This window comes from Anabrus simplex, chromosome 2 (genome assembly GCF_040414725.1).
Source record: "Anabrus simplex isolate iqAnaSimp1 chromosome 2, ASM4041472v1, whole genome shotgun sequence".
Lineage (NCBI taxonomy): Eukaryota > Metazoa > Arthropoda > Insecta > Orthoptera > Tettigoniidae > Anabrus > Anabrus simplex.
This window is the reverse complement of record NC_090266.1, coordinates 1,141,859,121-1,142,003,299: the sequence shown is the minus strand read 5'-3', so window position 1 is coordinate 1,142,003,299 and position 144,179 is coordinate 1,141,859,121.

Sequence of the window (144,179 nt, the reverse complement as noted above, 5' to 3'; positions counted from 1 at the left end):
AAAATGAAGTATTCGTAGTGTTATTTTCCTTGACAAGGTTTATTGTATGTAACACACTTAATTACTGATTATATTCCATTTTTTTCTATCTCACCATGTTCTGCGAGCAAAGTAAAATCATATGTGTATAAGCCTGGAAAGCCTCTTGTGCAGTGGAAGGTAAAGGCATCCTCGGCCCTCGGTGGGATACAGTTGTTAGCGAGTCTCCCCTTTAAGGCCGCCATTCACTATCGTTCCGAATGGAGGGCTTCCATTCGAATGACAAGCAAACGAATGGGGTTGAAAAGTAGGGGCAACTCACTATCGCACCACACCTAGCTTACCGCTTCATCGTTACTGTGCGTTTAGTTTATGTCATCAAATATTGTGTTGTCCGGCTCCATGGCTAAATGGTGATAATTCTAGCCTTTGGTCCACGGGGTCCCGGGTTCAATTCCCAGTCGAGTCGGGAAATTAAACTTCCATTAGTTAATTCCTATGGCTCGGGGGTTGGATATTTGTGACGTCTTCACCATTAAATTTTATGTTGGATAGGGCGCGCAGGTCACCCATGTGGCGTCAGCTAGAGAGAACTGCACCAGGTCTCTCCGCAGGCCACACGCCCTTTAAACTTTTGTGTTTGACGTAAAGGAATAGATGCTGCCTTTGAATGAAGAGCATATTAAGGCAGAAAAGGGTGCGTGCAAAGCAATGATTGCTCTATCGATTTAATAACTTTTATGTCGACTTGATGCATCAGTTGTCATTGGAGCCAGAGGACTGGCTAAATCATATGAGAAAGGACGAGCCAACATACTTTCATTTGCTGGAGTTGGTAACTCCGTTTATTAAAAAATATCTCATTTCAGGCAATCAACAAATCCCCATGAGAGACATTCATCGACTCCCCGTTATACCTAGAACATATGAAGAACTGAAATACCCAACTGCAATCTCACCCGAGATGTGCAGATGTACTTTGTTCAAATGTGTAATTTGCTTCATAACAGCGAGTTACTTCGATCACAAAAATACGAAGTACAAAAATAAGAAAACATTTGTTAATATAATGTTTGGTATTTTGTGGCATCCGAGAAAGCCGTCATGATGGCATTGGAGATCTGTGTTAGCGTCGGTTACCACCCTTGAAGTTGCATTCAGGTTGCCAATTATTGTCTCAAGGAAAAGCACGTCGCCAAATAATTTCTCACATATATGAACCATCGTAGGATTCATTGCCCGCAACTTCTCGGCTACACGTTGACCAAAATCATCTTGAGGCAATTTAACCATTTCTATAGCGCCTTTTGTGAGAGCTTCCATCCTTTTGCTTTCTTCTCCAAAACTTGGTTGGGTTTCAGCTTCAAAACTGCTATGGGTCGGGACGGTGGAATAACGTCTACGGTATCCCGTGCCTGTCGTAAGAGGCGACTAAAGAGGGCCAAGGGGACTCTTAACTTGGGTTCGAGGGTTAGCGACCACGGAACCCTTACCTGAATCCTGCCATTGCTTACACTTTCTTGCGACAGATTCTTCACTTTTATATATATCCTATCCGACCTCCTTTGGTAAACTCTGTTCTTTTCCAACCTCAACGATGTTCGATTTCGAGGTCTAGGGAGTCGTTCGTTTTCAGGCCCTGCATGGGCCCTGTCCTTCTTTGGCCTACACCTTCATTTTTTTAAGTTTCCGACCCCTTTAAACTTTTCTCCGTGATTTATGTTAATAGAGAATGGCTGCCTAGTTGTACTTCCTCTAAAAGCAATAATCACCACGACCACCATCTTTTAACTTCGGCCGCTTAAGACATTCACTGTTACCGAAGCTTATAGGCGTTCTTCCATGTGGAAATCTTTACATAATTATAATTTTTCTAACACGCTTTCTTGTTCGGTTCAAGCGTTTCGGCCTTGAAGATGGTAACTAATTGAGGAGTGGAAATGGAAAACGACGTAAGTGCCACAAATGTCATTTTGAGGTTTTTGTTACGACATGAGTCTGTGTGTTGTGGTGATCCCTCTGAAAAGGATCCATGTACAGGAACATTTATATTCGTTTCAAGCACGGTACGAAGATAGCGTTAGCATTTCGAGCAGACACTAGTGCCAGTGACCGTGGCCTAGGTATTTCGGTAGACCAATAATAGGGAAAATTTGGTCATTTAAAAGCTGAATAATCGTACGAGCAGAAAGCGTACGCAACGGACGCAAAATTAAAAATTTAGAGAAACCATCAAGCAGAGTAAAGATATATGCATTGCCTTGGGAAGATTTAGTGATAGGTCCGACAACATCAATATACTATCCCTTAGCAGGATAAGTAGAAGGTGTGGCGGAATGAGAACCAAAGAACAATGTGTTCTGGGGTTTGTGTTTTTGGCATAAAGTACAAGATTTGACCCAATTGAAGATATCCTTACGCGTATTGGGCCAAAAGAATTGAGATGCCAACCGAGAATAAGTTTTAGCGCGCCCAAATTGTCCCCCTGTAGGAGACCCATGATAATACTGAAAGAGCATCGAACGTAAAGGGGAAGGAATGACTACTCTAGGGATTGATTTAGGAGTTGGTTTAAAAACCAGCAAATCACTATATATCCGAAAAGGTCCATCATAGTTAGCAGCAGAATGAGAAATGTTAATGTCTTTACAATAAGAATCGGTAGATTGATGCTGATGACAAGAGTCAAAAGATAATGGGAAAACAATAAGAGAAGAAACTGCATTGATTTCATAAGAAGGAAGTTGATGTAAGGTTGAAGAGGAATATTGGACAAAAAGGCGAGAAAGAGCATCTGCAACTGAATTTTGATAACCAGAAACAAATTTTAGAGAAAACTTAAACCGAGAAAGGCGGAGCAACCATCGATAGGTCCTGCCTATTTTAGGGACATTGTTCAGTAGCCAGGATAAGGCCTGATTATCGGTTTGAACAAGAAATTGACGATGGTCAAGATATTCCGAAAAATGCTCAATAGTGAGGATTAACGCTAATGCATCCCTTTCATAAACAGAATACCTACGTTCAGTAGGCGAAAGCAAGCGACTAAAATAAGCAATAGGAAGAAGTTTACCGTCTCGGTTTTGATTTAAGACTCCTCCAACAGCAACGTCAGAGGCGTCCGTAAAAACTTCAAAAGGTAAATCAGTCAGGTATTTGAAGAACAGGGGCTTTGGTTAAGGCAGATTTGAGAGAAATAAATGTCATTTTGCTGCTGTTCTCCCCAGTGAAATTTCATGCCTTTCCGTTTAAGTAAATTAAGTGGCTCAGATATGTGAGAATAGTGAGGGATAAATTTACTATAAAAACCAACCATACCTAAGAATGTGCGCTAGCGCTTCAAATTTTTAGGTGGAGGAATACGATCAATTGCAGAAACCCGATCCGGATCAACAGAAATGCCATTATTCGACAGAATATGGCCCAAACATTTAATAGAAGTCTGAGCTAAAATAATTTTAGAAAAATTGACGGTAAGATTAACAGAACGTAAACGAGAGAGTACTTCACGAAGATGTTTAATATGAGTGTCAAAATCAGGACTATAAATCAAAAGATCATCCACATACGGAAATTGATACTGATATTTTATATCAGAAAAAAGGTTGTCAACAAATCTTTGCATGATTTGTGAGCCAAGGTTTAATCTGAAAGGTACTTTAGTGAATTGATACGGCCCGGTAGGTGTAATAAAAGCAGTATACTTGGAGCTACTATCATCTAAGGGTATCTGATTATAGGCAGAATTGAAATCTAAAAGGGAAAAATACTGTGCATCGGAAAAATGTTGAAACGCAGTTTGAACTTTGGGCGTGGGGTAAGCATCGTAGAGGATCTTAGAATTAATTTTACGATAATCAACTACAAAACGAAAGGACCCGTCAGGTTTATCAACAATGAACGCGGGAGAGGCATAGTCCGAAGTGGAAGGTACGATGGTATTATCAACCAGCATTTTCTCTACAAGTTGATTAAGAATTTTCATTCAGGGAGGACTCAAATGATACGGGGGAGATCGAACAGGAGTGGTATCAGTGAGATCAATATGAGCGTGAAAATTGGAAAGGTTCCAAGTTTAGAGGTTACAACATCAGAAAACTCAACTAACAAATTATCAAGTTGGTCAAACTGAGAACGGTTACAGTACACATAGTCCTTACGAACCGAAGGAAGATGTGAAAGAGGGAAATCAGAACAATTCACTAATGGAATCCTAATATCCGAAAAGGTGAAACGAATAGAGGAAGAAAAGGAATCAAGTACCAAACCGGTATGACGAAAAAATCATATCCTAGAATTAATGGATATGATAAATTTTCTACAACATTAAAAGAATAGGGCCACGAAAAATGTTGAATTTTTACGTTGAGCTTGACTTGGCCAAGGGTCTGAAGTAGATTATTTGATGCAGAAGTACAACTAAGGGAAGACTGAGAAAGTTGAAAATGAGAAAAAATAGTCGGAAGAGATTGGAAAAGTTCTAGACTAATTAAAGAAGTCATTGAACCAGAATCTAAAAGTGCAATAGTAGGAATATTGTGGAGCAAGACTACAATATGTGAAGTTCTGGGTAATGAGCAAAAAATGTGAGAATCATATTTTACGCTCGGTTTAGTGTAAGAAATAGTAGAAGATCGAAAAGGTTGCCGACTAGCAAAGGTGTCGTGATGAAAAGCATGTACTTGATTAGGCAGATTTGCCCCTTGAACACGTCCACTGCCTACGGACGGGGGGTGGGGCGTTTCCCGAGATGTGGGAGGCACAATATTTAGCTATATGTCCTGTACCTCTACAGCGGTAAATAATAATAGGTTTACTGACTGTAACAGAACGAGATATTGGTAATGATAATGACGCCGGGGGAGAGGTAGTAGCAGAAGGTAAGACTGGTGGTGGTACACGAGCATAGTAGGAAATATCTGCATACGAGTAAGTCGTATGAGCTTGTGCTGCGGTATACAATTGTAGCAAAGAGGTAGGAGGAGAATGTATCTGAAGAAGTTGTCGGAAAGAAGGCACAGCATAAAATGTAACAATTGAAATCAAGTCCGATGGATTATTAGCGATATTAAGAACATCACTAAAAGTAAGAAGCGAGTCTAAATAATCGTGTACAGCTTCGTCAGAACGTTCATGACGGCGGACAAATTCCAAACTCAATGTATGACGTACCTCATAAGGTAGAAAGTAATTATGAAGACATGTGCGAAATTGAGGCCAATCCTGAAAATGTGCCATGTACGTCATTCACGATGAGCGTTTTCTTTTATGTGCCAGATTACAAAATTTTGAATTGTAAATTTGAAATTGATTTCCTTGTAGGAACAATATACTGTTTTGATGAACCCTTTTTCTTCTTATTACATCCACCAACCTCCAATTGGCCCCAGCCCTTTTCTCCTTGAACGTCTTATCAAAGAATCTTAATCAACTACTACGTTGTTGCTTTGTTTTTCTACGAATTGATAAATTTGTTTCTTTCTACATCCCCATCACGTCACAGCTGTAGTCGCTTAAGTGCGCCAGTATCCAGTATTCGGGAGAGAGTAGGTTCGAAACCCACTGTCGGCAGCCCTAAAAGTGGTTTTCCGTGGTTTCCCATTTTCACACCAGGCTGTACCTTACTTAAGGCCACGGCCGCTTCCTTCCCACACCTAGCCCTTTCCTGTCCCATCGTCGCCACAAAACCTATCTGTATCGGTACGACGTAAAGCAATTTGCAAAAAAACCTAAGCACTAACATCTACATCCGCAGATGTAGAGGAAAGCACGACGTCCATCCCCTTGTCAAAGGACGATCGGACTGATGCACCTTTCTTGGGCGGGATTCCCTCCTACGAGGGGAGTGCGCATGTTTAGGGGCAGGCGTACCAGCTGGTGCAGATTCATACCCTCCAGATAGAGGGCATGATTTCCCTTTCGCAGGAGAAGTGCGAGAGCGCCCGGTAAGGGCACTGAGCTTCTTCGCCTACTTTTCTTGTTTAGACGGGCTGGGGGATATTTTCCGAGTCCTGGTTGACGATGCCGCCTCCATCGGCGTGGGAACGACTTTCGCAGACCACTTTATGAGGAGGGAGACTTGGCCTTTCGCAGGTCACAGGATCAACAGCCGCCTTGGGCGCAGCAATCGTAACAGGTTTAGAAGATATAAACGACGAACCTGGAAGACTCTGTGCTATCTTAATGTAGTCTAGCGTCTTGGCGGGCGCATTCATAGAATTGAACTTACGGCGCGCTTCCTAGTAGGAAAGACCATCCACGGTCTTGAACTCTTGGATCTTCTTCTCACTGAGATATACCGGGCAGTTCCGATCTCGGGGTGAATGAAGACCAGGGCAGTTAGTGCACCTGAATGGAGTTGTACATTTGTCCGCACCGTGAGCTCGTCTGCCACATGCACCATATACAGACCGATTCGAGCAATGAGATGCCATATGCCCGAACCTCTGGCATGAGAGCAACGTATGGGAGGCGGGATGTTCGGGCTCACAGCGCAGCGATAGGTTGTTACCTTGACTTTCTCTGGTAACACTGACAATTTGAAAGAGACAATGAACGCACCCGTGGCAACGTCTTCGCCGCTGACTTTGCGCGTTATGCGCCGGACGTGTGTCACGCCACGGTGCTTCATGTCTTCCATCAACTCATCGTCAGTGTTCAAGATGCGATCGCGGTGGAAGGTAACTCCACGAACCAGAATCAAGGTGTTGTGCTCCTCCACTTTGACGGAAATATTGCCTAAGTGGTCGCACTTGAGCAACCTATCAGCTTGCACGGCAGTGCGCGTCTTCAGCAACAAACTACCGTAGCGCATATTTTCAGATCTTCCAGTTGTATGTGCCTACTAAACAAAATAGACTTTACCAGCTTGAAGTCACACCCATCAGTTCTGGTAACAAACAGAAGCCTAGGGAAAATGGATCCCATTGCTTCATGCTGCACTTGCTCCCAGATGTTGAACCCCTTAAGGAATCAAATGTTCAAGAATTTGGTGGGGGACCACCTTGGGCAGGCTGACGACGTTTCGGAGCCATGCCTGAAATCATCCTCCCCGAATGCCACCCACTCCGATCAGGGGCCTTTGTAGTCGAAGCAAGCAGCCAAGGCAATACCCACCTGATCGCAGCAGTTATTGCCCGGGATCTGATGTTTGACGATGCCTAATACGCGATGACTAAGGCAGTGAACACTAGGACTCCCTTCCTCCAATCACTCGCAACAGCATGTACCCCATAGCGTGTACAGAGTAATAAATATAGAGAAAAAAGAAAAAGTAATAATAATATATCCTTCCGGCATTCGGCTGTGCGGGGTCCTGTGTTGTCAGGCGGATACTACTGCATGGGTACATGGCACTCCCACCCGAAGGCTTCCCGGGGTCACCATCGGGCTTAAGAAAGTAATCGCACACGTAAGAGGCCCATCTCCGAGCCGACATAAAGAATTTTGTATCGGTCTTCAATTAACCCTCAAAGAAAATAAAGGGTAGACCGATGGCCACATGACCCTTTTAGTCGCCTTCTACGACAGGCGGGGATTACCTGTGAATGTATTCAGCCCCTCCCAGCCACAGCGGGTCCAACACATGATACCAAACCAAAATCCATACGTTGCCATTTTAGTTGCCCCTTGCGACAGGCAGGGGATACCGGAGTTGTACTCTACATCTTCAGCCTCCACCCGCAGGGGGGTGTTGTTACCCTTTTAGTCTCCCGTACGACAGGCAGGGGATACCATGGGTGTATTCTTCGTCTGTGTTCCTCACCCACAGGTGGTTATATGGATCTACCAGAATATTTTAACATCTACACTCGCTCCCGAATTGAAGTACTGTCCGCTCATATCCGTAGATGTAGAGAGATCAGCTAGTTTTAACAGACAAAGGCCACAAATTTTTACCAGAAAAATTGATGAAGACTGTAGTAGTGTATTGCAAAGCAAATCTGGGACAGGACTACTACTACTACTATTACTACTACTACTACTACTACTACTACTACTACTACTACTACTACTACTAAACGTTTTCATTCCTCCCCTGAGGGGGGAGGCGAGCCTCTTAGACGGTAACGCCGTCTCTCAGGCCGGGAGATTTGTTATGGTGAAGGATATGTGCGGAGAAGGTGAGGGGGTGGGCGGCCGTGGCCTATACTACGAACTGTCCCGGCATTTGCCTCAGTGCAGGAGAATGGAAAACCACGGAAAACCATTCTCAGGACGGCCGACGGGTGGTGCCAGGCGTTAAGTCCGGCACTGTGCCGTAGACCCGTCTCCCGAATGCAGAAGCGTAGAGCCACGGTAGAGCCGTGGCCAATTTTTTTCTGCTCGGTTGGCCGGTCAGAGTACAGTGCTATTAACCACGGACAAGCCGTGGCCTCTTAAGAGACGAAACCCGCTCTGCATCTACCGACGCATGGTCAGGAAAAGCAGGGTGTGCAACGTAAAATGGAAGAGAAGTGTGTTTGTGTGTTTCTTTATGTTTGTGTTTTTACGCGGTTTGTTACAACCGCACTAATTGATTTAACATGTATATTCATTAACACACTGTATCTTATCTAAGAGACAATGAACACTGATAGACTGATACATCTCACAAATTACGCACGGATTGTTTGTACTAGTGGACCAGCCGCAGCCGCAGATTTTCATTCAGTTGGTTATTCATGATCATGATTGTCTGTGTTGTCCAGCTTCATGGCTAAACGGTTAGCGTGCTGGCCTTTGTTCCAGAGGGTCCCAGGTTCGATTCCCGGCCGGGTCGGAGATTTTAAACTTCATTGGTTAATTCCGATGGCTCCGGGACTGGGTGCATGTGACGTCTTAAGCATTATAATTCATCATATATAGGGCCCCATTCTCATAGACGCGCAGGTCACCTATACGGAGTCATTTCGAAACATCTGCATCAGGTCTCTTAGGAGTCCACATGCCATTATTATTACCACTTTTTGCAGCATAGTTGCATGCTTATATTGGTCATTTATACAGAATATAAATCCTGAATATAAATACGGTGTCCGCCTCTGTGGTGTAGTGGTTAGCGTGATTGGCTGCCACCCCCGGAGGTCCGGGTTCGATTCCCGGCTCTGCCACGAAATTTGAAAAGTGGTACGAGGGCTGGAACGGGGTCCACTCAGCCTCGGGAGGTCAACTGAGTGGAGGTGGGTTCGATTCCAACCTCAGCCATTCTGGAAGTGATTTTCCGTGGTTTCCCACTTCTCCTCCAGGCAAATGCCGCGATGGTACCTAACTTAAGGCCACGGCCGCTTCCTTCCCTTTTCCTTGCCTATCCCTTCCAATCTTACCATCCCTCCACAAGGCCCCTGTTCAACATAGCATGTGAGGCCGCCTGGGCGAGTTACTGGTCATTCTCCCCAGTTGTATCCCCCGACCCAAAGTCTGGCATTTTACGCCCTCGAGGCGATAGAGGTGGGATCCCTCGCTGAGTCCGAGAGAAAAACCGACCCTGGAGGGGAAACAGATTAAGAACAATAATATAAATACGGTTATTACTGACGCAGAACTTCGAATTTACTGTTCTTGCATACCGTCTGATTTGCCTTCAAAAAGTGTTAGTCCCTTTTATAGCGACTCAGCTTTCCGCTATTTTGTCTTGTAAGAGGATATTCTTCATTTCAATTTCAGTCCTGTTGATCTTTACGAATGTAGACTCCCGAGCGCAGAATGGACTCTGTCGCGTAAAGAAGAGGATTTAGAATACATTGATCTGCTCTTCTCCCTTCAAGCGATCAGGAACTAGGTCAAGAAAGTCTGGTTTAACCAGATCACAAAGACAATCACATGAAAAAGTACCCAGAGGGAATGTACTCTAGGGATGCAACATAAGAACGAATCTTCTTCCTATTGATGGTTTCCCAAATGTAAAGACATCGCCGGGGTTGGAACGTCGAAGGGAATCCTGCGACCATTCTTGATACTGTTCCTTCATTTCAGGAACTGGGACATACATATCATCAGCAGTATCGGCGACTGGGAATTAGAATTGTAGTTGGCGGGGTGTGGGGTGTGAATGTGTACAAACAACAACAGTACCGGTGTGGAGGGGGGGGATGTATAGATCAAAACTGAAAAGAAAAAGCTAAATGTGGTAAGATATTTGATGCTCTGTGAGCGAACTACCACAAGAGAGGTAACGGTTGGCATTTTACTGGCTTAATTGCGGTAAAAAACTTTTTGAAATTGTGATTCAATACTATACAATAAAACATTTACCAAAGGAACAGTTGTTACACATGCATTACAATTAAATATAAGTACGGGGTGATTATACAATTAAAATAATTTAGTGTTTGACTCCACACCTGAAAACTAACGGACACTAAATACACTACCAGACTGACGAATGCGCGCGGCAAGTGGGTGATTATCCATGACCTTGGCAAAATATACAGTATACATATAGTCATAGCAAAAATTATTCGTACACTTAATTATGAAACAAAAATACTTTACTTGATATACTTATTGTCATGTACTTCGTATAACATCAACAGGTTAGCTTTCTGTACACTATGTAAAGATATGTACATCATTAAACATACAATTGATAGATGTCTCTGTCATTAATACATAAATAAATGAAAATACAATGATTTCATACTCATAAGAAGTATTCGTACAGTCCGGTTTTACTTTCATTCCCCACTGATTTTTGTGCACATTTAGTATTTTGTTGGCAATCCTTTTGATTTTACAATGGCCTCAAGCCGCCTGGGCATTGAATGAAGTAGCTTGGAGGTGAAGATGGGCTCAATCTTACCCCGTTATTCCAAAAGAGCTATTTTCAAAACTGGCTTTGGTGAAATATTTCTTGTGCTCGGTCTCTTTTCAAGATAAGCTCACACATGTTCAATCGGATTGAGATGCGGGGGATGGGGAGGGTTAGCATATATTTGGGTGTGTTGTATAAAAGCCACAATCGTGTACCATGTGCCGTATGCTTTGAATCATTATCCTGCATGAATACATAACTACCCAGAAGTCCCATTTTTTCGGCACTAGATGCTAGACTTTTCTTCAAAACTTCAATATAGCATTTACGGTCCAACTTTCATCTATGAATTTTAAGGAACCTACTCCAACTGAGCTCATGCACCCCCAAACCATTAAACAACCTCCACCATGCTTCACTGAAGGAAGCACATTGGTTTCTTCGAGTTCTGTGTTTGTTTCCCTCCAGACCTTTTTGCCATATTCTTGTAAAACAATCAAGTTACTTTCATCCGTAATTATAACTCGATCCCAGAATTCTAGAGAAGCATGTTTATAGTCTGTAGCATGTTGTAGTTTTTTTCTTCCTATTTGTTGGGGTAATTGAAGATTTTCGCCTGGTATTTCTGCAAAGATACCCATTCGTATATAAAAACTTTTGAATTGTGGAAGCACAGGTATTAAGTTTTGAATCATTTCCAAGTTCAGACCTCAGTTTTTTACCACTGATTCTAGGATTTTTGTTAACTTTCCTGAGGATTAGTCTTTTAGTTCGTTATTCTAGATTGCATGGGCATCCACACTTACGTGCATTTTTGATAGATTTTCTTTCACCATACCTGTCAATAATTCTCTGAATTGTAGATCTTGGCCTCTTCACAAGTTTCGATATTTCCGAGAGCGATTTAAAGAAATTAAGAGCCCAGATTACAATTCTTCTCTCTTCTTCTGTTGTTTCTTTCATTTTGCGGCCAATCTTACTGATTGGCTGTATCACTTGTTGTTTAGAACGACTGAAGCTCAACTGACTTGGTACAAGACGTGACCTTTACTGCTTACCTGCGTTGCAAGGCATGTTATCAAGGACTTTGATGTGAAATAAACCATCTGTACGAATACTTTTTATGCATCTATATTTCGAACTTATTGGATGTCACGTTTGTTAAAACAAACATTTCTAAAGTACTATTGTTATTTCCGGTACGTAGTCATATTTATGTTTCGCGAAATAACGAAATATAGAAAAGTATTGAAATTTCTAGCAGCCTATGGGCAATGCGTCAGTTACAAACGACAGCATTGCTCTACGTTTAAGGTGTACGTATACCTTTTCCCAAGACTGTATATCCCTGCTACCCTTTATCACAGCACATGCAAAGCGTCCACTACTTCCTGTGGCGCTATATAAATCGGTTAGCCGCGACGAACTAAATTTTTGTTGCGTATTTCCGTTAATAATTTTGTTAATAATAAAATAAAATAAAATAAAATAAAATAAAATAAAGGAAATAATTAGCTGATACAAGAGGGCTTGTACAAATAGCTTCTTTTAATAATATCTATAATACCTACTTTTTTTTTACAATTGGCTTTAAGTCGCGCCGAAACAGACAGGTCTTATGGTGACGAAGGGATAGGAATGGCCTAGGAGTAGGAAGGAAGCGGCCGTGGCCTTAATTGAGGTATAGCCCCGGCATTTGCCTGGTGTGAAAATTGGAAACCATGGAGAACCTTCTTTAGGGCTGCCGATAGTGGAGCTCGAACCCACTATCTCCCGGATGAAAGCTCATAGCCGCACGCCCCTAACCCCACGGCCAACTCGCCCGGCGTTCCTACTTTCAGCCGGCTAAAAAAATGGCATTAAGAAATGTTTCCCACACAAAGTGGGGGAAGGGCAAATGACGCCCCATCCCCCCTCCGAATCGCCGTTACTGAATAATCAGTACCATGGAATTTATCTGTGTGAGTCCGGCTCCATGGCTAAATGGTCAGCGTGCTGCCCTTTGGTAATAGGGGTCCCGGGTTCCGTTCCCGGCAGGGTCGGGAATTTGAACCATCATTGGTTAATATCGCTGGCACGGGGGCTGAGTGTTTGTGTTATATTCATGAACATTTCATTCTCATCACGTCGCCTACGGGAGTCAAATTGAAAGACCTGCACCTGGCGAGCCGAACATGTTCTCGGACACTCCCGGCACTAGAAGCCATACGCCATTTCATTTCTCTGGGTGGAACTATTTATTTATTTATTTATTTATTTATTTATTTATTTATTTATTTATTTATTTATTTATTTATTTATTTATTTATTTTTAATGTCGGAGTACATGTTTGCTCGCCTCTGCAGGTCTTCCTGTTTGACTCCCTGGGGTCTTGAGCAGACTTATTGTCTCCATCCGACGGACGAACCCCCATCAACAGTGTCATTCGCCCTTACTCCCAGAAATGTAATGAATATCCTATAGACCCTCCTGCAGGAAACAAAATTGGGCCCCTCAAAGAAATTGTATAAAAGCTATCAATAACATACATACACTTAACTACAGAAGATACTTTAATGGAATATGTATAGTCATTTAATATACACAAAGGAATTTACTATAAGATAACAATACTAATTAATTTATTAGTCTATTTCATTAAGGGAGTCAATTATTTCTTTGTTTTAATTTGCATTACGTCGCACCGACACATATAGGTCTAATGGCGAACGTGCGACAGGAAAGGGCTAGGAGTGGGAGGAAGCGGCCGTGGCCTTAATAAATTAAGGTACAGCCCCAGCATTTGCGTGGTGTGAAAAGGGAAAACCACAGAAAATCATCTTCAGGGCTGTCTACAATGGGGTTCGAACCCGCTATCTGCCACACTTAAGCTACTGCATCTATCGAGATCGGTCAATTATTATCGAGAGGCAACGTAAATGAATATGTTTTATATCCTTTGTCTTTACATTCTTGAAACTTGAATGTAGTCACATTTTCTTCTAAAGAAACTGAGCCATGCTATGCACTTTGTGGGATGCAGATGCATTGAGGATTTAAATGACATCCATTGATGACACACTGAATGCTGACTGTGGAGAGACTGAGTTCACAGATTTTGTCTTGCGTCAAAACATTTCGTAGGTATTTTTTAATAAGTTTCAGATTTAAAAATAATCGTTTTCCGGAAGAAAGGGCAACAGACCTTATTACGGTCTAAAATTTTGTTTTTGGTACTAGCTTTCACTATTTCTTTAATAATGACACGGTACAACTATTAGGGGCGATCAGAAAGATTCCGTTCGGTAGTCGTACAGTCTTGAATCGGGTTGCCAATCAGGCAAAGTCTCCGTGAGTATTGAGGCACACATCCCACCAACGTCCCAGGTTGAAGATCTCCGTATGGTAAAACACGGCGTCCTGCTGCGTGAAGAAGTCCGTAACCACCTGCGACGTAAAGCAACATGTAAATACCTTTTAAAATGTGATGCAACCACAAGAATTAAATTTCATGATTAATCCGTATTGTCGTCCTCAACAAGATAGCAAAAACAAAAGCGAAGTCATCTCCGAAGAGGCCATGAAGGCGTGGAAGGTAAAAGCTTACACTATCCGCAACCTCGGCACTTGATGGGGTACAGTGGTCCACTCTGCCCCCGGCCGCCTTTTCCCCCAGGAATTAACCTGGTACTCAGTTTTGGTGTAGGCTGAGTGAACCTCAGGGCCAAGTGCACTTCCGGAAGTGGAAATCTCGTTTCTTAAATTTTACGACTTCCTGACGGGGATTCGAACCCACGTCCTTCCGCGCGAACCGAGTACGCCTTTACCGCCTCGGCCAGGCAGCCTCGCAACAAGATAGGAGGTCTTAGTAATTGAAGAATTCCACATTTACAGTACTTTACAATATTATTCCTTTTTACTTTATTATAAAAAGGGACATGTTTCGTCTCTTCCTTGTGACACATTTTCAGCCTAAAAATATTGTAATGATAAACACATGATATTCTTGGTAACACCCTAAGAACAATGACTTATCCTAAAATCGTTTAAGAGACAAGATGACTTAATCATCATATGTGAACACAATTAAGAATGGGTAGTCTAGTGCAGTTTCTTATGAAAATAGAAATGGCGTATGGCTTTTAGTGCCGGGAGTGTCCGAGGACAAGTTCGGCTCACCAGATGCAGGTCTTTTGATTTGACGCCCTAGGTGACCTGCACGTCTTGATGAGGATGAAATAATGATGAAGACGACATTTACACCCAGCCCCAATGTCAGCGAAATTAACAAATTTAGGTTTAAATTCCCGACCTCACCGGGAATCGAACCCGGGACTCCTGTGACCAAAGACCAGCATGCTAACTATTTAGCCATGTAGCCGGATAGCTTGTTATAATGTGTGGTACTTGCAGCAATATCAAAAAAATTGCTCTTCTCTACTTCGTGGTAATAAAATACTGTAGAAAAAGAAATAATCCAGTCTCCTTTTTCCCCTCTATTGCTTTCTTTTCTCGAGATACAAATACACATTTATTTGCTGCAACTAAGTTATTTCCTCCATCGTTTGCATCTAATGCACCAGTGAACTTTGAGAAGCTTCTTAAGCCGATAGTCTCGAGGGAGGCATGCAGGTAGCAAATATCATTATATTGATTCGTATCTCCAATTAGTTGACCTATATAGAGCTAGCAATAGGGGTATTCGAAATGCCGAGCATATACGAGGGTGATCCAAGAAATAACGTAACATGAATTGCGTAAATGTATACAACTCCTGTATAGATGTATAATACACACAACGGATTTCGTACGCATTACATCTAGACAGAGTTTGACTGCTCTCAGTACTTAATTGTCATTTTCTAATAATTTTCGCAGGGGCGTAACTTTAGGGCCTGCAGGACCTGCAACGTAGGCAGGCCCGGGCCTTTTAGGGTCTCCACAGAATCCTCGCAAAAATATCATCATCATCATCATCATCATCATAATCATTTCCCCTCATCCAGCTCCTGCCGGGCCGGGGTATTTTTGGCACTTCTCTATCCTCCTCTTTCCTTCTACCATTCCTCTTCCACGATATTGTCCCAGTATAAATTTCGCCTTTTTATGCCGGTCTTCACTTATTCAATCCACCTTGTTCTAGGTCTTCCTATTGCTCTTTTGCCCTCGCACTTTGCCCCCAGCATCTGTCTTGGATTTCTATTCTTCTCCATTCTCTTTACATGTCGAATCCACTTTAGTTTATTCTTAAGATAACGAATTTGTTTACATAAATTGACCATATATATATAACCTAATGTGTCTCTGCACAGAAATGATCATGGCGGCTTTGTAAAATCAATCCATTTTCTTTTCAATTTGTGCGTTGAGGAATTGCCATTTGATTGCATCTAGCAGCAGGTTACTGTATCGAGTGTAAAACATCACGGCTGTAAACAATGCTTGTCCTTGCCATCTCTCGTGACACCGTGACAGTCTCCTCTCTAAATAAATGAAAATTCACTGTCTGTTTCCAGTCATTCGACCGGGTCAGGAATGAAATGAATGAAGCCCCCATCTATCGGCAAGGATAGGAAACTTGTCGGCTGCTGAAGCCTGTCGCACTCATCTGGGGCAGTGATAAATGACTGAGAGATGAAATGAAATGATACTGGAGAGTGTTGCTGGAATGAAAAATGACAGGGAAAACCGGAGTACGCAGAGAAAAACCTGCCCCGCCTCCGCTTTGTCCAGGACAAATCTCACATGGAGTGACCGGGATTTGAACCACGGTATCCAGCGGTGAGAGACCGGCGCGCTGCTGCCTGAGCCACGGAGGTTCTTCTCCTCACTAAATAGCTGCACCAAATTATTGAACCAATGAAATTTGATACCAAAATACCAAATTTCAGTTAAAAATGATACTTTGTTGATGTGTAGTGCACCTGAGATCGCATTTGCACAAATTTTGCTGAATATTGAACTTTTGTCACGCTTTTACTGGACGACAATGTATAATGCCTGTACCGGGCGGTACACCTCCACTCCGCTAATTTAAAATGTGCGCCAGTTGAAACTCCTCTGCTGGAGGAAGTCTGAACTTTATCTACGCTATTAATTCTCTACTTTCTCAGAAGATGTCACCACGTGGAAAATTTTGAGTTTTTGAACTGTGTCATTTTTGTTGTGGTTTTGTTTCACTTGAAGTAAGAAGTGTGAACTTTCTCTTCTAGAGGACACTACTGAAGATCTACAATAGTGCAACCTAGTGCGGAGTCAAAGAACTATTTTTTTGGAGAAAATTTAATTTCAAGAGTTTGTTCTTTGTTAAATTTCTTTCTGTCATTGTTTAAGTTGGCAATATTTACCCCTTTCTTCCCCTTGTTATGAATGTATCCAATCCCGAATTTCTTCTATTAATTTCTGACCAATCTGGTGTATCTTCCCCCAACTTGAATCTGTTGCGGGGTCCTACCCAATAAAGAGTTTGTGGGAGGGTGTTTTCTTTCCCTTAACGCCTAGAACCTTCCGCGAGAGGATATAAACTGCTGATTTTCGGGTCACCGGGCCATTTCTGTTCCATCTTTCAGTGTGTTAAGTACATAGCAGGGGGCGGGAAGCGCCTCTTTCTTCGGCAGCGGTCAACAACAAGGTAATGGCCGATTAATAACTTCTTTCTTTGCTAGCTCAGCAGTTTAACTTTCGGGGCGGGTTCTAAGCGTTCAACCATGTAACCTTTTCCTAAACTGTAACTACTCTTTTCATATATTCTCTTTTAAAACGACATATCGGGATAGAGAGTGCTTAACCCTCTCGAGCTCCCACTCACATCGTCTTGAGGTGAACTTATTTTTCTCAACCAATTCTTCCGTAATGTAATGTAAATTGCTATTAAGTCACCTCTGTAGTATGGGATTAGCCCTTGTATTAACGGCCTAGTGCCAAGTAGGTCTTAAGCAAAGTGTATTAGGAGTGCAAGTTCGCCTCCTCTCAAATTGTATTTTAGAGGTCATGTATTAACCTTCTTGTCATTTAACAGACCTCAGTAGGTTGGGTATTTTACCCCTGTGTATATGTCCTTTGAGGACAGCTTAAAAGTGGAGTTTGGAGTGGCCTATGATAGGCTCGTATTTTAAGGGGAAGTTGCCCTTTATTGAAAATTGTGTCTCTGCCTCAAGGAGGCTTTTGGGTGTAATTGGAAGCTTCTGGCATGTTTGGGGGTTTTCGGCCCCTTTGTTGTATGGTGTTCATTGTAAGGTTGGGCTCCTTGCTCAAGAATTATGTTTCTGACTTTTGAAGCCCCACACGGGGTACCTATGTAAATGTATTTTTCAATCGTGTTTCGGCTACTAAGTACCTGTTCTATTTGTTGTTACCTAATTTTCAAAAGAAAATATAACCTTGTTAAATTTTAAAATTAATTTCACTTTAGTAGCTTGAGACCTATTCACCGCCCGCACCTTCTTACACCTCTACCTACCACCAAAATACGGTAACAAGTGAACCACGCTCTGCTACCACTTGTTACCGTATTTTGGTGGTAGGTAGAGGTGTAAGAAGGTGCGGGCGGTGAATAGGTCTCAAGCTACTAAAGTGAAATTAATTTTAAAATTTAACAAGGTTATATTTTCTTTTGAAAATTAGGTAACAACAAATAGAACAGGTACTTAGTAGCCGAAACACGATTGAAAAATACATTTACATAGGTACCCCGTGTGGGGCTTCAAAAGTCAGAAACATAATTCTTGAGCAAGGAGCCCAACCTTACAATGAACACCATACAACAAAGGGGCCGAAAACCCCCAAACATGCCAGAAGCTTCCAATTACACCCAAAAGCCTCCTTGAGGCAGAGACACAATTTTCAATAAAGGGCAACTTCCCCTTAAAATACGAGCCTATCATAGGCCACTCCAAACTCCACTTTTAAGCTGTCCTCAAAGGACATATACACAGGGGTAAAATACCCAACCTACTGAGGTCTGTTAAATGACAAGAAGGTTAATACATGACCTCTAAAATACAATTTGAGAGGAGGCGAACTTGCACTCCTAATACACTTTGCTTAAGACCTACTTGGCACTAGGCCGTTAATACAAGGGCTAATCCCATACTACAGAGGTGACTTAATAGCAATTTACATTACATTACGGAAGAATTGGTTGAGAAAAATAAGTTCACCTCAAGACGATGTGAGTGGGAGCTCGAGAGGGTTAAGCACTCTCTATCCCGATATGTCGTTTTAAAAGAGAATATATGAAAAGAGTAGTTACAGTTTAGGAAAAGGTTACATGGTTGAACGCTTAGAACCCGCCCCGAAAGTTAAACTGCTGAGCTAGCAAAGAAAGAAGTTATTAATCGGCCATTACCTTGTTGTTGACCGCTGCCGAAGAAAGAGGCGCTTCCCGCCCCCTGCTATGTACTTAACACACTGAAAGATGGAACAGAAATGGCCCGGTGACCCGAAAATCAGCAGTTTATATCCTCTCGCGGAAGGTTCTAGGCGTTAAGGGAAAGAAAACACCCTCCCACAAACTCTTTATTGGGTAGGACCCCGCAACAGATTCAAGTTGGGGGAAGATACAACAGATTGGTCAGAAATTAATAGAAGAAATTCGGGATTGGATACATTCATAACAAGGGGAAGAAAGGGGTAAATATTGCCAACTTAAACAATGACAGAAAGAAATTTAACAAAGAACAAACTCTTGAAATTAAATTTTCTCCAAAAAAATAGTTCTTTGACTCCGCACTAGGTTGCACTATTGTAGATCTTCAGTAGTGTCCTCTAGAAGAGAAAGTTCACACTTCTTACTTCAAGTGAAACAAAACCACAACAAAAATGACACAGTTCAAAAACTCAAAATTTTCCACGTGGTGACATCTTCTGAGAAAGTAGAGAATTAATAGCGTAGATAAAGTTCAGACTTCCTCCAGCAGAGGAGTTTCAACTGGCGCACATTTTAAATTAGCGGAGTGGAGGTGTACCGCCCGGTACAATGCCAATAAGAAGTTGGTGGTCCGCCTTCGTGGTGTAGTGGTTAGTGTGATTAGCTGCCACCCCCGGAGGCCAGGGTTCGATTCCCGGCTCTGTCACGAAATTTCAAAAGTGGTACGAGGGCTGGAACGGGGTCCACTCAGCCTCGGGAGGTCATCTGTGTAGAGGTGGGTTCGATTCCCACCTCAGCGATCCTGGAAGTGGTTTTCCGTGGTTTCCCACTTCCCCTCCAGGCAAATGCCGGGATGGTACCTAACTTAAGGCCACGGCCGCTTCTTTCCCTCTTCCTTGTCTATCCCTTCCATTCTTCCCATCCCCCCGCAAGGCCCCTGTTCAGCAGAGCAGGTGAGACCGCCTGGGCGAGGTACTGGTCATCCTCCTCAGTTGTATCCCCTGACCCAAAGTCTGAAGCTCCAGGACACTGAACTTCATGCGGTAGAGGTGGGATCACTCGCTGAGTCCGAGGGAAAAACCAACCCAGGAGGGTAAACAGATAAAGAAAGGAAGAAAGAAAGAAAGAAAGAAAGAAAGAAAGAAAGAAAGAAGTTGGTGTAGTAGCAATCACCCAACTCAGTTTCGAACGAGATCTCTTTGCGCGAAGTTAATAATAAATTAGCCTTATTAGTTGTGCAGTTTGGTATTTTTTGAACGTAATTGAAATAGCTTTTTATTTACTTTTTGTAACTGAAAATTTACTAATAATAATGTTATTTGCTTTACGTTCCAGTAACTACTTTTACGGTTTTCGAAGACGCCGAGTTGCCGGAATGTAGTCTTGCAGGAGTTCTTTTCCGTGCCAATAAATTTACTGACACGTGGCTGACGTATTTGAGCACCTTCAAATACCACCTACCGAGCTCGATAGCTGCAGTCGCTCAAGTGCGGCCAGTATCCAGTATTCGGGAGATAGTAGGTTCGAACCCCACTGTCGGCAGTCCTGAAGATGGTTTTCCGTGGTTTCCCATTTTCACACCAGGCAAATGCTGGGGCTGTACCTTAATTAAGGCCACGTCCGCTTCCTTCCCACTCCTAGCCCTTCCCTGTCTTATCGTCGCCATAAGACCCATCTGTGTCGGTGCGACGTTAAGCAACTAGCAATAAGAAAAAAATACCACCTGACTGAGCCAGGATAGAACCTGCCAAGGGTCAGAAGGCCAGCGCCTCAACCGACTGAGCCACTCAGCCCGGCATTGAATAAATTATTACAGCGGGGATTTCGGTATTAGTTACAAAGAATAGTTCTGTTGTTATTGAAAAATGAAACCAATTAAAGTTAAGTTGGAATATGTAAGCGGTGCATGGTTAGCAGTTTCGGAGCTCAGCCGTTAAACCATGGAGGGAGTCAAATTAAAGCTATTAAACATTACTTTTTAATACAGTTGAACCTCGATATCTCGAATCACGTCGGGAGCTAAATTTTATATCGAGTTATCGAAATTTTGAGATATAGAGAATACCGTTTTTGAGCTCGTATAGCACATAATTGATTATATATACTGAATACATTATTTTTAACAGTATTTAAAAATACACACGCAAACGCTATTTTACGGTGTCACTTTCATTATAACCTTTATTACAGTAATTTTTTTAAAGACAGGATACATTAGTGAAACAAGAAACATGGCTCGGTTAACAAAAAAAATATCCTTTAGTCTCTTCTGTTTGTTACGGTTAACCTTTCCTCCCTTCACGTCGAAACTTCTCGTCAATACCACGCAACCGAGATTCGTAAATGGAGCTTGTCATCCGCCACTTCGAGGGTTGCATTCGTACGTCACCGGTAATTAATTCACACCCGAGAAACTGCGAAGCTTCGCCGATTTTCCGATCATTGGAAGTCTTAGTTTTTTGCTTCCCGTCATGCTATCTCCCAGCATCACCGTAACACTTTCCTTACTTGTTAACTGTTCCTCACAAACCACAAATGCACAGTTAAGGTTGCACGAAATTCGAGTTACTGAGTATTTTTTGCTTCAAGGGTGGAAATGTTTGCTTCGAGAAATTGAGAAATTCGTGTAAGCGAATTTCAAGTAATAAAGTAATAAAGAAATAAATACACGTGAAGAACAGGAAAAACGGCCGGGAAATTTGTTACTTCGAGATACTGAAAATTCGAATAATGGAGGTTCGAGTTATCGATGTTCGACTGTAATGTTAAGATAACGAATAATCCCCTTGCTTATTTAAATTGACAATATACTGCATTACTTCTGCCTACCGTAATAATTATTAGAGTTCCATTTCAAGGGGCGCGAATTTTTATTTTGGCAACCGGGTCCGTATCTCTTACGTTACGCCCCTGAATCTTCGACCGGGACGCCTTCATTGGTTCAAAAAATGGATGGAGAAATGTGCCAAGCTATAACTAAGAAGTCCGGTGCGTCAGAGTGGTGGGCTTATGCGTCATTAACAGAGTACTCAAAACTTCGAAACGAACAATAGCATGGATGTTTATCACTGAGCATCGGAGGAGTTCAATTTTATCTACTTTCGTTCAGCCATAGGGTTTGACACGTATTGTAAATGGGTTTGAGAACTGAAATATGATGCTCTCTTCTGCGTCTTCTGCATGACATTTCCGTATTTTTTTGCTCATACCACGGAATAACGAGGTAAGTAAAAAAATAAAGTTCTCGGGGGATGCTAAATCACCGGTGCAACAAATGTTGTCAAACCATTCTGCGTCATGTGAAACAGCTTCTTAAATAATAGTTCTGGTCTAATTTTGTTTAATTCGAAATAGAATGAAGTATCTGCTTTGAATTTGTGAATGAAAGTGACTCGTACTATATTGACCAGGCATTATTTCCTTATGTGGACCAGTCAAAACCAAAGTGTGCAAGTCACATTTTTGTATTGTTAGCCAGTAAGATTTAACAGTTCTCTTCAATTGAACCACGTGTGTAAATTCACTGCCAATAATTAATTTACAAGAAAATATTGTCCACGTCCACCACAACTTCAGAAAATGTACTACACGTAAGACAAACTGACATATCTGGTTGAAGCCACTTTTATTAAGAATATTCAGAAATTTAACAAAATAACTCATCTGATTCTTACCGGGGACTGTTTTGTATTCTTGGATAATATGTAAGAAAAATTTGGCTATTTATTCAATATTATGACGAAATGACATCTTGTTAGTGTCAAAGTGTAGAGAAAATTGGCCTTAGCAGGTTACTGCAATAATCTAAAACCTGAAAAATTTACTTATCTTTTTTTCCCCCGGGATGAGCGATTTGGGATTGGCACACTACACATGGCCGGATTTCACTTCTAACACTAATTGATTCGGAGGGTTTATGCCAATATTCCGTGTTTCTTTGGTGGTTGGTACTGTAGTGTTGTATGGTGTGTTGTGCGTAAATCTCTCTCTTTGAAGTACAAATACACTCATCAGTACAAACACAATCTGGACGAAGGTAACAAAACTGGACTTGTTTTCTCTCTCTCTCTCTCTCTCTCTCTCTCTCTCTCTCTCTCTCTCTCTCTCTCTGGAGGATATAGAATAATGTTTCAGTATATATAAAGCAACCGTGTGTTAAGTCGAACACAAACACCCAGTCCGGGAATTAGAGGAATTAACAGCACGCGGCTAAAATTTCTCGTTCGGCGGGAATCGATCACAGGGCTCTCTGAACTGAAGGGCATCACTCTGATCATTCACTCTAAGGATATAGCCTCAAATAATACAACAGAGAAGGGAGACGGGTCAAGATATCATTCTATACGACAAGAGGAGTGTTTTTCCATAGCTGGCCTTTCTAGCTCTACCGCATGCGAATAATAATAATAATAATTTTATTTATAACTTATCTAAAATACGTTTGCAAATAAGCAGTAGGATATTATGCATTATCTTTGCAATTATTTACACCTGCAAAGCACTTGATGTGCCTATCTGCCGTGTAGTTGTTCCACATTTGTATACATTGTTGCAATCCTTAATGTTTACAACCTTAACCCTCTACTGCATACTGTTGCCTTTAGGCAACAAATAACTTTTCACCTGTATAAATGGATAAATATTGTAGACAGAGATAGTTTTACGGCACACCTTCAACTGTACAATCAATTAAACACATATCCCAGTGATGCCTTGGTTTTATTTTACATAACATAAGACAAAACAGCCCTACAACCAAAGGTACTCCTTCCACCCCGTCAACATCCACGCGAACCAACCGCCGTTTATTTTACGTGGGCCCTCCCCATCACATTACCACAGGCTTCAGGAGTACCTCTGGCTAAACCTCAAAGACATTACCGACCCACGGTTCTGCAAGTTGTACTTGCGCCTTGCAGTAAAACCGTGAAAAATCGTATATTTATTCAACTATGGCAATCCACATCACATATGAGTGTTAAGCTATTAGCCCCAGTTAAGAGTGGCTGGTACATCTAATACACTGAACGTATGTTGAACATTAAAGCTTGAAATTTTCTTCACCAAACGAAAACGAAAAATAATTCATGCAGTAGAGGGTTAATAAGGTTTGTATATGTACATTAGAATTGTAATTTTGTCCTGTGCTATGAGTTTTTCTCAATCCCTGAAAGTATCAATCAAAATAGATAAGTCTTTGGTACAGTTTTCATTCATGAACAAATATTTAAACTGTAATTTTATTATCTATGATCCTGTGTATGTTCATTTACAATTCTATTTTGTGGCTTCCAGTAATTCTCTTTAATTATGTTTTACATATAAAGTTGTTTAACTCTCAAGAACCTTTCCTTCTGGTACGACCCTGTTAACATATCCTCACTTAAGCTAAGTATTCCTCTGTTTTCATACCAAAAGAATGCTTTGAAAATACAATTTTGTAACATTTGTACCATGTTTATGTCTGTAACAGAAGCCGATCCCCATACACTTACTCCATATGATATAAGTGACTCAACAAGTGAATGATAAACCATTTTTGAGCTATCAAGAGGTATTATATACTTAACCGTTTGCATTTTGAACAAGCTTAGCCTCAGTCTTTCACACAACTTATTAATATGTTGCTTCCATGAAAAATATCTATCTATTATTTTAACTAGATATTTCATGTTATCAACTTCCTCTATTACAGAGTCACAATTGCATGATTTTTGTTCACCATCATGAATGCGCTGAACTGAATGGCCTGTTATTTTAATGGTTTCTCTCTGCATTTTTGAGATAGTAATGTACAAAACTTTTGTTTTTATAATGGCACCATTCTTGAAAGTAGTTGTACTCCATTTGTAAATGCTTATCTGCCACTTTTGTGTTTTTATGTACTGATACAATTAATTTATCATCTGCATACATGAAATATTTACATTTTTAAAACATGAGCTTATATCATTGACAAAAGTAATATACAAAATGGGTCCTAGGGTACTTCCTTGTGGAACACCTCTTTTAATAGAAGTTATTTCTCCATATGTATTATCAATTTTTACCATATACATTCGGTTAGTCAGATAACGTTCAAAAACTTGTAGTGGTGTTCTTCTTACCCCAATTTTGCTTAAGGCTGCAATAATTTTTTCATGGGAAATTTTATCAAATGCCTATGAGAAATCAATAAACATAGCTGAAATGTGTATATCTTGATTTAGCTTCCCATTAATCAAATTTTAGAATTCCTCAAGAAGATTACTTGTACCCTTTTGTTTTTGATAGGCAAATTTATGTTCATAAATAATTTTAAAGTTTTCTAAATATGAGATTAGGTGATCAGCAATGTATCTTTCAACTACTTTACCTATGGTTTGAAGAATGTATATCTGTCTATAGTTTTCATACTGCAAATGTAAACCTTGCTTGTAAATAGGTCTAACTATGGCAATCTTCAGCTACTTTGGTAAAATACCTGTCTCTATTATTTTATTGATTAGCTTCTGTATTACGGGTGTTATTATGTCTGTTATCTTTCAGATGTTTAACTGTTAATTTATTCATGCCTGGTGATTTATTTATGTCCATTCCTTCAATTATGTTTGCTATATCTGCTGTACTTGCTAGTGGTAGGTAAAATGATGAAAGTCTGTCTGTATTAGGTAATGGTCTTCGTTGTACCCTACATTCATTTACTACCTTTTGTAGCTGTTCTGAAAATGTTTTTGAAATGTTATCAGCTATATATTCTAGTGAGCCTTGCATTCCTAAATAATGTCTTACCGTTTCTTCTATTGGCCATTTCTTTTTAGTCTTTAGCACATCATTTAATATTTCTCAAGTTTTCTTCATGTCCCCTCTACAACTTTCAAACTGTAATTTGTAATACTTTGTTTTTGCTTTATTAATATCAGCTATTATATCATTCCTCATTCTTTTATACAAACTTCTTAAATTTTCCTTATTTTCTGTATTTAAATTTGATACATTTTTCCATCTTTTGAAAAGCCTGTCCCTTTCTTTGATTTTTTCTATTATAGCACCCGTCAGCCACGGTTGAGTGTCTTTCCTTATCTTCTGGTTTTTGTATCCTTAGTCTCATTAGTTGCCTTGTTAACTGCATTGCATATCTTCATGTATATATCATCTGAACTCATATTCTCATTTTTTTCTTTTCCAATAATTTCTATATCTGTTCTTAACATGGATTTACTCACACTTTCCTGTACGTTATCTATAACTTTTTCACTTGGAACATATTTATTACACCTAGTATCATGTGATATCTCTACAGTTATTATATAATAATCAGAAACTATAGTCTGAATTACAGCAGAATCTCTTACATTTTTCCCATTCCTAATCAATGCATGGTCGATGCAGGATTGTGTCAGTTTTCCATTTACATACTCTTCCCTTGTGAACTTGTTAATGCAATGAACTAACTGATGATCTTCTAACACATTATTGTACAAGGATGTGACTCTGCTGACTTTCAGAATATCTGTGTTCATGTCCCCAATAATTATTAAGTTTCTGGCATTCATACTTTGTAAATGAAGATCTAACTCCTCCACAAAATCCTTTGGATTATTGTCAGGTGGTCTGTATACTGCCATAATGATCCCATATAGTGTTCCATTAATCCAAACTTCCCCTGATAAATTTTCAAACTGATTGGTTATAAATTTCTTTTCTTTAAATATGAACCCTTCCTTGACAAAAATAACTATTCCTCCATCCCTAGGAACATTTCTTATTGAATAGTGCATGCTATATCCTTCTACCTCATACTGCTCAATTTCTGTTTCATTATTTACATTTATGTCACTTCATATTAGCACATCTACCAGTGGCCTGCTATGTCTTAATATTATAACCATCTGATCCCAATATTTTCTAATTGATCTTATATTCATATGAAGTGCACACATTTCACTTTCTTGTTTGTTGTAATCTGAAGCCATTCATCACAATTATTGTATACCTTTGAGTCTGGTAGTAAACTACAACTATCAATGTAGCTAACATCCATAACTAAATTTAAGATACGCTAGAGTAGAATTAAATATTGATACTTTAGCCATTAACTGGATTTTTTCAATGTCTTTTTTAGAAAGAATTCTTACCGGAGTAGTTTTCTCTTCCTTTCTTGCGAACAGCTTTCCCTGTTTCACCCATATGTACTTCCATCCTTTGATGTCCACCTGTGTCCTTGCCTCCCAGAGAAGATTAGCCATGTAAGGGGACAGTTGCTCCGAGACAAGTACCTTCCATCCTTCATTTGGTCCAATAACTTTGGAGTTTAGGATGGTCTTGCTTTTCCTTCTTGCGAGCATTAAGTCTCTCTTCTTCCTTGGTAGCTGAATTATGATGGGATTGGTTACGGTACTCCTTCTTTCCTCGTTAGAACTCGGTGTGCTGCATCTATTTCAGTTTTACACAAAGGAACATCCAGCTCTGCTGCAATTCTGCATGCTATTTCTTCAACATCTTCCTCGTCTTTGTCTGGAATACTATGTAGCAAAAGGTTTCTATTTCTGGAATATTGTTCAAGTTCTTGTATTCTAATTTCCTGTTCATGAATTACATCATCCTTTCCTTTGCATGCATCTGTTAAACCCTCCACTTTCTTTTCCAACTCCTTTATCTGTTTAAGATAGGAATGCAGAGCATGATTAATGTCCTCATACTGTTCACAAATGAACTTCTGACTTTTAACACTTTCTGTCAGTTCTTCCTTCATTTCATTCACTGCATCTTTCAAGTCCATAACTATTGTTAATTTTTTATGTCCGTCAAGTCATCGCTTTCTTAACAATACTGCTAGTGTCCACTTTCTTTCTGCATTCAGCACATCGCCATTTTGTCTTTTTGTCCCTGCTCATCGCACGGTACGAGTTTTCCTTCATGGCGCAGCAAGCATACTACCATGCATTTCCGCACCCCTTGCACTCCACACATAGCCTTCGTCATTAGGCAGTTCGCACTCGCACACTTTGCAGTATTCCATGACGTATGCAGCAGTTGGCAATACTATGGTGTTTTGTTTCTCGTTCCTTACTCCGCCATTAGGATCTCTGAGGTCATACGTTAACTAAATGGCGACTTAATTTTTTAACGAACTCAACAACCAAGCAAACACAGTCTTTACTCTTATACGGGTTTCGAGTGAAATGGTAATGATGTCAGTTCAAAGAACTTCACTTTGTATTAAGTAATGTAACTGAACTGTACCTCAACAATGTCACTTTCCACTTGAAAAATTAAACTCTCACAGCACTGTATACACATGCGTCCTTTCACCTTGTCATCATCACTCTGATCATTCAGTCCAAGAATATAGCCTCAAATAATACAAGAGAGGAGGGAGACGGGTCAAAAAATCATTCTAGACGACAAGAGGAGTGTTTTTCCATGGCTGGCCTTCTTAGCTCTACCGAATGCGAATAATAATAATAATAATAATAATAATGTTACCTCATGGTAATGCTTGGTGGGACAGATTACTCTGTCCGTGGTTAGAATTACGGTTGTTAGCCGTAGAGCCACTTCTTCCGCCCTCTAAGCCGTTGGGAAATATCCTCTTCCGCCATCGAGACCGTTGACAATACTAGACAGCAGACCTAAAGTGTCAGACAAATGGTTCAGGGAGGTGAGAAAGGATCTCAAACAGAGGACATCCTCAAACCGAACAAAGTTGAGGTCAGTGATCGACAAATTCGAGGGATTCCATGACCAACCAAAACTTAACCGTGGGTGGGCGGAAGAAAGAAGACAGGCTGCCAGAGAAAGGATGCTAAAGTTTTGGGCTGTGAAGAAGGCTTTAAGAAACATGTAATTGTTACCTAACGTGGTTTCTAATGGCCGTAAACGAATATATCCCTAGCGAGATAGCCATGCTGTTAGGGCCGTGCAGATGTGGGCTTGTATTTAGGAGATAGTGGGTTCGAACCCCACTCTCAGCAGCCCTGAAGATGGTTTTCCGTGGTTTCACATCTTCACACCCGTCAACTGCTTGGGCCGTAGCCACATCCTTTCCACTCCAAGCCCTTTCATACTGCATCATCGCCATAAGACCTATCTGCGTGGGTGCGACGTAGAGCGAAGTTGTAAAAAAATCTTCTGTTGCAGTTTTAAATTATCTGTCATTGTTACGATTGTTGTTATTATTTTGGTTCTTTGTTCTACCAACTAAGCTTACTTCTTTTACGTCTACATTGTAGTCAGTATTAATTACAAATTCGTTTATCACTGCAATCACAAAATCGACCCAGACTGGCAAAGAGAACTTCACGCACGCTCGTAAAGGAAAATCAGGAATATTTCAAGTAACCACTGATCGCCCACAGTCCTGTCTCCGGTGCTCATTTGTCACATTACATTCCGCACTATTCACAATGAGACATCCACAGGTGAGCTGTGTCAGCGATCTGCACATCCCATTGTAGATTACAGTGTAGATCATTCCATGTTAAGAAAACAGTATTCCTCTTGTGGACTTACAAGGAGTGAACACACCCACTTCTTGGACATACATAGTTCCTCGTGATAAAAAAAATACTATAATTTACACTGTATTATGAAAGCTAGACAATGGTGAGGTATTTTTTGCCCATGAGTTATTAAAATAACTTCTTAACATTCTCTTTTTCCTGAATATATTCCCGCCGGGCTGAGTGGCTCAGACGGTTAAGGCGCTGGCCTTCTAACCCCAACTTGGCAGGTTCGATCCTGGCTCAGTCCGGTGGTATTTGAAGGTGCTCAAATACGACAGCCTCGTGTCGGTAGAGTTACTGGCACGTAAAAAGAACTCCTGCAGGACTAAATTCCGGCACCTCGGCGTCTCCGAAGAGCTTAAAAAGTAGTTAGTGGGACGTAAAACAAATAACATTATTATTATTATTATTATTATTATTATTATTATTATTATTATTATTATTATTATTATATATTCCCAGGGAGGAAGCACAATGGGGCATCGCGTTGTTGCCTTCCTTCATTTTCTTTCTGAGTTGTTCTGGTACATGTAACGCGTAATCCATTACGCTGTGAATCGCCGGCAGATTTCTGTGTACTATAATAATTATTCTTGTACTGTAAAACTGTTGGTACTGAAGATTTTGGAACTGTGGTGTGCAGCGGTACATCACGGTATGAAGTGTACTGGGTATTGAAATTCGCAGTAAATTTTATCTGTGCTTGGTTTGGTAATTTAGCTGTTGTTTCTTAAGCGCATTTAATTTTTTCCATTCTTTTCTTGGGGCTATACGACGTCACAATAGTAACCGGCGATTCCTGTGAAATTTATTAAATGCAAGTAACTGCATCCCTTATCCCCCGAGGCTACAACAATTATCACTTGTGTATTTTCTCCCCCTATTTGCCTTTAACTTCAATACTGAGGTTTTATATGTGCAGTCATTTACCCTTGTTGCTGCAAAAACCTAAACTCAAGATTTCATAAATATAATTTGCAAGCTTAGTTTCTTCTTCCTTAAAAATTCTGTTCAAATTAAGGATAATGTCAAGCTTCATGACCAGCAAACCATAGCTATACCAATATACACAAATGTGACTCAGAATTCTAGAGTGTAAGAAGTGATTTTCACAAATTTATGTTCCACCGTTTTTCCTAATTGCTGTGAAAATCTAAACAAACCCCCCTATAAAACCCCCGTCCCCTTGAGTTCCTAAAATGAATTTTGAGCTTAGCTTCTTCCCACTTCTATCTCGAAATTAAATACTGAATTTCACCAATGTATGTGCCGCCCTTTTCTCGTGATGCTGTTGGCCAGATCCGTTCGATGTGGCAACCGTGTTGTCATAAGAGCGACATTGTTTTCTTAACATGGAATGACCTAAAGTGACACCATCTCGTCTGGTTACTATCTGTCCCATGAAAGGATTTTGAAGTGATATTGTAGATTTCGGCATTGTCAAGTATCAGAGCGGCATCCTGTGCGTAAATAAAATTACGACCTAGTACCAGGCTCCTGATAGCATCCGACATGTGACACAAGCAAAGGTTGCAAATTGAGTTGAATTAATAGAATTACGGAAGAAGAGAGACGTCGATTGCGTGGTATGGAGCTCACAGGAATACATAGAACGCATTTCGATACCGGTGTTTCCTTTTTCAGTACTACATGGCATTACAACAATAATTCGGTTTATCTGTGGCATTATAAAACACGGATGTATATTTCATCTCCTGTTTAGTTTTATTAAGAATCAAAGCATAGATATAGTGTTGTGACATCTCTCTGGAATTCTGAGTCACTGTAATGTATATTTGAGTACAGCTATGGTTTGCTGATCATGAGGCATGATAATATCCTTAATTTGAACAGAATTTGTAAAATCTGAGAAAGATTCCTCTTTGGAATTTTGATCCGGCGATATGGGCTTAGCACACTTATACACCCTCAGATGGCATCGAAGTAATCCGAGATCGAGCACACTACTTTTTAAAAAGCACAACGACAAACAGACTGCGCTCTTCAGACACGGCAGCAGTGTGTATTATTACACACACAGTGCAAGGATTTCGTACAGTTTTTTCCCCGTTATTTTACATTCCTGTTGTGGTTAATGTGCTGGCTACGCGAAGGTACTTCTTACCGGAAGGCGCCGGGGTCTATTCCCGACCAAGTCAGGGATTTTTTCTTTGATCTGAGGGCTGGTTAAAGGTACACTCAGTTTAACTGAGAACAATTAATTGAGCAGCAATCTGACGGTGAGATAGCGGTCCCGAACTAGAAATCCAAGGATAACGGCGGAGATGATTTGTTGCGCTGACCACGTGTCATCTCGTAATAATCCGGTCTTCTACCGGGCGAGTTGGCCGTGCGTGTAGAAGCGCGCGGCTGTGAGCTTGCATCCGGGAGATAGTAGGTTCGAATCCCACTATCGGCAGCCCTGAAAATGGTTTTCCGTGGTTTCCCATTTTCACACCAGTCAAATGCTGGGGCTGTAACTTAAGGCCACGGCCGCTTCCTTCCAACTCCTAGGCCTTTCCCATCCCATCGTCGACATAAGACCTATCTGTGTCGGTGCGACGTAAAGCCCATAGCAAAAAAAAAAAAAAAAAATCCGGTCTTCAGACTGAGCAGCAGTCGTTTGGCATGCCAAGGCCCATCAGGGCAGTAGCATCATGGGCTTGTTTGTGGTCTTTCTCCTGTTGAAATGAAATGGCATATGTCTTTTAGTGCCTGGTGTGTCCGAGGACATGTTCGGCTCGCCAGGTGTAGGTCTTTTGATATGACACCCGTAGGTGACCTGCGCGTCGTGATGACGACGAAATGATGGTGAAGATGATACATGCACATAGCCCCCATGCAGGCGAAATTTACCAATGGTGATTAAAATTCCCCACACTGCCGGGAATGGAACCCGGGCTCCCTGTGACCAATGACCAGCACGTTAATTATTTAGCCATTAACCTTTTCCTTTTAAAATATACAAAAAATTATAATTTTTATATCGAAACGAAAAGTTCAGATCACACATCCCTAATAAGTTAAGCTGAGATTATTTCGTTTCATTCCAAAAATAAATAAATAAATAAATAAATAAATAAATAAATAAATAAATAAATAAATAAATAAATGTAATGCATATGTGAACTGCTATTTAAAATGTGGATTTTCCTGTATTTTGGAGCAACTCCTACCACTGACCATCCCTACTCATTCATCACAATTTATAAACACCGGGCGAGTTGGCCGTGCGGTTAGAGGCGCGCGGCTGTGAGCTTGCATCCGGGAGATAGTGGGTTCGAATCCCACTGTCAACGGCCCTGAATATGGTTTTCCGTGGTTTTCCATTTTCACTCTAGGAAAATGCTGGGGCTGTACCTTAATAAAGGCCACGCCGCTTCCTTCCAACTCCTATCATTTTGCTATCCAATCGTCGCCATAAGACCTATCTGTGTCGGTGCGACGTAAAGCCACTAGCAAACAAAAAGAGATCAGAATTCATTTATTAGTTGGACAGTGTCAAGTATACTCCATACCTACAGACACGAACACTACAAATAGACTGCATAGCAGCATGACAATGGCTGACTTGGCTACGTGGTCCCCCGCTCATCGCCCGTTTAGTCTATCTCTGTGATTTATAGTTGTGCATCTTGAATATCAATAAATATGTACCTGGGAGCCAAACGAACGTAAGTCCACTGTCATTTTATTTTTATGGCAATACATTAATAATGAACCATTTTAAGTGTAAATTATATTATTGAATGTGTTCAGTGATCAAAATTACACAAACTAGATCAAGAACAATGATGAGCAGTTATTACCTAAGCCATAATGCAGCTAGAATGCGTTTCAACTGACGTTTTTCCTCTCTACTATAAAATGACTAAAATTAGACTTACAATGGTTTAGCTCTAAGATACAGAATGCACATGCATTTAGTTCTTCCGTGCTTTAAAGTAATAATAATAATAATAATGATAATAATAATAATAATAATAATAATAATAATAATGGCAAAAACAAAGCAAAGTCACCTCCGTACAGGCCATGAAGACCCTTGGAGGAGTGGAAGGTAAAGGCTTCTACCATTGTTAACCTCGGCACGTGATGGGGTATAGTGGTTAGCTTTACGCCCGGCCGCCTTTGCCCCCAGGAATTAACCTGATACTCATTTTTGGTGTAGGCTGAGTGAACCTCAGGGCCATATGCACCTCCGGAAGTGGAAATCTCGTTTCTTAAATTCTACGACTTCTTGGCGGGGATTCGAACCGAGCACGCCTTTACCGCCTCCACCAGGCAGACCCTAATAATAATAATACTAATATTGATATGTACAGCTAAACGCTAAATAATAATAATAATAATAATAATAATAATAATAATAATAATAATAATAATGTCACATAGTTGTCGGTTTGCATTCGGAAAATAGTGGGTTCGAACCCCACTGTCAGCAGATCTGTACGTTCCGTACCTGAGAACCGGGAAAGCAAGCAAGCGTAGCCTTAGTTAAGGTACATCCCCAGCATTTGCCTGGTGTGGCAACTGGAAACCACGGAAGAAATCCATTTTCAGGGCTGCCGACAGTGGAGTTCGAATGATTGAGTTGAAAGCCATCAGCTACACGACACGAACGGTGTAGCAAACTCGCTCGGTGCAAAGTTAAATAACCGCGACGTAAACATAATTTTAATGCGTTAACCAATACAGAGTACTCGCTCTGGGATTATACTCCCGTAGCTATTCGTTATAGTTCTCAAATGCAGCTTTCCAGTACCGTACTGCAAAGACGTTTCTTGTTTTTAGTTTGTTTATTACGTCATCGGCATGGAGGCTGGCTGGATCCTCGAATAGCAGCACAGGAGGTTATGCAGTTGCAGGGAACTACAGGGTTTCTCTCTTATAAACCCAGACCGACCGCACGGTGTTTGTACTTTGGCTACGACAGCTGCAGCATGGGAGGCGCGCGCATAGTTCTTGACCTTGCAAGCAGCGTGCACGTGTACGACCTCGCAAGCATCAGTCGCCACTCTGAATCTCACCTCTTAACATGGTCAGACAGTTATCATTGCAACACCGTATTTTGCTATGCACAAATTGTGGTTCCATATTAATGGTCATGTGAACAGTCATAACTCTCGCTATTGGTATGCAGAAAATCCTAATAGTGTTTGTGAAGTCTCTGATTATGATAGGAATATTGGTCTTTGGTGTGTTGTTAGTGCAAGACTAATAATAGGGCCTATTTGTTTCGAGACGACAGTAAATGTAGAGAGGTACCAAGATGACATTCTGATGCCATTCTTCCGTCAGTTAACGGAAGAAGAAAAATCGTATGGTTGCTTTAAACAAGACTCAGCCCCTGCCCATACAGCAAAAGATTCCCTTCTTGCAATCTCGGAAGTGTTTGCAGACAGAGTGGCAGCGCTGGTCTATTTTCCCCTCATCCTTCAGATCGAACAGTGCGTAATTTTTAATTGTGGAGTAAACTGAAAGAAAAAGTGTATCGAACAAATCCTCACGCATTGGAGGAATTGAAAGAAAACATTACGAATGAAATCAGAAACATAACAGTTGCAGAACTCAATCGCGCTTGCCAGAAATTGGTTTTCATATACAGTGCCTGTAAAATCCAGGAAGGAAGACACTTCCAGCTTCAAGATTTCATATAAGGTGGTATACACGCTTAAAGCAGGGCGGCCCCGCGCGACATAAGTTCGGTTGAAGCAGCTGCCATAGCGCAGAGTACATACACCGTGCGTTCGGTCTGAGTTTATAAGAAAGACCCCGTTTATAAACCTACGGTGGCCCTATATTGAAGCGTATTGGTCAAAATGAATATTAAGTTAGCTTATTATTGCTTTCCTCTCTGAGCCAGAAAATGCCATTGCAGCAACTCTGACTCTTCAGTACATACAGACGCATTCACCGTGCTGTGAATGTTGTACAAAGCACTTATCCATACCCCAAAGTTGCCATGCAGTCACAACCTTAAACGAGACTGAAAATTCAATGGAAGCTATAGTTTGCTGTAGTCTGTGCCAAGAGATGACGCGAAAATACTGTACCAATAGTTATCCATTGGTAATAATAATAATAATAATAATAATAATAATAATAATAATAATAATAATAATAATAATTGTTCCAAGGATTTCGTGGAACGCAGAGGTGTAAGAAGGTGCCGGCGTGAATGGTTGGACAATGAAATAATCAGAGCATAAGTAAAAACACTAAATTTTGAAATTCTATTACATTCCTTCTATTTTTAATTGTAAAATTTGGTAGGTAGAAAATATAAACAAGCAACAACAAACAACAGTTAAATAGGATAACAATGAGCTTGTCAGCTCCGATAACGACAGTGGACTATAAGTTCAAAAATCAGGTACAAGTCATAACTAGATTACGAACACTTGTTGCCATGGTCAACACAGTCTCTGTTTCCTGATCCCCCCATACCCCAATTCCAAATAGAACCCCAGCACTAAAATATACCCGCGTTAACAATAAGACAATAACGTGCAAAAGCAAATCAAGCTTATAGTTTTACGTGGACGTGGATATCGTGCTCATAGTTTCACGCGGAAATAGAACCTCAGGGACATTTCACTTCAAAACTCTACAGTTCGACCCCCAGAGAAGATGGTTTTCCCATTTCCACACCAGGCAAATGCTAGGGCTGTACCTTAATTAAGGACACGGCTACTATCTTCTCACTGATATCCTACCTGTGTCGGTGCAACGTAGAGCAAAAAGAATCACTTCAGGCAAGCAACTCAATTTTGAAAAGATCATAGGGACATGAGTTACGAATTTTACGTCAATATAATTAAGCATGATAATATATTCTTTATTTATTCCTGAAAATTACAATCCTTTTCTTAATCGTCGTTATCCGGTCAATTAGATTAGCATTTTGCCTTTTTCTTACCACTACGAGCGCTATTGTGAGTGAATGCAGAATTTCATTTAAGCCCTTATAACTACATTCGGTGTGGACATTTAATAATATCAAACAACGCCTGAGGGTGATGAACCAAGGAATACATTACAGAAAGAATTATGTAAATAAGTTAATTTGGCAAGGATTTCAATGAAAAAGGAAACTAGTAAAGAAACAAGCTAATTTATGCTGTTTTTGCGGAACTGCATTTATTTCCGGAAGTGAATTTAGAAATTTGTTTTCTTTAAAGTTTGATAGAGCTATCAAAGACTCACAATTTGAAGCCTTTTGGGGACCTTTAGCCCTTCAACTTTCGACGCAATTGAGGAAATTACTTAATTTTACGTTTTTCCCTAACATGGTGACCCCTACTTTGTCTACTAAGAAATGTTTTCAACGATAAAAAATCTACATGCATTGGCTAAATCGAACAGCAAGCTGCCTTGGTGTTAAGTCAGTGACTATGCCACTCGCCTACCACATCCTAGACGAAATGTGTTCTACGATGAGGAGGCAGGAAATCAGTCGGACTGTCTTTAGCGAGCGAACTTCCCCAGCTATACGTGCAGACTATCACTCATCCCTGCAGTGCCCTAGTCATTTCTGAACGACAGTATCTCCACCACTTCCTTCTGCTCAGTGGAGTGCTCACCTCTAATTGCATGGACTTAAGTTTTGTTGTTGAACATATCGGCATTCAGCATTACGCACATGTTCGGCGGGTAGCTTGTCTTAACGTCACTGGAAATGTAGTTCGTGGGCCATTCAAGAAGTGTTTTCTCTAAGGTAGCTTCCTCTCTAATCCTTCTCCAAATTACCCTGACTGGCAAAAATAATGGATTACTTGAATTTTCAAAAGAAAAATATTGTCAAAATTGTGAAACATTCCTCTGATTATTTGCAATGATAATTTTTCATGAAAATAATCAAAGTAACGTTATCTGTTCGTTATTGCTACCCTTAGTTACTTAGATCATTCATTCGAGAAAATAATCAATTTAATAATGAAAAACATTTTTCACAAATTAACATGATTTTTCTTTTTAAAAATTCAAGTGATCCATTAATTTTGCAGGTCAGTGTAATTACACTGTTGGCCATTAAAATTGCTGCACCAGGAAGGTAAGCAGAGAGCAGAATCATATTTATTGTAGGCTACACATATAGTATGATGGGCGGAAAACATAATTCAATTTAACGGTACTTTTGGGCCCAGAGCTGCCAAGTCTGGCAGCAATAACAGCTGGAATCCGTTTGGGCATCGAGTTGAACTGAGCTTGCATGACAGATACGAGTATAGCATGCCATGCGGCTTCAACTCTTTGCCAGAGTTCATTAATCGTAATTGCTGATGAGTGGTAGCGTGCCAGCCTCTTAGCAAACCATGACCAGACGTTCTCAGTGGGTGACAGATCTGGAGAATGAGCCGGCCAGTGCGACTGTCGAACACCCTCCGTATCGGGGATGGTAAGGACAGCACGGGCAACATGTAGTCGTGCATTGGCCAGTTGAAAGATAGCGTCACGGAAGGCTCGAATACAGGGCACAGGCACGTCAGAAATGTAGCAGCGGCTGTCCAAATTACAGGGTATGTGAACAAGAGGTGTCCAGGATGTGTATATTGTGCCACCTCAGACCATCATTCCTGGTGCTGGACCCGTATGACGATGACGAGTGCAAGGCGGGAACGTTCGATCTCCTCTGTGCCTTCCCACATGGATACGTAAATCATGATGCTGTACGCAGAACCAGCATTAGTCTGAAACGAAGACGTGATGCCACTCCCGCGTCAATGGTCGTCGTTCAAAGCACCACTCTAGGTGCATTTGTCTCTGCTTCGGCAACAAGGAAGCCGCAACAACGGTCATCATCCTTGACAGTCCATGGTGCTGCAGACGTCGTCGCACTGTCCGTTCGGAGACTTGTTGACCTGCAAACGAGCCAAGTTCCTGACTCACGGTAGAGAATGTGGCTGTATGATCGGCAAGGCCTCGCGGACAACATGCCTGTCAAGAACATTAAATCTCTTTAGCATTTTTCAATCGTGAAATTAACAGCGTTCCGCCCCAGAGTAGCAGTGGGCTCATCAGTTGGATTGCTACACCTTTCCAAGACGCTGGCGGCTAGTGAGCCTTTGAGACTCCACTGCAAGCCTCTTATGTCTGTCGTCTCAGGCGTTAGTGCCCGGGAGCCGTTGAGTTGGCCCTCCTGGACTTAACGATTCCATATTGCCATGACAGTTATAAGATTCCAAAAAACACGACCAGCAATATCGCGGAACGCTAATCCGCAGTCCTGCATTCCACGATCCTGCCGCGGTCAAATTCAGACTCGTGCTCCTCCTTTAAACACGAGGCATAACTCAGCCTTTTGCAAAAAAAAAACCGTTCCAATCCGACTTCCCACTGAGAAACCCCCTGTACAATCTTCCCCTTTATATAGACTTCAGGTCTTGTTACTCCTACGTGTGTTGTGCTCATGCACTGAAATGCTAATCATCTGCATGTCCCAGAATGTTGCACCTTTCAAGCAAATTTGATGTTTGTTGCATGCCGTCTTGGTGTGGCAATGTTAATGTCCCTCGCTGTACAGATACCGCTTCTCTACCTGAATCAAGTGATCGCGCGTTAATCAGTCGCTTTTGCCTCGTCAACGCAGACTGTAGTGATTGTGCAGGTCTTGCAGTGTGTGTTACATTGTTTCTCTTGTGGCAGCCAGGCCTAGAATTTGTCATTGCAGGAGTATAGCTAAGACTGGTATAAAATGCGATTTCTACCTGTGCCTCATCAAGGAAATCAACTGTTTTAAAATGTTCATACACGTGTGTAATGTTGAGAAATGACCAGATAGAAAAAGATTAATCTGAAAAACCGAATGGATATTTTATATAAATTTCTCCAATGGGTTAAAATGGTCATAAATATAATGTTTGTAATTTTTCTGTATTCCCTACCCACATAATTAGTTGCGAGTCGTTTAATATATTCTTCAACTATTCCTTTGCGTCTCGTGATGGAGAAACCTGCTCACTAAACATCCAATCTGCACAATTATGCTGGCACCTTTCCAAAAAACGTATACCAGAAAATATTAGACTATGTACCCATCGCAGAAACGTATCTTTAAAGAAAATATGTTTTCATGTTGGAAGGAGATGCACATACCAATCCAGACAGACACGACGTAGGCATAAGTTGACAGACAAGACATCCCCGTTCCCGGTCTCCCGAATACATATACACTGACTGACAGAGCAAATGCAACACCAAGGAGGAGTGGTTCGAAAGGGATGAAAGTTGGGGGAAAAACAGAGACGGCACGGACGAATAATTGATGTTTATTTCAAACCGATATGCAGGTTACACAATGCGCACGGCATCGACTCAGTAGGATGTAGGACCACCGCGAGCGGCGATGCACGCAGAAACACGTCGAGGTACAGAGTCCATAAGAGTGCAGATGGTGTCCTGAGGGATGGTTCTCCATTCTCTGTCAACCATTTGCCACAGTTGGTCGTCCGTACGAGGCTGGGGCAGAGTTTGCAAACGGCGTCCAATGAGATCCCACACGTGCTCGATTGGTGAGAGATCCGGAGAGTACGCTGGCCATGGAAGCATCTGTACACCTCGTAGAGCCTGTTGGGAGATGCGAGCAGTGTGTGGGCGGGCATTATCCTGCTGAAACAGAGCATTGGGCAGCCCCTGAAGGTACGGGAGTGCCACCGGCCGCAGCACATGCTGCACGTAGCGGTGGGCATTTAACGTGCCTTGAATACGCACTAGAGGTGACGTGGAAGCATACGCAATAGCGTCCCAAACCATGATGCCGCGTTGTCTAGCGGTAGGGCGCTCCACAGTTACTGCCGGATTTGACCTTTCTCCACGCCGACGCCACACTCGTCTGCGGTGACTATCACTGACAGAACAGAAGCGTGACTCATCGGAGAACACGACGTTCCGCCATTCCCTCATCCAAGTCGCTCTAGCCCGGCACCATGCCAGGCGTGCACGTCTATGCTGTGGAGTCAATGGCAGTCTTCTGAGCGGACGCCGGGAGTGCAGGCCTCCTTCAACCAATCGACGGGAAATTGTTCTGGTCGATTTTGGAACAGCCAGGGTATCTTGCACATGCTGAAGAATGGCGGTTGACGTGGCGTGCGGGGCTGCCACCGCTTGGCGGCGGATGCGCCGATCCTCGCGTGCTGACGTCACTCGGGCTGCGCCTGGATCCCTCGCACGTGCCACATGTCCCTGCGCCAACCATCTTCGCCACAGGCGCTGCACCGTGGACACATCCCTATGGGTATCGGCTGCGATTTGACGAAGCGACCAACCTGCCCTTCTCAGCCCGATCACCATACCCCTCGTAAAGTCGTCTGTCTGCTGGAAATGCCTCCGTTGACGGCGGCCTGGCATTCTTGGCTATACACGTGTCCTGTGGCACACGACAACACGTTCTACAATGACTGTCGGCTGAGAAATCACGGTACGAAGTGGGCCATTAGCCAACGCCGTGTCCCATTTATCGTTCGCTACGTGCGCAGCACAGCGGCGCAATTCACATCATGAGCATACCTCAGTGACGTCAGTCTACCCTGCAATTGGCATAAAGTTCTGACCACTCCTTCTTGGTGTTGCATTTGCTCTGTCAGTCAGTGTATGTACACAGATACACGTATCTGAGCTTCAGTATTTCCCAATCTCCTTGTGTGAATCGACAATAATATGTTAGAAATTGACATTTCTATGTATTCACAGACCTAGGGAACACTGGCTTCGGATAGCTTCAATGTTACAGGACGAAACGCACACAAGTCTGGCAGTTGGCATTGGCGTATGAGAAAATGGAGCAATATCGGAGGATTAAACACAATCATTTCATATGAAATGGAGATTTATAACGAATTTTTAACAAAACCGAGGAAATGACTGCCATTGTGTGTCGCTCCATTCCAATTCTACTGCTATTTTGGGTCATATTACCCACGTAACGCAACTTCCGTCCATGTATAATGAACTACATATCGGAGTTTAATGTATAAAACTGTCTTTGATAATGCTAATATAGGGAATCTACTGCAAGTTTAAAACGAAATTCAGAAGAACCAACGCTTTCCGTTCCAGTCGTACAGTTACAGATAATATCATTTGCTTTACGTCCCACTAACAACTTACGCAGTTTTCGAAGACGCTGAGGTGCCGGTATTTAGTCCCACATGAGTTATTTTACTTGCCAGTAAATTTACCGACATTAGGCTAACGTGCTTTAGCACTTTCAGATACCACCAGACTGAGCCAGGATCGAACCTGTCAAGTTGGAGTTAGAAAGGCAGTGCCTCAACCGCCTGAGCCACTCAGCCCGGCTCATACAATAATAATAATAATAATAATAATAATAATAATAATAATAATAATAATAATAATAATTACTTTCACATTTTTCGGGGACGCTGAGGGCCGGGCTAAGTGGCTCAGACAGTTGAGGCGCTGGCCTTCCGACCTCCAACTTGGCAGGTTCGATCCTGGCTCAGTCTGGTGGTATTTGAAGGTGCTAAAGCACGTTAGTCTAATGTTGGTAAATTTACTGGCAAGTAAAATAACTCCTGCGGGACTGAATTCCGGCACCTCGGTGTCTCCGAAAACTGCAAAAGTATTTAGTGGGACGTAAAGCAAATGACGTCATCATCTGCAACTGTAGAGGATTGTGAGGGAAGGAATATACAATCGCGGGGCGGCAGTGTTGCATCTTTGAGCATGTTAAATAAAAAAAGAACGTTATGCGACCAACGGACTACGGGAGAAACTATCTGGCGCATTCATTGACTGACAAATGTCTTAATTCCAGTGTCTTCTTGTACTGCGTTTGTGCAGTTATGGCTGTTTAATAAACGCACTGTGGCTATAGCCTGTAGGATAAAAGGACAATCCCGTGGGAGATCAACGAGGAAACTTGTACAATCGTGCGGAGCATTATCTCCGTCTCCGCCATGCACCCCACTTCCCCTCCCTGCCCTTCTCTTCCCTGAAGCACGACAGCGGCTTGTGCTCTGGTGTAGCAAATGCAGCGAGTTCATCAATTTGAATCGCACACCGGAAGCAACAAAGTAACCTCATTCTCTCGAAAGTAATCTTTTCCTTCGCCAATCCGATTTCACCATCATTCTTAACATAACATGAAGAGCATGCCTGAGTTTTTGTCGGTATACTTGTGATACACTCTGAATAGTACAGTGTGTTGTCAAACGTGTTCTTCCAAAATATTTGGGAAGTATTCGTGTGGAGAGGGGGGTAGTAGGCCCCAAAACTACATAAAATATTTCTATGAACTTTGCCGTACGGTCGAAGGTTTACAAGCTACAGACTTTCTAAACTTGTACGGGAAGTATTGGTAAAAGCTGTAACCGGCCTTATCGAATAGCTCTCGCCATACTGGTGCACCAGCAGAGATACTGCATTCTAATATAAGAAGTGCTCAAAATATCCGCCACGCGTCTGAATGCACACTTGAACACGTCGCCTCATTGATAGTCGGCCATTTCCGAACAATCCAAGCACTGCACGTATTCGATGGCAACCTTGTTCCACATACTGGAGAAGTATTGCAATGTCCGTAACAGCATGTCTGACTCCAAAATTATCTTGCATACGAACTCTCCCACAATCTAGCGAACATCTACAACAGCCTTAGCTTTTAAACAATCGTAGTGCAGATGTTGAAAGAGGCATTTTGTTTTGGGGTGTACTGTCCATTCCCCCGATTACTTCCAACACGTTTGGTAACATACTGTATATTATAAATCTATAGTCGCTCAAAAACGAATGAGTGCATTGTAATCCACGTTCCTCGCACTTAATACCTGCCAGGGAATGTTCTCCGCAGCGCCTACGTGCTGCTGCGCGAGGTTGCATCAGAAGTTAAATTGGCCACACGGCTGCTGCCGCTTGTATCAGAAGTCTGGCTCCATGGCTAAATGGTTAGCGTGCTGGTCTTTGGTTCGAGGGGTGCCGGGTCGGGGATTTTAACCTGAATTGGTTATTTGCACAGGCCCGGGAACTGGGTATGTATGTAGTCCTTAAACAGAAAATACACAGAAATCAAAGAAAGAATTAGAAAAATAAGAAAAAACAAAAAAAACAAAAAACAAACAGTAAACAGTAAACTTTGTACTCACCACAGCAATTCATAACAGATGCCGGAAGTGTTGTCCTTGTGTTGCCTACACATACTGTTGAAGACTTTCACTAAAATTTCTTGCGTAATGGACTGCACATAATTAATGATATTCACTTGAAGTTCACCGAACGTTTTTGGATTAATTTTGTACACCTCAGATTTTGCCGCGTCCCAAAGGAAATAATCTGGTGGAGTTAAATCGGGTGACCGTAGTGGCCAGTGACCTTTAGTTATTATTCTATCCCCCAAAAATTGATTTAGAAGGTGAAACGACTGGTGGGACGTATGTGCTGTAGCATGGTCCTGTTGAAAGAACATTCAATTTCGTCTTCGTTCAACTGAGCAATAAACTTGTAAATTATCTCTGACTAGTAGACATCATAATTCACTGAACTGTCAAAGAAGATTGGCCCTATTACGCGTGCTCGTGATGTGGCAACCCATACGCCAATTTTCTGCGAATGCAATGGTGTTTGTTCTAGTGCTTTGGGATTGTCGGAAGTCCAAATTCGTGCGTTGGGAATTTACTAAGCCGGATAAGTGAAACCATGCTTTATATGAAAAAGTTTTATTTGAAACGTCAAGTCAATGCCGATTTATGAATATTTGGAACCATTCACAGTACAACATTCTTTTCTTCATAATCCGGTTCTTGTAATTCATGAACCACGGTAACTTTGTAAGTGAACAACCGAAGTTTGTCTCTTACAGCTTTATGCGCTATCCACTCAGAGATTCCTTTTTATTGAGTTAATTTGCGTGTTGGTTTACTTGAACTTAGCAATATTATATTGGAAATTTCTCAAGTTTTTCGTCTGATAAAAGCGTAGGCCTGCCTGTTCTCGGTACATCATGAACTCAGCCGGTCACACGAAATTTGCTTATGAAATCCCGAACGGTATCCCGGTTTGGACATTTTGAATTACGAATTTTTGTTTTACATTTTCTGTAAACCGATCGCCTTCGCAAAAAACATACTCTACCAAAAGAGTTCTCTCTTCAGTAGTAAACATCACCACCTGTATCCTGTTGAACTACTCTCTGAACGCTCGTTTACTGCAATACACACTGACAATTTCGGCAGCCCACAGCTCACACGCATGCCCTTCCTTGTACTGCTATCCTGTCGGCGAGTGAGCGTGACAGATAGCACCGTGCTGCCAACTAAGCTGCTGATGCTACTTCACGCAGCAGCACGCAGGCAATGCGGAGAACATTCCCTGGCGCCCGGTATTTTATCAGACATAATTTTAATTATCATCAATATATATTATACAATTTAGGGGAGCCTCCACGGCTCTGGCGGCAGCGCGCCGGCCTCTCACCCCTGGGTTCCGTGGTTCCAATCCCGGTCAATCCTTGTGAGATTTGTGCTGGACAAAGCGGAGATGGGACAAGTTTTTCTCCGGGTATTCCGGATTTGCCTGTCATCTTTCATTCCAGGAACACACTCCAATATCGTATCACTTCATCGATCAGTCATTCATCATTGCCCCCCCAGGAGTTCGACAGGCTTCGGCAGCCAGCACAGTTCCCATCCTCGCCGCTAAACTGGGGATTCATTCATTTCACCTCTGACCCGTACGAATGACTGGAAACAGGCTGTGGATTTTCATTTTTTCCTATATTATACAATTTTCTTTGTCACACCGACACAGATAGATCTTATGGTGACGATGGACTAGGGAAGGGCTAGGAGAGGTAAGTAAGCGGCCGCGACCTTAATTAAGGTTCAGCCTGGTGTGAAAATGGGAAACCGATGAAGACCATTTTCAGGACTTCCGACAGTGGGGTTCGAACCCACTATCTCCCGGATGCAAGCTCACAGCTGCGTGACCCTAACTGTGCAACCAGTTCGCCCTGTAAGATACACTGCCGGAAAAACATTCGTATACCCTCCTAGAGTTTTCAGATTCACTCAATATTTATTGTTGAAACAGTGCATATGGAGTACTTGAAATGATTACATTTCCAGATCAATAGCTCAAGCGGTACTGAGGTACCTGGTGTCGATCCATGCTAAAACACCCATATTAGTACGTGGTGTATCCTCCATGGGCGGCAATGCAGGCGCTTATTCTGGCATCCATTCGTTAATACAGATGGCGAATGCTGTCTTGGGATACAATATTCCACGCCTCTTCGAAACGTTCACGTAGTTCTGTCAGAGTTGTGGGTTGACGAGTCACACGTGTTAGTTGTCATCCCATCATATCCCACACGTGCTCGATATTAGACAAGTCCGGAGAACGAGAGTTGAAGTTTATCGCACCCAGAACATAAGGCCTGGGGTGGGGCCAGTGCGCCTTCGACGAATGCACTCTACGAGAGAGCGCTCGCCAGGTCTACGTCGTACGCACAAACGACCATCACTTGCGTGCAGGCAGATTCTGCTTTCATTGCTGAAGACTACGGCCCGCCATTCTATCTTCAAAATGATCCTCTGACGGCACCAGTCGAGCCGTGCAAGTCGATGGTGTGGCGTGAGTGGAAGACGTGCTAGAGGTGCGCGTGCCCCTAGTCCCACTGCTGGTAACTGGTTGGCAACAGTTCGTGGTGACACTTCTGGGCTCACACACCCTCTTTATCTGTGCTGTGTTAGCTGTGCGATCTGCCAGTGGTGCCCTTGCAATACGACGATCTTGGCGGACGTATGTGCTGCGTGGACGTCCAGAACCTCGTCTACGGGTGTGAGAAAGTACACGTGACCATTGCAATCAGCATTGTACACAACTGACGCAGCACGTCCAACTTGTGTGGCAATTCTCCGAAAGGATCGCAAAGCCACATCATGACCCCTATTGAACTCGCTCAGTTGGCTGTACGAAGCACGAGTGCGTCTTCGTCGCATGGCGCCTGTTTGCTTCACACTGAGCCTTATGGCTGTAAACATTCCCTAATAAAGGGTGCAAGCAGATGGCGCTCTGGCAGCTATATCACTACGCTATCTGTTGGCAGACGACGTTGAAACCATTATCAGTACATCTACTATCCCCCAAGGTGGCATCTGCCGTCATCGGATCAAAATCGTTGTCTCTCCAGGTTTACTAATTTTTTCCGGCAGTGTATAATTTACTCCTCATATACATTCATACTCTATGGTTACCCTCAACAGATGTTATACCTATAGGTTCAATTGTTTCCGAGAAAAATGTACCTGCGGGATTCAATGGATTCAATTCCAAATATCTCCGCAGTGTTCACAGAGAGTGAGGGTATGTGACTCTGTTGCTGGTGATTCATCCGTCTGATGTGGAGGTTAAGCTTTGAGCACACCCCTTGGTTTTATTCGACAGGAGTAGAGTGCGTGCCTACAGCGAGTTTCCTCGTCTCCCTATCTCATTATCATCTCACATCCAGACTCCATCAGGCGAACTGATCATGTCCTCGGACACTCCCGGCACTAAAATCAACAAGCTAAATAAATAAATAAATAAATAAATAAATAAATAAATAAATAAATAAATAAATAAATAAATAATATGTGTGATTAATAATTTATTAATTCACCTTTACTGAGATCTCTTGATCACATTATTCAAGCGTGTATTTCTATCCCTCACACTTATACCTTTTTCTCTGCAGTCTTGCCGAACGCCTGTTAGTCATTGACTTCTCATTCCTCGCATTTCCATCGTGATGTTTCGTGGTTTGGTGAGTTGTTTCCCGGGTACACCCATTTCCTCTATTGTCTTCATAAAGGCTGATCTTCACTGTGTTTCACCTTCTTCAGCATCCACTTCTAAGTATTCGGCCACAGAGGTGAAGTTTTCCATTCTTTCTTGCATGGTCAGTTTCTTATGCGCTTGCCTGCCTTTCCGGGTTCAACCCGTTGACTTTCTATGGAGAGCTAGTCTCTTTTTATACATAGTATTTGCTACTTTTCTCAACTTTTTTAAAGTCCCTAATTGGGTCTCAAGTGGAAAGCGAGTAGCTCACTTTGGACCCTCAGTTTTAATAAGGAATATTCTTTCCCCATATATCAATGACTCGATCCATTACACTTATCAGAATTTATTATTTAAGAAAGCAGGATTGCGATTTTATGTGATTATAGACGTTGTGATCATTAGTTTTCACTACAAAAATCTCCGATGCGTCGGCCAGGATTCGAAATAGGGCATCCTTGGTGAGAATCCAGTGACTACCTCAGTCTGTATTCTAATATTTATTGTATCTTCATTGATGAAACCGATACCGTTTCTGGGCCGATTCGCCCGTGGCATGGAGTCGCTTCCCATACATGAAATATTTACTGATAATTACACAGAGACAATACATTTGTACGTACTGTATATACACATCTCCGACTGGATCTTGTTCCACTTAAACAATTGTCTCTCACTAATCACTGAATCATCATGGAGGAAGTACGTCTAATAAAGGGGAAAACTCGCATCTAGGAACTTCTTCACAACGTGGCAGGTGTTCAGGAGAATAGACTTTCGAAACATCATATAAACGGATGGGTGTAGATGGAGTGAAGCTAACGAGATCTAATGCCACGAGTATATCATAGAACTATAGGAACGGTGGTTATAGAGCTATGTTTTTACAAGCATTTTATTTGTACTGGCAGTTTCGTGTACTTGAGCAGACCACTTGGTACTTGAAAGTTTTGTAGATATTCCAAGTTGCAATTCGGGCAGAGAGTTTCTATGTGAAATAGTCTTGCAAGTCCTATCAACGAGGATAACTTGTGATCGTTTATTACTAATTGTGACATCCTTTATAACATCTCTGTTCCAGCGAAGTTAGTAGTTTAAGGTTTCAAGCACTCCTTCTGATGTGTGATTCCAATAGCTAGAGGATGATGGAAGAAGTTTATATTTGAAGGCAAGTTTCTGGTTGACGATTTTCGCTATTTGGTCGTGTACATATTTGTAATCTGAACTCACTAGATGTGGGGGCCTGTTATAATTGGATACTTAACAGTAGAAAAGTGCAAAGTGTCAAATTTATGAACAGAAGTTATTACAAAAACAGTCTGTAGTGCAGTGCTTTAATTATTTATTCCTCAAAAGCTTCAAAGTTAAAAATGAGATTTTCTTATCACACATTATTGGAAATTTCATGACATAGTTGGAATATTCCGGTGATGAAGGAAATTCAAATTTAGACATCTTTGAAGGGCGCTTAGTCCCATAAAATTATTCTAGGTGCTGTGTTCTCAGACACTCTCTACATACCTGCATATAATATTTTTTATGCTCTTTCATTTCCAGTTAAGGGATCATACCCTTTAAATCCTTCTTTTTTCATATGTAATTGAGTTCATTGAAGAACTAGATTCAAAGATAACAGACTGAACGTTTTTGTATAGATTATCTCGTCTGCCACAGCTTGAATGTAAAGAAATGAAATATTCATGGAAATTACTTCGAATAATTTAACAACCTTTGCTTTCTTGACCATTTTGCAGAGGTCACTGGGTCCCATTGCCTTCGTTACTGCCTTCGTTTTTCTCAAGGCAAACTCAGAGTCACCGGGCGAGTTGGCCGTGCGCATAGAGGCGCGCGGCTGTGAGCTTGCATCCGGGAGATAGTAGGTTCGAATCCCACTATCGGCAGCCCTGAAGATGGTTTTCCGTGGTTTCCCATTTTCACACCAGGCAAATGCTGGGGCTGTACCTTAATTAAGGCCACGGCCGCTTCCTTCCAACTCCTAGACCTTTCCTATCCCATCGTCGCCATAAGACCTATCTGTGTCGGTGCGACGTAAAGCCCCTAGCAAAAAAAAAAAAAACTCAGAGTCACTGGGAATATTTGTACACATGCCTTATAATTTGAAGAGCAATTATTCCCAAAATAGGAGAGAATAAAGGTCTAAGCATACACTTTGCACGCTAGGAAAGAGAAACAAAAACATTTGAATGGCACATTGCACCATTCTTAAGAAATCATCAGGCAACTTAGCACTTTTGCCATTAGCGGTGGTATTTATAACTATTTGGAAATATCAGTGGAAGTAACCCTTTCAGCATGTAATCCTCCCCGGTTTCCTGCACCTTTCAAACCACTTATCATATTCTTCATGAATTGAAACCTTTCTACAGTTAAGTATTTAATTCCTATTAACCTAGAGCAGTGGAGGTAGTTACTAGGTCCACTTTATGAATACTTTATGATAAATTACTCGATCATCATCCTCTTAGCTTATTTCCTTATTTCCTTGACAAAATATGTGGAATGAAATGAACTCTACGTTTTTTCAACATTATACCTACCTACCTACCTACCTTCCTGCGAATATGCGCCACATTGACCGACTCCCACACTAGAGCTTCCTTTTTGAATGGACCGTACTATCACAATAGCATTGTCGGCCCGTGAAAGCGTGTTCAATGTTATCGGCGAATCCTCTGCAGGTCACACCACATGCTTTATCACACTACGCTATTGATTATTTGTTAAACAGTTCGCACGCCGAGTTCGAACAATGCAGCCACTATCGAAGAAGGCTACCTCAGTATTAAAATGAGTTGAGAAATGTAAGTACGATACTTCAGTTCCACAAATTGTTATAATAATTTTTTGCAAGTTGCATTACGTCGCACCGACGCAGATAGGTCTTATGGCGACGATGGGATAGGAAAGGGCTAGGAGTTGGAAGAAAGCGGCCGGTGCCTTATTTAAGGTACATCCCCAGCATTTGCCTGGTGTGATAATGGGAAATCACGGAAAACCATCTTCAGGGCTTCCGACAGTGGGGCTCGAACCTACTATGTCCCGGTTGCGAGATCACAACTGCGCGCCCCTAACCGCGCGGCCAACTAGCCCGTTAGGTATTTTGTTGGGTACAGAGAAAGCTGCTTTTAATTCAAAGACTTGTATGGCAGTAGACAATTTAATGCCATTCTTGTGTATCATGTGTACGGTAATATATTTTAGACGTGATTCTTTTAGTGGTTTGCTCTGTCAAAGAGACAATCTGAAGAGAAATTTTACGTTCCGTGAAAACGTTGTTCTTCGTCTTGAGAAGAGACTCTCGAACGACTACGACCTTCTCTCCTAACAATGCTCAAATACTTGAGTTCAATTGGCCGTTCCTAATGGGAAAAATGATATTTTCGTTCCTGGCCAGTTAGCTCACTATACGCTGTTATATTCCGAGAAGGAATTCATATCGCTATTTTTGCTCCGTGGTTGATCTTTGAGCCGGCCCCGTGGTGTAGGGGGAGCGTGCCTGCCTCTCGCCTGGAGGCCCCGGGTTCGATTCCTGGCCAGGTCAGGGATTTTTCTCTCGACCTGAGGGCTGGTTCGAGGTCCACTCAGTGTACGTGATTAGAATTGAGGAGCTATCTGACGGTGAGATGGCGGCCCTGGTCTCGAAAGCCCAGAATAATGGCCGAGAGGATGCGTCGTGATGACCACACGGCCCCTCGTAATCTGCAGGCCTTCGGGCTGAACAGCGGTTGCTGGGGAGGCCAAAGCCCTTTCAAGGGCGTCAAGTGCCTTGGGGTTTGGGGGTTTGGTTGATATTTGAGAAAAGTCTTCTCGAAACGTACATTTTTCCTACTATATTTTTGATATAGCAAAATTTGAGAGATATCATGTCTATCAGTTTGGGCCGTAAAATATATATACATTATTGAATTCCTTAAAGGTCAGGGGAAATAATTTTTAACTTCATCTTATTTCCTTTAAATTAGCCGTTTCTAAGTGTTGGCAGAGTGCGAAAGAAAATGATTGCACTCTCTCTGTCCTCGTGAACATTGCGTGGAATATACCTATCCTTGTTCCGTTCAAAATATTCAACATCTTACGAGGAATTTGTCTAAGACTTTGTCGATTCGAAAATCTTTGGTGTACAGTTTCATTATTATTCAATGGAAAACTTTTGTGATAAATTCTATTAGTGGATATGACGGTTCTAAAACGTTTTAGTGAACGCTGTCGCATAACAGATATGTTCTACATGTATTGTATAAATAACTGACCATAGTCTCGTTATTGAAAAAAAAAGCTATCACTTTTACTGTATGGTATTTAAAACTCTTGGACGAGTTGGAAATCGAATCAAGGACATCTGAATAAGAATCAGACATGAATCCTCTACACAATGGTGCTAGCTCTCAGAATAGACGCAAGTAGACCTAAATGACAGATATACTTGATCATATTGCTAATGTCTTCGCAGTTTCCTGTCTGACTACAGATTGTAGCATGGAGAAAATGGTTACGTGCCAGAAGCAACCGTGCCGGATGCGACCTGGCCATTATCGTGCCACTAGCGACCGAGTGGTTAAGCATCGTGCGGCATGCGATCCATCAATCACTTACAATTGATCTGCATTGAGGGCTGTCACCAAGTGGCCGATTGCTTATCAGTTACTAACTTAGTATTTTGTAAAATAAAGGTCTGACGCCGTGGTTAGCCGGTTCAATTGTCGTTGGACGAAAAAATAATTATGATAATGTTGCTAGCTTTACGTCCCAATAACTATGTTTCTGTTTTAAGGAGACGCCGAGGTGCCACAGGAGTTACTTTACGTGCCAATAAATCCACCGACACAAAGCTGACGTATTACCTTCAAACTTCAACCGGACTGAGCCAGGATCGAGCCTGCCAAGTTGGAGTCGGAAGACCAGCCCATCAACCGCCTGAACCACTTGCCTGGATGAAAAAATGTTTCACCATCAGAATGTAGGCCGGCAGGGTAGGAAAGCTGGTGGCATACAATTTGTAATCATTAGATTGCGTGCCAAAAGCCTGGATTCAAAACCAAACCTCCTCGCATTGTTCAAATGGAGTGAGGGAATATGATGCTGTTGATGATGATTCGTCCGTCGGATGACGACGTAAAGCTTTGAACAGACCCCTTTGTTTTATTCGAGAAGAGTAGGCTACGTACCGACACCGGGTTTCACCCTCCCCCAACCTCATTATCATAATATAACATCCAGAAGCGCAGGCAGCCAATGGGTGTCAGCTAGAAAGACTTGCACCAGGCGAGCCGAACACGTCCTCGGGCACTCCCGGCACTAAGAGGACACGATATATAAGTAGACAGAAGTCATAACTACTGTAATTTCAGAGAATTCAAAAATTTATTGAACATCTCCCTTGATAAATTATTCCAATCCCTAACTCCTCGTCCTATAAACGAATATAGTTGATCAGAACAAAGGCTATTTCATTCCCTACCTCGTAAGCAGTGTTCTAAATGTTTAGCCTTTTCTTTAACCTTTTCTGGTTCTGATTTAGCTTACCTTATCTTGGGTGCTGACAAAGCTTATTAAATGACAATTTACTTGTCAACGCCGGTCGCATCCGACACGGTTACAGATTATGCGGTCGCTAATGGCACGGGTCGCATGCGGTACGGTCGCATCTGGCACGCCACCGGAGAAAGTACCGGCAAGTGTGATAATGAGATTAGAGTCAAAAGTTGCAAATATATTATAGTATAGGCAAGTTTTGATATAGGAAAAGCCGGGCTGAGAGATTAAGACTGGAAAAAGGCTGGTATTCTGAGCCCAGGAAAGGGGTTCGATACCTGATCACTTTGGTGGTATATACGGTGCTAAAATATGTGAGCCTAGTGGATTATTTATCATCATCATCATCATCATCATCATCTGTTTACCCTCCAGGTTTGGTTTTTCCCTCGGACTTAGCGAGGGATCCCACCTCTACCGCCTCAAGGGCAGTGCCCTGGAGCTTCAGACTCTTGGTCGGGGGATACAACTGGGGAGTATGACCAGTACCTCGCCCAGGCGCCCTCACCTGCTATTCTGAACAGAGGCCTTGTGGAGGGATGGGAAGATTGGAAGGGATAGGCAAGGAAGAGGGAAGGAAGCGCCGTGGCCTTAAGTTAGGTACCATCCCGGCATTCGCCTGGAGGAGAAGTGGGAAACCAGGTGTGAATCGAACCCACCTCTACTCAGTTGACCTCCCGAGACTGAGTGGATCCAGTTCCAGCCCTCGTACCACTTTTCAAATTTCGTGGGAGAGCCGGGAATCGAACCCGGGCCTCCGGGGGTGGCAGCTAATCACGCTAACCACTACACCACAGAGGCGGACGATTATTTATTATTATTATTATTATTATTATTATTGAACCATGATTTAAGCCTCTCCGAGCATTTTTGCAGTAGACCTAACCGAATATGAATACATTTTATGTCATAGAATAAATTAATTCTATGAATATACCAATAAAAAAAACCTGCGGACAATACCCTATTAAGGGCCTTGGGCTGCCAGTGCGACCGCTGCCAAGCCAGATGTAAATATCTCAAGGTCTAGCGCTGTAATATCAGGCACCTTCTTTGTTTACCAAAACTGCCCCCAGTTTTAAATTTTTGGGATAGTTGGGAATCGAATCAGCGACAATGAAGCAGACCTGAATCCTCTACGCCACGATGCTAGCTTCCAGTGAAGACACAAGCAGACCTAAATGACAAATATACTTGATCATATTGATAAAGTATTCGCAGTTTTCTGTCCGTACACAAACTGTTGCATGAAACCTAAGTTTATAGGCGTATCTGAAAGGAAGGAAAACATTCGTCAGTGTATCCAAGTGTTGTTCAGTACTCTTCGAACAGGCCCCGTTCGTTTGATTATCAGAGTTTGAGTGGGGTCAGCTAATTGGCCAGCGGGAAACAGGAAGGTCCTGCCATCAAGTTACTGAAAGGCCTGGACAGGATGTCTATACAATGTAGCGATGTTGACGCTCTGGAAGATGTGTACATATAACAGTCCTAAAAAAATGTTTACATCAGACAGGAGTCCGCCTCCGTAGCGTAACGGTTAGTGTTATTAGCTGCCGTCCTCGGGGGCCCGGGTTCGATTCCCGGTACTGCCAGAAATTTAAGAATGGCAAGAGGGCTGGTATATGGTTGAAATGGTACATGCAGCTCACCTCCAATGGGGGTGTGCCTGAACAGAGCTGCACCACCTCGGGATGAGGACACGAGTTTACTGATTACTATCAGACAGGTGTATTCCATCTTCCTCATGATCTCATGATTCGGCATAAATGAGAGCTACTTCGGGCTGCATGACTGCACTATCGTACATGAAAGGAAAGAACGCATATCCATCTCCATAGACGTCATGAATGAAGGCCCCTGGAGGAGTAAAAGGTAAATGCTTCAGCTTTCCACAGACACGGCACTGAATGGGTTGGAGTGGTTAGCTTTATGCCCAGCCTCCTTTGTCCCCAATAATTAACATGGTACTAGTTTTAGTGTAGGACGATTGAACCTCAGGGCTGTGTGCCCCTCCAAAACTGGATATCTCGTTTCTCAAACATTTTTGAACCCCCTGTGGGTGGGGGACGCAGACAAATAATACACCCACGTTATCCCTTGTCTGTCGTAAGAGGCGACTAAAAGAGGTGACCACGGGTTAATAACATAATAATCATGAGACTACTTTTAAATAGTATCGTTACATGCGGAACACCATGGGTCGACGTCACTTGCGACTAAATACTACCTTGCGAGGAAAACCATGGGTCTACGTTACATAGGGACAGTGCCACGGGTTTGGCTGGCGTCTGTGATTAGTACCACTATGTGAGAAACACCATGGGTTTGTGTAACCTGTGAGTGGTGTCAATGTGTGTGACATACCATGAGTCAGCATTGCCTGTGGATTGTACCACCATGCAAGAAACACCATGAGTCTACGTTACCTGTGGTTAATACCATTATAGGAGGAACTCCATGGTTCTTCTTTACCAATTCATTAATAGCCAACCATTATGAGGAACCGGTGACCTGAAGTTTGGACTCCTTTAGATAATACATATCATCGCAGTAATTAAGGCGTTGTGAATTGTTTTCACTGATTGTTTTTGTTTCATTTTAGATTCTCGTCAGTGGATATATTTTGAAATTTTAATTTTCGTTCTGTTCACCTCTTACGATTAGGGGGCGATGACCTAGCTGTTAGGCCCTTTAAACAACAATCATCATCACCGTCATCATCATAATCACCATAGTTTTGACTTTCTGACGGGCAGTCGAAACCACTTCCTTCCGGATGAATCAAGTACGCCTTTATCGCCTCGGCTAGGCAACCCCTCGTACATGAAGATAAGTTTTTGAGTTCGTCTACCACTTAGTCTCGTTTCTTGATAAGGGGTCGGTGATGAGGTGAGATGAATTTATATGGCATGGTCTTACTGCCGGATATCCTTCCTGGCGCCAAGGTCAATTGAGGAGCAAATGAAGATGAAATAAATTTACAATTGCATTGGGTTGGGAGGTGGAAGGAACCGGCTGTAGCCTATGCACTGAAACTGTCTTGGCATTTGCCTGGAAGTGAAAATGTGAAAATATTCGACGGTGGAGATCGAACCCACTTGTCTCCTGAATACAGAGCTTGGCTCCATAGCCATAGCGCTTTAACATCCGTCCATACATAAAGATGTATCTTCCGAAATTTCATTTTTTTCAAGCTTCTCCCACGGTGGGACAAGGAAGGCACGATGGATTGAAATGTCTATTTCATAGAAACATCGTCAAGCACTGTAAGTTCCATTTATATCCACACGTTTCTCAGCTGTCGACTGTACCCCACTGAGGGCCGGCATAGGCCTTTTGATATGTGCAGTCAAGTCACATCGTGTTACTTGAAGACGGTCAATATAACTAATTTTGGAATCATTTTTGTAGGTTACCTATTAGGAAAAACATTTCTCACACACTTGTTCCACAGTCTTTTTCCAGCCATTCGATCGGGTCAGGAATGGAATGAATGAAGCCCCCATCTAGCGGGGAGGATAGGAATTGTGCCGGCTGCCGAAGCCTGTCGCACTCCTCTGGTGCAATGATTAATGGATGACAGGTGAAATAAAATGATATTGAGGAGTGTTGGTGGAATGAAAGATGACAGAGAAAACCTGTCTGTGTCGGTGCGACTTTAAAGCCAATTGTAAATTTCACTCGTTTGTCCTCTTTATACATATGCACTCATAATATTGCGTAACGTCGAAAGAAGTATTTCCCTTTACAGGAACTGATTAGGTAGTACGATAAAATTTACACCATTTGAGTAAGTATCTTAACCGGTTAGCCACCAGGATTACATGCTCAAGGTTGTGGGATGGAATCCCGATGCTGTCGGATGACATTTATGGATGTCTAGTTTTTTCTACTTGTTTTATGTCGTACTGATTCAGAGAGGTATTACGGTGACCAAGAGATAGGAGCAGATGAAGACTGTGAAGGAAGTGATCGTGGCTTTAATTGAGCAGCAGCCCCAGCATTTGCTTGATGAGAAAATGGGAATCCCTAGAGAAACATCAAGGCTGCTGGCAGTGGGGTTGGAACCTGTTATCTCCCGATGCACACTAACTGCGAAAAGAACTCGCTCGGTATGGATGTCCCATAAGGACACTTAGCTCAACTGTTGCTATCTTCCTTATTGTCAGTGACATAGTTAAGCCACCAAATGTATTCCCATTACTGGAGTGTAAGTGCCAAACAGACGTTTCAATCACACATTCTTACAGGAAGCCCTTTCCTTGTTCCTATATACTATACAGAGTGATTCAGAAAAAACAAGGTATAGTTGCAAGGGTGATTTACACACTTACAGAGAAGGAAAACTGTAGGCCTATATATACGCGTGTGTCCGGAAATGCGTGTTTTCCGGGCTTGACCCTCAAGTGTTTTGGGCTAGATTGCATGTTTTTATGGATGCATGACGGACACCATCTTACAGGAGTCGTACATAATGCCCGCCTTCTGCCATAACGCAGGCTTATATCGTTTTCGCATGGTGTTATGCGCGCACTGGAGTATGCCCGGTTTTTTACGTACGGTTTGAAAGGACTTTAAATTCTGTCTTGAAGTGTTGCTTCATCCTCCATAGGCGTCGTATACCAACCACTTCACGTAACCCCACAAAGAAGTACAACTGATTAATATCAGGTGATCTGGGAGACCAAGCGAATGGTCCACCTCTACCTATCCAGTGACCAGGGTGACGTACATTAAGGTGTTCACGGTTGTTGCGACTAAAATATGCAGGGGTGCCGTAGTGCATGAAGTACATTTCCGGACTTCTTTCTAGTGGCAAGTCCTCTAAGAGAGCAGGTGACGTGGTGTGTAAGAATTGCTTGTATGCCTCCCCTGTCAGGAGGTTGGGAAGTACATACGGTCCCAGCAATCATTCACCGGGGATACCGGCCCAGATTTTAATGGAGAACTTCTGTTGGTGATCTCCTTCAACAGTAGCATGCGGATTGATGTCTGCCCATACGTGCTGATTATGGAAGTTCTGAATGACATCGCCTGTGAACTTGCCTCATCGTACGATAATACCATTGCTCTAAAATGCGGCCGTGGAACGCACTGTTGGAGGAAGCATTGGAAGAATGTTAGTCGTGCAGTAAAATCCGCGGGTGTCAGGGCTTGGACCCACTGTAGGTGGTACGGATACAGTTGGTGTTCTCGAAGAAGTCACCAGATACTGACATGAGGAAGGTGCATCTGTCCACCTAAACTCTTTGTGCTGACGCGAGGCCTCTCGTTTACAGCACCGAGAACTGCTTGAACAGAGGCAGAGTAGTGGATATTGGCCGTCCTCTAGTGCCAAGTGCAGGTGTTAAAATGCGGTGACCAAGGAGATGGCGATGGACACATTGAAATATTTTTCTATCGGGGCAGTGGTGATTAGGATATCATTCTTGGTAGAAGCGACGTGCTTCCACCGTGTTTCCATCCGCCCACCAAAATGCACATACTAAACATTGGAAAAGCTGTACATCGTCTGGGAAACAATACAGCTGAATGAGTAACTGCACTCATAATCAACTTCAGCAGCCACTAAGGAACTTAACAACCGTATGAGCACTTACATTCAGTACGCCAACATCAGCAACCAATCCTTTAACACAGTGGTTCCCAACCTGGGGGCGATCTCCCCCAAGTGGGCGATTCGGGTTATCAGGGGGACAATAAATAACTGGAGGCGATTTGGGGACTATGAGTATTCAAGGGGGGAAAATTAAAATTGTACTGTACAGTAGAAGTTGCCGGATAGCACGAGTCACAGGCTATAATCAGCCAGCCAGTTCACTGCACTCACCAGAGGCTCCAACTGTTATTGCTCAGTGCGGCTGACTCGTGACTCAACCCCCTCCCCCTCCTGCCATCACAACACACTTGCCATTGACCTACATTCGTTTTCAGTCTCAACTATCCTTTGGATGCCTCACCATCAGTTTTTGTACGTGTCTTTTCTGTTCTTGAGCGTTTGTTTTGAAGTGTAGAAGTTCATGCACAATGGATTAAGAAAAGAAGACGTGTCGTCAATACTCAGCTGAGTATTCAAAATTCGGTTGTATCGCGCCACCGTAAAATGTGCAGTTTCCACATTGTCTTTTGTGCAATAAAACATTTGCTAGTAATGAAGCCATGAAGCATCCGTGAATGAAACATCATTTATCAAGGGTACACAGTGATAAAGTGAGTAAAGAACTTAGTTATTTTCAACACCTCAAAGCTAAAGCGGATAAGCGGCCCAACGTGAGTGAATTATATAAGCAGCGAGCAACCGATCTTGACGAAGGTCTTCTTGCTTCTTACGAGATATCTCTATTGGTCTCTAAATGTGGTAAACCTCACACAATTGGCGAAACACTTGTTTCACCGGCTACCAAAAATATGTTGAAATCATGCTAGGCGAGGGCCCTAGTAATAAGTCAATCGGTTTCTTCGAGCAACAATACTGGTTCCAGGCGAATTCACGAAATGACCACGGACGTTGAATCCAAACTCACCAATAAGTTGAAAAAATAAATTTGCATTGCAGATTGATGAATTAGCTGTGATTGATAACAAAGCAATTTTATTAGCTTACTACCAAGACACCCGTGCTTCGCTAAGGTATCATAATGCAATTTATAATTGATTGCTTAACGTTTTATATTCATTGTCCGCCGAAATTCGCGATTTGACTCGTTTTCTGAGAAGTTATGGCAAAGTTCCTCCCATTTTTCAATCTTTCTTTCCAGTAATCGATTTCGTACTAGGTCCAGGTATTCCACCCGGTCAGTTGGGTCCCTAACATCTTCAGTGTTTGAAATATGTGTCCTCAAGATAATTTCTCCCCAAAACGCGTTTCTCTTTGTTTTTAAATGAGATCCAATTACCAATTTTAACGTCTGTAAAAACTGTAGTTTTATTAGATGAAAGTACCCTCATACAATTAATTCAAGTTATTTTTCAATTCATTGGATTTTCCGAGAATACGTGTTTCTTTACTTTTAAAGCAGATTCCAAATACCAATTTTTCACGTCTGCAAAATCTTTCGTTTTTGAGATAATAGTATCTTCATACAAATAATTCAATAATTTTTCAATTCCCCTCCTCCCCCTTAAGAGGATTTCCGAAACTAAAAAAATACGTATTTCTTTATTTTTAAAGGAGATTACAAATACCAAATTTCACGTTGTAAAATCTTCAGTTTTTGAGATGTCAGTATCCTAATTAAAAGAATTCAAACCGAGCTCGATAGCTGCAGTCGCTTAAGTGCGGCCAGTATCCAGTATTCGGGAGATAGTAGGTTCGAACCCCACTGTCGGCAGCCCTGAAGATGGTTTTCCGTGGTTTCCCATTTTCACACCAGGCAAATGCTGGGGCTGTACCTTAATTAAGGCCACGGCCGCTTCCTTCCCACTCCCAGCCCTTCCCTGTCCCATCGTCGCCATAAGACCTATCTGTGTCGGTGCGACGTAAAGCAACTAGCAAAAAAAAAAAAATTCAACCCCATTTTCAGTCACTTTAACCCCCATTCAGATGTTTTTCCAGAAAACAAAGAATGCATGATTCTTTATTTTTAACAGAGATAAAAAAAACAATTTTTTACTTCAGTAACGTGTTATGTTTTTTAGATACTGTAGAAATGCTTATTTTAAAATTTCTCCCCCTCTTCAGTTCCCCTTAAGTGGAGTTTCCAAAAACAAATCACCTATGTTTCTTTACTTTTACAGGAGATTCCAAAGACCAATTGTTACGTCTGTAACATTTTACGTTTCTGAGACATACTGTAGATAGTGTCTTTCTGAAAATTCACCCCAACTTGTCACTCCTGTTTAACACCCATTCATTGGACTTTCCAAAAAGAAAAAATACGTGTTTCTTTATTTCTAAAGGAGATCCCTACCATTTTTCATGTGTGTAAAATCTTCAGTTTCTGAGATATAAGTATCCTCATTAAAATCATTCCACCCATTTTTCATTATTTTCACTCCTGCTATTGGGATTTCCCGAAAACCAAAAAAATGGCTTTCTTTATTTTTAAAGGAGATTCTAAATACCAATTTTTAAATCTGTATACTTTAAATGTTTCGAGATATAGATACACTCATTTTAAAAATTCATCCCCTTTTCAATCGTCGTTAATTCGATTTTACAAAATCAAAAAATACGTGCTTCTTTATTTTAAAGGAGATCCCAAATACCAATTTTTAGGTCTGTAATATCGTCCGTTTCTGGGATATAAGTATCCTCATTTAATTCATTCAACCTTTTTTCACCCTTTTTCACCCATCCTATTGGGACTTTCCAAAAACAAAAAAATAAATGTTTCTATATATTTAAAGGAGATTCTAAATACCAATTTTTACATCTGTAAACGTTCAAAGTTTTGAGATATAGATACACTCATTTTAAAAATTTAACTCCTCATTAATTGGATTTTACAAAAACAAAAAAATACGTATTTCTTTATTTTTAAAGGAGATCCCAAATACCAATTTTCAGTTCTATAATATCTTCAGTTTCTGAGATATAAGTACCGGTATCCTGATTAAAGGCATTCAACCCATATTTCACCCTTTTTAACCCCTCCTATTGGGATTTTCTGAAAACAAAAAAATACATGTTTCCTTATTTTTGAAGATTCTAAATACCAATTTCCACATCTGTAAACTTTTAAAGTTTTGAGATATAGGTACACTCATTTTAAAATTTCACCCCCCTTTTCACCCCCTCAGCGACGGAATATCCAAAAATCCACTCTTAGCGATCACCTACATATTAATATGAATATATCCCCAAAATTTCATTCCTTTATGTCCAGTAGTTTTGGCTCGGCGATGATGAGTCAGTCAGTCAGGACAAATTATTTTATATATGTAGATGAGGTTTATCAATGAACAAAAGAACATTACCGTGGAAATGTTGTTTGCTAGAACTTTGATCACAGATACGAAGGGGTCGTCCATTTTGAAGTGCTTGTGCAATTTTACATTTTACGTTTTACGTACTGTAGAAATGTCAGGTCGTCATGCTGTGTTTCTAGCCCACCTTAAGGAAGAAGTGCTAGAAGTCATAATTATTCACTGTGTCATTCATCGTCACCACTTAGCTGCGAAAAAATTGAGTGGTGTCCTGCATGAAACCCTACAACTGGTTATTACTTGTGTCGACAATATCAAAGCTAATTCCCTCAATGACCGACTGTTCGGACAACTTTGCCATGAAAATGATGAGGAATTCGAACGCTTGCTTCTACATACGGTCGTGAGTTGGCTTTCCAAAGGAAACTGTTTGCGCCGTTTCTTCGAATTATTTGACACGGTTACTGAGTTTCTCGACACGTCTGATCCTTTTTAAGTGATAATTAGAAGCAACGCAAGTTGGAACTTGCGTACTTTACAGATATTCTTGAAAAAAATGAACGAAGTCAATATAAGGCTTCAAGGAAACAAGATGAACCTTATCAAGGCCAAAGGAATGATTTCATCATTCATCGCCAAGTTTGATATTCACAAGGTAAATATTGGCCGTAAAGAGCTGATTCAGTTTCCGACCCTTAACAGGTATTCAGTGTCAGATAACAAGACTCCTGAACTCCCAGAAGACAAAATCCTAATTTTTACTGATCACATTGGCCAGTTAAAAACTGACATGGAATCAAGATTTGAAGATTTGACCAAGTTACAAATTCCGGATTGGATTCTAGATCTCGTTTGAAGCTGTGGATACGCTTTATAACTCTTTGCAGACGGAGTTTCTGTATCTGAAGTATGACTGTGAGGCGAACATTATTTTCAAGCAGAGCGGTTACGAGTTAACCTAAGTGAAGCTTATAAATACTTATCCACAACTGTGGGGAAAACCTGAACCACTTCTCATCTCGTTCCCATCAACATATTTAGTTGAAAAAGGATTTAATTCTGTTGTCCAGCTCCTCACAAAACAATGAAATAAGTTGGCCATATGCCTCAAAGGAGACTTGCGCCTGAACTTGACGAACATAAAGCCGGATATTGAAGCTTTAACTGAAATCCACCAAGCACAAGGTAGCAATGGAAAAGGTAAAATAAAACAATAACAAAGTTTTCAAATTTTCATTTATTTTTTCAAATTTTAACTGTCACCTTTTTCAATTTTTCCGATTACAATTTAAAAATGAAAACATGTACTCCTGTGTTTCAAAGTACATCAATGATCTTAGTTTATCATTTCACTTCTTTTTTCTTAAAAATCTCTGTAAAAATGTACATTTATTTTTTCTATTTTATTTAAGAGTGACCGGGTAAAACTCGTTTGGTTGTTTTTATATACGGTAATAAAATTGTTTAAAATAATAAAACTCTTTATTATTTACACTGTACTTCAAATTAAAATTAGGAATTCAATGAAAATAATGATGCTTGCTTGATGATGCTTGTTGTTTTAAGGGGCCTAACGTCGAAGGTCATCGGCCCACAATGAAAATAAAAAGGGGGCGATAGGTGTTAGTCAACCTCCAGAAAGGGGAGATGGGCCACAAAAGGTTGGGAACCACTGTTTCAACACGACCCCAGGAGTACAAATGTACACGTTCTGTATCGTATTTGTTTCGAAACCACTCCGTTAAGCAATGGTCCTTTTAGCAACGATAAGTATAGTTGATTAGTGTTAGTTTAGTGTCACACCGTCAAAGCGCATCAAACAACATGTCAGCAAACGACATTTGATTGTCCGATGGACAGGTAAAGTCTGATATCTCGTACAATACTCTTTTCCGGATATATGTGTATATGCACTTTTTTCCGTCTCTATATGTACGGAACGTACCACTGGAATTATACCGCGTTTATCTAAAACATTCTGTATAGCCACCAACCACCATGGACAAGAGTAAGAATGGCTTCCTTAGAACATTGCGTCCCCTAGTAACAAACTTGAACTGTGGAAGGTGAGTTCAGAACTACCGATGAACGGCCAGGATCCCAGGATTGTTTCCTGCCTGTCCTGAGCAAGGATTGTCTGTATGGAGGTTACTGAATTCTGAATCGGCTGCGCAATGATGAGCGGAGGTCGAAGGAAAATGTCAAGAGATGTGGTTTTCTTACCATGTCGGCCCATTTTGAGTACGAGGAAGATAAAATCACCTTGCATATTATCCCATCCACACGATATCCATGCTCGTGGCACAAGTCACCATTGACGCAGTCCAGGTCTCGTTCAATGTCATTAGTTTTATTGCATATCATTACAATCTGTATTATTACCATTGCATTTGACCCGATTAAAATGTATGGTTGTTAAGTTCACATGCAGTGAACAGTTTACCAGCAGCAGAAATATATGTACAGCACATTGCGAAGATATTTATATATAGACTGTCGAACTGGGAATTACGCTATCACCGCATCTTCTGTACTGCTGGATAACATTTATTCTTCCCACAGGAGCTACGAACCAACTAGCTGAAGTTACTATTCTTTTAACAGGGGTGAATAATGGGTGAAGATGCTGTCATCTCTGACTGAAAGAATATGTTGAGTGAAGCAGAAAGAAAGGGAAAAAGTAAGAGAAGGCTCTCTAGATTCTTTAAAATTAAAGGGGTAATTCCATAATTCAGTTACACTATATAATTAGAAGAATGATTAGTCGGATATATATATCCTTTTAAATTCGATGTTACCGTGCGGTTAGGGCACAGACATACAGTAAATAGACTGGCAGCGCCCTATCTAGTAGCATTGGTGCAAGTGAAGCCGGATGCTTGTGGCCGTTGCCATCTTACGTCACTACAGGGCCACTGTAAACGTGCAAGTTACTGTGTTACGTGCAGTTTTGTTTTATGTTGTTGTAATGCACATTTCACAATAATGCTTCGGCAAACTACTGTGTCTCAGAATGGCGAATACCTGAGTAGAGTGTGGGTGAGGTTTTTCCTATTTACGAAGAAAGAATAAGGAAGGAATAAGAGTTTCAATACACCGGGAAGTGGCGTACATGTGCTCATGTACACCTGTTGTCTACTTTTTAATACAATTTTATTTATTTATTTCGTTCGTTCGTAATCTATTTTCCCTCCAGGGTTGGTTTTTCCCTCGGACTCAGCGAGGGATCCCACCTCTACCGCCTCAAGGGCAGTGTCCTGGAGCTTTAGCATCTGGGTCTGCGGATACAACTGGGGAGGATGACCAGTACCTCGCCCATGTGGCCTCACCTGCTATGCTGAACAGGGGCCTCGTGGAGGGATTGGAAGTGTGGAAGGGACAGACAAGGAAGAGGGAAGGAAGGAAGGGCCTTAAGTTAGGTACCATCCCGGCATTTGCCTGGAGGAGAAGTAGGAAACCACGGAAAACCACTTCCAGGATGGCTGAGGAGGGAATCGAATCCCCCTCTACTCAGTTGACCTCCCGAGGCTGAGTGAACCTCGTTCCAACCTTTGTACCAGTTTTCAAATTTCGTGGCAGAGCCGGAAATCGAACCCGGGCCTCTGGGGGTGGCAGCTAATCACACTAACCATTACACCACAGATGTGGTTTATTTATTTATTTATTTATTTATTTATTTATTTACTATTTACTATTATAGATGCCTAATTCACTTCCTTCCGGTATATATTTGTCGGCGTTAGACCCCTCGTGATGGAGTGCATCTAGGACATAGTAATAATAATAATAATAATAATAATAATAATAATAATAATAATAATAATAATACAACATTGGGTTATAACTAATGTTTTTGTTTCGGTGGTGTTACTAATGGAATAATAGTGGCCTCGATCTCTTATATTCTTTAAAGACACATTGTAAGGATATTAAAATTAGTGGAAGGATTGGTAAGCTTGTAACAATCAAAATAGGTGTTAGGTTTATTATCACAGAATATTATTGAATATATCTCAAGATTTGGTGGTAAAGATGTCAGTCAGTTATTATCTATGTGATACTTGCCAGGAAGTTACTGTAAAAAAATAAAATGTTTAGCTGGGCTGAGTGGCTCAGACGGTTGAGGCGCTGGCCTTATGACCCCAACTTGGCTGGTTCGATCCTGGCTCAGTCCGGTGGTGTTTGAAGGTATTCAAATACGTCAGTCTCGTGTCGGTATATTTACTGGCACGTAAAAGAACAGCGGGGCAAAATTCCCGCACCTCGGCGTCTCCGAAAACAGAAGTAGTTAGTGAGACGTAAAATATATAAAATTAAACATTATTGTTAGAAAATCCTTATCCAGTCATTTCTTTCAAGAATGGAGGTAATCTGCATGAACCTACGAAAGATGTTGTTCATGTGTGCAAACTTACTGAGATGTATTTCGGAGAGAATACATGTAATCGTTTAAGCTCAGTAATGAAAGGGAACATACGTAATGAAGTTGTATGAAACATTTTTTTTTTTAAGTTTAAGCTCACATGCTTTAGATCTAAACTCAAAGGACGCGCACGTCTATCGCCTTATTTCATAACTGTTCTTGAAAATACGTGTGAGAGCCCGCCTGGTGGCATTCTGACATCGTGGTTGGCCATTTCGAGTCCCATTGGTCGAAAAAGAATTCACTATCAGATTGTTGACCGGCAGGGTAGTGGAGGTGGTGGTATAAAATATCTAATCAGTAGATTGCGGGCCAAAAGCCTGGATTAAATTCCAAACAGGGTCAAATGGATGGAGGGCATATGACGCTGTTGATGGTGATTCGTCCGTCGGATGGGGAAGATAAGCCTCGAGCAGACTCCTTGGCGCTATTTGACAGGAGAAGGCTATGTGCTGGCATCAGATTTCACCCTCTCCCTTCTTACTACCAAATATCACGTCATTCACTTTATCTTATTAACGCCTCCATTGGAATTGACGTGAGGAAGGTAATCCGATCTTAAAAACTCGCCACGACATATTCGTCTCACTTCATATCCGACCCTGTACAAAAACAGAACAAGGGTTGGACAAACAAACAAACCTGGAAACACGTGTAAATCGTGCTGTAAAAGAGTTGAATGGAAATATATTTGACCGTAGATCGGTCTAAAACAGGTTGGCCAATTGTAACCATTCGTAAATTGATATACCAGTGTTTCTTTCTTTAACAGTAAAATGAAAGACTTAATAGGTCTAATTAATCAGTGTTGTTGTTATTATTTCGATGTGATTTTAATTATTTTAATTATCTCCTGCCCAATATTCCCGTTTCGCCTACCATTTTATATTAATGCATCGGGGTAGTGAAGTGCCGTAAGATGGCCGCAGCCGCACGCTTCCGGCTTCAGAATCTTGCTGCTCATTGCCAGTCTAGATCTACAGGATGAAGCGAAATTCGCGCACTCGGGCGTCGCAGCGCAACTCCTCACATGTCAGTATTAAAAAATGTCTCTCACAAAAGTTCGTCCTGCGAGTATATCCGGCAGAAAAAGGACGTTGAAGAGTGGCAATCTGGCAACACGGTAACCACATGTAGGGTAACTACTCCTGTCAGCACCTACTAGTCGTGCTTACAGTTGGTGCAGTGGATAGAGTTTTGGGTTAGCATGCAGGATGTCGAGGGTTCGATCCTGTGTTGAGGCGTGTGTTTTTTATTTCGTAAATGTCTTCCAGGTGGTATAGTATCTGGCATCATAATCATCAACAACGAATGCAGCGGGTCCTCTAGAGACCATTTGCACTGACATACTACAATCCTAGAAATGGACGAAGAATAGTTTTCATTGGTCAGCTTTGAAAGACGCCCTTTCCACGTCGTGGGCGTGAATTTATTCGCTGTTGACGATAAAGATACCAGATACCATACCACCTGGACTACATTTACGAAATAAAACATACGCCTCAACTCAGGATCGACCTCTCGACCTCCTGCATGATAACCCAAAACTCTATCCACTGCACCAAAATGTACAGCACAACTAATATGTGCTGACAGAGGTAGTTACCCTACATGTTGTTACAGTGTTGGCCACTCTTCAACGTCCTTTTCCTGCCGAATCTACTCGCAAGACGAAATTTCGTGCGATACTTTTTTTGTGTGTTGTGTTTGAGTCATCAGTCCATAGACTGGTTTGATGCAGCTCTCCATGCCACTCTATCCTGCGCTAACCTTTTCATTTCTACGTAACTATTCCATCCGACATCTGCTCTAATCTGCTTGTCATATTCATACCTTGGTCTGCCCCTACCGTTCTTACCGCCTACACTTCCTTCAAAAACCAACTGAACAAGTCCTGGGTGTCTTAAGATGTGTCCTATCATTCTATCTCTTCTTCTCGTCAAATTTAGCCAAATCGATCTCCTCTCACCAATTCCATTCAGTATCTCTTCATTCGTGATTCGATCTATCCATCTCACCTTCAGCATTCTTCTGTAACACCACATTTCAAATGCTTCTATTCTCTTTCTTTCTGAGTTAGTTATCGTCCATGTTTCACTTCCATACAATGCCACGCTCCACACGAAAGTCTTCAAAAACATCTTTCTAATTCCGATATCAATGTTTGAAGTGAGCAAATTTCTTTTCTTAAGAAAGCTCTTCCTTGCTTGTGCTAGTCTGCATTTTATGTCCTCCTTACTTCTGCCATCGTTAGTTATTTTACTACCCAAGTAACAATATTCATCTACTTCCTTTAGGACTTCATTTCCTAATCTAATATTTCCTACATCACCTGCCTTCGTTCGACTGCACTCCATTACTTTTGTTTTGGACTTATTTATTTTTATCTTGTACTCCTTACCCAAGACTTCATCCATACCATTCAGCAACTTCTCGAGATCTTCTGCAGTCTCAAATAAAATAACAATATCATCAGCAAATCTCAAGGTTTTGATTTCCTCTCCTTGGACTGTGATTCCATTTCCAAATTTCTCTTTGATTTCCTTTACTGCCTGTTCTATGTAAACATTGAAAAGGAGAGGGGACAAACTGCAGCCTTGCCTCACTCCTTTCTGGATTGCTGCTTCTTTTTCAAAGCCCTCGATTCTTATCACTGCAGACTGATTTTTATACAGATTGTAGATAATTCTTCGTTCTCGGTATCTGATCCCCATCATCTTCAGAATCATAAATAGCTTGGTCCAATCAACATTATCGAATGCCTTTTCTAGATGTACGAATGCCATGTACGTGGGCTTGTCCTTTTGATTCGATCCTTTAAGATCAGACGTAAAGTCAGTATTGCTTCACGTTTGCCTACATTTCTTCTGAAGCCAAATTGATCTTCTCCAAACTCAGCTTCTACTTGTTTTTCCATTCTTCTGTAAATAATACGTGTTAAAATTTTGCAGGCATGAGATACTAAACCAATGGTGCGGTAGTTTTCACACCTTTCAGCACCGGCTTTCTTGGGAATAGGTATAACAACATTCTTCCGAAAATCGGATGGGACTTCGCCTGTTTCATACATCTTGCACACTAAATGAAATAACTTTGCCATGCTGGTTTCTCCTAAGGCAGTCAGTAATTCAGAGGGAATGTCATCAATTTCAGGTGCCTTGTTTCTATTGAGGTCATGGCATATGAGGAGTCGCGCTGCGACGCCTCAGTGCGCGAATTTCGGTTCATCCTTTATATGCCTGTGGGTTAGAGGCACACAGCTGTGAGCTTGCATCCGGGAGATAGTGGGTTCTGCAGCCCTGAAGATGGTTTTCCGTGGTTTCCAATTTTCACACCAGGCAAAAGGCTGTACCCTTTTTTGAGGCCACGGCCACTTCCTTCCCATTCCTAGACCTTTCCTGTTCCATCGTCGCCATAAGAACTATGTGTGTCGGTGCGACGTAAAGACAAAAAAATCGAGGTTGAAAATTGAGATATAAATTTATGGTGAAAATAGTAATAATATTGCTGGCTTTACGCCCTACTAACTACATTTACTGTTTACAGAGACGCCTTGGAGCCAGAAGTTTGTCCCATAGGATTTCTTTTTCAGACTGTAAATCTACTAAAACGAGGGCGTCAACACTTTGCACCTTCAAATCTTCTTCTTCTTAATCTGGTTACCCTCCAGGGTTGGTTTTTCCCTCGCACTCAGCGAGGGATCCCACCTCTACCTCCTCAAGGGCAGTGCCCTGGTGCTTCAGACTCTGGGTCTGGGGATGAAACTGGGGAGGATGACCAGTACCTCGCCCAGGCGGCCTCACCTTTTATGCGGAACATTGGAAAGATTGGAAGGGATAGACAAGGAAGTGGGAAGGAAGCGGCCGTGGCCTTGAGTTAGGTACCATCCCTGTATTTGCCTGGAGGAGAAGTGGGGAAACCTCGGAAAACCACTTCCAGTATGGTTGAGATGGGAATCGAACCCACCTCTACTCAGTTGACCTCCCGAAGCTGCGTGGACCCCATTCCAGCACTCGTACCACTTTTCAAATTTCGTGGCAGAGCCGGGAATCGAACCCGGGCCTCCGTGGGTGGCAGCTAATCACACTAACCACTACACCACAGAGGCGGACTGTACCTTCAAATACAGTTTAAAAATGAGTACGTTACGATTTCACATGGTACATATCACGGTACCGCAAACATGTTTACAGTATGCGCTATTGGCCAGTGTCTGTACCGTGTAGTGTCACTAAATTCAGATCAGGTTCGACATTTGTCCGATAGGAGGCATTTGTCGTGCTGGTCAGTTTAACAACATCGGTGGTGTGGTAGGTGTTGTACAGAGACCACGTGTCGGACTGAGGTAAACATCGGAAGAGTACCCATTTCTGCGACTGACACGACCGCATTCGAATTGGGACATTGCTGCAAGAGGGTTGGGGACAAGCGGATATTGCTGTTCGTGTTGGAGCGAGTCAAAGTAATGTATCTAAAATTTGGATAAAGACACGGAGACAAACGTTTGGTGATCGTCAACGAACGGGACGCTCACACAAAACAACTCGTACGGGGGATCGGTATTTTTTGCTTCCAGTACATTGTAGGCCCATTGCTACAGCCTCCTCGTTCTATCGGGATCCTCAGTGGGCCACCGGAGTGAGTGTGTCGGATATGAGACAGTGCAAAACTGGATGCATAATGGATGACTGATATGAAGGAGGCTCGCTAGGGACTTAATAATAAATAATGCTATTTGTTTTACGTCACACTAACTACTTTTTAAGGTCTTCGGAGACGCCGAGGTGCCGGAATTTAGTCCCGCGGGAGTTCTTTTACGTGCCAGTAAATCTACCGACACGGAGCTGTCGTATTTGAGCACCTTCAAATACCACCGGACTGAGCCAGGATCGAACCTGCCAAGTTGGGGTTAGAAGGCCAGCGTCTTAACCGTCTGAGCCACTCAGCCCGGCCGCTAGGGACTTTACGTCGCACCGACACAGATAGGTCTTATGGCGACGATGGGATAGGAAAGGCCTAGGAGTTGGAAGGAAGCGGCCGTGGCCTTAATTAAGGTACAGCCCCAGCATTTGCCTGGTGTGAAAATGTGAAACCACGGAAAACCATTTTCAGGGCTGCCGATAGTGGGATTCGAACCTACTATCTCCCGGATGCAAGCTCACAGCCGCGCGCCTCTACACGCACGGCCAACTCGCCCGGTGAAGGAGGCTCGTGCCTCGGGGAAGCTCGTATGAGGTTTGCAACAATTCATACATAACCCTTGGTCTCTAATTCACATCCTTGGTAACATGACTGGTTTGATATACAGATATATTGCTCCTCCACCCTGTAGTTACAGGATTTGACGCCTAGGAGTGGGAAGGAAGCCCTGGGCCTTAATTAAGGTACAGCCCCAGCATTTGCCTGTTGTGTAAATGAGGAACCACGGAAGACCATCTTCCGGGCTGCCGACAGTGGGGTTCGAACCCACCATCTCCCGGATGAAAGCTCACAGCTGTGCACTCCTAACCACATGGCCAATTCGCCTGGTGGCTTTATTCTAGTACATGATAATTCTCGTGCCCATTGATTCAGAGTTGTACTCAGTCAGTTCCTTGAGACGCATATCATTCAGCGAGTGGTTTGGCAGACAATAATTTGTGGATATAACTGTTAAACATATATAGCGGAACTGAAGTGAACAGTTGCCCACTGTCCTAATCCCCATGCTCTCCGAAAGCCGTCAAAAGTATTTAGTGAGACGTAAAAACAATAACATTTTTAATCTTCGTGGTTACATTAAGCAACTGACTGAAGCTGCTTTCCAGGAGTTGAATTATCTGTCCGGAAACTAGTTGGATGATTTGAGGAGTGCCTGTTCGAAAAGTCCTATTTCCACCTTCAGAAAGTTGTGGGAATTTTCTTTTTTTGCTAGTGGCTTTACGTCGCGCCGACACAGGTAGGTTTTATGGCGACGATGGGATAGGAAAGGCCTAGGATTTGGTAGGAAGCGGCCGTGGCCTTAATTAAGGTACAGCCCCAGCATTTGCCTTTTGTGAAAATGGGAAACCAAAGAGAACCATCTTCAGAGCTGCTGACAGTGGGATTCGAACCCACTATCTCCCGGATGCAAGCTCACAGCCACGCGCCCTTAACCGCACGGCCAACTCGCCCGGTCATTACCGTCTTATGGGACAACTTTTAAGGAATGTCATCTTTCCGGTCTGGATTGTTCATGACAACTGGTAATATTCAACTACTGTATTGCATGTGGACGATATACTGATTTATTTTTTACCGAGCTCGATAGCTGCAGTCACTTAAGTGCGCCCAGTATCCAGTATTCGGGAGATAGTGAGTTCGAACCCCACTGTCGGCAGCCCTGAAGATGGTTTTCCGTAGTTTTCCATTTTCACACCAGGCAAGTACTGTACCTCAATTAAGGCCACAGCCGCTTCCTTCCCACTCCTAGCCCTTTCCTGTCCTATCGTTGCTATAAGACCTATCTGTGTCAGTGCGACGTATAGCAACTTTTAGTTAGTTAGTTAGTTGGTTAGTTATTTTTGAAGTGGAATTAGCACATTATGAACTGACACTCCTGATTTGTTGCCGAGTATGCCTTGTCGTGTTGAAGCGTGGCTCAGCATCCGAGGTAGCTGTACCCAGTACAGATCTTCCACATAATAAATGATAATTTAGTGTTAAAAACCCCACATTACGAACTTTGTGCTGCTGTTGAATTTCTGTGGCTATTTCTAGCCGGGTGCAGTCCTAATACGGCAGACCCTCCGATGAGGGTGGACGGCATCTGCCATGTATAGGTAACTGCGTGTTATTGTGTTGGAGGATAATGTTATGTGCAGTGTGTGAGTTGCAGGGATGTTGAGGACAGCGCAAACACGCAGCCCCGAGCCATTGAATTAACCAATGAATGTTAAAATCCCGGACCCGGCCGGGAATCGAACCCGGGACCCTCTGAACCGAAGGCCAGTACGCTGACCATTCAGCCAACGAGTCGGACTTTGGATAGGTGACCGCATGTTTTATATATTTATAATATGCGAACATTCATTTGGAAAATGTGTACTAAGCCAGAATATGCAGATCTTTTCCGTTTTGAAGAATGTACCACTTGACTGAACCGGGATCGAATCCACCAACTAACGGTTGAAAGGACAGCGCTCTTTCATCTCACTCGTCTGGTGAAAGCTGGTGAAAACGTTTAAAGGGAAGTGGCTACATATATCCATTACACTACAACGTAGGGAAGCAATGCTCACATTGACCACTTTCCATGATTAATGGTAATACTGACAAATCTTTCGAATGAACCTGATTGAACTAATTTTTCAAAATACTTTTGAACTCAGGCCTGAATTTTCATTACGACAATTACCTGAAGGCGACTTTCTCTGTGGAAAGTAAATCTAAGGGCGACGAACTACGTTTTTAATTTGGACAACTTGAGATTCGCATCGAGTGGTTTTGGATGAATCGCAGTTTAGCCCAGGGCCTCTCAGGGTGCACGCGCCTGGTGCATGCACTGTGCACGGTGCAAAAGACGACTTCGCTTGGTTGACCACAGTGCAGACCTCCACTCCTCGATTTGGAGTTATAGCGCTGTCTCTCTCTTTCCCCACGCCTGTCTCGCTTGCTCCCCCTGCCTCCCTCTTCCTCACTTGCTCTGTAGCGCTCCAAATCCGAGCCGAGTTGAGCCGAGCTTAGCCGAGTAGCCCAGAGACGAAGCGTTGGTCCGAGCTGAGCGGGACCGATGCACTTTGCACAGGAACTCTGCGCCGCTGTTTGCAAGCGTGAGATTTTGGGCGTTTGAGAGGCCCTGGTTTAGCCAGTACAAGCCCCAGTAATAATACTTTTGAATTACAGCAAAAGCGAAGTATAGTACAGTTGTTAACATGAATGAGTAACATTCCTCACTTAATATAAACATGTAATCGTATCAGTTCAACATGAGTAAATTCTGTACAGTAAAGTGATACTGAAATGTTTAACCATTTAAATGTCCATGCTATGCTTCTTTCTGTTAGGGGCGGTGACGAACTGGTTTCTCTTCCTCATCGGCATCTGCACTGCCGTCTACATTGTCCTTATATCATATCAAAGTTTGAACGCTCAATTTTCCTTCAGCATAATACACCTGGAAATCGGTATAGCCACATTATTAGTGAAAATTGATAGTATGAGATTTGATTGCCACCAAGGACTGGAGTTTTATTATTAACTCTAAATATCAGAATAATTTTATAAAGGTAAAAAGGAAAGTTCACTGCAAATGGTCCGCATTAGAATAGAGAGCATTACTTCCCTTCTCATTCAATATGAGCAAATTGAGAATACATGTTTTGCGTTTAACCACTCACATATAAAAAATATCCACACCGGTGATCCACAAGCTTGATAGTCACGTTGCAGGTAACTTGGTTGCTGGCTTTTCACCGGGACTAGGTAATGGATCAGAAAGAGACAACTTATTCGGAGCAGTAAAACCAATCCTTTGAACAAAGAGGATATTTCCCTTCCCATTTTACGTAGGCTTATTACTGTCAAAGCATGGTTAAAATGTTGTGATTAAACTTGGAAAACTTCAAAATTTGTCAGACGTGCGTGTAATTGATAACAACTGATTTCACCCGTACCATCGACAGTTACACCAAGATTTTCATGTTCTGACTTCGCCGCTCCAGGAGCATTTTGTCAACGGTCATCACACAAAGCGGCCAGTAGTTCAGCCTTTTCTTAAACTGTCCTCTTTCAGGTTGAATGACGATTTCAATACAACGGCGCTACGTAATATCCAATAAAAGTGGACGTTTTCACTAAAAGATTAAATGGCGTACGGCTTTTTGTGCCGGGAGTGTCCAAAAACATGTTCGACTCGCCAGGTGCAGGACTTTCGATTTGACTCCCGTAGGTGACCTGCGTGTCGTGATGAGGATGAAATGATGATAAAGACAACACATACACCCAGCCACTATGCCAGAGAAATTAACCTATGATGGTTAAAATTCCCAACCTGCCGGGAATAGAACCCGGGACTCCTGTGACCAAAGGCCAGCACGCTAACCATTTAGCCATGGAGCCAGATAACGTTTTCACAACAAATACAAATACATTCTTTGGAAATGAGTAATGAGTGCGAATGTGCCCGGACAATATCAACAACAATGGCTGTAAAAGGAATAAACAGCCTTTTATCTGAACGTGTCTCTACACGTAAAATTAACGGTGTGTGCTTTGGCTAGTGCGAGGCCCTGGTACTGGGTAATAATTTCACAGTCAATAATGGTGTGTTTTCATAGGCTTAATGTACTCTTCCTCTACTCTCGTAAGTGTCATTCAAAGCTCTGGCCTTTTCATGAATTCATCAGAGTTTCTATCATTGAATTCCCATTGGCAATAACGATACAGTCAGTGTTCTCGAGCTTAAACCAAAGCCTGTCGTTGAATAAGTCCTGTATGTGAACATGGATCAACATTTTACTTTGTCTCTAAAATATTTGCATTAAACTGAGTTTTTACGGGCTGGTGAAACTCATTGTATCTCAGGTTGGTCATAACGTCTGATTCACTGGTGTTGGCTGTAACAGGAGTAACGAGAAATGGGCAACCCCTCAACTTCATTAACGCCTGCTTCATAATTCGTACCGCAATACAAATTCTAACAATCCGGGGCAAAACGTCGTATTTATCTCAGCCATAGTTCTATGTCACTGACTTCTATGCTGCCAGTCATGCAAGTGCTGGTCGAAACGCACTTTGGTTGCTTATAAAATATATTAAAAATCTGGTCCAAACTTCATTCGCCTACTGTAGTTCGGTTATAGGCATTCCATGTGAGATTTGGAAATGGAATTCCCACATTAGTGGATCGCATGCCACATGGAGAAGTGGATTTTGTAGAGTATAACTTAAAATAGTTTCATGTATCTCCTATGTTGCCTTGTTTCAGTATAATAATTTGTCGGTGCATATGAGAGAACTATATGAAATATTTCGCTTAGAGCTGCGGTCAGTAAGGGTCTGTCATCTAAGGTTCAATACTGTGCAAATTATACCAAAGAATTCTCGTTCTTATGGATACATGTGTCGAACGGAGGCAGGGTGACGCAGGGAATATTAAATTAGGAAATGAAGTCTTAAAGGAAGTAGATGAATATTTTTAGTTCGGTAGTAAAATAAGTAACGATGGCAGAAGTAAGGAGGACATAAAATGCAGACTAGCACAAGCAAGGAAGACCTTTCTTAAGAAAAGAAATTTGCTCACTTCGAACATTGATATAGGAATTAGAAAGACGTTTTTGAAGACTCCCATCTGGAGCGTGGCATTGTACTGAAGTGAAACATGGACGATAACTAGCTCAGAAAGAAAGAGAATAGAAGCTTTCGAAATGTGGTGTTACAGAAGAATGCTGAAGGTGAGATAGATAGATCGAATCACGAATGAAGAGATACTGAATCGAACTGGTGAGAGGAGATCGATTTGGTTAAATTTGACGGGAAGAAGGGATAGAATGATAGGATACATTTTAAGACACCTAGGACGTGTGCAGTTGGTTTTTGAAGGAAGTGTAGGCGGTATGAACGGTAGGGGTAGACCAAGGTATGAATATGACAAGCAGATATAGAATGCAGCAGTTACATAGAAATGAAAAGGTTATCACAGAATAGGGTGGCATGGAGTGCTGCATCAAACCAGTCTATGTACTGATGACTCAACAACAAAAATGGTTACATGTGCTGCGTGTCAATAGCCCTTCGACAAAATCGTCAGAGAGTGGTTTTCGCAGTTTCAAGAATGGCTCACATGGTCGATAACGGCATTATTATCTCGGAGTTTCCTTATATTGGTAACCGAAATAATTGTAGTTCTTCTTCTTCTTCTTTCTCTTTCAACCTGTAGCCATCTTGTCCTGAGTGCACTGAAACCAGTTCACTCACCAGTCTTACGGATGTCGTCAGCCCACTGCAACTGCGGTCTTCCGACACTGTGCCATGTTCTTCGTTGCCAATTCAAAACCATGTTGGTCCGTCTCGCAACATGCTCTTGCCCATTTTCACTTCAAGGTGGCTATGTGCTTGATCACGTCAGTCGTCCTGGTTCCTCTTTATATTCCCTTGCAAGTACTCGGTCTCGAAATGAGATCCCAAGCATGCTCCATTCTATGGCCCGCTGCAAAACTCGCAGTCTGTTGGCGTTATGTCGAGACAACGCGATGGGTAGTAACTAGGAGGATATGTTTTCCTCTTGATATTGATTGAGGAATGAAGCTAAGCTTTCCGAAAGCACACTAACTCACAATTTCACTCCTGTTTATTTCTGCTCCGTGATCCTTCCCAAATCTGGCCCTGTGTTCGCGGTACGCATGCGCATCGATCTGCTTCAAGAACTGGCCTTCTATGATTGCATTGATACCATCTGGGCTGAAGTTCGTAAAATATATTACCACCAATAGTTAACAGATCGTGGTAATGGTGTATAAAAAATTAACACTCTACTTACTTAATTTATCATTCATGATGACGGAACACACTGTTATCGTATTTAAACAGCCTCAAATACCACCGATCACCGATTGAACCTGCTACCCTGAGAAGAGATAGACAACGCCTAATTGATTGAGATACTAAGTACAGCGGAACATTAAGATATATACAATTAATAATACTAATAAATTTATAGGACGATTCAGACAAAAGAAACGCAGGGGACGCATGTCCACGAATTTCCGAAGCCTCGGATATGAATTACTATGGTGATAAATTGCTCGGCCAGGGAATGTAGTTGTCTGCAATTTGAGCAATTTCCGAGCAAAACGTTTTTAAATTGAACCTGTCTTTGTTCCCAGCTACTTTAAAGTCGCGATCTGGTCAATATCAACTCACATTATTGCATTATTGAGCACACCATCGACCTCGCGCTACTTAACAGAAATAAAAAGAAAATAATTGTTCCTTCCACAGTTCTAGACATTGACGATCTGGTTAGGATCCTACCTAAGCCAAGGGACCGGCGTTCACTTGCAATAGTGTGGTCAGTTCCATTTCCATAACTACTTCAGCTACTTCGGAGGTGGTTACGCTAATGGTTCATATACTACTGGGCTATAAACGTTTTGAATTTCCTCCTTACTTTCGCCAACTGTTTTAAATGGTGCACATGAAGGATATCATTAGACTACGGCAACACTTGCGTGATTTCTTGCAGCGTTACTGCGAGAAATGTCGCGCCAGAAATGGACAGCTCTTATTTGGACGGGATCGGCCACATACAGCGTGATTTCTCGCTGCGGGGCAAGAGTCAAAGCGCGTCTTCAAGGTCGCCCGCTCCAGAATGAGCCGAGGTCCATGTTGTTTGCGTGTTTTCCTGTTCAGTGCTGGCCAAACTTGCGGGAAGAAGACGCTGCGGTGTTGTGTTCTTGTTTGAATACTGGGCGTGATCCATCTGCGTTCGTTTTTCTTCCACAGCAATATATTCCTTTGTGTTTATTTTGCTGATAGCATTATTTAATTTACAAAGAGAAAAGCATTTCAAATGAAGTCACGGAGATTCTGAAGTCCTCATAAAATTTATCTTGGTTGTCTTTTAGTTTATTGTGTAGAAGCACAAACTGTCCACTTGATGACCTGTCACTTATTATAGGATGGATCCAACATTTTCCTTGACGACGACGACGAACGCAGAACATAACGCAACAACAGTGTTATTATTTAATGCAATTCTTTCTATACGCAGAGCAATGGCGATGTTTTGCTATTTCACAATATTCAACACACTAATAAAAAAAACGCCGCGCAAACACGCAAGTGTTACGACGCGCCCTGTCGTCAGACTACGTGAAAAACCCGCAGAAATTCAGCGTGACAAGGTGCAAATGTGGTCGCTCACCTCGCAGGTCGTCCAGTTGCGTGAAAAATACGCAGCAACGCAGCGTAAAATCACTCGAGCGTGGCCCTAGCCTTACATATTTCGAGATGCTTGGAATATGTCTTGAGTACGTTCTGTGTTTTGTATGGAGAACGCAGTCCAATAATCACAGACCATGATAAAGAATGAGGGAGATAGTGGGTTCGAAACCCACAGTCGGCAACGCTGAAGATCGTTGTCGGTGGTTTCCCATTTTCACACCAGGCAAATGCTGGTGCTATACCTTAGTTAAGGCCACGGTCGCTTACTTCCCACTCTTAGGCCTATCACATCCCATCGTCGCCATAAGATCTATCTGTGTCAGTGCGACGCAAAAAAAAAAAAAAAAAAAACGGTAGCACCCTTCCACTTCGCAATCCAGAGTAACTGGGGAATTGGAACGTATTGTAGTTCCGCAACCATACTTTTCAGGCGGGAGTCTCCACAGTCGTTATGCTTGGTTTCAGCTCCACTTTTACTTACGAGTAATGATAGAAGTGAAGAAAGTATTGTGTTCGTACAATAGTTTCACCTCCGGATTTTGACAGATCTAGGAATTTTACGACTCCCTGGACACCGAAAAAGTGAGTTTCGCCACATTACTGTGATGAAAGATAGCGAGGGGTTCCCTTTCAAGGCATTTCGAGGAATTTTTAATCCACAGATCTCATTTAAAACGTTATATGCTTGCCCCTTTGGAATATGAATAAAAATTGAGGGTTGGGAGGTTAGTTGCTAACCTAATTTTAATTCCCCTGTTACCATTGGCTATGACCTATTTTACTGGGCAGAATTTTTCGTGCACGCTGTATACTGGATGTTTGAGTAATACATACAAAATTGCAGAATTTGATTCCTGATATCTATTGCAGACCAAAAGTTTGGTCTGGAAATTCGTAATTTCTGAGACATCAGGTCCTCTTGAAGACATGCTACTACCTTTTCGTAAAGGATTTTTTTCATGCATCTTTATTCGCGTCATCCTTATTACTGGATAGATAGCGGTGGATCACTTGCTTGGCCACAATCTTCAACCGATCTAAACCCGTTGGACTTCCTAGTGCAGGGGTAATTAAAGTCCCTCGTGTTCGCGACTGCTATGCACATGAAACAAGAGTTCGTGAAGGAATTGTGTAGGCTTGTCAAACATTACGTACAAAATATCTGTGAGCATTTTCGTAACGCAATGTGACGACCAGCAGAGGCCCGCAGAATACAGGGGGTGGGCATTTCCAATTTTTCAGCAAAGGTAATCAACAGAGTGCAGCGTTAGAGAAAATTCAAACTAAAGTCCAGCAAGTAAAATTACAGCTTATTAAAATAGAGATTCTGATATCTTAGTACTTCCGAATTTCCGGACCTATGATCAAATATCCTTTTTGTCTCCATTGGATTTTTGCCATGTATGTTTGAAACACCCTATACATGCAATGAGTGTGCGCTCGTGTGTATGTCTGTGTGCGTTAATTGGCCTAACAAATTGGATGGATGCGCTCGAATCTTGTGAGAAAAGCTTCGTCTTGTTCTTGTCAAGTTATCAAACGCAAAATTGTATCGAGAATGGTCGACGGTAAACCTACCTTTACCTGAGTGTAATTTGGACTGTCTGAGGATTGTCTGAGGCTAGATCGGTAAGACAGCCGAGGGTAGCTTTGTTCCTGAAAGCGGCTTTGCTAATGGACTTACGCTTGAGCGGGGAAGAGGAAAACAATTTTAATACCACATTCCTTGTAAGCTTATACGGTGACAAGTTATACTGTGAAGCCTTTATTTCAGCCAAGAGGGTATTTAGCATTTATAAGTACTGATAAAATATCTAGGTAAGTTTTAGCATAGTTTCATTCATAAATTTTAAATGCTTTCCATGTTATTTCGTTTTTGATCAAATCTTTGCATATCGTGTAATTTGGACTGCTCGAGAGTGTGTAATTTGAACCGTTGAAACAAGTGTAATAATTACGTTTCTTCGTAGTTTTACTGGGGATACTGAAGTAATTTGTTTTAAAATGTAAGGCCGACCCCGCGGTGTAGGGATAGCGAGTCTGCCTGCCTCTTAACCGGAGGACCCGGATTCGATTACCGACCAGGTCAGGGATTTTTACGTGGATCTGTCGCCTGGTTCTGGGTCCACTAAACCTACGTGATTAAAACTGAGGAGTTATCTGACGGCATGGTATGTGACAAGTACTATGATGACTATTGGATTCAGTGCAATAGTTGCTGAACGCATGAAAACTGCGCCAAAATTAAAGATTAGTATTTTTATCGTTGTCTTATGTGCCAAAAATGACGACCAAAATTCATAGTGTCGTATTTTATTGCTTAGTATTTCATAATAAATACATTAAATAAATCATAAGTGTTTATATTTCTCAGTCCAAATTTATACGATCAGTTGGTCCAAGTTACACGCTATCGGTCTAAGTCACACGATAACAAATTTTGGAAGAAATATTTCTTTTAAACAAATCCTTAAGATGATATTAGTCTAATATTACTTGTACTAATTATCGTGTATAAAATTTGAGAAATTTTCATTAATGTCAATAGAGTTATGGCCGCTTAAAATTAAGTGTTCCAAATTACACGGACTTCCTCTACTTGAAACTACCTGCTTCTAAATTCAATGGCTAATAAGTACCATGGCAACAGTTTTTATTCTTTCTTGCACGTGGCTGTAGCTACTACTAGGTAAAATGTTACTTCTTCCTAACTTGATACTCTTAGAAGACGGTCTTTTATTTCTGTGATATTCTTCAACCATTTCTTGTGTCATTTCATCTCTAATCCTGCAGATGTCATAAAAGAGCCTCAATAAAGTTCCACCACCATCAAGTACAGAACAATGTTATTCTTTTTGTCGTGCGTGCTATTGATTTTACTGCTATTATACCCACGAGCGACAGACCGCTCAATAAGCGAGCTCCCTAAGTTACATCCTTCAAAAATGTATGATATCAAAGTTACTGATCGGACCCTAAAACAAACACAAACACAGAGTCCTGCGGGACTAAATTCCGGCACCTTGGCGTCTCCGAAAACCGTAAAAGAGTAGTTAGTGGGACGTAAAGCAAATAGCATTATTATTATTATTATTATTATTATTATTATTATTATTATTATTATTATTATTTTTCGTTCTTAATACAAGTCTTCATGTATACAGCGTGGTCCGAAACAACGTAAACAGGATATATAAGCGTTAGAGTGTTGGACATGCTAATAAATAATTTCTGTCGGCAGCCCTGAAAATGGTTTTCCGTGGTTTCCCATTTTCACACCAGGCAAATGCTGGGGCTGCACCTTAATTAAGGCCACGGCCGCTTCCTTCCAACTCCCAGGCCTATCCTATCCCATTGTCGTCATAAGACCTATCTGTGTCGGTGCGACGTAAAGCCCCTAGCAAAAAAAAAAAATAATAATAATTTGAAAAAATAATTCAATATCTCGCGCCCTTGATAATTTATTAGCTGATGAAGTTAGCCAATCAGATCGCTTCGCAGGCGAATTCAGATGGGCTTTCTGAGGCCATGTTGCTAAATCTAAACGAGACTTAAGACCGGGGCAACTGTGCACGAACACGTTAATGTGAGGTGGACTTCTTATTGCGTCAAAAGAAATAAAATAAAATCTGTCTTAAAAAGTGGCTTTCGCTTGGGGTTGCCATCCGTCCTTAAAAAGCGGGATTGTCCTGAATTAGATCATGTGTCCCGACGTCCAGATTGAATTTTAAAAATTCTCTAAATGTCCTGAATTTTAAAAATCAGAGCAAATTATTTCAAAAATTCTCTAATGCTTTTGAAAGGGAATGTCCCAACTGTTACTTAAACATCTATCCAAATAATATTGAATATTATATAATTTTGGAGTGGTCTGTAAAGTAGGTATTTTAAAGTATGATTTCTTATTACTGTATTTCTCTGTTTGATTTTTAATATTAACATCATATAACAAGTGTGTCTTTTGGTAATGGATGGGACAGTTCACATGGAATTACCCAAGTACACTCGTCGGAACCATAGGCGCCAAATTTTGGTCTTGAGCCTGGGACAAGGATGAATATATAAAATATTTTTACGGGAACAGAAACACAATTGTTTCCCCGTACCACTATATGCATGGGAGCAAGTGCTCCCGTGGAGTCGGTGCCTATGTTTGGAAATTATCGATGTTGGTGTCCTGCGTTTCATCTTGAACCTTATGGCAACCCTACTTTCGCTTTACACGGCCTCTCATATAAGCTCAGACCGAACGCACGGTGTTTCCACAATGCACTACGACAGCTGCGTCAGCCGAACGTATGTCGCGCGCGGTCGCCTTGCTTTAAGCGTGTATTCAATCTTACCTTATAAAATATTGTGGAAGAGTCATTCTCCTAGGATTATACAGGCATTGTATCTGGTAACCACATTCTGGCCGATGCAAGTGAGTTCTGCCACTATAATTTTTTCTAATTTCATTCGTAATGTTTTCTTTCAGTTTTACCAATGAGTGAAGATTTTTTCGATACACTTTTTTTTTAGTTTACCCCACAAGTAAAAATTGCACACTGCATTTACTGTCGTCTCGGAAAATATAGGCCCAATTATTGGTCTTGCACTAACAGCACAGCAATCATCAATCTTCCTATCATAATGAGGGACTTCATAAAGATCATTAGGATTTTCTGCTCACCAATAGCGAGCGTTATCACTGTCCACACGACCATTAAGATGAAACCAGGACTCTGCCGAAAAGAACACAAGCTGTGGGTCGAATAAACGATCATTCAGTGATACAAGATACCACTCACAATATCTCACTCTTGTGGCTGGATCGGCAAGTTTTGAACAACGCATGTTTTTTTATTGAGTCTTGAACCAGCAGTTTCAAATTTGTTTACAATTTATTTATTTACAATTACGTGAATCTGAGCTTGTGAAGGAGGCATTTCACCAGGAAATGTGTGAACAATTGCAGCGCGTACCCGACCCGAACCGTATTTAAAATAACTGTTACGTACGAAAATAACTGTCTCATCACGTTTAACAGCTGAGATTCAGACTAGCTATTGATGCTAGGTGGAATATATGTGCACGCTCCTTGCAAGGACAAGCACCATGCGCGCGCTTCCGGTACAGCTGTTTAAGTCTCGCAGAGTAAAATCGCCTCTGGACGATCTGGGTTTATGTGATCGAACCTGTAGAAGGAACTAACGTGTATACTGTGGTAATCAAATTGCACAGAAGGCACCCATTATTCAATATGCCAATGGGCCTTCAACTGCAGGGGAGTTAACAAAATATGAGGAGAAACATGATACATGAATATCACAGAATGAGCCAATTTTCGTCATTCCTCCCACCCATCTCAATCAGAGTCATATGTGGGCCAATTAGAGCAATGATTCACTATTACCTTATAATTTGCCACTCATACAATTATAATTAGATACGACAGATATATTTTCAAAACTGAAGCCTCTGAAGTTGGTTACTTCACCACTGTACGTCCCTCTTTGCTGAAAATGTCACAACGTACTTAAGCCACTGTGTACTTCCTCTGAATGTATTTCATTCAGAGTGAGTGAGTGAATGAGTGCGTGCATGCGTGCGTGTGCGAGCGAGTGTATTCCGTAATTACATGTGTGTATAATTGCTATCTGTAGAATGTGAGTTACTGGTACTGGATGAACGACAGAGCAGGAGTCAGTGGTTTTGCATGTTACCTGTATTACAAGGCTAATCCTAATTTTCTTCCTGGCATTTTACCGGTTACCTGGAGTCACAATTATCAATGGATTTAGCCTAGTTTTACGGCTGGTTGCCTTTCCTCTCACGAACTCTATGTGAAGGAATGTACGGATCCAGGGCTAAATGGTGAGCGTGCTGGCCTTTCGTCATAGCGGTCCCGGGTTCGATTCCGGGAAGGGATGGGAATTTTAACCATTATTGGTTAATTTCGCTGGCACGAGACTGGGTGTATATATAGCCTTCATCACCATTTCATCCTCATTACGACGCGCAGGTCACCTACGGGAATCAAATCAAAAGACCTGCACCTAGCGAGCCTAACATCTCCTTGGATACTCCCGGCACTAAAAGCCATACGCCATTTTATTTCATTTATTTTGTGAAGGAATGTATTCACTATTACGTGTTTCTGTGGCAGCTTGTCATATAATGTGTTGTATGTATTTGAAGATGTGTATTAAGACGAAAACAAACACCCAGCCCAGAGCTTAGAGGTTTTTAACAAGACGCTATTTAAATAGCCCTGCCTGGAATCAAACCCGGGAACCTGTACCTGTGAATAGAACGCCGGTATGCTGACTCTTCAGTTAAACACACAAGGCTAAACGTACTACTACTAGTACTACTGCTACTACCAATATAATTTTTTAGTTTAATGCAAATAGTTCAACATACGGTAAGCATACCTCAACTACTTCCATTTTTTAGACTAACAACAGTTCAAGAGACGATAAACATACCTCAACTACCTCCTGTCTTTAGACTGACAGTAGTTCAAGAGACGATAAACACACCTCAACTACCTCCTGTCTTTAGACTGACAGTAGTTCAAGAGACGATAAACACACCTCAACTACCTCCTGTCTTTAGACTGACAGTAGTTCAAGAGACGATAAACACACCTCAACTACCTCCTGTCTTTAGACTGACAGTAGTTCAAGAGACGATAAACATACCTCAACTACCTCCTGTCTTTAGACTGACAGTAGTTCAACAGACGATAAACATACCTCAACTACCTCCTGTCTTGAGAATGACAGTAGTTCAAGAGACGGTAAACATACCTCAACTACTTCCATTTTTTAGACTAACAACAGCTCAAGAGACGATAAACATACCTCAACTACCCCTATCTTTAGACTGACAGTAGTCCAACAGACGATAAACATACCTCATCTATTTCATGTCTTTAGACTGACAGTAGTTCAAGAGACGATAAACACACCTCAACTACCTCCTGTCTTTAGACTGACAGTAGTTCAAGAGACGATAAACATACCTCAACTACCTCCTGTCTTTAGACTGACAGTAGTTCAAGAGACGATAAACATACCTCAACTACCTCCAGTTTCTAGACTAACAATAATTAAAGAGACGATAAACATACCTCAACTACCTCCAGTTTCTAGACTAACAATAATTAAAGAGACGATAAACATACATCAACTTCCTCCTGTCTTTAGACTGACAGTAGTTCAAGAGACGATAAACATACCTCAACGACCTCCAGTTTTTAGACTGACAGTAGTTCAAGGGACGATAAGCACAACTGAGCTACCTCCTGTCTTTAGACTGACAATAGTACTATAACACTCGGTTTATTTCTCTGCACATACAGTTTTCCGCTGTTTCGTAGATGTTCGCTTACATCCTTTGCCGTACATTCATTTCGAATCCCTTTCTTTCCATTTTATGTCGTATTTTGTTCAGAAGACTCACTAGCTCACTGATCATTGCCTCCATCTTGGAAACAAGGTAAAGAGATTGAGCAACTCGTTGTGATTGGCCTATTTCCATAATATTGGTGGGTATGAAACGGTGACTTATAAGGGTAGCGACACATGTGGCATGGGCCTGTCTTCCACTATAGATGTCCGAAGATCATATACGAGTACAATGCATTGTATTCAGCGTATTTACAGGAAGTGAATAGGAAAGATGTGACTATAACAGATGATGATATACGCTATACAAGTATTTCAAAATCACCAGCACGTGGCATGTGTCTTTTTTCCAGTAGGCTCTTCATTTATTGGCATTTCGAAGTCTCTGGAAGACAATAATTAAAGCGACGATAAGCACTCTATTATATCATCATCATCATCATCAGGGAGCATTAATAACTCTTAAAATAATACTCTTCTTCATGAAAGTAGAGATAATTTGCAATTCAAACGGCTAATTGAACAGTGTAACGTGAAACGTACATGGCCAGCCTTGGTATAATTTATCTCCTTAACAAATGGAAATCGAATCATAGCAATGTACAAAGGTATACAGGAAAATTAAAGTAGACAGGAATTAATGGGGCAATTATCGGCATTCTACAAACTTAAAACTTGGTGCCAGAGAATTTGATATCCACAAGATTCTTGGTTAATCGAAAATATCAAATTCTACCCAATGTGGTCGAGTATGTTGGGGGTGGGGAAGGGAGTTTCAAATATTGGGGCTCAGAAGAAAAACGGTATAAGTATGCAAGCGTATGCATTCAAACACCCAATGGGAATGTGTTTTTCCAAAGCAATGTTAGCTTAGAAACTTCCAGAAAATCAAGGTTAATTTTCACCACCCACCCCAATAAAAAGTTGAGGGGAAATTATCGATATTGTAAGGAGGTACAGTAAGGACACATAATTGATCAGTAAAGATAAAATCATTTGTGTGATGTCTCTGGTTGGCGGCGGGCGAGGGCCTGTTCCAAACACAATAAACTATCAATCTGAATTACACTAATTGGGGGCAATTGCTGTCCGGATCAATAAACGCCAGTATTAATTAAAATAACCCGGGTACATAGCAACCATCCGCGTAGGAACAAAACTCATATGTTGATATTTATAGTAATATAAATGTTAAGTAAATCTATAAGAGATAATGCATGTACTGTATATATCCTACTGAATTCATTTTGGCCCTTTATTTCAAGACGGTATGGAAGAATTGTTTCATCTGTCTGTGGATATTATTGGGTACCATTGTCCATTTATATTGTTATACGCGTTTATCGTTGAAATTTCTGTCTTAAAATTCATTGCGACTTGTACGCATAGCGAAGCACACCGTTACATATTAGTTTAGTTAGTTTTTTCACCTCCGTACAGGCCGTGAAGGCCCTTGGAGGAGTGGAAGGTAAAGGCTTCCACCATTGTTAACCGCGGCACGTGATGGGGTTGAGTGGTTAGCTCTACGCCCTACCGCCTTTGCCCCAAGGAATTAACCTGGTACTCATTTTTGGTGTAGGCTGAGTAAACCTCAGGGCCATATGCACCCCCGGAAGTGGAACCGGTACTTATAGTAAGTAATAAATCTAAGCCAGGCATGTGGGTTAGACAGTGGAATAATCAGCAAAATAGGATAATTTAATAATGAGGTTCTGGTAAAGTGCTCTACCAGAATCGTAACTACCGTAAATCTATTGGCAGCTTCGTTGTCAACGAATTGCATTGAAGAGGATAAACTTTTCTCCCAACTATTTACCACCACACCCACCAGTTTTCACGCAATACAGACACGCGCTCAAATTCCCAAGAGCACTGAACGTAATTTACACGTAATCACCAATGTATTTCCCTTCCATTCTAGTATGTACTTACTCCCTTAGCCGTAAACAGAAAACGGAATCAAGAGGAGGAGGTAAATAGTAACCGTAACCAACTCAGAACCCTGTGGAACATACAGCAACTAATAATAATAATAATAATAATAATAATAATAATAATAATAATAATAATAATAATAATAATAATAATAATAATAATAATAATCTGGGTTGAGTGGTTCAGACGGTTGAAGCGCTGGCCGTCTGACCCTAAATTGATAGGTTCGATCCTGGCTCAGTCAGGTGGTATTTGAAGATGATTAAATACGTCAGCCCCGTGTTTGTAGATTTACTGAAACGTAAATGAACTCCTGCGAGACAAAATTATGGTACATCACCGTCTCCGAAAACCGTAAAAGTAGTAAGTATGACGTAAATCCAGTAGCAATAATAATAATAATAATAATAATAATAATAATAATAATAATCATCATCATCAGGTTCCTTAACCAAACCTGGACGCTGGCGACGTAGTCATTGCCCGCATCTGCGCTAATGTTTCCTGATCAGGCATCTTGAACCGGAATTTGCAGTTTACTTACGGTGGGATGGGCAGTTCCTTCTCACTCCTCCTCTAGCCAACAGCACGCGGGCTATCCATCCAATCAATGACCAAGTCTAACGTTACTTAACTTCGGAGATCTTAGGGGGATCTAGTGTTTCAAACTGCCTATGCTACTGGGTCACATATGTTCTCAAATAACCGGTGCTGCTCTGTTGGACAAATTTTCTTCAATACTAAACTTCATTGTTATAACTCGTCTGGTATTATCAGAGCCACCCTGGATCATTTTGTACTTTTGCCGTGGAGTCTCAGTGTTGATTCCCTTCGCTTTTGCCTCTTCCTGCTGAGCTAGTTGGCATTTCGGTGTGTTGAAATGCAATGTTTGTTTCTGGCACTGTAAAGAACTCCTGTGAGATAAAATTCTGACACCTTGTTTAAAATCCAGAGAAATTGAAGAAATTTTAAACAAACAGCATTATTTTTAAAAGAATTGTTGGATACATGTATTCCTCTCTCGTTAATGTCAAGATTCACGTGATGTATTCCATACATACGATCATTTGAACGTTGCATGACCCACTTTCCAAGCACTACAGTTTATGTAGCATAAGTGCCTAACTTATTTAGTGGCCTGTTAGTTAAAGGCCAATAAATAAATTACCAAAACTACTTCATTTGAATTTGTGCTTAAAGACTGGATTGATTAAATCGTACTGTAACCGTGTTTTATTTAGATTAGTCACAGTGTGGTGGTTTTCATAAAGTGAATTAAAATTGTGAGAAAAGAACTTTTCGATATTTTCTAGATATATATCCTTGAAAGAAATTTACTATGTATCATTTATTAAGGAACTCCTTTCGCAGGGGTCGATGACCAAGATATTAGGTCCCATTTAACAGCAACAATCATCATCATCATCATCATCATCATCATCATCAACATCAACAACTCATTTCATAGATAAATGTCTGATGTTTACTAAGTTATACGTAGAACTACTCTATTTTTCACATGATTCTCTTCAACCTTTCGGATGTTTTGTTTTCCGTTGTGTTGTACGAGCAGTTCTTTTCCCTTTGGTGTAATTGTCGCAAAAATATGGACGTCAAGTGAAATGCTTGACATGATGCATTATTTTCATGGAAATTTTTGTCGTTTGATATGTTTAGTATAATGTGTAGCTATATCCCCCAAACTGCAGAGAAGATAAAATACAAATTCTCAATGTCGCAGAGACGGTTAGGAAATGGTTAAGACTGGGAAGGTAGTGGTAATGGGATTTTTAACATTTTAAGTCTCACTGTCTGAGAAAGGTTTTATGGTGGCGATTTGATAGGGGAGGACTAGGAAGGTTGCGTCCGTGGCCTTAATTAAGGTACATCTCCAGCATTTGGTTGGCTTGATAATTAGAAACCACACAAATTATCTGCACGGCTGGCAATGCTGTAGTTTGGCAGTACCATCTCACAAATACAAGCTTAAAGCTACACGATACTTACTGCTTTGCCAGCTCGCTTGGTTTTCCTTTTTTTTTTATTGAGAGGTGAAAAAGGGAGAGCGAGGGGTGGTGGTTGGGGGGGGATGGTAGTGGCAGGTGGGTTAATGTAATGAAGAGATAAAATCGAAATTAGAAGAGAGCCTGTTGGCTGAAGTGCGAATGGGTGGTAGGTTGGTTGCTTAGGAGACTAATGGACACGCTGGTGAGATAAGGTATCCAAGAGCAAACATAGGTTAACGATAATGAGATACTCATATGATTTGAAGGTATGAATGATAGAACAATAGATCGTAGCAATTCAATTAGGGATCGTGGAGACGCACTTCGTTCACACAAGCCTGCAGGTTGTACACTTTACGAGTATAATGAAAGTGTATAAATGCATGCACAGTGCGCATGAGGGCAAGACAAAATGAAAGTGTTTAGACAGATCAAGGTGAAGCACGCTGTTCCTTTACGGCAACTGTCCTTTATTTTTATACATAATCCAGAAATACGAGATGACCTAAAAATATTAGAGATACTTACTTTTCGACTTTCCAATGTATACAGATACATAGCAGGACGAAAACAACATTGTAGTTTAACGTGACAGATCATACCGTGGCCATTTTCATGGTACCTCCAGGTTTACGTGAAATCCGACCCACAGGGACATGACTTCTAATTTAAGAACTCCCTCAAGAATTATCTGGCGTTCAATCCGCCCCAATAGCATTTACAGAGGTCAGAGGCGAAATAAAACAACTCAGCCTAACCAAACGTTTATCATTACAATTCGGAATCGCATTTAAACGAGCAGGCTTCATCGTCGAATTAGACTAAAGGCTCTAAATGTGCAAAACGGATGCTAATTTTAAAAAGTACAAGAGAATCATGTGGAAAGAGGGGAGGCACTATAATTTTAACGGCAATGTGACCCCCTTGATGTTGCTCACAACAGGAATAACGTGCCTGGCCAGTAAAAGGCCGGGCTGAGGTCACTACATCATCATCATCATAATTATCATCATTATCCAGTGCCTGGAGATGCACTTTTATGTAAAGCTAACCTGGTGTTTGTGGCTGAAACAAAAATGTTAACCTTAAAATACGTTGTATATTGGTATAATATTTAGGTTGAATCAATTTTAAAATTATTATTTTTGATTAAGCTCTGCAGTTAATTGATACGCATCTCCATGATACATGTATTAAAATGAATACGTAAAGTGTCAATTTAAATTTTATAAAAGTTTTTGAAATATATTTTGTTCTGGTTAGAAATGCCTTTCAAAAAGTTAAAAATAAATAATTTTATTTCCGTACGATTACCTTGGTCCAATATTTTCAACAGCTAAAAAAATGTAACTTCCTACAACCCGAAGAAAACATTCCAAATACATCTTTTTTATTGAAGACGGTGAAAGAGTAATATGCTCCGGTAGAGAAAGGTCGGCTAATCCGCATGTTGCACATAGATCTTATACGAATGGTTCCTCAGAAGGGGAACTTTACAGTTTATAGCCTCTTCTTCTTCTTCTTCTTTTGCTACCACCTTTCCCACAGCTGTGGGGTAACGGGTGCGAACAGCGTAGAACATGTGGATTTGGCTCTGTTTTACGTCCGAATGCCCTTCCTGACGCAACCCTATTAGGAGGGATGTAATCACTATTGCGTGTTTATGTGGTGGTTGGTAGTGTGGTATGTTGTCTGAATATGATGAGGAGAGTGTTGGGACGGACACATACACCCAGTCCCCGAGCCAGAAGAATTAACCGAAGCAATTAAATTCCCGACCCGGCCGGGAATCGAACCCGGGACTCTCTGAACCGAAGGCTGGTACGCTTACCATTCAGCCAAGCGAGTTGGACGAACAGTTTATAGCCTCTAAGTTCTTAAATTGATTATCCAATCGCAGTAGTTTACAGAACAATGCAAATCTAGCTGTTGCGCTAAACCATGTGACCCACTATTTCTGTGTATATAAACTTACACTTTTCGTCAGAGTATGGAATTGTGGGCTCTTAGGCGTCACACTTTGTTTTATAAACGCCTACAAGCTGAATTCAACACCCTCAATTTTAACGGTAGGATCAATGATGAATCCATGATTCGAACCTGTTGGAATGACTATCTTGTAAAACATGGGGAGGGGCATTAATCTCGCACCCGTTCAGAGCGATGTCGTGAAATAATCACGGGATGTATTCGGAATACGAACACACTATGGCTACCTGTTCTCAGCAATATTCCACCTTCATCCCTAAGAAGATCAGAAGCTCTTCTAAAGGTATGGAAAAACATTCAACAGAATCCAGAGCTACTCATTTACCAAGATATTGAACAAACAGAACATCAACACTTGAAATCAAGGAAACCAAACCAAACCAAGCCCCACGGCACTACAGCCATTGAAGGGCCCACCAAGCGACTGCTGCTCAGCCCGAAGGCCTGCAGATTATGAGGTGTCGTATGGTCAGCACGACGAATCCTCTTGGCCGATATTCTTGGCTTTCTAGACCGGGGCCGCCATCTCACCGTCAGGTAGCTCCTCAGTTGTAATCACGTAGGCTTAGTGGACCTCGAACCAGCCCTCAGGTCCAGGTAAAAATTCCTGACCTGGCCGGGAATCGAACCCGGGGCCTCCGGGTAAGAGGCAGGCACGCTACCCTTACACCACGGGGCCGACAATAAAGGAAAGCACCGTTTCGCAAAGCAGTTAACCTTGAAAGATCCTCCTTCAAAGTTACCAGTCCATGGAGAATCCAGTGGAAGCAGTCTTCAGTAATCAATATACATCTAGCTGAAGAACCTTTTAAGTGAATACAAGGATTCGACCTTCCCAGACGTCAGTGGAGGATCACCAACCGTATTCGAACGGAACAAGTCAGATATGGATATCTGCTACACGGGGATGGGTAAGGTAATGGTGTATTCTGCCCGAAGGCATGTCCCAAACTCCGCAGAGGTGTGCCTGAGCTGGAGTTTACGTACGGTAGGGTGGCCAGTTCTGATCAGTTCCTTTCCGCTCCTCCATTCCCTTACCCCCTCCCCCACCAATAGCGCGAGGTAACCCATCCATATCTTGACAACCCCCAATGTTGCTTAACTTCAGAGATCTCACGGGATCCGGTGTTTCAACACGTTTACGGCCGTTGGCAGTGGGGATCAGCTACCTCTGAAAATTATGACTGTGGTGTCTCCTTGCAGACTGTCCACCACATTATCGCTGACTGTCCTCTTCGTGCTTTCAGAGGACCTAGAATTATTGTAAGATTGTACGATCTTGTAACTGTGCACATTTGTTCACAAACATTGTATATATGTATATCACTTTGATTCAACCTACGATTAATAAATAAATACATAAAAAATAAATAAATAGATAGACTGTAGGAAGATACCCCGCCCATAAGACGACCAACAAGAATGGGGAACGGCTAATCAGCCTGTGCACCAAGTATGGATTACTCTTGAAGTCTACGGCTTTTAAACGCCTACCTAGGAAGACCATGACATGGCTCAGCCCAAACAGCATGATGGGCGAGTTCCAAATTGACCACGTAGCAACAGACGAGAAGCACCACTGCGACATTATGAACGTGAAGGTTTTACGAGGAGCTAACACAGACTCCGATCATTACCTGTCCATTGTTAAGATGAATCTGAAACCACTGTCTAAGACCAAGGCTATGCTTATGAAGGAAAAGAAGATTCCTAGGTTTGATATATATCACCAAACTTAAAGACGACAATGCAAGTTACCAAGAGAGTCTGAACCATCACATCAATAGGACTAACACCACCACAAAACGGGGGCCACTTCGGGATGCTACAACAGACGCGGCTCAGAAGACGATCCGCAGCAGACCTAAAGGAAACAAGCACCCATGGTGGTCTAACGAATGCGATGAGGCTATAGAAGCCAGGCGACTAGCATGTCTCAAAATGGAACCATCATTAAAACGAAGCCAACCAACCAACAAGCCTTTATTACACAAAGAAAGAACACCTCCAGCATCATAAGAGGGGCGAAAAGAAAATACAACAAGGAACTGATTAAGTAAATCGAGGATTATGTTGGAAGAAACAACTCTAGAGACTTGTAAAAAGGTCTAAAACAACAGGCGACCCAGTTCACACCCCAAACTTTACACCTCCAGAGAACAGACGGATCACTGTGTCTTACTGATGATGACTGAATCAAGACCCTAGCTGATTATTTCCGACATTTGAATGATGAAGAACCTGCGCGCAGCGCCTCCAAGTTAGAGAACCAGCTAACCCGGACACCAAAGACATCCCTCCTCCCACCTATGAAGAAGTCAAAGAGACCATTCAAGTTCTAAAAAAAACAAAGCCCTGGAGAAGACGGAATAGTAGCAGAAATGTTGAAACAAGCTGGTGAGCAAACATTCAGGCACATAAACAAAGTACATCCTGGATATATGGGCTAAAGAAAGACTACCAGATGTTTGGACATCAGCCGTTATCCTCCAATCCACAAGAAGGGAAGCAAAACAGACCTCAGCAACTATAGAGGAATATCACTCATTGCAGTATCGTATACAGCCTTTTCCAAGATTATGGAACGGCACATAACAAGACAATCGGATAAAGAATTAGGAGAATATCAAGCAGGGTTCAGAACTGCAAGGTCTTGTGCTGAACAGATACAAAATCTGAAGACCATCCTTCAATATAGCAAGAAAAGATGCCGACAGTGGGTAGCTATCTTCGTCGACTTTCAGAAGGCATATGACTCACACTCTTAAGAGAACTGGGACTGAACAAAAAATTTAAAGCCACCCTGCACACCACCACTTCCAAAGTTAAGTTTAGAGGTCAGTTATCAGAGAGCTTCACAATCAAAACAGGGGCGAGGCAAGGAGATGGTATCTCGTGAATATTATATAACTGTGTCCTGGAAAAGATCATATGAGAATGGACCAGGTCATTACCAGAGAACACCGAATTAAGGATGAGGTTTAAAGCAGACAATTTGAGGATTCCATGCCTGGCCTTTACTGATAACCGTACTTTATTAGCAAACGACAAGCATGAGGTCAGTATGCAGCGTCAAACATTGCACTCTATTGCAACCAAAGCGGATCTCTTGATCAACATTAGAAAGACCGAGTTTATCACCAACATCAAAAAATTGCCCCTAAAACAATGCGAGTCAGTGATGCAAAGCATATTAAGAGAGCTTAAAATGTGAAGTACCTCGGAGAGTGGATATCGGAGGACCTAAGTGAAACGATGGCTTTTGAACAAAGGAAAATCGAATTAGACGAGGCCTACCATGCCTGAAGAAAACTGTAGGCTATGCCTCAAAGCATTTATCAGACAATGTAAAACTGAGACACTATAATGCAGTCCTCTGCTCAGCAGAATGCCTATCCCTAACTAAAAAGACCTCACTAAGAGCCCTGGAAGGGCAGGAACGGAAATTCCTGAGAAGAATAATAGGGGCGAGGATCCTACCAGATGGAAGACGATGGTACAAACCCAACAATGAGCTCTACCAGCATCATGAAAACCTCATAGATGCCATCAGAAGAAAACGCCTGACTTTCTATGGGTACCTGCACAGAATGGATCCTTATATATTATCCCATAATATCTTCAAGGTTGATAACAAAGGCTCAGGTACTGGATTTCCCTGGACCAAGCAAGTGGACAAAGATTTTGCAGAGCTTAATATTAATCTAGCCGCCATAACTGACAGGACTGCATACCATTTAATGGTCAAAACTAAATATTTCCTAACATCCCTTACATCAGCTAGCCACTGTGGAGCCGGGAATTGGTCAGAGGAGCGCAGGAAAGAATTCACCGAGAAAATGAAGGGATACTGGGCCAACAGGAAGGCTCAAAAAGGGCGTTAAGAACACAATCCAGTACGCCAAAAGGGGCAGTCGATGACAAAAACACAGCTAGAACATAAGCACCGTGGTCCGCAGATGGCCTAAACGCAAAGAAAAAATAAATAAATAAATTAGCGCACAGTTTGAAGACAAAAAACCACACACTAAATGCCGTATGGAGTATGAAGGGTCTAGAATCCCAACATATTGTAATATTTAAGATCCGGTTCTTACCACAACTTCCCCAGGCTTTGGAATGAATAAATGACTGACTGTTACCATCATTCATGCATATTTAAAAACCGGCTTGATTTTAGCTTTGCCAGTAATGTCAATTTACAAACTTGTCGTTTTCCCTTTTCAGATCTAGTCTAGCTTTTGTAGGTCAGACTCGGCCTTCAGACAAACCTAATGTCGCCAGTTTCCTCATATTTTTAACAGATATTTATAAACGACCATTCAAGACTGAAGGCCACGGCCGCTACCCCTTACGTCGCCGAAAATATTCCAATGTTTTTTTTTGCTAGTGGCTTTACGTCGCACCGACACAGATAGGTTCTATCGTGACGATGGGATAGGATATGCCTGGGAGTTGGAAGGAAGCGGCCGTGGCCTTAAGGTACAGCACCAGCATTTACCTGGTGTGAAAGTGGGAAACCACGGAAAACCATCTTCAGGGCTGCCGACAGTGGGATTCGAACCCACCATCTCCCGAATGCAACTCACAGCCGCGCACCGCTAACTGCACGGCCAACTCGCTCCGTTTCCGACGTGTTACTCTGACGTTAAACAACTAGGAATAAAAAAAAAATTATATGCGTTCACCCAATTGAATACATTTTTTCTTCGTTTTTATCCTGTAATGTTTATTTCGGCTCTTTTATACGTACGAGCTGAGTTTTCTGCTTCTCCTTTTTGTACAAGACAAAGCATTAATTCTTTTTCCTCAGGTTTGGTCTTCCGAGTTGTTGGTTAAATTTGTTGCTCCAGTGCGATGCTCCCTCTCATAGCAAGTCCACAGTTCAATAGGAATTTCTTCATTATCCAGCCTTCTTTCTATGGAACAGACAAAATACTCAGAAAAGTTCGGTTTTTTTTCAGGAGCCTGCGAGTAGATTTCAACCCAGCCGTTAAGGAATGCATCAGGGCTAGCGTAGAACACATCCGAAAGTGCAGTTGAATTTCCTGTATTCTTATGTCAGTCCAATGTCTTGCAATTTTATTCCAAAGGCAATTCATCCGTAAATTTCCACAGAGGGATAGTGCATCTTACGGGTGGAATATGTCATGACCTCAAGATCAGCTCAACTTTTGCAGATTTCCGGCCATCTCGTTCACCCAGACTTCCCGTGTGGATGTTTATTTCGCAAATTTCTGTTATTGAGCTTATTTCACTGCGCTTTTTTCGTATATTCGTTCAGAGCTCCTGCATGCGTCCAGATCGCCAGTTGTTGCCTTGCATACCTTCACACCATAAATAACCTTCCTCTTCAATATCGCAGTAGCGGAAACGTGCAGGTAGCCATCCCACTCTACCACTGTTCTCCCGCTCTACTAAAGTGAGATTTTCTGATCGATTGGCCGGCAGGCGCGTCCAGCTTCTCTGACTCCCGTTCACTCATCAATTCCCGTTCCATGGCCCAATGATGGGACGGGAATGCCCGCACTTCGCAGTTCAGGTCCGTGCTTAGAAAGTGTGTTAACTGTTGATCTATCACTTGAACACTTCTCGAGTTGTGAAGTCTTACTTCGGGGTATAATTCTCATAATGCCTCCATATGTGTACACGGTAGGGGAAATGGTACTTATCTGTGAAAACAGAGCCTTTCAGGGAAGTCTTTAGGTGATTTGTAACACAATTTCCAGGTGTACGCCCTCTACATGGAGAGACCGTGCGGAAATTTGTACACAAGTTGGGAGGAACTGGTTCTTTACTCAATAAGAACCGAAGTGTTAAGAAACGTGTATTTGAGGAAAAAATTAATGAAATTGCACAAAGATTAGGATATACACCTACAAGATCCCTAAGACGACTTGGACAAGAAGCCGGGATTTCGAAGAGCTCAGGATGGCGGGCAACAAAAATGTTAAAATTGAAATAGCCTCAATTACGGAGAACGAAATTAAGCGAGTTTCCTAAGACGATGCCAGAAAAGTGTGGATGCAGGAGGAGATTATTTCCAACAACTCATGTCAAGAGGTGATGATGATGATGATGATGATGATGATGATGATGTTTGTTGTTTAAAGGAGCCTGACATCTAAGATTATCGGCTCCAAGGCCTGTCAGAAGGTACGAACTTATTTTCTTAATTCTTCATTACTAATTTTCTTAATTATTATTTTCTTAATTTTAATTATTACCTCATGTCATGTAGAGATAAAATGAGCGAAGTGCTGTCTTTGTTGCTGTGGCGTGGAGCGGGGTGATGAGACAACGGGAGACGGCCAATCGATGAGAGAAACTCACTGTGCTTTCTCCATAATGATTATTATCGTGTTCACATTTTTCTACCAGTCTTCTGTCATTGAATGTAAAATCATATTCATTGGGAGGAATTACTGTCTGTTACGCGAGAGCCACTGTTTTATTTTATTAGCTGTTATCAAACAGTTACCACTGATCTGCATTTAGGCCGGTCGCCCATTTGACATTTTCTTAAATTATTTCAATAAGGTTGGAAATTTATTAAACATATTCCTTGGTAAATTATTCTAATCCCTAATTTCTCTCCTTATACACGATTATTGGTCCAATTTTGTCCTCTTTAATTCCATCTTGATCTCCATCATATGATCTTTCCTACTTTCATTTTATGATTTTGCTTTACGTCGCACCGAGACAGATAGGTTTTACGGCGACGTTAGGATAGGAAAGGGATGGGAGTGGGAAGGAAGCGACCGTAGCCTTAATTAAGGTACAATCCCAGCATTTGCCTGATGTGAAAATGGGAAATCACGGAAAGCCACCTTCAGGGCTGCCGACAGTGGAGTTCGAACCCACTGCCTCACGGATGTGAGCTCACAGCTGCGCGCCCCTAACCGCATGGCCAACTCATCCAGTAAATTTCCTACTTCCATGAACTCCATTGGAGTTCACTCGTCTACAATCATCGTTCCACGCCAGCTCTCCACTGATAGGCCGGAACATACCGCTTAGTCGAGCAACTCGGTAACTTACTTCCAAGTCTTCCCAGCCCAAAATATGCAACGTTTCCGAAATATTGCTCTTTTCTCGGAAATCACCCAGAGCATATCGTGCTGCTTTCCTTTGGATGTTTTCCAATTCGTGAATGAAGTAATCCTGGTGAGGTTCTCATACTAATTGGGGTCTTGCTAGTCTTCACTAGTCGGGGGAAGAGTGGGTGATAGCCGAGTGGCCTAGTCACTGGCTTCTCACCTAGATGGTCATGGTTCGTATCGCGACCAGTCCACGTGGGGTGTTTGAAATGAAAATTCTCGTCACTCTGGACTTAATTCCTCGTGAAACTGGAGGTCGCATGGCTATGGTCGCGGTATGATCTGTGACGTAAAACTAAAAGCTTACTTTGCTAGTCGAATCAGCAATAAGGATTAATGCCTGGAAGAATTTTTGGACTCAAACGCCAACAACTTAGGGGTCTGTCGTCCGGAATTCGGTTCGTCTATTCTCTATACTGAAAAAATTCGCATATATACAGGGTGAAGCGAAATTCGCGCACTCGGGCGTCGCAGCGCGAATCCTCACATGCCAGCAATAAAAAAATGTCTGTCACAAAAGTTCGTCCTGCGAGTATATCCGACAGAAAAAGTACGTCGAAGTGTGGCAATCTGGCAACACTGTAAGCACATGTAGAGTAACTACCTCTGTCAGCACGTTGAAGTCGTGCTGTACAGTTGGTGCAGTGAATAGAGTTTTGGGTTAGCATGCAGGAGGTCGAGGGGTCGATCCTGGGTTGAGGCATATGTTTTTTATTCCGTAAATGTAGTCCAGGTGGTATGGTATCTGGCATTTTAATCGTCAACAGCGAATAGATTCACGCCCACGACGTGGAAAGGGCGCCTTTCAAAGCTGACCAATGAAAACGATTGTTCGTCCATTTCTAAGATCGTAGCATGTAAGTTCAAATGGGTTCTAGAGGCTCCCCAGCAATCGCTCTTGACGATTAAGATGACAGATACCATACCACCTGGACTACATTTACGAAATCAAAAACATGCGGCTCAACCCAGGATCGACCCCTCGACCTCCTGCATGCTAACCGAAAACTCTATCCATTGAACCAATCGCACAGCACGACTAATTTCTGCTGACAGAGATAGTTACACTACATATGGTTACAGTGTTGACAGATTGCCACTTCTCAACATACTTTTTCTGCCGGATATACTCGCAGGACGAAATTTTGTGAGAGACATTTTTTTATTGCTGGCATGTGAGTATTCGCGCTGTGAAGCCCGAGTGCGCGAATTTCGCTTCACTCTGTATGTACAGTACGTACGTACCAACGAACATACGGTCGTTTACCGAAAACTTGGTGTTGTACCGTTTTTTATAAAGAGTTAACTACACTTCCCAATCATGTTTTTCAAAATGACGGTGACGTAGTATACTAAAGAATTATGTCTCTCTTAAGTCCAGATTGTTGCAACCATTCCCTGCGCGTAGAGATGAAATTGAAATAAAATGGCGTATGGCTTTTAGTGCCGGGAGTGTCCGATGACAAGTTTGGCTTGCCAGATGGAGATCTTTTGATTTGATGCCCTTAGACGACCTGCACGTCGTGATGAGGATGCAATGACGATGAAGACGACATATACACCCAGCCCCGAGCCAGCTAAATTTACCAATTACGTTTAAAATTCCCGACCCTGCCGGGAATCGAACCCGGGACCCTTGTGACCAAAGGCCAGCACGCTAACCATTCAGCGATGGAGCCGGACACGCGTAGAGATGTACCTATTACTTCGTTGAATGAGTCCTGCATAATGTTTCAGGTGATATTCACAATGCATTTTTCCATAGTCAGTGCGTACATGGCGATATTTATCTTTATTATTAGTTCCTTAGAAGAATATCTGAGAGTTCGGAAAAGTCAAGTCTTCATACAGGATGCCTAGTCGAGTACGAAATGATAAAAAAGACGTCACTCAATAAGAGTTTGAACGCTCTCTGCTCCAAGTAGCCTATCCAGCTACATGTACCATGCATAATTCCACGCAGCTACTTCCACCTTAAACTCAGAATTCACGAGGAGAACGAAAGTTCTAGCTTCGAAAATTTACTGATGCCTTATAGCTTTGTGGCCCAGGTTTATATCTTTATTGAAGGCTCGAACGGTAGTAATTACATGGCATACGCTATCACATCCGAGTCATATATTATAAAATACTGTGAAAAGCACGTTTCTATCAATTTCGATGTGATGAGATTATACAAAATGGCTGTGAATTGACATGTCTGTACTTGGTCCTAACCTATCAGGTTTTCTATGATACAGCGACAACCCTTTTCTGTCAAAAGAAAATGGCCTCTTCGACCAACCAGGTGCGCAATTCTCTACTGACAGCTATAGGAGTGGCTATGGCTTGTACAGTACAGTAAAGTGTCTAGAGTATTGTACACCGTTCTACATAAAATGGTACAGTGTTTTTGAGATGGGCTTGACTTACTGCCTCTTGTACCATTTTTTCATTGTGCGGGGAAGTCTATATCGGGCTAACTCCCTGTAAAATTGCTCTAAGATGTTGCGTAAGAGAGGACTAAGAGACATTTAATTCATAGCTGGTTGCATATGTTCGGGAAAAATAGGGGCGGATATACCACCCGGCATTTAGCAATAATGTATTTTATAAACTAATTTCATATCACACTAGCATTATTTATTTACCACAATTTTGATATTGAAGATACGGAAGATTCAGTAAAAATGGTGAGACCTATATTCATATAAAATGTCTCCTATATCAATACTCAATGTCAGATAATATTTAGAAGATTTAAGTGGATTACCAAATCACTCATCCGAGGGAGTAACAGGAGAAGTCAAAACTTATTCTCAGGGGATTTTTTTTAATTTTTTACACAATACGAAATCATCAATTAGCCAAATGCTGTCAAACCAATCTGCGTCATATGAAACAGTTTTTAATATAATGTTTTGGGTTGGTTTTGTTTAATTCTAATAATAATAATAATAATAATAATAATAATAATTGCTTTAAGTCCCACTTAATTACTTTTACGGTTTTCAGAGAAGCCGATGTGCCGGAATTTAGCTCCGTAGGAGTTATTTTACGTGCCAGTAAATCACCTGACACGAGGCTGGCCTATCTGAGCACCTTCAAATACCACCGGACTGAGCCAGGATATAACCTGCTAAGTTGGGGTCAGAAGGCTAGCGCCTGAGCCACTCAGATCGGCCTTTGTTTAATTCAAAATATTAATGACGTATCTCCTTTGGATCGTGAATGAACGTGACTTCTCATCTATTGACCGGGCATTATTTTTATGTGGACCAGTCAAAACCGAAGTGCTGTAAGTCACATTTGTGTAATGTTAGCTAGTGAGATTTTAACAGTTTTCTTAATAAAGGCGTCTGTGTAAATTCACTACAATTATTCATTTACACGTTAATAATGGTCACGTCCATAATATCTATAGAAAATATACTAATCACTAGGGTTTGGCACTATGTCCCTGTTTCGGCACACTGTGCCAGTGCATAGTTATGTTCCGCTGTTCCGGAACACGGAGCGTCAGTTGTTCCGAAACATTCTCAAGCGAGAGAGAGAGACAATGACTCGCTGTCCCATCAGAAGTGCCACTATGCACTGCCCTGACTGTCGATACCGGCAGTGTGCCGCCATGTGCTGTAGTGTTCCGTGTTCCGTCGTATACTTTTTGTTCTGTGAGTTCCGTTGCACCGGCAACTGACCTTCGGTACATGCGGATAACTTAATGCGTTCTGTTTTGTAAGAGTGTTTCCTTTGCAGCCTAGTAATATATACCATACGAAAGAGGTAAACTTTGAAGAATGTCGCACCGGAGTCATGTTTACGATATTTTTACTAGAATAAAACCGGACAGAGTGACATGCAATTTATGTTCTTCTATTTTGTCTGCAAAGGGATCTTCAACCAGCACAATGACGAGACATTTGGAACTTAAACATCCTACAATTCTTTTTTGTGTTCTGCTTGTAAAGGCCTAGTTTTATTTTTAATCTCCTGTTCCGCTTGTATATAGTGTTTAATTTTTATCTTCGTGTTTTGCTTGTATGGGTTTTATATTTTTATTTTCGTGTTCCGCTTGTGCATTGTGTACGTAAATAGAGTACTAACGAATGTTTCTTCAACTGTGCGAGTATATTTTTTGTTCCGGGGTTGTCTTTGGAACGCAGAGGTGAATGAAGGTGCGGGCTGGAATGGGTCTATCTACAATAGGCAAAGATTAATTTACAACTTTAAAATAAAGGTTACATTTCTTTTTAGATGTTAAGTTTCAACAAATAACAAGCTTTCAGGTACAGAGGTAGTTGGTACAAAAAATAGAAAACCAAGAGTTGGTAATTTACAATTTTGAGCTTTAAGCTCCTAATTTACAAGGTTCCAACATCGATAATGTTGCGTTTATTTAGATCGTCAAGGAGAGAAATCTCCCAAAACACAATTTTCAAGAGCACTTTGCTCCAACAGTTACAAGTTACGGCCTTCCAAAGGTACCACTCAATAGTACACAAATATATATTACATTACCACAAAAGAGCTTACATGCTCTACAAATTCTACCAAGGAGACAGCGCTCCTGTACTCCTACGGCCTACTGAAGGCAACCATTAACTATTACAAGAGCGTCTCTGCTCAATACAATTACACCTTCAGTCCTCTCTAGGCACAACCTGCCATTTACAATACCATATTAATTACCTTTTAATTTACACAGGGGTATCTAGTACCCATTCTACTGGGCCTTCGTAAAAAAGAACAGGTTAAATTACTGGCCCAAACTAAAAAATGTGAGGAGGAGTACACTTGCGCTCCTAGAAAACCAAGGTTAAAACCCTACTTGGGCTAGCAGCCCGACTGTGCAGAGGCTAATCCCACACTACTGAGGTGACTAGAAGGACAAGTTAATATACGATTTACAAGAAAAAAATCAGTTACAAAATCTTAGGCACCTCAAGATTAATTGAAGGGGAATTCGAGAGGGTAACGCATTCTCTATCCCCGGTTTACAATTTAAGTCCTTAGGACTTACATGACATGTTACATGAGAATGAAGAAAGTTTACATTTTAGGAAATTGCCTGTTACACAGTTAAAGATAGGAACCTTCCCCTCGAGTTCAGATTGCGGAGATAACTACAGAGATAGAAAACTGGTGGTCATTACCTGGGCTGATGTTCCGCCTGCCGAAGTATGAGGACCCCCGTCTTCTCTCTTAACACAGACACTCAGTATTTTGGCGATCAATTGGACAAGTTAACTCGAAAAACCGACAGCTTTTATACCCGAGAGGAAGTTTCGAGAAGGCTCTGGACTAAATCCGGACACACCCTCTCATTTTATTGGATAAACAGAAAGTTACAAGAAGCCTATGTTTGGCTGAGAAATATATACACAAAATTTCTGATTGGTCAAAAACCAAAGCTGGCGAGATGAGAAGGAAGTGTTGCAAACCTTGAAGTATCAAAAATAATGACAGTCAATTCAGTTGGGAAAACCTATAAACAAAAACTTTAAATTTCTAGTTATTTCACTTTGCACCAGAGTGTATGACCTCAGTTCTTTCATAGAGAGATCTATGGAGATAGGTCCGAACTTCGTGCGATACACCAAACCAAAACAAAGAAATCTAGTCAGTTTATTAAACTTTAAATTAACATATTACTTCATCATTTAGTAGTGCCATCATTTTGATCAACGTCCCAACTTTTTGCACAAGGTGTTTCAAATTTTGTATGTTAGATAGCGTTCTTCTAGGCGCTTCATTTAAATGCACGGGGATGAGGTGTATCTCCCGTACATTTTTAATTGGGGAAAATACCATTGTGACATTTGTAAACACATCTATTGCCAGTGTAATTGTGGCAGGTGTATTTCAGAATGAATGAAAACATTCTTATCCAAAAAACAACATTTAGAATGATTTTCTGGGTGCCTATTTCAGAGTTTCGACTGCTCTTCCATGTGTCTTGAAGTTTTATCCTGGCCCAAATTACTCACAATATAGGCTGATACATTCAACTGGTGAAAATATCATTGGATTAGTTAATTTTAAACATCTGTACTGGTAATGTAACCGTGTTATGTGTATTCCACATTGACCGAAAAAATCTTCAGCTAAAGGCAGCCTTTAGCGTTATTATTGGGCGCAAATTTCAGTGTTCCGAATGTTCCTTCACCTTCCTTTCAGCTTTACGCTGGCCGTAACTGCGCACAGCACGTCCGGTACAGCAGCACATTCCTGCTGAAGCGGAGCATATCATGTTGCCTCACGAAGTTCTCCCTACTGCGCAGTTACAGTCCCGTGTGCCGGCGCACTGTACCGAAACACTCCACCTCAAGTTCCTAATGTTCCAGAACAACTGACTGTTCCGGTCTGCCCAAGCCTACTACACACAAGACAAACAGATTTATATGGTTGAAGCCACTTTTATTAAAAATATTCAGAATATTAATAAGGTAAATCGTCTTATCTGGTTCTTACCGGGGACTGTTTTGTATTCTTGAATAATCTGGAAGTAAAATTTGGTTATTTCTTCAGTATTATTATGAAATGACTTATCTTGTTGGTGTCAAACGATAGAGAGCATTGACCTTAGTAAGTTTCTGCACAAATTATAAAAGGATTAAAAAGGACTTATCTGGTTTTCTTGGAACAAGTGAAGTAAAGTATTGAATATACAAACATAATTTCTCACTCTTTATTAATTATCTAAATCATCCAGCTGATCGTTCAATTCAATCACACCGAGCGAGTTGGCCGTTCGGTTAGGGGCGCGCGGCTGTGAGCTTGTATTGGCAACTGTCGGAGCCCTGAAGATGGCTTTCTGTGGTTTCCCATTTTCACACCGGGCCAATGCTGGAGGCTGTAACTTAAATAAGGCCACGGCCGCTTCCTTCCCACTCCCAGCCCTTTCCTATCAAATCGTCACTATACGACCCATCTGTGTCGTTGCGACCTTAAGCAATTTGTAATAATGAAAATCCACAGCCTGTTTCCAGTCATTCTACGGGGCCAAGAATGGATTTAATGAAGCCCCTATCTAGCGGCGAGGATGGGAATTGTGCCGGCTGCCGAAACCTATCGCACTGCTCTGGGGCAATGATTAATGAATGACAGATGAAATGAAATGATGTTGAAGAGTGTTCCTGGAATGAAATATTACAGGAAAAATCGGAGTACCCGGAGAAAATCCTATCCCGCCTCCGACTTTTCCAGCACAAATCTCACATGGAGCGGCCGGGGTTTGAACCACGGAACCCAACGGTGAGAGACCGGCACGCTGCCACCTGAGCCACGGAGACTCTTCTAATTTGCAATAATAAATGAAAAATTCCTATCACTCATTCATGAGCTACACACTTCCTTACTTTATGTTGATGTTTATAATTCCAGCCCTGGTCTTTTGCTTCTAAGAAATCGGGAGAAGTCTAGGACAAGAGAAATGAACTCCTCTAAGATTTAGACGACCAAGTTACGGGCATACGTTACAGTACTTACACCACTTTCGCGGCTGCTGTCTCATTGATCTGTACTTTTAGAGCTCTCCAACGTTTCTGCTGCTAATGGTTTCATTTAGTGGCGAAAACAAATCGTATAGGGCTCTTTTATTTCACAAAGCAATCAAACACATGTTCAACAGGGGCGGTGTGAAGTGGACACACACGGCGCCACATCACGAACAATGGATAACACTGGTTTATGACAGCGATACATGCTCTAACAGTTGCGTGAAATATCCTAGCCTATAAACTACGAAATTAATCATTATCGAAAGAGTTATTTTCCTAGGCTAACCTCCGCGAGATGCAGAAAATCTGCAAGGGTACGATACTTGCAGTAATGATATGCGTCAATAGTATAAATTACTGTTTTTGTTCAGTACAGTTGTTCATGGTAAATTCCTTTTATAATTCGGACGCCGCTAATATGGATATCAGCAAGAACGTTAAGAAAGTTTTTAATACAGAAATATATGAAACCGAGCGAGTTAGCCGTGCGGTTAGGGGCGCGCAGATGTAAGCTTGCATTCGGGATATAATAGGTTCGGACCCCATTGTCGGCAGCCCTGAAGATGGATTTCCGTGTTTAAGATAGAACCCCAGCCTTTGCCTTCTGTGAAAATTGGAAACCACGGAAAACGATATTCAGGGCTGCCAACGGTGGGATTCGAACACATCATCTCCCGAATGCAACCTCACAGCTGCGCGACCCTAGCTTTATCCTATCCGATCCTCAGGATGAAAAGTGTATGTGTCGGTGCGACGTAAAATAACCAGTAAGAAGAATGAAACATTGTTTTGAGGGAATTTTCATCAATTCGTAATTTTAATGCTTTTATGGTTGCAAAATTTTTAAAGTCACGGTCTGAGACTATTTGATTCATTGTTCGGTGCTGTAAGAAGTCAGAAAATGCACACTTACTTTCTCCGTTTTGTCTCTGCATGTGTTTTCATGATTGAGAAATTCCTTCGTTTTGTACAAATACCGTTCCACCGATAACCACTTACCAGTAAATGTCTGTTTCATTGGTATCCAGGATCTATGATTACATTTTTGCTTGTGATGTAAGGCCGCTATTAGCCGTGGGCGACTAGTGGCGCAACTAGTTGCTCTGGCGAGTCACGGACCATTGGATCAAATGGAGCCTATTAGCCGCGGGCGACTAGTGGCGCAACTAGTTGCTCTGGCGAGTCACGGACCATTGGATCAAATGGAGCCTATTAGCCGCGGGCGACTAGTGGCGCAACTGAGCGACTAGTTGCCGGCCGTCATCTGAGCCGGCAACTGCTCTGGCGACTTTTAGTTGCTCAACTGCGTGACGGGGCAGTAGTGGCGCAACTAGTCGCCCGATGTACCTCCCCGCACATACGGAAACGTCACTCAAGTTCGTGTTCTCACACCAGCTTGACGTAATGCGGACGATGGAACGCAGTTGAGTCAGCGATCCACCTAACCATTATCTTTCTTCATTACCTTGTTTTGTCTCGTGCTGTGGTAGAGTGAATGTTTTACTTATTGTGGTAGTTTATTTACTGAACATGGAGACATCAAATAAACTACAACAGCAAATGAAGGAGATGGCAAAATTATCTGAAAGTCAAATAAATACTGAAAACCATTTTTGAAGTAGAATGAAAACCGGCCACTTGGAATTTCAGAACTGAAGTTTACACTGACAAAGTAGAAACACTGAATTCTTGGAACAGCATTTTAAAGAACTTTATTCCAGAATTCGAAGCAAAACCCGTAGGAGAGAAGAATACTCTAGGTGAGTATTATAATTTTTTTTTGCTAGTGGCTTTACGTCGCACCGAAACAGATAGATCTTATGGCGACGATGGGACAGGAGAGGGCCAGGAGTTGGAAGGAAGCGGCCGTGGCCTTAGTTAAGATACAGCCCCAGAATTTGCCTGGTGTGAAAATGGGAAACCATGGGAAGCCATCTTCAGGGCTGCCGACCGTGGGATTCGAACCCACTATCTCCCGGATGCAAGCTCACAGCTGCGCATTCGTAACCGCACGGCCAACTCGCCCGGTATGTGAGTATTATAAAACGATTACTACTCTTAAATGGAAATATATAATACCCATAAAAATTCTATAATCGTTTACATTTACAAGTACCATTGATCCATTATATGGCTATATTAGTGAACTACAGCTCAACTGGGAAACACTTGTTTAGTCCCGTGTCGTTTCCCGTTATTTCTTCTTTTATGTGGCCAAGCAATTCGTAAAATGACGACTTTGACATGCGCAGGTAATTGAAAAATTTACTGTCATCCTCATTTAGATCGTCAAACAATGTATAATATAATCTTCTTGTCAGCCGAGAAACAAATATAGGATGTTTCCGCACTTGCCTAACCCTTCGGTTTTTCTTTTTTAATAGAAGAGCAAGAAGAAGAAGTTCTTCGTAGGATGCCATTCTCTCAACTGAGTATTCCCCGGTATGAACCGAGCAATTATTCACAAGTTCCGCCACTGATCGCCCGGTACTTAAATCCTCTGGCAACTAGTGGCCACTAGTTGCGTCACTAGTCGCCCACGGCTAATAGCGGCCTAAGATTCGTCTGGTGGAAAAACGGTTTTGTATCAGGTACCTGAAGGTGTAGGCCTACCTTGCTTTTGCACCGCATATTACAATATATTTATCTCTACCACACTGCTTTTCTTCAACTGGCACGAAATGTTTTAGTTGGTGATTTTTGAAGCGTTTCTGTTGGTACTACATGTCGTAAATAGTAGGTAAAATATATTGTGCAGTAGCCAAATGGACTGTTCACAGAAAGATTGTCATTACAGCACATATACTTAGTGAAATGAAAATCCACAGTCTGTTTCCAATCACTTGACCGGGTCAGGAATGGAATGAATGAAGCCCCCATCCAGCGGCGAGGATACGAATTGTGCCGGCTGCTGAAGCCTATAACACTCCTCCGGGGCAATTATTAATGACTGACTTATGAAATGTTATTGAAGAGTGTTGCTGGAATGATAGATGACAGGGAAAACCGGAGTACTCACAGAAAATCCTGTCCCTCCACCGCTTTGTCCAGCACAAATCTCACATGGAATGACCGGGATTTGAACCACGGAATCGAGCGGTGAGAGGCCGGCGCGCTACCACCTGAGCCACGCAGGCTTCGCTAATTTCACAACCGAACTCTGTAATTTCTTTTCTCATTGTCACTAACGAAAGCTTACGAACGTGTTCCCACCGATCTGATCCATTTTCAATATACCTGTAGACCATGACGAACATTTCCACTGTTTTATAGTGTAAGGTGCAACTATCGTGATTCACGGATCGAATTTTGCCTCCGTAATTTTTAAGATCAGTTTGTAATGTGCAGCAATAAGTATTTAATACGAGTGATTGACTAATGTGCCTATTGTCATCCGCTTCTCTACTGAAAATAGGACGCTATGAGTACCTTATTGTGGAACGTAAATTGTTTCAAGAACTACGTAGGTACAGTTTGGGAAAAGGTTGTGTCCAGAGCATTCACGGAATATTTTTCACGAGCCTTCGCCGATATAGTTGTCTGTCATTTTTATTCTGTGTATTTATCGTTATAAGTGTTGCGTTACGACTGCGGATTGCTACATGAACCATGATTATAATAATAATTAGATTTCATAAGTTGAGAAAAATCTTTTTTTTACCGAGTTTCCGAAAAACGAGGCACAACATGAAACACGTTAATTTGGCTCATTGTAGTCCAGAAAATGGAGATTATTGTTTTTTTTTTGCCTCTTTCTGCGTTTTTGTTTATTGGTCCTACTATTAGCATTTTTTTAAGGTCTGAACGGCTTTTTTTCTGCAACTTCACTGTCTTTCGACTACATTCTTACTGCCCATTCTCAGTTCGAATCATCATTAGTTCATCACCTCTAAAACATATTCTTTCTAGTAAAAATTTATAACCTTTGAACCATACGTGAAAAGAGCGTATTAAATGAGAAAAAAACTCGTGCTTGAATAAAACCAGGAATATCAAATTACGTGCAAAATAAGTGAAATATTGAAGGGGGAATATTTTGATGTCCACCTGTGTGGTGTAGTGATTAGTGTGATTACCTGCCACCCCCGGAGGCCAGGGTTGGATTCCCGGCTCTGCCAAGATATTTGAAAAGTGGTACGAGGGCTGGAACGGAGTCCACTCTGCCTCAGGAGGTCAAATGAGTAGAGGTGGGTTCGATTCCCACCTCAGTCATCCTGGAAGTGGTTTACCGTGGTTTCCCACTTCTCCAGGCAAATGCCGGGATGATACCTAACTTAAGGCCACGGCCGCTTCCTTCCCTCTTCCTTGTCTATCCCTTCCAATCCTTCCATCCCCCACAAGGACCCTTTTCAGCATAGTAGGTGAGGTAGCCAGGGCGAGGTACTGGTCCTCCTACTCAGTTTCATCCCCCGACCCGATGTCTGACGCTCCAGGACGCTGTCCTTGAGGTGGTAGATTCTTCTAGAAGAACATTATGGTGCAAAAATATTACACTCTAGATTCCTATCTAAAGGCAATTTGTAGTTGCAGAAAGAAAGAAATGTTGCATACCACCAGTACTTTGCATTTTTAAACATTATGTTCCTTCGTGAACTACGTAATTAATACTAAAATTTGGATATAATTTTTTAAGTCCATATCGTCAGTTTTAGGTCTTTTTTGAGTGAATATTTTAGGTCACTTTATAGGGCCCTTTTGGGCACTTTATAGATCAACTATCGAACCCTACTAATAATAAAATAAAATAATAAAACAAACAAGAATACTACGGAGGAGGTGAGAATCTATCCGTGAATCTCGAGCCTGTCATACTGAGAGCTTGCTCCTCGTACTGTGCGTTCATTGTAAGTTTATAGCGCATAAGTTCAAAGTGTTCAAATTCCATTTTCTTGGAATTAGGTGGGAGTTGCCATGGCTTGCACGTATATTGAAAATGGATCAAATCGGTGAGGACACATTAACAAGGTCTCCTTGTAAGACAATCTATTCACTTCGTCCGGCACCATGACCGAATGGTTAGCGTGCTGGCCCTTGGGCAATGGGGTCCCGGGTTCGATTTTCGGACGGGTCGGAAATTTTAACTTCGTCTGATTAATTTTTCCGGCTCCGGGCTGGGTGTTTGTGTTCGTCTTAAATGTGTAAGTTCAATTCATCAAAGTCGATTCATAATTAATAATCAGAAACATTGACTTCTTGCAACAGTTAACGATTGGTTCAGCAGGGCTTCATAAACTTCCTCACATTGATCTTGCGAATGGTGGAATGGAACGCAGTCTTATCCTGTATGAGCCTACAGCTTCTCGTAAATATTTTCTCAGAAAACTGTAATGTGTCTGCACATGCGAGCTTGTCTTCATTGAGTTGCTTGATGTATAATTTTAACAGGATGCTTGTGTAAATCACTCAGAGTTTCACATTTACAGGAGGCACGGACTTCCAGCACTTCCGCAATGGTGGGTAACATATTCAGTTTTTAATGCAAACTAATTGTTTCATGACTAATTTAGCACCACACGATTTGTTTATGCATCACCACTGGGTGCGTACATCTGAATATACGTAAACTTTTCTGAATTTCTGGCCGTACTTAATACTGTAATTATATCGGTTCCCTGCTCCGATTCTCCTCGTGAAATCCTCGATGTTCTGAACCCCAGTCTATCATGTGCACTATGTTTATTATGTATATCTGATTAAATTCGTGTATTTCCATCCTATGCAATTAATTACAAACTATTCGGAGGTGAAATACAGATTCTTCTAGAAGAACATTGTGGTGCAACAATATTACACCCTAGATTCCTATCTAAAGGCAATTTCTAGTTGCAGAAGGGCCACCAGTGTTGGCGCAAATGTCTGCTCCCGTGTCTTCGAGGAGCCCATCATTTACTACTTCAAGAAATATATCCCTGTTTGTTTGGTTGAAATGGAGCATACAGAGAGCCTGGCCGATGTGAATTACTGGATTCCTCTGTGGAATACGTCCCTCTTGTTGAAAATTCGTTCATTGAATAGTTACACAATAATTATTAACTTTCTGTGGCTCTTTTAGGTCTATATCTTGAGTTACATCACTTCCGCTATCTTTTTTCAGAATCTCGCACATTTCCTCTTATGAAAGAATAAGGTTCATCTCTTCATCAATTTGACTACAAGTATTTTAGCAACGTTTAATAACTTTGTTTTATTTATTCAACATCCATATTGTGTATGTAAACTGCAGTGCGTTATCAGCATACTACATTACTCGCAGGTATCCTTGAGTTAATAGCTTTACACTGTGCAACCACAATCGTATCACGTGACTTCCATTCCTTAGATGCATACTTGTCTGTTACCAAAAAAGCCCCCAGACTTACGGTATTCACATTGTGTTTCATCGTGACGTAATTAGTGGTAAGGTTATGAAAAAAGGTTCGAATATTTGTATCTAGTAAAGCAGAATATGATAGTGTGATAACATTTAATAATTTCATCAGCCCTATGAGAATGTTTGCGTGTCTGAAGTAGTACGGAATGTACTCATATTCATATTGTGTCTTATGTCCTCTCTTTCTTTCTTTCTTTCTTTCTTTCTTTCTTTCTTTCTTTCTTCCCGTTATTTCCTTCATTCGTGGCATTTTCCCACTTACTTGAGGTCAGTCTTATACGTATACAGCAAGATGCCCGTGCTTCCCTACGGCTTTAAACTGAAAATTATTACTCAAAGTTTTACATTTTGGAGAGTTCACTGTCAGCTAAGCCTGTACATCAAACCTTTTTTGGGAAATGATTATTTATTTTTAGGTCAACACCCATTTGAACCACATACGGAAGAATTTGAATGTTTTACACCCTATCTCTTTTTAAATCTGGGATGTAAAAGCGACCTACCTGTGAAATTTTGATTTTGTACGCCGAAGAGTAATGGAGGAATGAATACTTTTTAAGGAGTGAATGATTTAAATATTTATTAACATCTAGAGTATAAAAAATAAGTTAGTGTCTTAAACGGTTTCGGAAGTATGGATATCGTGTTTTTGAGGGTGAACCATCATCTAAACCCCTTAGGGGAGAAAATTTTTGAAACCGACCTCGATAGCTGTAGTCGATTAAGTGCGGCCATTATTCAGTATTCGGGAGATAGTGGGTTCGAACCCCACTGTCGGCAGGCCTGAAGATAGTTTTCCGTGGTTTCCATTTTTCACACCAAGCAAATGCTGGGGCTGTACCTTAATTAAGGAGATGGACGCTTCCTTCCCACTCCTATCCCTTTCCTGTCTCATTGTCGCCATAAAACCCATCTGTGACGGTGCTACATAAAGCAACTTGCAAAGAAGTATACGACATTTTACACCTAGTACATAAAATAGCACCCTTCTCGTAAAATTACAACTTTGTACGTCAAAATTTTTTGGATGGATGAATAATTACGTTTACGGAGCTAACCTCATTTAACACATTAGGGTTGGAACGTTAAAAATATTTCCTAGTTAACACCTAAGATGTGGAATTGGAATTTTGTCTTCGTACGTAAAACCATTTCGGAGGAAGATGTGAACGTATTTGTTTTCGTATCTTAACCACCATTTAACTCTCTCAGCGGTTAAATTTCTTTCAAATCTTCTGTTGTTTAATGACTAGGATATAATTTGGAATGTTAACTTCATAATTCAAACGGTTTCATATAAATGCGTATTTTGACATCATTGCCCACCCCCAGACAAAACCCCTCAGGGACGTATTGTTTCAAGTCCGCTTCTTATTTATATCCTCGTAAAAATAATTAAACTCCCTTTACTCCCTCTTAATTTGAATCCACCCCTCCCCCTCCACCGCCACAAAATATGTATGTCTTTATTTATAATAGAGATTCCAAATATCAATTTTCTCATCCGTAACATCCTTCGTTTTTGAGATATATCATCAAACAAATAATTCAGCTCATTTTTCAATTCATTTCTCTCCCCCGCCCTTAATTGGATTTTCCAAAAATAGGGAATGCGTGTTTCTTTTTTAAAAGGAGATTCAAAATAATTTTTTTATGTCTGTATCATCTTCAGTAACTGAGATATAAGTATCCGCATAAAAATAATTCATCCCCTTTTACAGCCCTTGTAACAGCCCCCAATCCTTAAGTGTTTTTTCGTAACAAAAAATACGTGTTACTTTATTTTTAATATGTGGTAAGTTTTTGATATACTGTAGACATGCTCATTTAAAAAAATCCCTTTAACACTTCCCCTTAAGTGGAATCCTAGAAAACAAATTATGCTTGTTCCTCTACTTTTACAGGAGATCCAAATACGAATTTTCACGTCTGTAACGTCTTCAGTGTATGATATGTAAGTATCCCCATAAAAATAATTCAACACTTTCTTCAATTCTTTTCACCCTCCCCACCAGCTTAAGAGGATTTCCCGAAAAGAAAAGAAACGTATTGATTTATTTTTATAGAAGATTCCAAATAAAAATTTTCATGTCTGTAACTTCTTCAGGTTTTGAGATAGAACTATCCTCATAAAAAAGAGTTCTACTCACTTTTCAGTCCTTTCTAAAACTCCCTTATATGAATTTTCGAAAAAAATACGTGTTTCTTAATTTTTAAAGGAGATTCCAAATACAAATTTTCACGTTTGTAATATTTCAGTTTGGGAGATACCAGCATCCTAATAAAGATAATTGAACACTTTTTCAGTCCTGTTAACCACCCCCCTAAATATTTTTTCTAAAAACAAAAAATACGTGTTACTTTATTTTTTATAAAAGATTAAAAATACCAATTTTCACTTCTGTAATATGTTACGTTTCTGAGATATAAGCTTACTACAGATTGCTCATTTCAAAAATTCACCCCCATTAACACTCCCCCTTAATGGATTTTCAGAAAACAAATTATGCGTGTTCCTTTGCTTTTACAGCAGGTTCCAAATACCAATTCTTACGTCTATAACCTGTTGAGTTTTTGAGAGAGATCGTAAATATACTCATTTTAATTATTCACCCCTTTTATGACTTCTGTTTACTCCCTCCTAAGAAGATTTTCCAAAAACAAAAAAACGTATTTCTTTATTTCTAAAGAAGATTTCAAATTCTAATCTTCAAGACTGTAACATATTCAGTTCATGAGATATCTGTATCCTAATAAAAAGAATTCAACCCACTTTTCAGTCTTTTCTACCCCCCCCCCACTTGTTTTTTGCGAAAACACAAAAGTACGTGTTTCTTATTTTTAAAAGAGATTAAAACTACCAATTTTCACTTATATATGTCAAGTTTCTGAGATATGCTGTAGATATGCTCATTATAAAAACTCATTCCCCTTTTTTTAGTTCCCCTTAAGTGGATTTTCCTTAAAACGTTATCTATGTCTCTTTACTTTTACAGTAGATTACAAATACCAGCTTTTACGTCTGTAATATATTACGTTTCTGAGATATACTGTAGATATAGTCCTTCTAAACATTCACCACTTTCTTACTCCTGCTCACCCCCATTAATTGGATTTTCCATAAACAAAAGATGCATGTTTCTTTATTTTTAAAGGAGATTCCAAATACCAATTATTCATGTCTGTAACATCTTCCGTTTTTGAGATATGAGTATCATCATAAAATGTATTCAAACCCCTTTTCACTTTTTCACCCCTTTTAATTGGATTTTCCGAAGATAAAAAATACGTGTTTCTTTATTTTTAAAGGAGATCGCAAATACCAATTTTTACGTCTGTAAACTTTAAAGTTTTTGAGATAGAGAAATACTTATTTCAGAAATGCATCCCCCTTTTCACCCCCTTAGCGACGGAGTATCCAAAAACCCTCCCTTAGTGAGCACCTAAACTCTAATATAAATGTATCCCCAAAATTTCATTACATTATGTCCAGTAGTTTTTGCTCGGCGTTGTGAGTCAGTCAGTCAGTCGGTCAGTCAGTCAGTCAGTCAGTCAGGACATGCTATTTTATACACATATATATAGATTTGGCTCTGTTGAAGCGGGATGCCTTTCCTGACGCCAGCCCTTTGTGGTCCCACTACGTATCCATCCTGCAGTAATCAAATAACACTAGCCAACATGATTTTGCGGTAAAATAGAAAATATGTAATTCTTATGGAAATTGCTGCCCTGGTTCCGAAAATGATGCTATTTTTTTCCTATAACGTCTAGTTTTGACGCAATTCGGTGTTTTATAATCTGCATGAATTCGTAAGATGTAATGTTGAGAGATGTTCTCGCGCAACTTCTTTTAGAATACAATTATGTGATTCGATTTGTTATTGTTTGCATTGCAATCTGACGATGAAGAAATAGATTTCGAGCCACATCAATATGACACACCTTCAGACAAATTCACGCAATCCGAATTGAATTATCTGATAAGGGACTTAGAGCTAACCAAAGAAAAATGTGAATTACTTGGTTCAAGATTGCGCAAGGAGAATATGTTGGCACACGGTGTTACATTTTCCTGGTACCGAAATCGTGACAAAGAATTCCGAAAGTATTATACTCAAGAAGATGAACTTGTATTTTGTACGGATGTTTCATATCTTCTGCGTCAATTGGGAGAGAAAGAGTATGATCCTACTAACTGGCATTTTTTTATTGACTCTTCCAAAATAAGTTTAAAGGCTGTTTCGCTTTATAATTCAAATGTTCTGGCATACGTATCACTTGCACACTCCACAAAAATGTCTGAAACATACGAGACTTAAAGTTGGTGCTTGAAAAAATTAAATATCAAGAGCATGGGTAGCAAATTTGCGGTGATTTGAGATCATTGGATTGTTGCTGGGACAACAAAAAGGCTATACAAAATTTCCCTGTTTCCTATGCGAATGGGATAGCAGGGCAGAGGATAAACATTGGGATACAGTGAATTGGCCAGAAAGGAAACAACTACAACCAGTATCCAAAAATGTCTTGAATGTAAGTCTTATTGACCGTGAAGAAATTCTACTTCCACCCTTGCACATCAAATTAGGATTGATGAAACAGGATGTCAAGGCATTAGATAAAAGTAGCCTATGCTTCCAATATTTATCCTCTAAATTTCCCTCATTATCAGATGCAAAAATCAAAGAAAGCATATTTGATGGACTTCAGGTTCGTAAACTGGTGAAGGATAAGAATTTCACTGATACGATGACCAAAATTGAGAAACAGGCATGGAACGCATTCAAAGATGTAGTGACTAAATTCCTTGGCAACATTAAGGACCCTCAGTACATTGTAAGGAAAATGTTGGTAAAGTTTAAGGAACTTGGTTGTAATATGAGCCTTAAGCTTCATTTCTTAGTTTCGCATCTGGATTATTTCCCTCCAAATTTAGGAGCTGTCAGTGAAGAATAAGGTGAAAGGTTTCATCGGGGTCTCAAAGATGCAGAAGGACGCTATCAGGGACGTTGGGATGTGAATACGATAGCCGATTACTGTTGGTCGATTGAACAAGACTACCCTTCTAGAGATCATTCAAGAACTTCAAAAACCCGGAAATTCCACGGAAAACGGAAAAAGACGGAGGTGTGAATCTAACCTGCACATAATGTAAGTGACAAAACTACGTATGTTTAACCATGTAATTTTTATTCAAAGTACGGTTATATTAATGTATAAGCAACTGTACAGCTAAAACTAAATAGGCGCTTTATGCTTCAGTTTCACGAATTTCAACATATATTAAAAATATAATACAAACTATCTACTCGCTTATAAAGCAGCATTTATGTGTATTTAATGCATGCTAAATATGATTACGTTTTACAAGCTGAAATTTACATTAATATATCAAATTTAATCAATACTAAGTATCAACAATTTTACGTAAGAACAAAATAACGTTTTGTAAAATTGCCACTAAACCAGATGTGATACGCCAAAACTAATTGTTTTCTCGAATTCTGCGTTAAGAAATACACAAAACCCACCTATTTTCGTTTTTACCGCACAAAAAAGGTTTTTTTGCAAGCTAGTGTAATTAGCCTGAGTTTCAGCCTGCGTGTCTTTAACATAAAAACTTAGTTTTGTAAAATAATCGGCTTCTTATTTCCTCTTCTTCTATCGCTTTCCCACATCTGTGAGGTCGCGGGTGCGAACTATGTCGCACATGTGGATTTTCCAACTTTTACAGGTGGATGCTCTTCCTGACGCCAACCCTATATGGAGGGATGTAATCATTATTGCGTGTTTCTGTGGTGGTTGGTAGTGTAGTGTGTGTTTTTGAATATGAAGAGGAAAATGTTGGGACAAATACAAAAGCCCAGTCCCCGAGACGGAAGAATTAATCACACGCGATTAAAATCCCCGAACCGGCTGGGAATCGAACCCGGGACCCTCTGAACCGAAGGACTCAATGCTGACCATTCAGCCAGTGAGTCGGACTTCTGTAAAATAATGATTGACTTAAAAAACTTGGATTTGTAAATAATGGTTTTGTAACGGACAGCCAAAATTCCACTGACCTATTTCTAACAAAACTGCAATTTTATATAATTGTATATTGTTCCTGCGTTTTTCTCATCCAAGCAGAATTACGCGACCAGTTTCATTTGCTCTGCGTGTTCACATGTTTACGTTTGTTTAGAGATTACTCTGCCCACACACGTGCTCTGTAACAGGATATTTGGTTAAGTTAGTCATAATTCACATTCTCACTTACAGTATGTACCTGTTCCGTTCGAACAAGCTCCACATTCATATTATATTTAAAAATGTTGTGTCTGTGTAAATGATTATATTGCCTGTAAAATGCGTATTTAGTGGTGTGAATCAGTATTTGAGAGTAATTATATTTATGATTAAATTATTACCCTGAATATTCATGTTATATAAAGTTACTGGGTGTATTGAAAGCGTGAATGCTTGGATTTCCCCCCTATTTATAAAGGGAGTAAATATTGTTTGTGGGTTTACATTGGAGAGTCCATGTGTATTTTCAAGAGTTACCCGTGCATGTGTTTATTTCCTAGGGCAGTTCTGTTCACACCGGGCGAGTTAGCCGTGCGCGTAGAGGCGCGTGGCTGTGAGCTTGCATCCGGGAGATCGTGGGTTCGAGCCCCACTGTCGGCAGCCCTGAAGATGGTTTTCCGTGGTTTCCCATTTTCACACCAGGCAAATGCTGGGGCTGTACCTTAATTAAGGCCACGGCCGCTTCCTTCCAACTCCTAGGCCTTTCCTCACCCATCGTCGCCATAAGACCTATCTGTGTCGGTGCGACGTAAAAAAAAAGTTCTGTTCACAGTGACTAGGAAAATATAGTTGTTAATACAACACTCGAAGGTTCTTTCGACAGCTAAAGTATTGTCAGTGAGCCACATTCTGCACTAAAATATGTAGCATGAGTAAAATATTGACATATAAAATTAATTTTAAAATTGCACTTAGTGAACTTAAATGTCTCTTCAGAAATGACCAAAAAGAACTGTTTTGGTTGTTAAAATTAAATTACAGTTTGAAATATGGCAAAATTGAAAAGACTCGCTAAAGAAAAACTGGCAAAACCCATTCATTAATCTACCCGGGGAAATAACTCGTGGGAAAAGTTCCTGTACAGTTCAGAAGAATTGAATACCGAGGTACTGAGATAGACGTTCACGGTTACATATCTCAGCAAGAAGATAATGGTTCACGAAAATGACATTTCATGTGATGACCTAGAAACTAGCCTGATGAAATCAGTTTTTTTTTAGATAATGATATGGCTAATACACTCAGGACTTCAGGAAGAGCAATATTTTGGGAGAGCATATCATCCTAGGGAGTGAGCAGAAATTTGGGACTACCTACAGGGAATGTGTTCCGCCTTGATGAACTTCTGAATGAAGTATCTAGGTAGTTTTTATAACATTATGTTAACTTAGAACGTTCCTAAGCAGCTTAGATCAATCTTCATATCTGAATCTGCGGGATATGCCGTTAGGGAAAATGTAAATTCTAGATATGCCCTAAAATTGTACTCTCAAGCAATACCAGAATTTCAAATTGGTATCGTGCAAGGCACTTTCTTTGAAAATTGCAAGAGAGAAGCTAGAAAGTTACAAACGTAATTGAAGTTTTAAGAGACTTAAATTTAATATCGTCGATCTAGTCACAAAAGCTAACGAATAGTCGATAAATTAACTGAAGTTTTAAGAGACCTAAATTACATATGGTCGATCCAGTCACAAAAGCTAACGAATATTTGATAATTTATTAAAGTAATTAGCAATCCTTTTACTTCTTGTCGATTTCTTTCCCGTTACAAATTTTCTAATAAATGCATTTCGTTTGGTTAACATTAGAAATCCTAGTTGTTAGGGCTTATATTAATATAAGTTATATAGATTCGTTAATGGAAAATTAACTTGCACCATGAGGGAAGTTGCGCGGTTTTGGTCACGTAGCTGTCAGCTCCCATTCGGGACATAGTAGATTCGAACCCTACTGTCGGCAACCCTCAAGATGGTTTTCCATCGTATCCTCCTTTCACACCAGGCAAATGCTGGGACTGTATTTTATTCAAAGCCGCAGCCGCTTCCTTCTCACTCCTAGCCATTTTCTATCCTACCCCATCGTCAACATAAGTCCTACCTGTTTCGGTGCGACGTAAAGCAAATTGTAAAAAATAAAATAAAAACTTGCATAAGTAATGTTCCCAAAATAAAATAAAAACAAGTAATGCAAATGGCCATGAGATAACTTGTAAAGACAACTCCATTTAAACACATTAGAACCTTATAAAATAACTTCTAGGTTACAAGTGAACACAGAAACGAAAGTAAAATTACGGCGTTACGTAGTTCAAGTGATCAAGATTGAAAAGTATTTACAAAGTATTTAAGTGTAAGGTTAATCGTTTCTGGAAGGTAGGTCGATTCTTGCTTGTGATAGCATTTTCCAAGAAATGAATTACTATTATTAGATGTGAATTAACTACTATAAGAAATACGCTACTTTTCTGAGTTCATCATGGTTGTATCCTCAGTTGTTTTCAGGAATAGTGGGACATGGATGAGCAAAACTGACAAATTCTAAGAAAACGGATCACTTAACTTATCCATCCAGTTTTTTAATATTACTCGGCTGTTGTGCTTCTTTGCTACTGCAAAATTTTTATCGTAAATGAAGAATATGTATAAGAGATTTTATCCATTCTCATAAATCAGAGTTCATTCATAAGTGACTTTGTGGAGCTGAAACATCTCTCTTACGTGCCATACGAATATTTACTTTACACAGACCGTCGTAATTATGTTGGTGTTGAGTCATTTAATGGTTAATAACTTTTTGTCTTCAGCCACATATGTTTTTAATGAGTGTGTATTTGTGTGAAGGTACACTGACTGACAGAGCAAATGCAACACCAAGAAGAAGTGGTTCGAAAGGGATGAAATTTGGGGAAAAAACAGAGACGGCACGGACGAATAATTGATGTTTATTTCAAACCGATATGCACGTTACACAATGCGCACAGCATCGACTCAGTAGGATGTAGGACCAGCGCGAGCGGCGATGCACGCAGAAACACGTCGAGGTACAGAGTCAATAAGAGTGCGGATGGTGTCCTGAGGGATGGTTCTCCATTCTCTGTCAACCATTTGCCACAGTTGGTCGTCCGTACGAGGCTGGGGCAGAGTTTGCAAACGGCGTCCAATGAGATCCCACACGTGTTCGATTGGTGAGAGATCCGGAGAGTACGCTGGCCACGGAAGCATCTGTACACCTCGTAGAGCCTGTTGGGAGATGCGAGCAGTGTGTGGGCGGGCATTATCCTGCTGAAACAGAGCATTGGGCAGCCCCTGAATGTACGGGAGTGCTACCGGCCGCAGCACATGCTGCACGTAGCGGTGGGCATTTAACGTGCCTTGAATACGCACTAGAGGTGACGTGGAATCATACGCAATAGCGCCCCAAACCATGATGCCGCGTTGTCTAGCGGTAGGGCGCTCCACAGTTACTGCCGGATTTGACCTTTCTCCACGCCGATGCCACACTCGTCTGCGGTGACTATCACTGACAGAACAGAAGCGTGACTCATCGGAGAACACGACGTTCCGCCATTCCCTCATCCAAGTCGCTCTAGCCCGGCACCATGCCAGGCGTGCACGTCTATGCTGTGGAGTCAATGGTAGTCTTCTGAGCGGCCGCCGGGAGTGCAGGCCTCCTTCAACCAATCGACGGGAAATTGTTCTGGTCGATATTGGAACAGCCAGGGTGTCTTGCACATGCTGAAGAATGGCGGTTGACGTGGCGTGCGGGGCTGCCACCGCTTGGCGGCGGATGCGCCGATCCTCGCGTGCTGACGTCACTCGGACTGCGCCTGGACCCCTCGCACGTGCCACATGTCCCTGCGCCAACCATCTTCGCCACAGGCGCTGCACCATGGACACATCCCTATGGGTATCGGCTGCGATTTGACGAAGCGACCAACCTGCCCTTCTCAGCCCGATCACCATACCCCTCGTAAAGTCGTCTGTCTGCTGGAAATGCCTCCGTTGACGGCGGCCTGGCATTCTTAGCTATACACGTGTCCTGTGGCACACGACAACACGTTCTACAATGACTGTCGGCTGAGAAATCACGGTACGAGGTGGGCCATTCGCCAACGCCGTGTCCCATTTATCGTTCGCTACGTGCGCAGCACAGCGGCGCATTTCACATCATGAGCATACCTCAGTGACGTCAGTCTACCCTGCAATTGGCATAAAGTTCTGACCACTCCTTCTTGGTGTTGCATTTGCTCTGTCAGTCAGTGTATATCATGATGTCTTTGACTATGATGCGTCTTGGAGCGTATTATTCTCAGTTATTTAAATCTAGAATTAAGATGGTTATGTATCTTCTTCATCTTCTTCTAGCGCTCTTTCCACATGCTTGTGGTCGCGGGTGCGAACTGTGGCGCACATAGGATTTGGCCCTGTTTTACGGTCGCATGCTCTTTCTGATGCCGACCCTATATGGAGGGATGTGATCACTATTGCGTGTTTCTGTGCTGGTTGGTATTGAAGGTGAAGTGTGTTACCTGAATATGAAGAGGGAAGTGTTGGGAAAAACACAAATACCCAGTCCCCGAGCCAGAAGAATTAATCAGACGTGTTTAAATGCTCGACCCGGATGGGAATCTCACCCAAGACTCTCTGACCATTCAGCCAATGCGTCAGACTAATATAGTGATGCATGATTTACAAAATGTAGTACCATCCTATTATGTACATGGAATGAGTGTGGTAAAGCTTTGAAATAACCTCGGCTAGCACTAACATTCAGAGCTCGAATCTGCTAATGATGTAGGTCTCCAACTTCAACCGATCTGCAGCCTAAGCTATGCCAATGCAAGTCAGAAGTTGAAAATATGAGGAGCATTCCTCATTTAAAGGGCTGATTTGCAAAGTGACAAATCTCCAAGAAATGAGATATTTTTCAGGAAACGCAATTTTTTAATAAACGGATTCCTAATAAGATCAGACTTCATTTTTCTATGTATCTACATCACTTCAAACAAAATACGCTTCGCATGGTGGCTAAAATCATCGTGAATTGAATAGAATTAAAATGGGCGGGGGGAGGGTTTTAGATTTACGTCACTTCGGAACTAAAGGGGGGCTGGAAATGCAAATGATGCGGAACGGCGGAGACTAGGTTACACTTTCAATGATAAAGTTAATAAAATTCTTCACAAGTGCTGTATTATTCACAATTTATAAATTTCGATATGCTGATAAGATAAAAAGGAAATAAATATGCCTGCAATGCAGAAGAACATAAAATTAATTTAGCAAAACCTAACATATGACTGGTAACAAACAAAGTTAATTGTCTTGAGTTATATCTCGTATACATACATTTTTGAAAAAAAAAAAATGTTCGGAAGGGCTTATTGGTCCATATACTTCAGACGTTCAATAAATTCACAAATTAAATATATCATTATTACATTCGAGTTGAAGGACAAAATGTGTTTCTGTGTGGGTTTCAGTATTTAGCAGATGAAGTAGAAGAAAGCACCGTATCATAAAATGCCATGGCAGGATGTCCTTCACGTGCACTTAGTTTATCGAGGAGGTTGTTAACATCCTTGACTTTGTCTTCTTTCAATACATTGCCCAGTGGTACTTTTTGTACTAATATTCTCAACTATTAGAGAAAATCGCAGAGAAATTAAGAAACACGAGCGAAAGAGCGAGTCCCGCCACAATCGTTAAGCGGTCACGTGATAGGCGCGTGCCGGGGTTTGGGCGTGTGGACTTGCGTCACTTTGGATATAAATACAACTTTTAGATGCCATTTTAACCAAGTTATTCTCCACTTTGGAAATAAATACGTGTCCACATGATAAAGAACTATTGTAGGAATACATTCCAACGTTCAGCTTGAAATCCGAAAAAAAAAAAAAAAAAATGGAGTTGCGCCACTTGAAAAATAAGCCCTTCATTTTTTCTCATTGGTGGTGATTCTATCAGCAATCAACAAAATACTTGTCGGTGGCTTTGCGGCCACACCCGGCTCTAGCCTGTGAAAATATTATAACAAATATTTGGCTAACTACAACATGCAATATGATCTTTGCGTCCGTTAAACGACCATATCAGTTCGTTTCATGTGGCTTTAAAAGAAGTAAACCACTATACTTTTTAATGAGGTTGTTCTTGTGACGAGGAATTCACTCGATATCTTTCCACATTCGGAGATAATTGTTTAATTTTAGGTTTGCAGTGATTAACAGCTGGAAAATATCTTACTTCCAATCGCGAAATGCAAAAAGGGGAACACAGGGCGAGTTGGGCGTGCGGTTAGGAGCGCGCAGCTGTGAGTTTGCATCCGGGAGATAGTGGGTTCGAATCCCACTGTCGGCAGCCCTGAAGATGGTTTTCCGTGGTTTCCCATTTTCACACAAGGCTGTACCTTAATTAAGGCCACGGCCTCTTCCTTCCCATTCCTAGGCCTTTCCTATCCCATCGTCGCCATAAGACCTATCTGTGTCGGTGCGAGGTAAAGCAAATAGCGAATAAAAGGGAACGTGTACAGGTGGACGAACTGTACGAAAATGACGAAAACTGTATTACATTCTTTCAATGCTTTTTAGTACTTAAAATTAAAAGCATAGGGCCAAAACTCGTAGAACTGGGATATAAAACATCAAACTAGTGACCGCGTGCAGTATTCCTTGACTGAAAATCACAATATTACAAACTGTTTGTTACAACGCAAAAATATAACATAAAGTCGGCTTTACAAAACTGGTGGATTTCGTTATGATAAATACCAAGATATTAAAGCTGAGATCAAGTTAGATTTTTCTTTCGATTAACGTAACTGGTGCTGTACACCGTGGAACGTACCCTATACCATTTTAACAAAGGATCCATTTCTACGACACTGTCAATTTGGTGAACGTGATGGTTCATCATGTCGATCTAATCTATTGACTATTCGGATATCTTTTCCCAAAACGTCAAACGTTTTTGGAGTATACCTTTCATACTCTTTCAAATATCCCTTCTTCTGTTTCAGGAAGTGAAGTTTTCTAAAATATGTTTGCTGTGTCAGTAGTTCAATTTATCCGTTAGCAGTACCCTTATATTTGAATAATGGGTTGTTAAGCCACTAACGAAATCGTTAGACGTCACGTAATCTGTTTTGGACAAAAGTAAAGTAGGGGGGCCAAATTCCGTCCCCCCACCTAATTTCGTTCTCCTAGGTACTTCCAGTTTGCACATTTGATACCTAATGTTTAGCCGCGCGAACACGCGTAGCCTCATCCCATTGTCTTGTTGCGAGAGTTGGTGGTGTGCTTCAGGTTTAGTTTCTGTGTACAAGGGGGATTCAGTTTTCATACTGAGGTGAGTTGGTGCGGCATTCAATCTAAGAGCCTGTTATTTCTAGTGTGAACACTGATATGTGTCTTAAATACTGGACTGCATTTCAATCGTGTGGTGTAGTTCTTGGCTTGTGGTACCTACAGTGACGTGGTTAGCGTTAGTTACTGTAGCGGCTATTATAATAAATCAGGGAATGTTCGTAATTTCGTACCCCTTAGTTTTTTTATTTATGAAGTTTATTATTATTTTAGATCGGAAAACGCAAGCATTGTTATAAAGAGGCTATGGGAAAGTCTATTAAGGCAATGAGGGACAAGGTAATGGGTTACAAACGTGCAAGTAAAACGTTTTAACATCCCACGAGCAACGCTGAAAGACTATGTTGAGAAACAGTACCAAGATAACATTTTTCGGAAATAGCTTTCAAGTAATTCATTATAGGGAAAGTGTTTGGTAAGGTTACAAAGGAAACATATATTAAAACTAGCTAGATACCCATGCTTCGCTACGGTATTATACTGAAATTTATAATTGAATGCTTATTGTTTGAGATATGTAATCCGCCAAAATTCGCGATCTGACTCGTTTTCTAATAGATTTCGGCAAGTTTCCTCCCATTTTTCAATCTTTCTTTCCAGCGATCGATTTCGTACTTCCCGGGCTAGGTCCAGGTATTCCACCTGGTCAGTTGGCTCTCTAAATCTATGCCATCTTTTCCTATAAACATTTTAAATATGGATCAAATCCTTCAGGAGATCGGCGTGGTGTCGTCATGGGTGCTTTGGCGGTACTGAACCTGCGGCCGGACTGCATTCTTAGTAATTACCCGTCCAGGACCCGTTTCCAACGCGGTCTACACATTTGACGACGGTCCAGAACATTATTATTATTATTATTATTATTATTATTATTATTATTATTATTATAATATATGTTCTGGACCCCAGAGTAAGATGCAAGACCGCTACTTGGCGGTGAATTACATCTGCTGCCATTGTCATTGATCACGATGTGACCAGCGCCATTGTCGCGCGTAGGCAAGTGTGCGGGATTTCTGGCGATACGAATGATATACTTCCGTGCATTATTGACCTTATTATAGAGGTGAACAATTTGGCGGTCAATCTCATTCCTATCGTTTATTTCACATGTGTATAAATTTTTATTTATATGCCAGGAGAATCTACTGTAATCTAAGAACGTTCTCCGAAGGAAAAGATGGCTGTTGAAAACGAACCCAGGAAAGATTAAAAATGATGGTTTTATGATCAGAATAAGTACATCGAAAATATATAGCCTGTTTCCAGTCATTCGACAGGGTCAGGAATGGAATGAATAAAGCCCCATCTAGCGACGACAATAGGAATTGTGCTGGCTGCCGAAGCCTGTCGCACTCCTCTGGGGCAATGATCGATGAATGACAAATGAAATGAAATATTGGACAGTGTTTCTGGAATGAATGAGGACAGGGAAAATCGGAGTATCCGGAGAAAAACCTGTCCCGCCTCCGTTTTGTCCAGCACGAATGTCACATCGAGTGACCGGGATTTGAACCACGGAACCCAGTTGTGAGGAGAGGCCGGCGCGCTGTCGCCTGAGCAACGGAGGCTCCTTATAAGTACATTATGAACAGTAAAATCAATTGGTCTCACCTCCTGTTACACCCCACCGCCATTAAGTTTATTAACCCCCCCCCCAAAAAAAATAAAAGAAGGCGTGTTTCTTTATGTTTAAAGGAGATTCCAAACACCAGTGCTCACGTCTATTACCTTCAGTTTTGAGATATAAGTATCCCCATATAAATGATTCACTTTTGTCACTTCCTTTCACAGTCTCCCCCTCTAAGTGAACTTTCCGGCAAAAAATACTTCTTTCTTTAATAGTAAAGGATCTTCTAAATATCAATTATCACGACTCTAACTTCTTCAGTTTTTGATTTATGTGTCCACTTGAAAGGAATTCAACTCCATTTCACTCCCGCCCCCAAGATGGTTTCCCCCCTAAACGCGTTTTTCTTTTTTTAAAGGAGATCCAAGTACCAATTTTCACGTCCGTAAAAACTTTAGATTTAATTAGATGTATGTATTTTCATACAATTAAGTCAATTTTTCAATTCTTTCACCCGCCCCCCCTTCATTGAATTTTCCGAGAATACGTGTTTCTTTACTTTTAAAGCAGATTCCAAATATCAAATTTCACGTCTGTAACATCTTCATTTTTGAGATATCAGTAGCCCAATTAAAAGAATTCAACACCATTTTCAGTCACTATACCTCCCCCCCTCCACCCAAGTGGTATTTCCGAAAACTAAAAATACACGTTCCTTTATTTTTAATAGAGATAAAGAATACCATTATTCACTTCTGTAACATGTTAAGATTTTTGAGATATACTGTAGAAATTTCACCCCTTTTTAGTTCCCCTTAAGTGGAGTTTCCAAAAACAAATCACTTATCTTTCTTTACATTTACAGGAGATTTAAAATACCCACTTTTTACGTCTGTAACATTTTACGTTTCTCAGATATTCTGTAGATATAGTCTTTCAAAAAAATCACCCCAATTTGTCTCACCTGTTTAACCGACATTAATTGGATATTCCAAAAACAAAAAAATACGTGTTTCTTTATTGTTAAAGGAGATCCCATATACAAATTTTCATTTCTATTATATCTTCAGTTTCTGAAATATATGTATCCTCATTAAAGGCATTCAACCCATTATTCGCCCTTTTACACCCCTCCTATTGGGATTTACAGAAAACAAGAAAATACGTGTTCCTTTATTTTTAAAGGAGATTCTGAATACCAATTTTACAACTGAAAACTTTTAAAGTTTTAAGATGTAGACACACTCATTTTAAAAATTCACCCTCCTTTTCACCCCCCATTATTTGAATTTTCGCAAAACGAAAAAAATACCTGTTTCCATATTTTTAAATTAGATCCCAAGTACCAATTTTCAGGTCTGTAATATCTTCAGGTTTTGAAATATAATTAGCCTCATTAAAGGCATTCAATCTATTTTTCACCCTTTTTCACCCTTCCTATTGGGATTTTCCGGAAACAAAAAATACGTGTTTCTTTATTTTTAAAGGAGATCCCAAACACCAATTTTCAGGTCTGTAGTATCTTCAGTTTCTGCGATATAAGTATCCTAATTAAAGGCATTCAACCCCTTTTTCACCCCTTTTCACCACTCCTATTGGGATTTTTCGAAAACAAAAAAGTTCTTGTTCCTTTATTTTTAATGAAGATTATAAATACAAATTTTTACATCTGATATAGATGCACTCATTTTAAAAATTCAGCCCCCTTTTCACCCTCCCATTAATTGGACTTTCCTAAAACCAAAAATACGTGTTCCTTTATTTTAAAAAGAGATCAATAGTACCAATTTTCAGGTCTGTAATATCTTGTTTCTGAGATATAAGTACTGGTAGCCTGACAAAGGCATTCAACCCGTTTTTCACCCTTTTTCACCCCTACTATTGGGATTTTTTGAAAACAAATAATACGTCTTTCTTTATTTTAAAAGAAGATTCTAAATACCAACTTTTACATCTGTAAACTTTCAAAGTTTTGAGATATAGATACACTCATTTTAAAATTTCACCCCCTTTTTCACCCCCTTAGCGACGGAATATCCTAAAATCCTCTCTTAGCGAGCACCTACATTTTAATATGAATATATCCCCAAAATTTCATTTCTATATATCCAGTAGTTTTGGCTCGGCTATGATGAATCAGTCAGTCAGTCAGTCAGTCAGTCAGTCAGTCAGTCAGTCAGTCAGTCAGTCAGGACAAGTTATTTTATATATATAGATTAATTGTACATTTCATAAATGTGGAGGGGAACGAAATTACTAACACAATTTTGGTAGTTTAATTTTTGTAGCATTTATGTCAAATGTTGACTACCTTACGTTATAACTGTTTCATTGTAAATTGTCCGTAAGTGGAGAATATATTTAGAAATATATATACCAATTACTAGCCTTGTCCATAATGTTCCTGAATTAAAAAAGGAAAACTACCTGGCAACAGCAACAAAACATATTTGTTTTATCTTCGGAGATCATTTCCCCTTGATGAATCTCAGAAATAGCCGTTCTTAAACGAACTGGCCACTAGTGTTTCAGGATTATATACAATCTTGATTAATTTCTAAAAAAAGGCCATCAAGATTCCTGTGTTGCTTCGCGTAGCTGGAAAACTGAATAGGTCGGAAAACTTCTATGTTTCGATAAGGCACTTAGAGAACGGTTATATATCTTGAAAAACGTCATTTTGGTGAAAAAGTTATTCGTGTTTCCTGTCTGCAATTAGGGATTGAAGTACAACACGTTTGTCAAAACAAAACAAAAATATATATATCTTATCCGATTTTTCAAGAAATGATCCTTGTATTTCATTATCAACAATGTATGAATATAAAGTAAGAAAGCTTCAAATTTTTTTAAAAAGTGAGATTTTCAAAATATTCCGGATACAAGAGCCTTTTTTAAACTGGTATTTTTCCGACGTATTTCGAACAATATAACATCGTTAAGTCAACAAAGATTACATAGTTATCCATCTCATTTTCCGTTGGTACTTCTGAGCTAAAGTGATGTATCTCCACAAGGCTCTCGCGAATCCGACTGGTGTTCGAATTGTTATTGTGATATATGGCAGGCCTATTATGATTTCACTTAAACCAACAGCTTCTGTAATTGAATGAAATTTAGATGTATATGAAATGCCATTTACTTGTTACAGTTAACAAGAAAATATTTCCTAATTTGGGAGCCCTACAGTAACTTCTGCAATTTGATATGCGCCCCAGCATACACACACTTAATACTTTTGTTTCATCAAGTGTGATGTTAAAGAAGAATCAGAAATAGCATTCCATAGAAGCATTCACCTCATTGTAACTGAACATTCACATCCCCGCTTTATCACAGCTGGACGATCTGAGGCCTTGAATACAGCGCTGTCAGTACGACGTATTTCTTCTTATTCTTGCTTGAGTAGAATAATTTAAATTCTATGGCACCGGTCTCAAGTTAGGGCACAGTAATTACAATTACTAATATTACTACAGCTGTCAGTCCGTTACTGCATTGAGGACATGACACCCGAGTGACACAGTCATTGGCTTCTCACCAAGGCGTCTGGGGATTGAAACCTAGAAAATTAATTTGGGACTTCTAAATAACTAGTTCATCTACGAGTAAGAAACAACGTGTTGTGTGTGTCCTCCGCCGCCTGCAAGCTCCGCAACCCGCCCAGTATCGACGCTTCTAGATACTACGAGGTGTAGACTGCAGCGCGCTGACGTAATCGTGTGTGACATCAGTCAGCGGGTTGGGCGACGTCTTCTCCACTGCAGGCACTCCCACAGTGTCCAGCGATCAGACTACACCGTATGTCAGACACGGAGGTACCCTCTTAAAAAGTGTTCTGAACAGGTGGACTGATTCTGGTCGAGAGGTTACACCTCAGGACATCTCCGCCTTAAGTATCCTACCTCCCGTACCACCGACATGCGTCCTGTCCTAGCATTCTGCTACTCATGAACTTTACCACAAGTTCCCTGAAAGTTCTCCAACTTCGGCCTAGCATTCTGCTACCACGAACTTTAATCCAAGTTCCCTGTATAATTCTACAAACTACAGATAGCCATCAGCTATCACGTACATTCGTTTCGTCAAGCGTCCTGTCGTATCAAGACAGACAGCATTGTACATATGAACATTAATGTATATGATTGGACATACTTCTCAGACCATCAGTCTACTAGTTTGTCATTATTTAACGTGTGCAGCGCTTCAAGGATCAAGTCAGTTTTCGTTCCTTTTTTGTATATACTGTGTAAAGATTTACAAATAATAAACTTTTATGTTGTGCTTTGTATATCGAGTTCCTTGTATACAACACAACGCAAGTCAGTGAACAGTAGAGTAACTTATTGGTAATTACAAAAAAATGTCTTACGAGGTTATCATATTTATCATATTTTTTGTTTTGGGATTATTTGTAAAAAAACATTTTAAATCATTCCTTTATAATTTATTATTATTATTATGATTGTTATTATTATTATTACTACTTATTCAAACCGTTTACCCTCCAGGATTGGTTGCCCCCCCCCCCCAACCACACACACTTAGCGAGGGATCCCACCTCTACCGCCTCAAGGGCAATGTCCTGGAGCATGAGACATTTGGTTGGGGATACAAATGAGGAGGACCAGTACATCGCCCAGGCAGCCTCACCTGCTATGATAAACAGCAGCCTTGTGGGGGGATTGAAATATCGGAAGGGATAGACAAGGAAGAGGGAAGGAAGTGGCCGTGGCCTTAAGTTAGGTAACATCCCTGCATTTGCCTGGAGGAGAATTGGGAAACCACTTCGAGGGTGGCTGAGGTGGGAATCGAATCCACCTCTACTCAGTTGACGTCTCGAGGCTGAGTGGACCCCGTTCCAGTATCCGTGCCACCTTTCATATTTCGTTGCAGAGCCGGGAATCCAACCCGGTTCTCCGGGAGTGTCGGTTAATCACCAACCACTCTACAACAGTCCACCCTTTATAATTATAAAAACCATTCACTTATATTGTCTCTAATATGAACACGTTACACTAAAACTAGATGGTATTTTAATTATTTTGTAATGAATTTGAGAATTTTTATTTTTTCATTTTTAGAATTTGCTTTACGTCGCACCGACACGGATAGCTCTTATGGTGTCGATGGGATAGGAAAGGCCTAGGTGTGGGAAGAAAGCGGCCGTGGCTCAGGGCTGCTGATAGTGGGATTCGATCCCCTTATCTCCCGGATACAAGCTCACAGCTGCGCGCCCTTAACCACCCCGTCAACTCGGCCGGTGAATGAATTTGAACTAGGATCCCTTTACATAAATAACTGAACGATTATACGAAGGTGAAAAATAAAATACTTACAAAACTAACATATTACTCTCTGCAAATTGATTGTTCTACTCTTCGGAAACTTTGTGAAAATTGAATTACACACTGACCAGTTGGGTAGTAGTTCTTCATAGAATGTTTGAGCTTTTTCCTCTTGAAATATGTACTGCATCAGTTTGAGAATATCATAAAATCTCTTCTCCTTTTATTCGAAGACGCCCTTCCGATAGGAAAAAATAATTGATCACTACTTGTTATACGGATTTATCACAACTCTCATTTCAATTATACCTGGCATTCTAAATTTTGCCGACGCCAATGGCAGGGTCCGACCGATTTCTCCTCTTTATATGTACACAAAACTTTTAGATTTTTCCCCCATCCTCACCCGAATTTGAATCCAGAACCTTGAGCAGGCCAGATAAAGTGCCATTCTGCTGCTGAAATCTACCTAGAAATGAAAGCGATCGTCCGGAGACAGACTGATAAAAGCCTGTGAGGGAGGGGATGGGGCAGTATGTCTTACGATATTTGTTTTTTTTTTTTTCTAGTGGCTTTACGTCGCACCGACACAGATAGATCTTATGGCGACGATGGGATTGGAAATGCCCAGGAGTTGGAGGGTAGCGGCCCGTGGCCTTAATTAAGATACAGCCCCATCATTTGCCTGGTGTGAAAATGAAAATTTACGATATTTGAGCTGATAAAACTACTGCTGAGCCACCTTGGAATAATAGCAAAAATATTTAATGTTATTATAACGCGCTCATGATTCCTGTACGTGGATATTATTTTCCGCAACGCTTAGTGCAGAGCGGGAGGCTTTGATTGCGATTATAATAACTCCAGCCGGATCATGTGGCAATGCAGTGCTAACGCTCCTTTGTTGGACGCCACGTGCTGCAAGCTGTCAGAACACGCACATTGTTTTAATAGGTCTTTTTTAAAGCGTACGTCAAGGTTTACGAATTAGACATCTGTATATTATAAAACCAGGATTTTTCTATTTGTTTCATACCGCATCGACAAAAGTAAGTCTTACGGTGGGGCAGATAATGCCTAGGTCTGGGAGGAAGCGACCGTGGCCTTCATTAAGTTGCATCTCTAAAGTTTGCCTGCTGTGAAAATGGGAAACCATGGAAAACCATGTTCAGGGCCGCTGATAGTGGGGTTTGAACCTGCTGTCTCCCGAATGCAAGCTGACAGCTTCGTTACTCAACCCGCGTAGACAACTCGCTCGGTAAAAAGTTTTATATTGGAAAGAGTACGGCATGAGATACACAAAATATTAATGCTTATTTTTCCGTACAAGAATCTGCTCAGTTTGTGTACCAGAAAAGTGTACAATTCTAGAATTCACCGGGAGTGAAAGTGAGAAACCATTGAAAACTATTTCCGTGGTATTCAAGAACGGGAATTTTAACTCGCGTATATACTCATTTGCGTTACGTGAGATTGAAGGGACCCCATTCAAGCTCCTATGAACAATAATAACAGAAATAATAATAATAATAATAATAATAATATAATAGGTAGCAGGTAGGGACCCTCTTCGGAGGCAGCCCTGTCTATTTGAGTCCTATAGCACACTGACCCGGTGAGAATCATCTGTTAAGGGTCCCAGCTTAGGGTTACGAGTGAAGACCTCAAAGGCAGTGAAGGCGGAGATGAAGATCATTGGTACGGCGGAACTGGCGGAAGTGGCATCCTTGCTTTTTGGGATGGTAATAAAAAGCCCGTTTAAAATCCAGGTGCATCTGAGTGGTATCCACCGGCTTCCTGGTCCGCGTCTGACACCTTGTGGGTGCGGCGGCAATAGCAAGCCCCAGAAACTAACAATCCCTGGTTCTAAACACCCAGCATTGCTGGATCTCCTATTACAAGCCATACATGATTCGTGAGCGTAGTAACATCATTACCCCAGGGTGGTACCAAATCCACCCGTCGCATTGAGGCGGCAACCAGGCTTTCGGATTCTGGGGAGCCTGTACGACCACAAAAACATGGGAGAGAGTCGGAGCTCTCTGGCAAACTATCCTACAAAACCCCCACATACATTGGTACATTCAATATCAACACTTCGATTCAACCAGGAAAATTAGTAAATTTAGTCACAGAACTTGATCGACAAAAATTCCTATCCTTGCCCTGCAGGAAACTCGATTTACTGATGATGCCACTTTGGATTATGGAAATTACCATATATTCAAAAGTAAAATAGACTAAAAATTCTACATATTACCCCTTTATTTGGTATGAGTTTCGTAGTACATAAAAGTATACTGAACTCGATCCAAGAAGTTAATTCCATCAACAATCGTCGAATGACCATGAGGACTCAGTGTGCCAATAAAAAAATATACATTAATAAATGCACACGCCCCTAAAATTATAGAGAACAAGAAGAGCCCCTAAAACGTGGTCACATTTTGGATCAAACTTGACAAGGTAATGTTAAATATTCCAAAGGATGATGCCAAAATCCTCCTAGGCTATTTCAGCGCAGAAATCTGCCAAGAAAAGAACACAGGAAAACCGACGGACTCTATTCGGCGCACAAATTTACCAACAAAAACAGTTCAAGACTCATTGAACTATGTCAACAGTCCAACCTTAAAATCATGTCCACATCCCTCAGGAAGCATCCCAAGAAACAAGAAGTCTGGAGGTCCCCCATTGAATCCATTGGCGAATTTCAGATTGATCATGTAGCTATCTCATATCCGCTAAAGAAAGAGGTACACGATGTACAAGTGAGAAGAGGAGCAAACATCGACGCTGATCACTAACTGACAAGAGTTAAAGTAACATTTACTGCAAGAAAATACCACCCCAACAAAATCCAACAACAGAAATTTGACATAAAAAGGATTACTGTTACGGATCTAAAAGAAGCTTGGGAAAATCAACCAGCGAAAACATGGGAAGAATTCCACACTAAAATCATACAGAAAACATGAAAAATGGTACCCATAAAAAGGAATACAAAAACCCCTGGTGGAACTCAACATACGACGAAGCCCTAGAGATAAGAAAATCTGCATTTCAGAAATACAACTGCAGAAAATCCCAGAAAACTCAACGAGAAATTTATGAGACCACAAAACAAGTATCCAAAACCATCAGGCAAGGAAAAAGAAAGCACCTGAAGGTACAACTGGACTCAATTGAAGAAAAAGTTAGAAACCACAAGACAAGTGATTTCTACAGAACGTTCACAGAAAAAATCCGAAGATACATTCCACAGAACTTATGTTTCAGAAAAGAAGACGAAAAATTGGCGCTTACTAATAAAGAAAACTGCCAAGAACTTGTACGGTACTTCTCAGAACTTCTTAACTGGCATGAACCCACTCAAAGATTTCTTGAAGAAGAATCCAGTTTCACTCACCTAGAATAACCTGCACCAAAACCAGGAGGAAATTCAGAGCCACATTAAACGACTAAAGAACAACAGAACCTCAGGAAGAGACGGGATTATTGCAGAATTCCTTAAGAATCTTGGTCCAAATTCACTCAAAGAACTTACAGGAATCATACAAAAAATCTGGAAAAACGAAAAACTCCCCGAAGACTGGAATTGTGCCTTGATTCGTCCGCTTCACAAAAAAAGGAAATAAAACTGATGTCAACAACTACAGGGGAATCTCCTTCCTTGAAGTTGGCTACAAAATTTTCTCTGCATGCCTGTTGAAAAGAATACAAGAACAACTAGAGCATAAGATTGGTGAATATCAAGCTGGATTCCGCCCTCACAAATCGTGCACTGAACAGATCTTCAACCTCAAAACCGCTCTAAAATTCAGGGCCCTCAGAAACCTTCCAATCATCTGTACCTTCGTAGATTTGAAGAAGGCTTATGATTCAATTGATCTTCAATATCTGTTCAGCATCCTGACAGAACAGGGACTAGACTCCAAAACGCTAAACTTGACCAAACAGACACTCACTGACATGAAGTCAAGAGTGAAATTCATGTGAGAAATCTCAGACGAATTCCTTATAAAAACTGGTGTCCGGAGGGGAGATTGTCACCCCTCCTCTTCAACCTCGTCCTAGATAAGGTGTTGAGGGAATGCGAAAAAGGTCTGAAAGCACAAAATAGCTGGAACCCAGTAAACATTGGCACACGAAAAAACAAGCTAGAAATTCCATGCTTAGCCTACGCGGATGACCTGGCCCTTTTGTCCAGCGATGAAGTCACAGCGATAAAGAAAGTTGAAATTCTCCAAGAATGTGCCAGAAAGGTCGGACTTCATATCTCCTTCCAGAAAACTGAATTATTCTATTCAAAAATAGACATCCATAGTCTCAATACAAAATACGGACAAATCAACAGAGTCCCACACTTGAAATACCTGGGCGAAATCCTCGAACCAACCGGACAAGAAACAACAGCCCAAAACAACCGTGTCCAAAAACTCAGAAGAGCAAATGGGAGGACAAGAGAAATCTACAACAAAAATATATGTCCCTCCACGTTAAGATTAAACATTACAATACTGTAATCAAACCTGAGGCGTTATATGTAGGGGCAACTCTAACGCTTCATAAAAGGGCGAGCTGGAAGATATCCTAAAATAAGAGCGAATAATCATTAGGAAAATTTTAGGACAAAGCACACGGAAGAAGGCTACCGTCTTCAAACCCGGGCATCCACAGAAAAATGATCTAATATTGCGGCAGACCTCAGGAAAAGAAGGCTAAAATTTGATGGATATGTTAAGAGGTTTGCAGAAACCAGACTAACCAACCAAGTTCTTGAAAGAATTGATCAACTGAAAAATTTCCCTTGGATACAACAAATAAAAGCGGACATGAAGAATGCACTAATTCATAATAATAATAATAATAATAATAATAATAATAATAATAATCAGAAAGTGATCCGTGAATAGCGCAGAGAAATGAGTTGTGAAGAAATCGGAAGCGGAGTCAGACTAGGCCAGAAGAACAAGAACCTTTCAATTCACTGTCTAGCATTTGCAAACGATCTTGCGGTTTTCGATGATTCCTTGTATGTGGCCACGAAGCAGATCAACCAGTTTCAAACACAAGCTGCAATGGCGGGCCTTCAGATCTCCTTTGAGAAAACGAAATTCATTACAAGCATCAAACTGGCGCCAAGTGGCCTAGACGGCCTCACGGAAAAGTCAAGCGGGTTAAAAATTGAAGTATCTTGGTGAATGGATAGAGCCGAATATATTCGAAAAAGTAGCCTTTGCATCAGGCATGAATACAATTCAAATGGCTTACCATCTGACTAAACATGTCTATATAAGTGCGGCCAGTATACAGTATTCGGGAGACAGTAGGTTCGAACCCCACTGTCGGCAGCCCTGAAGATGGTTTTCCGTGGTTTTCCATTTTCACACCTGGCAAATGCTGGGGCTGTACCTTAATTAAGGCCATGGCCGCTTCCTTACCACTCCTAGCCCTTTCCTGCCCCATCCTCGCCGTAAGACCAATCTGTGTCGGTGCGACGTAAAGCAAAAAAAAAAAAAAAAAAAAAAAAAAAAAAACACACATGTCTATAACAAATGATCTATATCTCTGGATTCAAAAATCAAACACTATTTCACTGTCATCCGGCCAGAGGCTCTATATGCAGCGGAATGTCTCACCATGAACAAAAAAGGAATGATGGAGAAATTGGAGGTTAAGGAAAGGAAGATTTAGGGAGATCAGCTGGGCGCCCTTGCCGGCCAGCCGGTGAGAGAAACCCACCGTAGTAGTAGTAGTAGTAGTAGTAGTAGTAGTAGTAGTAGTAGTAGTAGTAGTAGTAGTAGTAGTAGTAGTAAACAACAAATAAATCCGTTGCACGACAGCTCAATGGGGTCATTGCCTACCAGGGCAACTGTTGCCCAGTCAGGTGTCCAGTGCTAGCTGGTCAGGGTGACGACATCCTCATTCGTGTTACATGGGTTTTTGACCGGGTCCACTGTTTCTCGTTTCAGCAGCTCTTGAGTTGTTCTCTATCGGCTGAATGAACTCGTTCCACCCCTCAGTCCAGAATCAAACTCCCTACACTGGCTGAAATCAAAACCCTGGACCTCGGCGTAGGAGGCAGGCACAGTACCACTACATCATGGCGCTGACAGGAATAATAATAATAACAATAATAATAATAATAATAATAATAATAATAATAATAATTACAAATGGCATCGAATTTAAGATACACCAAGATGTGCAAATGTTGTCCCACAGGAGTTCCTTAATGTGCCGGCAGTCAACGACGGCATTTGTTTCATTTAGGCACCTTTAATCTCCACCGAATCCTAGCTGGAATCGGACACGCTATCTTAGGAACAGAAGGACAACGTCTAACCGATTGCACCACTTAGGTCGCTCCTGCAAAGCATATCTTGAATTCGCAGCAGAGGCATCCAACTTTTAAGTGAAGCAACCCCTCCTCCACTCATTACCTTTTCACTCGATCTAACTCCTCTCTTACTGTACCCATAAGTCGAACATCAGTGTAAAAAACGTTGGTCTTTCAACGACATCTCCGAGTGGACCAGCTCAGTTAGCAGCAGTTACTCCTTAATCCTCATTTTTTTCGCCCGGTGGATTAACAGCTCTACTTCAGCTACCTCGCCGACTCCAAGAACGCAAATTCACTGGCACCTCGTTGGTAGTCGGCCTGCCCACATCATGCACACCTGCGTAGTTCGCGACGTTAACACCTCCATCTCCGCTCTAGCCATCCTCAATGAACTCCACCTAGATGGCGTTCCAGATCACCGAGTCGTCAGAATTACAAAAGGCTCCGCACCAACACCTTTCGTCCGCCTCTATTTCGCCTCCGAAGACGACGTCCTAGAACTCATTCGCACCGGTGACCATATCTTCCGCCAGCTCCATCCAGTGGAACCCAGTCGTCGATATACACCACCTCCGCCATCTGCCACCGCTTCAGTCCCACCTGCACCACCCTCGTGGACAGCGCCGCCATCGACATCAGCCTCCTCCTACAATTCCCCCGCCACCACCATCATCATCATCACCACCACCATTACCGCAACATCTGCCTTCCCCTTTCCTTCAGTTCCTATCACTACGACAGTAATGACCCATCTTTCCTCTATTATGACTTCAACTATCCCCATCCACCCCCACACAACAACAACCTCAGCATCAATCCGAAACCCTCCAGTAGTCGGAAGACACCACCTCATCAGCCCTGGACACATCTGCAGACACGGCATGACCACCATCGCCATCGCCACCACCAACAGCACAAGCCAATATGTTCAGCTGCGTCGTCTGTGGAGTCGACTCCGCCGTTCCCGAAGAAGTAGTTGTCCTAGAACTCCGCATGGAGGGCTTCCCCGTCCGAAGAGCATTCCAGAGACATAACGCCCACGGACCAACTTACCTCGTGCGATTCCACCTTCCGCATCCAGAAGACGTCAAACATCTCAACGCCCACGGAGCTCGCTTCTATGGCCGTCGGTACAAAGTTGAATCTTCTAGCTCCTCTCCCCAACACATGAACCGACATCCCTCCTACACAACCGGTCGCCGCCCCCGGCCGGATCCACCTTCATTCCAACCTAGCCATCACGTCAATTTTCATCCTCCCCACCAATTTTCTTTCCTCCACCGCAAACACCCGATCTTCTCCAACTCCTCCTAACTTCCATTGCTCATTACCCTTCTGCATTTCACATCCTTTCTCTTCACCCTACCATAACACTCCTGTTTAAATCTTCAACTCCTTCCAATCTCACTGGCCAAGAGACCTCATCCCCTCATTGCTTCTCCTTTCTTTTGCACATCCTGTTCCCCTCTCCTTCATCTCACACATCTTCTGATTTCATACATCGCTCGGCCCTAGAGATCGCGTAACGATCTAGGGGGCCCGCCCCGCCCTCTGGCAGGGGGAATGAAAACATCTCCGCCGCCGTATAACCGTTCATTCCAAGTGTCTGGTGCCAAATAATGGAATTCTCTCCCGTTGAGAGTGGGAACTGCACAACATTAGCTTCTTTTAGAAGAGCTTGCCGGGATTTCCTCCTAAGTGTGTAGCCAGGTTGTATGAATGCATGGGTGCATGTGAGAATGAATACGTAGTACTTAAGTATTTACGTGCCGGGCAGAGTGACTCACACGGTTGAGGCGCTGGCCTTCTGGTCCCAACTTTACAGGTTAGATCCTGGCTCAGTCCGGTGGTATTTGAAGGTGCTCAAATACGTCAGGCTCGTGTTAAGCAAATAGCATTATTATTATTATTATTATTATTATTATTATTATTATTATTATTATTATTATTATTATTATTATTATTATTATTATTATTGTTCCAGTGTTTCCCGTGGAACGCAGAGGTGAAAGAAGGTGCCGGGGTGAATGGGTCTAACTACAATGTCAAGAAGAGAATTTAAAACTTATCTGAAGGTTATATTTTCAGAACTTTAAACTTAACAATTTTTTCATGCCAATATTACAGGTACAAGTAGCAATCATTAAACCAGATTGGGAAAAATCCAATTTCAGAACCTTAACACTTTAGGCTTTAAGCCCCTAGATTTACATTTCCTGAGCTACAAGCTCAAATTTTAAAAAACACAAATTTATCAAGGGCAGAAATCCCCTAATTCATGGAGCACTAGCTCCCAAAATACAATATCTAGCCTTCCAGAGGAACTCGTTATAATCACAAGATTTGAAAAAGAGCTAACAGGCTCTCAGTTTTTTCTAGCCTATTCAAGGCAACATTACATCACTCTCTCGTCTCTCAAACCACCATTTACAAAATTGAACATACTTTTACAGGGGTATTAAATACCCAACCTACTGGGCCTTCGTGGAATAAGAATAACAGTTTAAATTAATGGCCCGAACACAAAATGAATGGAGGCGTATATTTGCACTCCTAGATGTGAACACAAAAAACTAAGGGGCTCTAGGCCGATGAAACAGGGGCTATTCCCAAACTACTGAGGTGACTCGTATAGAAATTACATTAACACATTACAGTACGAAAAACAGTTAGAGAAAAACGTAGTCACCTCAAACCAGATAAAGGGGAGCTCGAGAGGGTAATTCACTCTCTATCCCCGATTTAAATTGAAAGATTTTATGAGGTTTCTACATTAGCCGGCAGGAAGTTACATTTTTAGAAAAGTAGGTTACATAGTTAATGATTCGGACTTTTCCCTCGGGTTAAACTGCGGAGTTAGCAAGAAAAAAAGATGTTATTTGGCCATTACCTTGTAGGTGTACTGCTGACCGATGAAATAGGCCGCCCGCCTCCTGCTTTGCCACACACACTTAGTAAGATGACGATCAATTGGGCAAGAAACGTGAAAAGCCGCAGTTTATAAACACTCAGGGAAGGTTCAAGACCATTCCAGATTAAACTAGCCACACGATCTCAAGTTTATTGGTTAATTTCAAAGTTACAATCAGAATCGAAGAAGTAGCCGGTGATAGGTGGAAAATTAATTACAGAAATTAGGAATTGGCTAGATTCAAAACTGGCTGAAATAAAAAGGAAATATTGCCAACCCAAAAATAAATGAACATCAATCAGTAAAAAAAAAAACTTATGAATACAAAACTTCTTTGAATTATAAGTTCTTACACCTCGCACCAGGGTGCATGATCATAGTTTTTAGTAGTGTCATCTGTGGAAGAATGTCCAAACTTCTTGATGGATAGCAAACAAAACTAGTAGAAATTCAGTCCGTTCAGAAAACTTCCCAATAACAAAATTACTCAATATTTAGGTGGTGACATCTTCTGATTAAAGATCCAAGTTGGTGTAGTTTCAGTTTCACAGTTTCACCAATAGAGGAGTTCATTTAGGCGCTAGTTTTAAATGCGCGGCAGTGAGGTGTACCTCCCGGTACGATTATTATTATTATGATTATTATTATTATTATTATTATTATTATTATTATTATTTAGTATTTACATAAATTCATAAGTTACTAGTATTAAGATGCACTAAATCACTTAGAGCATTAGTGTCCCAACTCTAGAAGCAATGGTGTATATTAGTCTATGTTACAATTTACTGTACTTCTTTGTTTTTAAATATTGTTAGGATCGTCATTATTTACCCACTGCCATCTAGATACACACAAAATGTTCTATATTATGTTATCACATGCCCCCTCCTTTTTCACGTCAGATTGTAAAAGGCCCTCTCCCCCATTACAATAATCATCAATATTGTCATAATTATAATTTTATATAATATGATAAAGAAAATGTTAGGCAGAACATGAATGGGAGACTGCTAGTATAGAGAGGCAACCATACAACACTTAAGGCCGCTTTACACGGGTAGAGTAGCATTTGTTAAGAAAATACCATTTAATCTTTAACATACAATATGATTAAGAGTAAGAGAGGGCCAAGAGCCTTAACTTCGCCACTTATAAAAGCATAAATAAATAAATAAATAAATAAATAAATAAATAAATAAATAAATAAATAAATAAATAAATAAATAAGAGGGGAAACTTCGAAGCTTCTATGATAATTTGGAAGACTGAGACAGTCG